This window comes from Apis mellifera, linkage group LG5 (assembly GCF_003254395.2).
Source record: "Apis mellifera strain DH4 linkage group LG5, Amel_HAv3.1, whole genome shotgun sequence".
NCBI classification, from domain to species: Eukaryota; Metazoa; Arthropoda; class Insecta; order Hymenoptera; family Apidae; genus Apis; species Apis mellifera.
In genome coordinates this window covers 13,235,657-13,379,835 of record NC_037642.1, presented here as the reverse complement: position 1 = coordinate 13,379,835, position 144,179 = coordinate 13,235,657, and the positions used below count along the sequence as shown (strand labels likewise).

The 144,179-nt window shown below is 27.2% G+C and overlaps 14 protein-coding genes and 2 long non-coding RNA genes across 41 annotated transcripts in view; 7 read left to right on the top strand and 9 right to left on the bottom strand.

The window, feature by feature from the left end:
* The window catches only part of LOC552782 (dentin sialophosphoprotein), a 24,204-nt gene extending 1,168 nt beyond the window's left edge, over positions 1–23,036 (bottom strand). Inside the window, exons 1-9 of one of the 5 annotated variants that reach the window (XM_625157.5) lie at positions 22,624–23,036; positions 6,236–6,452; positions 4,966–5,069; positions 4,361–4,552; positions 3,670–3,809; positions 3,341–3,467; positions 2,513–2,685; positions 2,239–2,434; positions 1–1,974 (exon numbers count right to left, since the gene is read on the bottom strand). The exon at positions 1–1,974 is cut by the window's left edge and continues 1,168 nt beyond it. In XM_625157.5, the coding sequence (XP_625160.3) occupies positions 1–1,974; positions 2,239–2,434; positions 2,513–2,685; positions 3,341–3,467; positions 3,670–3,809; positions 4,361–4,552; positions 4,966–5,069; positions 6,236–6,404 (3,075 nt within the window). In that variant the 5' untranslated portion in view covers positions 6,405–6,452; positions 22,624–23,036. Of the gene's footprint in view, positions 1,975–2,238; positions 2,686–3,340; positions 3,468–3,669; positions 3,810–3,996; positions 4,216–4,360; positions 4,553–4,965; positions 5,070–6,235; positions 6,453–6,525; positions 6,670–7,870; positions 8,104–22,623 lie in introns of those variants that run through there. The other 4 variants (XM_006570192.3, XM_016912291.2, XM_016912292.2 and 1 more) reach the window with 4 other exon arrangements.
* Positions 23,037–23,652: 616 nt separating this feature from the next.
* LOC725899 (alpha-N-acetylgalactosaminidase) lies at positions 23,653–28,797 on the top strand. Of its 2 annotated transcripts, none has more exons than XM_026440704.1 (8): positions 23,653–23,739; positions 25,567–25,728; positions 27,028–27,202; positions 27,299–27,473; positions 27,547–27,641; positions 27,711–28,070; positions 28,138–28,302; positions 28,382–28,797. In XM_026440704.1, exons 2-8 carry the CDS (start codon positions 25,568–25,570, stop codon positions 28,568–28,570), a joined length of 1,320 nt encoding a protein of 439 aa, XP_026296489.1. In that variant the 5' UTR covers positions 23,653–23,739; position 25,567; the 3' UTR covers positions 28,571–28,797. The 2 variants fall into 2 exon arrangements, with proteins under 2 accessions (XP_026296489.1, XP_006570321.2); XM_006570258.2 differs by lacking the exon at positions 23,653–23,739 and adding an exon at positions 25,275–25,432.
* Positions 28,705–35,364, bottom strand: LOC552657 (phosphoribosylformylglycinamidine synthase). Its single transcript, XM_026440703.1, has 20 exons — positions 35,273–35,364; positions 34,276–34,576; positions 34,067–34,208; positions 33,835–33,985; positions 33,357–33,747; positions 33,183–33,295; positions 32,819–33,079; positions 32,673–32,746; positions 32,444–32,600; positions 32,019–32,365; positions 31,676–31,912; positions 31,475–31,600; positions 31,117–31,344; positions 30,816–31,014; positions 30,461–30,726; positions 30,188–30,404; positions 29,934–30,113; positions 29,699–29,860; positions 29,340–29,621; positions 28,705–28,978 (listed from the first exon to the last, which is right to left on the bottom strand). Exons 2-20 carry the CDS (start codon positions 34,542–34,544, stop codon positions 28,803–28,805), a joined length of 3,978 nt encoding a protein of 1,325 aa, XP_026296488.1. The 5' UTR covers positions 34,545–34,576; positions 35,273–35,364; the 3' UTR covers positions 28,705–28,802.
* Positions 35,365–35,458: 94 nt separating this feature from the next.
* LOC411545 (mediator of RNA polymerase II transcription subunit 25) lies at positions 35,459–43,763 on the bottom strand. 3 transcript variants are annotated; one of them, XM_006570190.3, is made up of 16 exons: positions 42,644–43,763; positions 42,455–42,560; positions 39,458–39,591; positions 39,326–39,371; positions 39,070–39,197; positions 38,774–38,993; positions 38,112–38,709; positions 37,672–38,021; positions 37,367–37,545; positions 37,139–37,301; positions 36,865–37,056; positions 36,573–36,767; positions 36,217–36,402; positions 36,061–36,120; positions 35,858–35,971; positions 35,625–35,768 (listed from the first exon to the last, which is right to left on the bottom strand). In XM_006570190.3, exons 3-16 carry the CDS (start codon positions 39,577–39,579, stop codon positions 35,625–35,627), a joined length of 2,697 nt encoding a protein of 898 aa, XP_006570253.1. In that variant the 5' UTR covers positions 39,580–39,591; positions 42,455–42,560; positions 42,644–43,763. The 3 variants fall into 3 exon arrangements, with proteins under 3 accessions (XP_395016.2, XP_006570254.1, XP_006570253.1); XM_395016.7 differs by lacking the exons at positions 42,455–42,560; positions 42,644–43,763 and adding an exon at positions 40,428–40,532 and having other exon boundaries at positions 35,459–35,768; XM_006570191.3 differs by lacking the exons at positions 36,061–36,120; positions 42,455–42,560; positions 42,644–43,763 and adding an exon at positions 40,428–40,532 and having other exon boundaries at positions 35,546–35,768.
* Positions 43,764–45,406: 1,643 nt separating this feature from the next.
* LOC725798 (protein aurora borealis) lies at positions 45,407–47,526 on the top strand. The gene is made up of 6 exons (XM_006570188.3): positions 45,407–45,682; positions 45,833–46,127; positions 46,198–46,283; positions 46,364–46,558; positions 46,661–46,868; positions 46,953–47,526. Exons 1-6 carry the CDS (start codon positions 45,407–45,409, stop codon positions 47,456–47,458), a joined length of 1,566 nt encoding a protein of 521 aa, XP_006570251.1. The 3' UTR covers positions 47,459–47,526.
* A 7,099-nt stretch (positions 47,527–54,625) lies between these two features.
* Positions 54,626–76,827, bottom strand: LOC409207 (synaptic vesicle membrane protein VAT-1 homolog-like). 2 transcript variants are annotated; one of them, XM_006570187.2, is made up of 7 exons: positions 76,205–76,827; positions 61,112–61,241; positions 59,733–59,948; positions 57,222–57,370; positions 56,821–56,980; positions 56,055–56,487; positions 54,626–55,908 (listed from the first exon to the last, which is right to left on the bottom strand). In XM_006570187.2, the coding sequence occupies exons 1-7, from the start codon at positions 76,504–76,506 to the stop codon at positions 55,883–55,885; spliced, it is 1,416 nt and encodes a 471-aa protein (XP_006570250.1). In that variant the 5' UTR covers positions 76,507–76,827; the 3' UTR covers positions 54,626–55,882. The 2 variants fall into 2 exon arrangements, with proteins under 2 accessions (XP_006570250.1, XP_026296784.1); XM_026440999.1 differs by lacking the exon at positions 76,205–76,827 and adding an exon at positions 61,939–62,066.
* Positions 62,076–63,477, top strand: LOC102653584. The gene is made up of 2 exons (XR_003304742.1): positions 62,076–62,838; positions 63,144–63,477. It is a non-coding gene; the product is annotated as an uncharacterized LOC102653584 (long non-coding RNA).
* A 2,958-nt stretch (positions 76,828–79,785) lies between the features above and the next one.
* Positions 79,786–82,894, top strand: LOC552611 (protein ABHD4). Of its 4 annotated transcripts, none has more exons than XM_026441000.1 (8): positions 79,786–79,972; positions 80,224–80,417; positions 80,817–80,893; positions 81,077–81,283; positions 81,651–81,974; positions 82,093–82,210; positions 82,340–82,526; positions 82,656–82,894. In XM_026441000.1, exons 3-8 carry the CDS (start codon positions 80,860–80,862, stop codon positions 82,875–82,877), a joined length of 1,092 nt encoding a protein of 363 aa, XP_026296785.1. In that variant the 5' UTR covers positions 79,786–79,972; positions 80,224–80,417; positions 80,817–80,859; the 3' UTR covers positions 82,878–82,894. The 4 variants fall into 4 exon arrangements, with proteins under 4 accessions (XP_026296785.1, XP_016767815.1, XP_006570249.1 ...); XM_016912326.2 differs by having other exon boundaries at positions 79,787–79,972; positions 80,329–80,421; XM_006570186.3 differs by having other exon boundaries at positions 79,787–79,972; positions 80,224–80,421.
* On the bottom strand, positions 81,836–84,984 carry LOC113218803. The gene is made up of 4 exons (XM_026441001.1): positions 84,796–84,984; positions 84,149–84,695; positions 83,643–83,970; positions 81,836–82,005 (listed from the first exon to the last, which is right to left on the bottom strand). Exons 1-4 carry the CDS (start codon positions 84,936–84,938, stop codon positions 81,983–81,985), a joined length of 1,041 nt encoding a protein of 346 aa, XP_026296786.1. The 5' UTR covers positions 84,939–84,984; the 3' UTR covers positions 81,836–81,982.
* A 473-nt stretch (positions 84,985–85,457) lies between these two features.
* Positions 85,458–92,483, bottom strand: LOC411627 (retinoblastoma-like protein 1). 4 transcript variants are annotated; one of them, XM_395096.7, is made up of 8 exons: positions 92,214–92,483; positions 91,181–91,712; positions 90,814–91,110; positions 89,713–89,814; positions 89,199–89,296; positions 88,725–89,108; positions 87,265–88,650; positions 85,458–87,176 (listed from the first exon to the last, which is right to left on the bottom strand). In XM_395096.7, exons 1-8 carry the CDS (start codon positions 92,349–92,351, stop codon positions 86,991–86,993), a joined length of 3,123 nt encoding a protein of 1,040 aa, XP_395096.4. In that variant the 5' UTR covers positions 92,352–92,483; the 3' UTR covers positions 85,458–86,990. The 4 variants fall into 4 exon arrangements, with proteins under 4 accessions (XP_395096.4, XP_006570247.1, XP_006570248.1 ...); XM_006570184.3 differs by having other exon boundaries at positions 88,725–89,105; XM_006570185.3 differs by lacking the exon at positions 89,713–89,814 and having other exon boundaries at positions 92,214–92,482.
* Positions 92,484–93,292: 809 nt separating this feature from the next.
* On the top strand, positions 93,293–99,204 carry LOC100576908 (polycomb protein Asx). 2 transcript variants are annotated; one of them, XM_006570183.3, is made up of 8 exons: positions 93,293–93,918; positions 94,128–94,387; positions 94,506–95,618; positions 95,697–95,978; positions 96,103–96,927; positions 97,020–97,256; positions 98,340–98,383; positions 98,672–98,775. In XM_006570183.3, exons 1-7 carry the CDS (start codon positions 93,663–93,665, stop codon positions 98,343–98,345), a joined length of 2,979 nt encoding a protein of 992 aa, XP_006570246.1. In that variant the 5' UTR covers positions 93,293–93,662; the 3' UTR covers positions 98,346–98,383; positions 98,672–98,775. The 2 variants fall into 2 exon arrangements, with proteins under 2 accessions (XP_006570246.1, XP_003251511.1); XM_003251463.4 differs by lacking the exon at positions 98,340–98,383 and having other exon boundaries at positions 93,294–93,918; positions 98,672–99,204.
* Positions 99,205–102,067: 2,863 nt separating this feature from the next.
* On the bottom strand, positions 102,068–115,332 carry LOC727246 (protein spire). Of its 5 annotated transcripts, none has more exons than XM_016912330.2 (15): positions 115,011–115,332; positions 112,530–112,834; positions 111,385–111,416; positions 111,182–111,305; positions 110,953–111,107; positions 110,327–110,548; positions 109,927–109,956; positions 109,232–109,495; positions 108,971–109,112; positions 105,981–106,114; positions 105,621–105,876; positions 105,247–105,557; positions 104,901–105,149; positions 104,532–104,818; positions 102,068–104,435 (listed from the first exon to the last, which is right to left on the bottom strand). In XM_016912330.2, exons 2-15 carry the CDS (start codon positions 112,828–112,830, stop codon positions 104,210–104,212), a joined length of 2,733 nt encoding a protein of 910 aa, XP_016767819.1. In that variant the 5' UTR covers positions 112,831–112,834; positions 115,011–115,332; the 3' UTR covers positions 102,068–104,209. The 5 variants fall into 5 exon arrangements, with proteins under 5 accessions (XP_016767819.1, XP_006570241.1, XP_006570243.1 ...); XM_006570178.3 differs by lacking the exon at positions 115,011–115,332 and adding an exon at positions 113,395–113,500; XM_006570180.3 differs by lacking the exons at positions 109,927–109,956; positions 115,011–115,332 and adding an exon at positions 113,395–113,500.
* Positions 115,333–116,163: 831 nt separating this feature from the next.
* On the top strand, positions 116,164–118,663 carry LOC552420 (KICSTOR complex protein C12orf66 homolog). Of its 3 annotated transcripts, XM_006570173.3 has the most exons (10): positions 116,164–116,271; positions 116,391–116,478; positions 116,761–116,907; positions 117,029–117,180; positions 117,250–117,390; positions 117,487–117,625; positions 117,703–117,896; positions 117,969–118,119; positions 118,260–118,370; positions 118,434–118,604. In XM_006570173.3, exons 2-10 carry the CDS (start codon positions 116,398–116,400, stop codon positions 118,602–118,604), a joined length of 1,287 nt encoding a protein of 428 aa, XP_006570236.1. In that variant the 5' UTR covers positions 116,164–116,271; positions 116,391–116,397. The 3 variants fall into 3 exon arrangements, with proteins under 3 accessions (XP_006570236.1, XP_006570237.1, XP_026296869.1); XM_006570174.3 differs by lacking the exon at positions 116,164–116,271 and having other exon boundaries at positions 116,308–116,478; positions 118,260–118,364; positions 118,434–118,663; XM_026441084.1 differs by lacking the exon at positions 116,164–116,271 and having other exon boundaries at positions 116,308–116,478; positions 118,434–118,663.
* A 189-nt stretch (positions 118,664–118,852) lies between these two features.
* LOC552439 (WD repeat-containing protein 3) lies at positions 118,853–123,025 on the bottom strand. Its single transcript, XM_624812.5, has 14 exons — positions 122,608–123,025; positions 122,334–122,543; positions 122,072–122,269; positions 121,831–121,995; positions 121,501–121,706; positions 121,237–121,372; positions 120,966–121,153; positions 120,702–120,897; positions 120,382–120,609; positions 120,024–120,293; positions 119,711–119,953; positions 119,458–119,621; positions 119,163–119,385; positions 118,853–119,084 (listed from the first exon to the last, which is right to left on the bottom strand). The coding sequence occupies exons 1-14, from the start codon at positions 122,776–122,778 to the stop codon at positions 118,920–118,922; spliced, it is 2,763 nt and encodes a 920-aa protein (XP_624815.2). The 5' UTR covers positions 122,779–123,025; the 3' UTR covers positions 118,853–118,919.
* A 1,682-nt stretch (positions 123,026–124,707) lies between these two features.
* Positions 124,708–126,883, bottom strand: LOC100576966 (trichohyalin). 3 transcript variants are annotated; one of them, XM_026440830.1, is made up of 3 exons: positions 126,617–126,882; positions 125,889–126,295; positions 124,708–125,804 (listed from the first exon to the last, which is right to left on the bottom strand). In XM_026440830.1, the coding sequence occupies exons 2-3, from the start codon at positions 126,262–126,264 to the stop codon at positions 124,789–124,791; spliced, it is 1,392 nt and encodes a 463-aa protein (XP_026296615.1). In that variant the 5' UTR covers positions 126,265–126,295; positions 126,617–126,882; the 3' UTR covers positions 124,708–124,788. The 3 variants fall into 3 exon arrangements, with proteins under 3 accessions (XP_026296615.1, XP_003251531.2, XP_006570235.2); XM_006570172.3 differs by having other exon boundaries at positions 124,785–124,923; positions 125,042–126,295; XM_003251483.3 differs by having other exon boundaries at positions 124,708–126,295; positions 126,617–126,883.
* Positions 126,884–133,115: 6,232 nt separating this feature from the next.
* Positions 133,116–137,412, top strand: LOC100577257. 3 transcript variants are annotated; one of them, XR_003304696.1, is made up of 4 exons: positions 133,116–133,711; positions 136,433–136,720; positions 136,801–136,918; positions 136,982–137,412. It is a non-coding gene; the product is annotated as an uncharacterized LOC100577257 (long non-coding RNA). The 3 variants fall into 3 exon arrangements; XR_001703177.2 differs by having other exon boundaries at positions 133,116–135,839; XR_003304695.1 differs by lacking the exon at positions 133,116–133,711 and having other exon boundaries at positions 136,222–136,720.
* The last annotated feature ends 6,767 nt before the right edge of the window (positions 137,413–144,179 follow it).

The window sequence follows — 144,179 nt, the reverse complement described above, 5'->3', positions numbered from 1 at the left end:
TTTGTTAGATAGCGACGAAGAAATGTCATAAGAAGTTGAAGATTCAAGATTCCGCTTATCCAAATCTTTTCTAAGAGGGAGTGCTTCGTTCAAGATCTGCTGATTGTTTTTATTTTCATCTCGCTCATGCAACAAGTTTTTTTCGCTAAGTTTTTCGGTAAAGTCTATCAAATGTTTACGGCATTCTTCGTTCCAAGTATCTTCTACTTCTGGTAACTGAATATTCGATTTTCTGATCTTATTTTCGTCGGAAATTGAATTTTCGAGATCGCTCTGTTGTGCTGTTTGCGTTGAAAATGGTTTACTGTGCGTTTTTGTAATGGCCGTCTCTACAGCATCTTCCAGAGAACTAGCAACATTAGCTGCAGCTTCTAGAAGTCTAGAAGATTGAGATAAACTATTGTCTCCTATTGTCTTTGTTTCATCTTCTTTGAAATCGGCTACATATCCTGACGAATCAACTGTTACATCACTGGGTTCAGACATATTTTCAGCTGAACTATCTAATACTTCAGATTCCGTACACTCTGATTTATTATTATTATCCTTCTTAGCCATATACCTTTCATCAGAGATCACGCTGATCACAGAACCTACTGAATCCGGTGAAGAAACTCCGCTGGAATCACTGTCCAAGTCATCAGTCTCAGGATTAAAGAGTTCCAATGAAAGCAACCGTGGCAAGACTTTAGTAACGGCTTCTAAACGACCACTGGCCGTCGTCGAAGCTCTTCTGACTAAAGGAAATGACGGTTTGGTTCTAGTTGCAAAACCAGGTTTCTGTTTTAGTAATTCTTTGATTTGATTCAATCTAGCTTTACGGTTCTCTTCTTCTTTATTGATTTCAAAATTATTCTTCTCCTGCAATGACGTATCAGGACTATCATCTACATTCCGTAAAAGTGGAGTTGTATCTTTCACAGTTTTCGTTTCCTCAACTTCAACATTCTCTGTCAAAGATTTATAAGCACGTATAGCTTGCAAGCTAGGTTTTTTGTCTTCGAAGAAACTATTTCTTCTGCAAACTTCACTTTCAATATTTTTTTTATTACTCTGCAAATCTCCATTAGTTGGTTGATGGTAATCATTGTTCGAAATCTCTGTCTTCTTTGCATTAATGGAATTATCTCCACTTGATACTTGTTGCTGATTGGAAATAGTTGGTGAATTAAAAAATGATCTGGTCAATGCAGAATTTAAAGTACAAGGAGACAGACCGGGTGGACTAGACGAAGGTAAGGATTTACTGGTAGCTGGGAATTGTTTGAGCAATGGGGATATAGAAATGACTTTTAATCTTGAATTAGGTGTATCAGGAGGTTGTTTGACGCGTGGTGAGGGGGGAGCAGAGATGCTTCCCAATTGATGACCATTGGAGGCTGGAATAATAACCTCCGTTGCTGGCTGTGCGTCCTGCTTTGGCACAAAAATCACGGACGCGAAACTGTCCTCAGAATCGACGCTTGTATCACTTTGTAAACTACTGTCTTTCGATGAATCTGAACCATCCTCGCGGGATAAACGCCTCTCGATACCCTCTGTCTCCTTCTTTGGCACGGAGACAGGTTGAACCTTCGAATCGTTGTTTTTCGCCTTAGACGCTTCGTCGTTTAATACGTTTGACGTCGTGGTTGCCTCATTTTCACTAGATTTCCAACCTTGTAAAATTTTTACAAATCCATTCTTGATCGATATACCAGATACCTCGATATTAGTCGTGGATTGTTTGATCTTATTCGTAAGGCCACTTTTCAATAGTTGAAATCTCTTTGTCGCGTTCACGGAATAAAGGGAGTCTTTGAGGGATTCGAAAGTTTTCCCTTTGCAAATGATGTCCTCGTTTAAAGATGCCTGTTTCATAATGTTTCTTCTTACTCTTTCCTTTTCTGCTAATCTATCAGTAGACATTAGTTCCTCGTTCATCGAACTTTGTTTCAAGATACTTCCCCGTTTCGAATAATAATTGGATGTTATCTGTCATGTCAAATACATATATAGAAAATATTAATATTTAACAAATATCAACGACTTATATAAAAACTACAATTTCTATTTTGAAAGAATCAAGAAGCTTCCTTTTTGTTTAAATTTTATTAAGATTGAAATGTTAAAGATGTATAAAGTAATAGAAAATATCAATAACTTACTTATATAAAAACTACAATTTCTATTTTGAAAGAATCAAGAAGCTTCCTTTGTTTAAATTATTAAGATTGAATTGTATAAAGTAATAGAAACCTGGAAGTCTGGAATGTCCTTAGATAGTTGATGAATGGCAGTGTTATCAGGATGTTCCAAACCAATGTCATCTACGAAATGAGACTTCTGTTTAACCAACCGTGGCTTCGAACCACTCATCGAAGATGATGTCCTTGATTCTCCATCCAGATTCAATTCGGATGTCAACATGGAGCAGAGACCAGGGATGCTGGATCTAGATCGTACAAGATCCAGTCGTTGAATCTCTAAAATATCACCTAAACTCTTCGATTTGATACTCAGAGAGTCTGACTGCTTGTTTAACGTCATGTTAACATCCTCTACGCGACGCAACTCGATGGGCAACTCGTCCACGTCCGGTGGTTCCTCTTGCTCGTAGTCCTTTTGATTCTTTCCACTGCCGCTCTGCCAACTGTCAAGAAACCAAGGCCGACTTCCAGATCCGCGTCTACCTCCTGCTAATTTCTAAACAACAAAATTTACATTCATTTTTTTTTCCAATAATTCCATAAAATATAATGGAATACAATAAATTATATACACACAACTATATTTGTACAAAGACTTTCAATCTTTAAACTGCTGTACAGTTTTCTTCGAATTAATTATCCTTAAAAATCACTCAAGTATGACTAATCTGAATTAAAAAAGAATTTCTAAAAACTTTCTTAATTCGATTGTCATTCATTTAAAAAAAAAACGAAATTTTAAAAATTCGAAGAAAACAAATTACCTTAAAGATTCTCCTCAAACTAATTTTATCGATTATTAAGTGAACAAAGAAGAGGGGAAATTCATCATATTTTCCGCATTTTATCCGTTCCAATTGCATCCGAAGCTTATTCCGCAAGCAGTTAGCCTACTTTTTCGTATGGAATATCATTACGGTTGCGCACGAAATCGATAAGACTTGCCAACAATTTAACTACTTATTATTAAAAAATTATCGTGTTATCGTGTTACAATAATATACTTAACTTGTAAAAACTTTAAAGAGAAAAAGCAATTTTAGTTAATATTGGCACGCAATTATATAACATATACAATAATAGATTAAATATTCAAGGAAAAATAAAAATGTGTTGTACAAGTATACTTGTTATTAGTTGGATTGTGTTACCTGCAAAGCACGGCGGAAAAAGCTGTAGCACGTCTCATTTGGACTGGATAAACTACTGGTTGATGGCGATGGACTGAATATCGGGTCGATCCAATAGCTCTTGCTTTTACATTTTCGTTGGCTATTCCTGAAGCAAGAATCCCATTAGCACCAATTATCGATGTCGATGGCTTAATGGTTTAAACGTTTTAAGAGGGAGAAGGAAAGATATACGATTTTAAGAGAAAGAAAGATAATAATATAGGATAGAAGAAATATAATATTCTTTTGTTAATTCTTTCCTTTTTTTATATTAAATTTATTTTGAATTATTTAGATAATTTAGATACCTTTTGGAAGATGATAAGAATTTTTGAGCATTTTGATTGGAATGCAAGTTACTGGCATACGGTGCACTTGAACGTTTCGACCTATTTGAGTTCATGCAGTACGCTTTGGGCCATGGTATTAAGACATCTTGGGACTCGAACTGAAAATAAAAAAGAAAAAATAATAAAATTTGCATGTTTGTACCAATAAGAATTTTTCTGGAAAATAGTTAAAAATTGTAAATTTGTGTTTGAAAAATTTCCCAGTATGACCAAAATAAATATATGGACAAAATTAGCCCGAGCTAAAAAAATAATATTATCTGCAATAGAAATTCAAAGGTTTACCTTGACTACTACGTGCATTGGAATAATCATATCGATTGACCGTCATGCTTGCGTGGGTGTATTTCAAGGCATGTTTGAATACCATTTTCAATTCAATGGTATCGGATGACGACATTTTTAAGCTCAATCGAATAACCTATAACTGTACATCTATCAAATCCTTGTAATCTAAACGCTTCTTAAACCCTTCGCGTGCAACGTAGTTTTTGGAAAATTCTTCGCTACGATTTAAATATGTATGTTTCTCGCTTAAAAAAAAGAAATTAAACAAATAAAAATAAAAATATGAAATATGCGGTAAAAATAAAAATAATATAAGATAAAAAATGATTTAAAGTGTTCGAATCATTCTAATTTTCTTTACCTTCCTGTGTTTCTGTTCCATAGCCCATACTGATATAACCAATCGACCACCGATCCGCAACACCCGCGCGAGCTCTTTCAGCGCGTGAACCCGCCTCTCTATTGTGGCGAAATGGTGCACCACCGCGATCGAGAGGACCGCATCGAAACTCTCATCTCGAAACGGGAGGGCTAAATTGTCGCAAATCAGTACCTGAAACAATCAATTTTAACAAAATTAAAATTTTTTGAATTATGAAATTAAAAAAATAAAAATACTCGTTTTTGGATATTTATATTCATATAATTATAATTAAATTACTTTTTAATATAATGAAAATATTTTAATTCAGAAAATTACATAAATCACTTCTTATCCTTCTGTATATCCAATAAGGATATTATTAGTCATTTCTTAGCTCCAGTATAATTACAAGTGGCGAGAAAAATTATTTTCCGGATATAATTATTGACGCCACTTATGATTATTACTACTTATGGCAAACACAGGAAATAGACGTAAGAATCTGTTTCCGATATCAGATTTACCGTTTAATTTGTACACATATGTGTGTATTTTCTTGATAATTATTTATATTGTATAAAAAAATATATACGTGTGTTTACCTCATTTTCTTTTTCACGCGCGATATCCGTAAAACGTTTGCATCGGTCCACTCCTACCTTGAAGATGCTGTGATTAACGCTCAAGTACTTCCCGTTGCCACAACCTGTAGATAAAAATAGGTATTGGTCAATAATTTCGGAAAAATTTTAAGAAATAATTATAATTGGATTCGTTTAACATTTTAAAATTATTGTAAAAAAAAAAAATAAGCTTGCACTATTTGTAATAAATAATTAACGAATAAAAATTAAAAATATAATGTACTTAAAATTTTATAAATATTTGAACGATGCTTTGATCGTTATCTTGCATAACTTTTAAACCGTATTTAGAAAGATTTAATCACGAATTTCGAATCTAATTGGGAATCGTTAGCTGATCGTTATATAAAAAAATGAGGGAGAAAAAATTATATAAAAAATGATCAACGACTGAAATTAGTAACATATCTGTTAGAACAATGTATGAAAAGTGGATCAAATGCTAAGTGTGGAACATGAAACGACATTAAAGTTCGATGAGTTTGTGTAATATAAAGAGAATCGGATCCCACGGTATTTCAGAGATGGTTACATATATGATGTGGGATCAGCCGTGCGCACCTAACCTATACACATGTAACGCGTGGTATACGTGTACAATCTGCACGGATTTACGTTGATAAATCTATTTCGGAGGTCAATTGATCATGTGAAAGCATGAGTAACCAGAGTTTTGAGCGGGAAAGAAAAACTAGGTAAAAGAATAGGATAATAAGATATCGATAAATATCCAGGTAAAAATTATACGAATATGCGTTTTACGTGTACGATTAAAATATTGGTAAATTGTCTTGGAATCATCAACTGTTGTTAATTTGAATTTCTAAATAATCAATGGAAAATCACACGAGTTATTATGATATAACTCATTGAATACGATTCTTTGAATATTCAATTGTTTTTGAAAGTTGTTATTAATTGAAGATAATGAATATGATTCAAATGACACGAAAAGGAAATAGAAATGGTGATCGAATAAATTCTACATACGAATAATTTGTCTTAAAAATATAATCATATTGATTTGATTGATCAATTTAATATTTTACGTATAGAAAATAATCACACAACAATGTATTATATTTCGCACTATACCTTGTTTCAAATTATAGGTTAGACAAAATTAATTAGATGAGAAAAATGTAAGAATATAACAAGCTTGATTTCAAATATAGAGAAAATGCATATTCAGATGATTGCACGATGGATATTTCGCAAGTAAAGTTACCAATGTCGCAGACAAGGGCTCCTGGTTCCAATTCTTCAAGAAATTGATAGATTCGTGGCCAATGTCTACTCTGAACTGTCTTTTCGGCGCATTGCTCATAAACTTCATGGACATAGGCTTGCTCCAAGGCCACCGACCGTGCTACTTGCTCTCCGTCGCTTTCAGACATCCCTCTCGCTAAGATGGTTTACCCTCATCCACACGCGTGTCCGCGATACTGCAAGAAAAATCACAATTCCTGTTATTCGATTATATAAAACGACATAACCTTAAAAGTCAAATACATTTACCTGAATCATGGTTGGGTATTAATAACTCGTCGAGAGAGTAATTGATAAAAAATTTCGAATAAAGTTACTTTAAGCAATTAATTAAGTAATTATTTATCAAAATATTTGAATATTCATAATTCGTAATTCTTATTGTTGATTCGTTCTTCGATATAACCTCGATTGTTTAGCATTACAATTATTTGCGGTTATTTCGATACTTTTTAATAAATTATTGAAATAAATTTATTTTTAATTTCAATTATTAAATTTTTCTCATTTACAATATGAATAAATATTTTAGAATCGGAGATACAGTATGGAAAAAAATAACTATACTTATATATATCAAAATAATAAAATTGTTATTTCTATTCAGAATACATTCATGTGTTTATGATGAAATAACTTCTGTATAATAATGCATGAAATATTTTTACGATTATAACCTGTTGAAAATTATTTATTATTAAATCATGTATCAAAATAAATCTTTTTAATCTTCATTTATTATTCTTAATCCTCATTTTGAAATAATTTCTACAATCAGTCAGAAAATTTAATAATCATCAATAAGAGAAATCGAATTTAACTCTTAATTAAAGAGAATTGAATTGCATAATCCGCGATCAACAGGGATATATTGATGTACAACTTTTTATGTATTTTTTATTTATTATTTTTTTTTAAATTGACAAAATTATGTATAAAGTTGTAAAAATTCGAGTTTATTCTATTGATCCTTTTAATATGTTATTTATTATATTTATCTCTATTCTATTAATCCTTCTTAATGGTTATGTATATCGAGCCACGTGCGTAATTTCATACCACACTAGAGATATCAAAAACTTTTCATAGCAAGCTTTTCAATTTATATCCCGATGCATTTCCATTTGCTCTGTTATATTGAACAATCTGTTATATCCCATTGTTTTCCATTTATCACCCATGATGCATAGGAATAAAATGTTCACTTTTAAATTACTCTCGTGAAGAAAAAAGAAGAGATACGTCTAAATGCTTACAAGATTCTCTAAATATTTTATTTCATTTAAATTAAATTTTTATATTATAGAATAAATAACTTTTCGATCAAACGTATGAGGTTAAGTTTATTTGGCAATTCATCGATTGATATTCTTCCTTAATCGGTGATCAACAAGGGATTCCGGTTTCAAAGATACCGGTTCATACTTTCTCGTCACTTTCATTTGCCAAACACTCTTTACACATATTCTGCTTGTATAGGGATCGTGAATTTAACATGTTTCAAAAACTCGATTACAAATAGATCTTTATACATTATCAAAGTTTACATCTCTTTTAAATAACACGAGGTTATATAAAATGAAGTTATAAATACCTGTCTGGAAAATACTTCCATCGATACCAAAATAACAATCCCAAACACATTCTACGTTCCACGTCGGTAAGTGTGTACCGTCTATCCTTAAGGGAACCTAACCTATTTTTAAATATTGGTCCAAACTTTTTCATCAAGTTTAAGCAAAATCATCCGTGAAAAATTCCGTCCTTGACTTTCGTTTTCATCAGTCAAAAGACCGGAAATGCTCAAAATAATTGCTTTCCTACTTGAAATAATTAATATTTTTTATAATGAATTATGATCATAAAAAATTTAGATTTATTAATTTTTTATTCCATTTTAGCAAATTCCAGTTAAGGGAAAATCTAATTGGAAGATTAATTAATAATAAAAAAGATACCAAAAGAGACCAAATGATTATTCACTTGATTTTTATGTTAAAAATTTTTCATTTAAAAATGTTTCATTTTACGGCAAAAAAAATTAAATTATGAAATTTCGTATCAGCAATTTTGCAAAATGTACGAACCAGAATCCACAGGTAGCTTATTTGACCTAATTAATCGTCCCTGGTTTGGCCTACATTCTAATGAATCGTGTATTGACTAGAACGGCACTGCTTTACGTACGAGATAATCGGTGGACAGCTGTCACTTGAGACCAGTTTCGAACACTGGCTTTCAATGTTGAAAAAAAAAGTAGAGCTGTTATACACAGGCTAAACGTTTCAAGGCAATGTATTTAAAATAATTACTTTATCGATATTATAATTCTAAGAAGATTTTTAAAAAAAGTTTTCAAAGTTTCGAGTGTTTTAACCTCACTTTTTTAATCTTTCATCTTAATCATTTTTCGTCGAACGGGCAAAAGCTTGTCATCATCATTATCGATCATAGAACGATAACTTGCTCTTTCTCGAACAAATGTTTCCGAAGTTTTATAAGCACCTCGTAGAGGACCCTCGTTACAACGGTTGTCGTCGACGTCGTCGACGTAAACAGGTCGAGTGGTCTTTTCGTTAACGAAAAAGAAACTCTGCAAGAACGTCCACTCGTGTTTTCGTCACGAGAAAAACGGTGAGAAAGAAAAGAACACACTGTTCAGAAGGAGAAACAAATTGAAAATGGAAAACCACATAACGATTCCGTGGAAAAAAATTGAACTAACGCTTTTCACACGTCGAAAACAATGACTACATCTTATACACCACTTGTTGGCAAATAACAGTTTTTTTTTTTTTTTTGTAAAGCTAGTTCTTAAATATTTATCAAGCATATAATCTTAATCTTTTTTCTAAACACACATATTTTATTCTTACTCAAACACTACAGAACATCTCTACATTCAGAATGTAATGCACTTACATTCCCAAGAGCAGACCGAGTGCAGAAGAATCTCCACAGAACATAATCTGTTATTTGTGACAACAGGTGCATTTTCAAAAACTTGTCACAGTTTTCCGTTAACAAGATCGGATGGCGGTGAACATCCGCAATAGAACAACTCTTGGAGGGCTTTCAGGATCAATTTATCGACTCTTTGTTTCTCTTTGTTCCCTGAACTGGCATTCCTGTAACGTAGATAGGGAATCGTGTAGGCACGACACCAACGAAGGAATTCACCGGTGTCCTCTGTGCGAATGAACGTCACGATGGCCCAAAGCGTGCACAAGTTCCGCGACTTTCGTCTGGTTTGGAGATAAAGCTGGCAGACGTCCAGGAACGTCATCAGATCGACGACGCCCCTCCCCATCGATGATGCGAATAGTTGTTTTCGACTTTTCTTCTAATTATATATTTCTTCTAAATAATATCAATTTTTAACGTTTTTAACGTTAATTTTTAATTTTTTTTTTTTATAGATTTAAAATAAAGGATAATGCTGATTGCTCGAAAATAATAAACTTTTTGATACTTTAGACTGTTCCTGAAAAGTTTTGATTTGTTATAAATTTTGTTTAATAATTTAACTGAGATAGATTGGTTGGTTAAGGATATTTTTAATAATTTAACAGAATAATTTGTTAAAAATTAATGATTTTTTTTTTTAGAAAATTCATCATAATTACATCATTTTAATGTCGAATAAATTTAGTAAAAGTTTTGCATTTCATTTCATTTAGCAAAATCTTCGACGGAGATATTGATACACGAGTTCTTTCTTTATCAAAGATTTACACACCATAATAAGATTAAAACCGTAAAAATTTCTTTGTTTGCAAAAATTCGAAAGAGCTTGATATTTAGTTAAGCACAAGATTTCTCATTTTTTTTTTTATCATATGCTGATAATCGTATTTTATAATTATTATTTTTATTGTTGATACAATGAAGTTTATCAAGAAACCAAACAAATATCAATCAATTCGATCAACAATTTAATTAAAAGATAGTATCGAATATCAAGTTCTTCGTTATTAAAAAAAAATCCCAAATGATGATAATTATTCACAAATTATAATTTTATTAAGAGAGAAAAATATATATCAACGCACACATATAGAAGACCGATCTAATCTTTTTCCAACTCTATGGTATCTTCGTCATGAAACACGTGTGTATACCACGGAGTCAGAATAAAAAAAAACGAACCAATTCTTTCAATTTAAACAGTAATTTTTTTTTAAGAAATCGGGCGTTCTCTCAAATATTTAAAAAAATAATTGAAAAAAATAATGATGGAAAATTGAATTATTAAATTTCTCTCACAAACATTGCAAAATCGCCAATGCACTATCGTTAATGCAAAGTTAAATAAAAAAAGATGGTCGAATGGCGCACCACGTTTAAATGCACGGATCGCGGAAATCCGTGGTGAAAGATACTAGGCCTATCGAAAAAGTAATTCGTGTGCTCTTCGACGTCGTTTTCAGAGAACGATGGGATCAATCCGTGGGACCGTGGACAACATCACTGCTCTCCATTCGCCATGACGCTACACCGCCGCCCCCGCGCATTCTGTGTACAGACAGCCACCGATAGAGGCGACGGTGGTAGCAGGTGGTAGTAGCCAGTGACTTCAAAGGTAATGTAGAAGTCTTGTTTCTCTCTTCTATCGTCATCTCCCTTCAACTGGGATGGTCTTCCCTTTCTCTCTTGCTGCCTTCTCTACCCTGCATCCAACGCCAACGCTCTCTGATTGTGCGTCTCTGTCGCTCTTCGTCAAGACTACCGTGCTTTTCCATTTTTCATCGTGATTTTTTGTTACGTATATGTAACATACAGACGAAAAAAGAATCAAATAATTCTCTAGGTTATATAGTGACAATGAATCTTTAGAGATCCATTCGAGTTGAATATAATATTGAAATTAAAGTTGAATTCTTTTTTTACTCTCGCTGACTCTCTATTATTCTCTCTATTACCTTCCTCGTTCTCGCTTTGAAACAGACGATTATTCATTACTCTTTCTATTCTTTATACATTTTTTTTTCCCCACTCTGATATATTGAACTAAAAGAATTATTTTCAATCTTTAAAGTTATATTTTTTTTTTTGTTTCATTATTTATAGGTTGATAATCTTATATTAGTCATTGTCCTTCTATTCTAATTCACCTTATTCTATTCCTTTTTCTTTCTTTTTGATTGTATTTATCTTACAAATGATCGATTAAACTTTAATGTTTACGTTTATTTCTCTATCGCATATTACGATTTTTTTATTTTGGTTCATGATTTTTTCTAATATTCTATTAAATAGCAGCTTTAGAAAATTATAATTTGTTTTCATTCTAAAATTTCTTTTTCCTTTCTTCATTTTGTTTAGTTTTGTTTAGTTTTTATGAATATATATATATCCTTGAATTTTTGTTCCTCTTCTATAATTTCATCTTCTCTTCCTGTTCATCCCTTTTTACTGTCCATGAACAACACACGCACACTACCACACGACTAGACAATTCACGTATATACGCGTGCTGACGCGGCTGCGCGTTGAATTTATTCGATATCCTCTTTCGCATAACTGGGTTAATTTTGGTGCGCTAGTTTAATTAATTTAAGGACGCACGCTGGACCAACGTCAATGTTATTCCAACCATCTTAACTTAGAATTGCGCGCGCAATTTAAACGTACGATTCTTTCTAACTTTATAACAGTCTATAATACTTTTGTCTAATCATCTCAATTAACCGTTATTTTGCTTCTACGCTATTATATCGCTCATTAATTTATGAACTTGATACTTCAAAGACAGAATTAAAAATTTATAAAGAAATTTATAAGGAAAATATACGATGTTAAAAATAGACATAAATCTTGACTTCTGTAATTGTAACGTAATTGTTCAAATTATCAAAAGATTATCGACAAATTTATTCGTAAAAATCTAACATTGTTGATTAGATGAAAAATTACAAATTTTCTCAGGAGAAAAGTATTATTATTACTAGAGACGGTAAGCAGCAATATCTGAGCAGAATTCACAGCTGTTCGAAGTGATAGTGAAAGTGTTGAAGAGAAAGGAGAAGATAGTATCAGGATAGCGCGTAAACATTTGAAGCATGCGTTTAAACGCAATTTAAAGACAGGCGAGAAAAAAAATGATTGTAAATCTGTCTTTTACTTAATTTCTTTAAAAATCAATACAATATTTTTCTCGATATTTTTCTTTGCTTCTCGCGCACATCTTTTCATTATTAAATGATTATTTGAATTTGAATCTCAATATCTTCGCTCGTATAATTTATTCAGTTATCTCTCAACATTTTAATGTATCGTTATATTTATAAATTCGGAATATATTAGGACACATTTACATTTTTATTAATAAAAACCGGTCTAACTAGAATTGATTACAATCTATGGTTGAAAACTGATTCTCTGCCTAAGGAATTCATTATTATTATAAAATTAGTTTTTACGGCACGATCATATTATCTTTCCTTGTTTTTTCCAATTGAAAACACCGAACAGAGATGTACAGTCGTGCGGCAAAATGTATGCAAAGGGCTTTGATTCACATGGTTTAGCAATTAAAGCTAATAATTTGTTTTTACGAACATATATACATATATATATATATATTTTTTTTTTAAATTATACAAGAAATTTTTTACGATTCGTTAATTCAACAGACGATACATCGAAGATGATTAAATAGTCTGACGCAAACGAAAGATATTTTTTTTAATTGCATAAAATATTTCAAAAAAATAAAAGATTAAAGATTTGAGATTAAAAAAAAAATTTTCTAATCGCAATAAATAAATTAAATGTAATTTTTATTTAAACGGAAAAAGAAGAATAATTATAAGAAAATTTACAAAGCAATATATTTTTTTTTTTCCTTTTTAGCTGTACATCCAAGATTTAAACAATAATTAATACTATGCGATTTGTTTGTCGAGTAAAAAAGCAATAATTTCAATAGATGATAAATCACGAAACACTGAATGTAATTAAACGATAGTAAAATACGTACATAATATTTCCATAAAACGTGAATTATGTACGTGAATCGCATAATAAGGTGTGCTAAAGCACCGTTAAGAATCGTTAAGTTTATTTTATTGACATCGTTACAATAGCGTAATATCATCACTTTAAAAATAGTATTATTTTTTGCGCGGAAACAACATAATATTTTATAATATTCGAATGATTCTCTCCACCCCTCGTATGAAATAAGAAAAATATTAAAAACATAATGTCATTGTCATTTCTTTGAAGGTCGTATATCTCTCGGAAGAATTGAAGAATCGCTTATCTTATAAAACGAAATTAAATTTTTGCATTTACATCTCATGACAATTTAGTAACAATCTTAAAAACGGAAAGAGAGAAAAAAACTAGATGGAAAGAAAATTTCCTATTACATATATAATATAGGAAAACGCGAAAATAAATTGTAACGAAAAATGGAATCACGACGACGGTGAATCGAAGTATAGAGCGCTGATCGTTATGAAGTTATGCAACAAAGGAACCTTTGAGAGTAGACCTGTCCTCACCGATCGAGCTGTGTTCACGCAATAACTTGCAAGAATCAGCGCAGCTTTCACCTACGATCTTACGATTTCTTTCGGAGATTCATGAAACGTAGCACTTTGGGCGGAATCTGTTCTTTTTTTTTTTTTACTTCTGTCGAAAAATTTATCAAAAAATTATCCAATATTAAATTGAAAATCATATAGTTAAATTCGTAAAAAGATAAATCTTTCGAGCGTATTATCGAAATATTAATTCAGAGATCACACGATTCCTTCGTTCGCAACGTTTTAAGTTTTATTTTATATGAAAATGAAAAGAACGATACAAATTTCCAAACAAATTCTTTATTTTTTTTTTATATTTGAAATGTCAGGGTTGAAATAACGTACATTTTTCTTCCTTCCAAAAAAAGGAAAAAAATTTGTAAAGATCACCGATGACCTCGAAAGATATCCTTGACATACTACCAATCTGTTCTTTTTCTCATAAAATCTCAATTACTAAAAAAATTCTAATCTCCCTCGAGCTGATTTTTCATCCTCTTCGATATATATTTCTTATAATATATACATATATCTATTAACCAAGTCATTTGGTATATGAATAGCAAGTTTGCATTATCAAAGAAATCAAAGAATTTTTGTCATATTTATTTTAATTATCGTGTTAATTAAATATCTTTTACTTTTTTTAGCGAATACTTCAAAATCCCTAGAATCTAGGGTAAAACTATTGGCGCAGGATTGTTGTTATTACGATGTAGTGTGGTGATCGATATAACAGTGTTTTTCTTAATTTTCTTAATAAAAGTATAAGATTTGGTGTATAAAGACTGGAATGATCAAAAAAATAACTTTTTAATAACTCACGAGTATTATACTATTCGTCGGTGAAAACACATCGCACAAGAACACGAATTTTTACTTTTCGTTAAATTTAACTTGTATAGTTTTTTAGGTTAGATTTCAATCAAGATACTTTACTTTGCACGAGGGATACGAATTTGTATTTTTCATTGAATTAAATTTAAAACGTAAATTTAGATTGTAGTACAATTTGTTAGGTTAGGTTCGACTTATTCGAGTGAAATTTAAAATAAGTTTTACGTTCCAATTCGGTATCAATTTTAGAGAAATGATAGGAATAGTGTTGTTGGTGACAATTTGCAAAGCTGATACTGATATGTAGAACACAGAGAAAGAAAACAAATAAGCGGAAAGGAAGGAATGAAAACGAGAAGACTAGTCAAGAATGGACTTTCGCTCGTAATCACGGTCACCGAGTATGTAGACGGATGAAATAACTGTGCACAACGAAAGAATTTCAATCGAATTTGCCTGTGTTTCAAGAAACCTCGATAAAAACTGAATACTTTTTTCCCTTTTTCGTTTCGTTTTCCCGATTTCGGTTTTATTGGTTAGGGACGACGACATTACAAAAGATTATCGTGTAATCTTGGGAGAAAATTATTATCTAAGAAATTATTACGAACGACGATCCTTTTCAGATTCAGACACAATGCTCGATTCGACCCACATTCCATCCAAGGTGTAAGGACGTGACCAACTGGGTCACGAAAAAACCGATGTTGATATTTTCAAGTTTTCTTCGTTAGATTCTTAATAATTGGTTAATGATCAAAAATGTTATAATCAGGTTGTGTAATTTTTTAAGAATTATTTCCCAAGGATGATTTTTTTTTTATTTTTATTTCAGAATGGAAAGATCGCAAATTTTAACATTATTATTATATAAAATATTTTTCTTCTAATTGGTTCTTCCAAATAGTCATTTCGTTTCTTCTATCCGGTTTTTTTAGCTCATTTGTATTCAAAACAGATTTCTAAAATCTATGCGAAGCCATTATTGTTTGATATTTAATTTCTTCGAAATTCGATAGACAAGATAAAATCTTCTCTTATATAATTTTATGAAAAGAAACATAAAGGAGTGAAATATTTATAAATATTTATACAAAAATTGGTAAAATATTACGAGTATTGGCAAACAGTTGAAAGAAAGTTTTTTATTTTCTTCGATAAATCAATCATTGTTATTATAAAATTTCGATACATTAATTACCTACTAGTGTACCTGTCTGTCGTAAAATAACAAAATTTCATTCTCTCTATTTTAAACGGTGAAAAGTTTAGTTTATTGAAATTTTTAAAATTTCCTTATTACAAATTCACGAGATACAAAATATCGCAAGAAATCCTTTTTAAAATTCGATCGAACTCTTGCCATCCAAACATCTTCTTTTTTACGCCGTCTACGCGAATTAAAGTTACAAAACAAACGTGGTAAAAAATTCAGTTTGGCCGTCACAACCGGCTATGATGGATACGCAACGAAAAATACGAAGGAGAGGATTCAGCGGACAAAAGATGCTTGAATGCCAGAAATGAATCGCGTATAACCAAGAAAAAATGATTGTTTGACCGATCGTGAGAATAAAAAAAAAAAAAAAAAAAAAATAACGGTAGACATTTTGATCTTGACATTTCCCACGTGTGACAACTCGTTTTAAAAAGAGGGGAAAAAAATAAAAAACCGCGTAGGATGCGTTACATGCATAAATTTAATTAATAACGAAGCGATGAATAACATATTTAAACCTTGAACAATGTCTGTTGGCATTTGTAAGGTTGAAACAAAGCTGGCCGACGGATGCTCGATTGACACGGGAATATTCTTTTGTTTTGCAGTCGATATATACTCGCCTGATTATTACAATTTCTCTGTGAGCGAATTCTCGGCTCACGCGCGAGAATAGATCGCTCTCTCTAAAAAAACTGTTTTCATTCTCGAGAAAGGACGTCCTCGGCCTATATAGCGTTCGAGCATCGATGTTTCGGGAACGAATGTTTCGTACGAATGTCGAACGCTTTTCTTCCTTCGTTGTTATTTTTCTTTTCTTCTTTTTTTAAGCAAGAAAAAATTTTTAAAACGTTCAAAAGATATCGCAATTATCGTTGGCCATTTGATTTTTCATAACAATTCGAATATCTTTTTTATCTACCGAGATTGTTTCACTGATATAAATCGAAACGAAGTTGAGTAGAATTCCATTTAATTTAATTGGCATGAGAAACTTTTGATCGTATCTCGTTCTTCGTATCTTTCCTGCCGTTGCACAAAAAAAAAAAAAAAAAAATCACGCGATTCTTACATCAAAAAAAAAAAAGACCGAGCGTAAAGATGACCTTCGAATGTTTCAAAACTTCTTCAATTATGAAATATAAACTATCGTTCGTAATAAATAATGCAACGCGTGTTCGATCCGAAACGCTGTAATAATAATTCTAAAAATATTTGCTTTAGAATATACACATATATTCTAAAAACGTTTGAATCTTATTTCATTTTGCAATATTAATCTATCTCGTCTCGTTCGACACATCACACGTAGAAATCTGAAAGTAAATTGTCACCATATTTCCATGTAAATTAGAATGCCATTAATTAAACGTTCTTACTCGTCATTTCTTAATTTGCGTTAACCGATGAACGATTATAGCGAATCCAATACCATTACCAGTTTCGCAGAGGAATAATCGCTCGTAACCTAAACGCTTTCTCTGTCGGTAAATGAGCGATGAAATTGCGATTTTAGATCCTATCTAAACCCTCTACACGTTCGAGCGTCCGAATTAAAATATCGCGTAATATTTTATCGACTCGTTATTAAAATCAAATCAAGATTTGTATTATTGTATATTTAATTGTATATTTAAACCTTTAGACTTCTCTTAGAGTGTTTTTATCGTTATTTTTCTACATATCGATATATGTAAATCGATATCGAGTCGCGAGATTTTCGTCTTGATACGCATTTTTAAATTTTCTTTATGAATTCATAAATCGATTTGAATAGAAAAAAAAAAAAAAATTGTTTCGGATCTAAGAGCTTTGTTTCTTTGTCAGAAAGACTAATTTTAGACCAAGAGGATTGACCTTTATGGGCGAGGCACTTTCAACGTTGTTGATCATGAACGATCGTATTCTACTGTTCCGCACTTTCAAACCGCAGTCACACTACAGTCTAATAGAGGAGAATAGAGAAGTTATCTACTGATCCTAGAATTTTTTGCATAGAAATGAATTTTGAAACTCGTTTCCCACGATTTCTGATTAAATTTTATTAAACTTAGAGATACATTATGTGCTTGACGAATCAAACGAGGATTGTAAAAAATTGTCAAAACTTTTCGCAAAAATAATTTACGAAATATTTTTATTTGTTGATTTATTCGAAAATCGAATTCATTCAATATTTGCGAGTTATTAATATATTCGATTAATATTATAGTTATTAATATTCGATTTAAATCGGATCGAGGAATAAAAATAAAATTAGAATCGAAGTAAAATATGCAAAGTACAGGGGACATGGAGTCCGATGTCTAGGTCAAAATTGACGTAGTTCGGGTTCTATATCTAATCTCTTTCACCAAGCAAGTGTCATTAAATACCGATATCTTACTTCCGATCATTAAATTGGACCGAGATAAACAATCTAATTTATTCCTCTTGTTCGTCCCTAATTTTCCACTCTTTTTTTTCCAAATCCAAATTTTGCAAAATAACATCGTGTGAAATACGATAATTTCCTTTTCCCGTGAAAATTTAATTAATTTTAAGCCGGTACGGTACATTTTACAATTTTACAATTTGACCGAAATTATAGCGTCTCTCAAATGGACAAAATAATAAGATAGAAAGTATCGAAAGACGGAAGACAATGACACCAGTAAGTAAGTAACGGTATATATGGTAAACCTTGCTTCAATCAGGTTTTTATCGCGGCTTCGAGCATAAGAGAATTAATGGAAAAATTCTCATATCCTTTCTAATCAAACCAGACACAATAGTCGAGTGTTTCAACTCGAGATTAAAGTTTTCAACAATGTTGTTTAAAATGTACACGATTAATTCGAGTCGTGTATGTATAACGTATACATACGTATGATCAGAATTTAGAACAATAATAATTTGATAAAAATAATTTGATAAGATCAAGAGGATATAAGTAAGGATTAATAATCGTATTAATAAATTTCCCAGAGTTATATTACGATGATATGGATTCATTTTTATTAATTATTTGAAAAAAAGAAAAAAAAATGAAGGAAATCAATCGAGGGATTATTCGAGAAATCTTCGAGAAATATGTGGAAAATTTATATTATAACTTTATATTATATCTAACTGTAAGCGCGCATGGAATAAAATCGATTTGGAATTCGTACGATTCGTTGATCTGGCTCGGTCACTGCAGCACTAAACGCGATGTATGTAAACAAATACTTACGCAGAGGACAATGAAATGTTCGGCATGTTTCACGAGATGTCCACGAGAAAGGAACTGTGTTGAAACACACCTAAATGATAATTTCAAAAAAATTATGTTTAATGAAAAATATGTATATTTCTTTATTATTAAAAAAATTTTTATCAGATATAACGAAATGGATGCAAAAATATTCGATGACTAAAATTCGATTTTTCAAAGTATCTAACCTCAAATTTCATTCGAGTGCAAATATACTTATTCACACGTTATTATTTATTGTCCTGATTCTTAACCTAGAAGTTTGAAACTGATCGACTTTAACACTTTTTCGATTCGTTTCTAATTCGATAAATATGTGAATTCTAAATTTATCTCCAATGTCAATAACGATTACAACGTTTCTCTTTAACCAATCTATCCTTGTAACTCAATCATTTTTAAACTCTTTTTTAAAATTTTAAAATCAAAATTCCAATAGGTTTTTTTATGATTGAGAGAAAATTTAAGCTCCTACGTAACAAGAAAATTGGTTACGAGACCAATTATTCCGTATAATCGATTTTAAAAATAAATGGGCAGAAAGAGTTGATGAATCGTATGCGCAAAAAAGAAAATCAGGGGAAAAAAGGAAGGAATAGCGAAACAGAGAACGAGAGGAGGGAGGGGAATGAAGGATGGTAATCTGATGACGAGGAAACGAGGAGATGAAGAAGGGTCAGGACAAGGGCGAACGAAAGGTGGAGGATGAGAAGACCGTGGTAGCTACGAACGTTACAGCAGACGAAATTATACTCGGCAGCAGAGATGGGCGTCAGCAATGACGTGGTATGGAAAGAGTGGGGATAGCGCGATATAGTAGATACATAATGGAAGCAATAGCTAGCGATGGCTTCGATCCAACTTCCCGGTAACTTTTTCTCACCTTTAGCATAAAGTTCTAGTCGATAATATGACATACGAAGAATATATTTTGGAATATTTGAAAATGAATGAATTTTATACTTTGAAATCGTAAAGTAAATAAAAATTATGTATAAGTTTGACATACCTATATATATATGTATCATTTTTATGATGAAAAATAATTGGAGATGATCTAAAATTGCGTGTAAAAGAATGAAAGGTCAAGATTGTGAAAAAAAAGGTATCATCCCCCATCGCTATGAGCAGCGTGGTTGGTAGCAGAGGGAATGATAGCGGAGGTGGTGCTGGTGACTCTCGCAACTCGTGCGCCAATAAGGATGAATCCGAAGATGGTGAATGTGGTAGTAACACCAATGCGCTAGCAAAACATTGATTCTCAACTTGCTTTTTTATTTCTTTAAAGATTAAACATATTGTTTTCTTATTTTTATCATTATTACAATAAGTACAATAAGTATAATTTATCATTGTTACGTACAAACATAAAAATATCTCCAATGATGCAATAATAAAAATTTATCATACATTCTACTAATTATAATATAATATCTAACATCGTATTTATAAATTTTAATTATAATTTTAATTTTAATTATAATTATAATTAAATTACACACATATTTTATATTTTATATGTTTTTATTATTAAATGTAAAAATGTCTATTCATAAGTGTGTTATGTATCTTTTATGCTATGTTTCAATTGAAAGCCATTTGAGCCAGATATATTAAGTTATCTTCTGTATGTGTGTACATCGTATATTGATATTATTGTTTAAATAATACACGATAGATGGAAGAGAAAAATAAATATAAAAAGAAGAAAAGAATCTCATATCAAAAGATATTTCTTTTTATTTTAGTGATACAATATTGAACACAAAGAGGGGAGAAGAAAGGAACAGAAATCCATCTTAACCTAATATGCAAATAGAATCTGTTAATTTAATCTATAATTTCAGTCTCTTTATTCATCCCTTTAATTCCATTTTCTCTTTGGATAAAAGAATATGAATAATTTAAATTGATGAAGAAATATTTCTTACAAAAAAAAAAAATAGTTTAAAGAATATAAAATTGCTTGATCTTCTATATATTTTTTATTCCCTGGATTTTTAAACACTTAATCTTAAAATATATCATAAAAATTAATTTTAAAAAAGCAGCATATTACATTGAATAATTTTTTATTAGTAATGATCATGTTAATTATCATCTATGTAACATTATATAGATGATATAAGATGAAAAAAGAAGAGATTTGAGAATCACTGCAACAGAGATAACCATGCTACTAATGGACGAAATAGTAGTAGTGTCGGTAATGGTGGGGATAAGGGGTTGTGGTGGTTGGTTGTCAGTGGTGGTACATAGAGGCAACGTGCTAGCCGTGTGAGGGGAAGCAGCCATGAATGAAAGTAGCGCGTATCGATTTACCCGTGCCGCCCTAGATAAAATATGGTAAATAGTGAGCCAAAATGGGCTACGAATGAAAAATGTCATCGCACATAATGCCATTTTTTTGGCCGTTTACCAGCCAGAATTTCCTCCATATCCTGGATCGCTTATATACAAATTTTTAGTTAAAATTTCATAAATACGATCATCTGAAGAAAATGCATAATTGAATAATAATGAAAAAAATTAATTGTAAATTATATCGCAAGAATTTTTACAATGAATTTAATATCAAAAAAAATTTTCTTTCATAAGTATTAAAAGAAATTTTAAATTAAATTATTTTTTCGGACGAATATTCTTATTTTTAAAATAAATCTTTAAATTTATTTTATAATTAATTAATAAATCTTTATTAATGATATCAATAACTATATTAAATCAGTTTTTTGCATTTGACAGATTGATAAAGAACAGATAGTAATCATTAATTGTATTATTTCATTATCATATCAATATAGTAAGTAACTTAAACTTATAAAACATATTTATTATTTAAATTAAATATAATCAAACTTCGGATATATAGATACATTATAAAATACAATTTTTAAAAAGTTTACTAAATTTAAATCAGAAAATGTATTCGATGTAACACAGATCAATGGAACGATTGCAGCGCTATATGTATATCACTATCTAAAATTATTGTCTCTGGATGCCGCCATTACCCATTCATATGATTTGTCCGAGTCCCTTGCGCATCAATGGCATCAAAATATATCATTCAAAAGGACACTAAATTTTATCCGCAATAGGACACAATCTCAAAATTTTAATTATTATCCAAATCCAACAAAAAAGAAATGCATCATTCCGAATCACTGATTCTGAGAAAAATTTTGAGATTTCTTGATGCACCAACAGATTGCAGATACACTCTATAACAATTTACCTAATAATCATCGAATCTTTTCTTAAATCAAAAAACAATCAATTTAAAGATTGTTTTAAAATTTCTTTTAAAATATTCTCTTTTTAAACTTGTCAATATGATATTTGTCAATTAATATATCTATTAGTTTTCCTATTATGAAGATATATCAAAATAAATAGAATCGTATTATGAAAATATATCGAAATGAAAAGAAAACGTGCTTACGAAACACAATATCCATTATAAAATTTGACAGATAATAATACAGAATGAAAATTGAAAAATCAAGATATTCGCTTACCTTGGTCATGACAGGGGTGGGATCTTCATGCTTTCACGAAAACTTTACACAATTAGTCGTCAATTCAACAATATATCCCGGTGTCGTCGAACGAGAGCGATGTCACTGAAACGGTTGACCACCATTTCCACGCCATAACACGTCAAGAACGCACGATGAACGTTACTCACATGACATATCGCACGACAAGATTAATCGAAGAATCATTGATGAATAGTAAATCAACATTCGTTACGCGGTATAAAGAAAATTTGCGCGACCAAGTGGTAAACACGTTTACTTTTGCACGGTAAAAGCAACTATCCCTCCAGCAGCCCCGCGTTAAACGGTGGCTGCGGGATTGTTGAGGGTTTAGAACGACCGAACGAGAACGAAGAAGAGGTTAAACGAAGAGAGGTACATCGCTGGCAAAACGAAGACAGAAAACAAATGATTTGATAGTGTGACGCATTGTGGCGCCACCCTCGATTCACCCTCACGCAATCGAATAATTTGAAAAATATATATATAGCTGTAAAAAAATAAAATTTATTTTATCGTAATTTATATCTTTTGATAATTTCTTATATTAATAACAAAGAAAAATTATTATATTATTATATTACTGTATTATAATATCTGATTAAAAAGTATTAAATATATTATGTATCAAATATAAAGAAAAATTATACAATTTATAAATTGCTATTAAAATTACATTAAATAATATTCATTTAATCTTATTAATTAATATTTTATCAACAATATAGATCTATTATAATAAAAAATAAAAACAATCAAAATATTTAAAATATTCTTCTTAGAAAATCTCTATTTGAAATTTATTAGAATATATTTAATTTATATTTATAGAAAAATAATTTATAAAATTAATTAAAATTATTTTCACTTAATCATATAATCTTATATTTACAATATGAATGAAATAAAAAATTTTAATAGTATTTCCATTATTCTTATCACAAACAATTGAATAGGAAAAAATTTGTTATCTATTGCGCGATATTGAAACAACTATCATTCATTTGTCTTGTGTATACAAATTTCTCAGTATATAAACGATACACGACGTATTGAAACATGTTTTGTGTCAGAAATATAAATTTGCTAAAAAAGGTAAGTATTCATTAAAAAATGTTAAAATCAATATTAAACTTTTTATTAAATTAAATTTAATAATATCATTTATTATTCACGCTATAATTATTTATTATAAATTTTAAAATAATAAAAAAAAAATATAAAAAATTTTATTATTTTATTGAATCAAATACAGTGAAATAAATATTATAATTTTGTATAATAAAATATCACTTACTTAATAACATTTATATATATATATAAAATATTAAAACTGTTACATCTTACACTATTTATCAAATGAAAAATTGAAAATTTCGAAAATATCTATATATATAAATATAATTGATAATTATTATTATCTTTCGAAATATTTTTTAATTTATTTACAAAATTAATTATTTAAAAAGGGTTTGAATTATTTATATTTGAGTAATATTATTTATTTAATTTTTGTTGTTGTTGAATTATTATGAGTATAAAAATTTTTTAAAACTATGATCTTATTTTAGGCATATATATAATAACAGAATTTTATTAAAAATCTATTCTTAGACTAATATTAATATCATATCGTCAGTCGATAAAGAAATATTAGAATTCATTTTCAATTTTGATTTTCAATTAGTAATCAAAATGCTTTGTTTATATTAATGTAAAATTAATTATTTATTCACTTAATTTTTCTGACATATTGATGAAAGAATCAAATTAAATCAACATTTTAAATATTTTTTTTTACATTTCAGAAAAAAAAAGTTAAAAATAATAGAATTTTTAATAGAACAATAATTCAAAAAATAAATAATAAGTCAAAAATTATTCAACCTATCATTTTTTAACAAATTAAAAAGTTTTTTATATATTTTTTTACTGTATTTTTTATAATTTTTTTTAAACTTAAATCATTTTTTTTTTATTAACAATCTTCAAATCTGTATAATGCACATTCCATTTGTTCATCTTGTATTTGATACAACAAATTTTTCGTTATTTATCTTAAATAATTGAAATTTCAGATTATTGAAATATTAAATTATTGTCTTAAAATCATATAACAAATATTTCTATTCTTGAAAAGTTTAAAATTAACCTCATTCATCATCAATCATTCATTTATTTAATCACTAATTTATTATAGAACAACTGTTTTTTTTTTCTTGCTAAAACTTTTTCAAATTTTTTCAGTTAAAATAAAATAGATCATTGAGATGCAATATAACAATAATTTAAAAAATTAAACATAAGTAAAAAATATTTTTAAATTGAAGAAAATTTATAGATTACGTTTTATATTTATTTATGTTATTAATATTTATATTATTTATTATATTTATTATTTATATTATATTATGTTTAAATTATTATTTATATTATATTATGCCACAAAAAACATTTAATAATCATTGTTCAAAATAATCAAAGACAAAGCAGATTCATATGATAAAATAAATACTTTAGATGTAATAATTGTATTATAATAGTCACAATACCAATCTATACGTTAGTGTGTGAAGTTACTCGCTGTGTATACGAAAGGAAATCAATGTGTTCACACTATTAAACGACAGTGATTGGTGTGTAAAAATGAAATGGGGCATTGGGTGAAAGTACTCTTCGGTTGGAGGTCTTATATCAGATCAGTCACAGTCTGCCAACAGCCGTGCAGGATGTGGATAGAAGTTCTGCGTTGCTCCTAATGACCAGATTTCTTATTAACTCTGACGGAGTTTGTTTTTTTTTTTATTAATTTATTCAGATTTTCATAAATTATGCTATTAAAATCATAAAATTAAAAATAATTAATGTTTGGTTAAAATTTGGTGAAAAGTTTCATAGTTAGAAAGAAACGTGTTTTTGCAGAATGTTGCAGATAATATGGATATGGTGTTTAATTGTGTCAGTGGCTGATTTGACATTGGCCCTTGAAAATGGTCTCGTGAAAACACCACCGATGGGCTGGCTTGCCTGGGAACGATTCAGGTGTAATACAGACTGCAAAAATGATCCTGAAAATTGTATCAGGTAAATGACTATTCTTTGAACTCTTTTTATGCATTTTGATATTAAGTTTAGTTATATTTTATCTAGAAGAATTAAAATAATAGAATTTGTATTCAAGATTAGAACATTATTTGTTTTTTATTTGAAATTATTTATATATAATATTTAATACTATATTATAATTTTTAATAATATATAAAATAAAATTTTATTAGTATTTCTGTTAATTATTTATATATTTTTTAATAAATATTAAAAATTTTAATTTTTAATGATAATAGAATAAAAATATATAATATTTTCATATAAAAATGTTTTAAAAAATTTTATTAAACTATAAATATAAAAATTTAAAGAATTTTTTCATTTTTTTAAGAAAATAAGAAATTAAAAATAAGTGAAATATATGATTTATTGATATATTCATTTTCATATTATTTAATATATGTTTTTAAAATATATTAAAAATTTTGTAAATAAAAAATATTATTTATTATTTATATAAATATAATAAATACTTTCATACTTGAAATACCATAGAATTTTAAATTAATGATTATATTTAAAATTATTAATTGTATTTATTTTAATATTATTATAAATTATTATATAAATATTTATTTAATAATAATAATTAATAATTAATTCTTAATTTAATTTTAATTTTCATTTTTAACTTACTTATTCAAAATGATTATATATATATTAAAAATTGTTTTCTTAAATCTGTATAAATTTTTTTTATTACTATTTATTATTATCACTTATATTTTTATTCATTATTACAATAATTATTAAATTTAATCGTTTATAATCATTCATTGTAATAAAATATTTAGAAAAAAAAATATTAAAATAAAAATAAATATTAAAATAAATATTAGAATAAAAATAATAAAAAATAAATAAATTTTATGATAATTTTAATAGTATTAATATATAAATATTAAAATTAAAATATATTGTCACTATCCATAATTATGAAATTAAAAATAAATAGCAATTTTTTCATAAAATATCAATTAGAAATTTTTATGATAAAAAGAATTTTTTATGATCATTTTTACATTAAATATTAAATCATCAATATAATTAACAATATAATTATTAAATCATTAATATAAATATTAAATCATCAAAAAGCATAAGATTTTTAATAAATTTACTGAGAATTGTGTCATAATTATGTAAATCCATTTTCTGGTCCAAGATTTCAAGTAACATATAATATATGTTTTAGAAGATGAATAATTTCAATAGATCATAATCTAAGAAGAAAAGATGTTAAAATTATAATTAATATATCTTCATATTTTATAGTGATCGACTCTTTCGTACAATGGCAGATATTGTTGTAGCAGAAGGCTATGCTGCAGTTGGATATGAATATATCAATATTGATGATTGTTGGCTGGAAAAAGATAGAAGTGTTAATGGTCAATTAGTGCCAGATAGACAAAGATTCCCATATGGCATGAAAAATCTTGCTAATTATGTGAGTTTTGATATATCATTCAATTTATCATAGAAATTATAAATTTATTTTTACATATAATTAATAATTATAATTATTAATATTTCCACTATATAGATTCATTCAAAAGGTCTTAAATTTGGAATTTATGAAGATTTTGGTAACTATACATGTGCTGGTTATCCTGGAATATTAGGATATTTAGAAACTGATGCACATACATTTGCATCATGGGATGTTGATTATGTAAAATTAGATGGATGTTATTCCCATCCTTCAGAGATGGATAGAGGTATAATTAAAACAATTTGATTAATAATTACATGCTTCAATGTGCTTTATATTAACAGTTTAACAAATTATAGGATATCCTGAATTTGGATTCTACTTAAATCAAACTGGTCGAGCAATGGTATATTCTTGTAGTTGGCCAGTTTATCAAATTTATGCTGGCATGCAGGTTGGTATTGATATAACATCATCATATATTATCATACATTGTGTCATTCTAAATTTTATAAAATTTTAGCCAAATTATACTGCTATAACAGAACATTGTAATTTGTGGAGAAATTTTGATGATATACAAGATTCGTGGAATAGTTTAGAAACCATTATTGATTATTATGGAAATAATCAAGATGTGATTGTACCAAATGCTGGTCCCGGCCATTGGAATGATCCTGATATGTTGATTATTGGAAATTTCGGATTAAGCTATGAACAAAGCAAAACACAAATGGCATTATGGGCAATTTTAGCTGCACCATTATTAATGTCTGTTGATCTACGAACAATCAGACCTGAATACAAAGCTATTTTACAAAATAGAAAAATTATTGCTGTAGATCAAGATCCATTAGGTATACAGGGTCGACGAATTTATAAAGTTAGTAAATTCATTTTTTTTAATACAAGACACTATCAAATATATTTAAATCTAGTCATAATTTCAGCACAAAGGTATTGAAATTTGGGCGAGACCAATTACTCCTGTTTATCAGAATTATTTTTCTTATGCTGTAGCGTTTATGAACAGAAGAACAGATGGTACGCCTTCTGATGTATCTGTTACGTTAAAAGAACTTGGATTACAGTATCCTGGAGGATATAATGTCGAGGTAATTACATATTTAATATATTTTTTTTAATACATATTTTTTTTAATACATTATTTTCAACAAATAATTATATTTTTAGGATCTATATGAAGATGTAAATTACGGTGTTTTAACACCACAAACGAAAATAAAAGTTAAAGTTAATCCTTCCGGAGTTGTAATATTACGCTGCGATTTACATTTAGAGGATATTTTTAATACGAATGAATTTTCGCAATATACACCGTCGAATCAACTATTTAAAGTGAGACAGAACTCATTTAAGTAATACAAATTAATTTTTATTAACCAATTTTAACTGTAATTTAACTTCTTTTTTTGTAATATTTGACAAAAAAAATGTTACCATACTTTATTAAGAGAATAGGAAATAAAGAATTTTATAATCTGTAAACGTTAAGATTTGTTAAATAATGTTATATAGTTTATTTAAAAAATATATGATTGTATTTACATTTACATATCAATTGCAATAATGAAAAGTATAAAAAATCATAGAATTAGTTTTTTGTCATACACCATGCATAAGCATTATCAAAAATACGCTGCCATGGCGAAATACTATATTTCCAATCATAAGGTTTCCAAGGCCATTGCCACATTTGTGAACACCGTTCAGGATGTGGCATCAATGCCAAATGTCTTCCATCCATTGAGCAAATACCAGCAATACCTTCTATAATGAATCATAAAATTGCATATTTTACAATATGAATTATATGATATGATCATCTATTGGTCATATCATTATTTTATTATTTATATTATTTAAATAATATGTCTACAATTAAAATTTTTTTAATTTTAATTTGTCACAATTTTAAATAAAAAATAGGAAAAATCCAATTGTGTATAAAAAAAATTATAAGATATTTTTAATAATTTGTGATCAATATAAATTTATAAAAAATATAGTTTTTTTGAAAAAAGAATTCTTTTTAAATCTACAATTATAATTAATTGATACACAATAAGATATAATAGAAATAATCGTGTAGATTATTTATTTTTGTATATTAGTTCATAAGAAATATTACCTATACTTCCATTAGGATTAAATGGATATTTTTCAGTTGGATTACCAAAATCATCAGTATACTTAATGGCCAAGCAATGATTTTTCTTTAGTTTTTGTAAAATTTCATCATTCCTGAATGTAAATCTTCCTTCACCATGAGCAACCCATATACCTAAGATACTATTTTCCATTCCACTTAACATGATTGAAGGTGATTTATCAATTTTGATAGTACTCCATCGACATTCGAATCTTTCTGATATATTATGATTTAGAAAAATATCTAATTCTTTAGTATTGTCTGAAATACAAAAAATAATTGAAAATATTAATTATAATAATTTATAAACATTCTTTTTTTCTATAATTAAACAGTACTGTTTTCGTTTCCTATCCATCCTAATAAAGACATTAATTGACATCCATTGCAAACTCCTAAGCTGAATACATCTTTTCGAGAAATAAATACTTTTAATTGTTTTTGAAGAGATGGATTAAATAAAAGACTGGCAGCCCATCCTTTAGCAGAACCCAGAACATCTGAAATTATTTTATTTAATTTTTAATTTTTTTGTATTTTGTAAAATAATAATTTATCTATTTATTAATTTACCTGCATAGCTAAAACCACCAGGGAATATAATACCTCTAAATCTATCAAATGTAATTTTATTTTGTAAGAAGTCTTGCATTGTTACATCCCAGACTTCAAAACCAGCTTCCATCAAAGATGCTGCCATTTCTCTATCACCATTTATACCTTCTTCTCTTAACACAACAACTGCAATTTTTGCTGCAAAAATGATAAAACATGTACATGCAATTAAATTAGATATTTTTAGGTTTCATTATTAAATTTTTACTAACAAGATAAATTTTTATGAATTGTAATAGGTCTAATATCAGGATTAAATGTTAATTTATAAGCTGGTGCAGTTCTATCTTTTATTCCATTGTATTCTTCAAATGCACATTCAATATTAGTTTGTCGACATTCTAACTGATAACTAGTTTCTTCCCATAAAGTCATCAATGATAACACTGTTGAATCCACAACAAGTTTTTCTTGTACTTGAACTTTTATCTAAGAATAAAATATAATAAAATTTGATATAAATAATTTATATATGTAATACATACTTTTGATGATAATCCAAATCCTTCTGATTGTCCAATTAGATATACAGGAACATTGAACTGTTTGAACACATTCAAAATATAATTGTGATTTATTTGATCAATTTCTAATATCCATCCTATTTCTTCAGTAAATAAAATTTCAATGGGAGATCCTGTTTTGTGTAAAATATTCACATTTATTCCAGATATACCAGCAAAACACATTTCAAGAAGACAAGTAATAAGTCCACCATCGCTAATGTCATGTCCTGCCAATATTTTTTCCTCTAATATAACAAAAAGAATTTCATTATTAATTTTATTAAAACATTCACATTATTAATTTTCTTTAAATTATACTTTGATTACTAATTACCTGCAATTAAAAGTTGAATAGCTTTAAAAGCATTTTTTAATATATCAATTTGTTGTACATCAGGAACTTCATTTCCAAGAGATTTATAAACTTGAGCTAAAGCGGTACCACCAATTCGATTTTTTCCATTTGATAAATCTATAAATAATATGTAACCATTTTTACCAATTGCAGGTGCTTTTAAATCAGGCGTTACTACCTATAATAAATAAATATAATAGAAAATAATATATTATATCAATAATTGAATATAAAAATAAATTTTCAAACTAAAAATGCTTCAAAAATATTTTTATCTCACTTGTTGAATATTAGGGCAAGGAGCATAACAAGAAACTACAAGTGTGCCCGGTGCTTTAACGATATCTTTTCCAATTCGAGCAGCCATGCTAAGAGAATCTTTTCCTCCATCAACTGCTATTCCTAAGTCATTCATAATTGAACACATAGCAGAACATGCATCATACAAAGCAGCACCTTCTCCTGGCAATTTTGCAGCCCACATCCAATTTCCACTACATTTAATATCCTAAATATATAAAATATAAATTTATTAATAATTAATTTAATATTTTATAATTTATTATTAATAAATATAAATTAATATATTTATATATTTAAAATATATACAAAAATTAAATTATATAATAAATTAATACCTGTATATTTGAAATACGTGCAAAAACTAAATTGGTCAATGCTTCTGCCACAGTCATGCGAGCTCCAGCAGCTGAATTTATGAGACCTTTTATTGGTTGTTCTCCAATAGAAGTTGCTATACCAACCTATAATATTTTATTTATTTTATTTCTTTACTTTAATTAATTCTATTTTCTTTTATTTATTTATTTTTTATTTACAGTAGAGAAATGAGAAATTGCTGTTACAGCAACATTAGCAAGAGGAGTATGTAGAGGACCAACACACTGTTGTTGTGCAATTAATCCAGTAACAGAACGATCGACTTTATTAGTTAAATATCGTTTACTTCCTACCGAAGGCAATCGTAAAACTCTTTCTAAAGCAGCTTGTACAGTTAAATTTTTTGGTATTTTAATAGTAGGTAATTGCGTTATTTGTCTCAGAAGATTAAAAGTCTATAAAAATATTAATAAATTATTATTATTATAAATTATTAATTATTTATTAATGTAATTATTAATCTTATTAAACTTAATTTGTTTTATTAAATTTTTTGTTTACCTTTTGCGGCATTTTTCCTAGTACTAATTCTAAATCTAAATCAACTGGATGTCTTATTTTGTATTCATAATTTTCATTTAAATATTTTGAAGAATCACAATCATTTTCTTCTGAAAGAATAATTTTACCATTTCCTGTAACAATGCCTACAAAATTAATAGGACATTTTTCTCGTATTGCTATTTCTTTAAGTAAGTTAGTATTTTCTGATTTACAAAGTATAGCATCATTTTCTTGATATTCAGCGCCCCATAATTCTAAAATACTGATGCTTGGATCACCTAATTCAAATTTCTTCGCAAAGATCACTGCACCCTCAGGTTCTACTAATTCTTTTAAAACATTGCCTGTTATTTTTAAATAACAATTAATGATATAATACTATTATATATAATTGTAATATAACTTTTTAAAAATTTCTATACCATTGCCTCCAGCACCTTGGTCATGTATACTAAGTATTGGATTCTTTTCTCCCATTTCAATGCAAGCACGAACAACTCTATTCAATTTTTGTTCCATTTCAGGATCACCTCTTTGTACGGCTCCGAAATCTAATTCCATTTTATTATCACCTTGTACCTAATAATTCTTAATTTTTAATCTTTAATTACTAACAAGACATATTAACTATTCTTTGAAATATAAATTTACCTCAATTGAACTAGCTGAACCACCTCCCACACCAATTCTATAAACAGGACCACCAATTTTAATGACTTCCATACCTGATATACAATAAATTTCAATATTTTATATTAACGTTTATAAAAATCATTTAAATAGTAATTTTTACTTACCTTTTTGTGGTAAAACTTTTTGAGACATATTTGCATCCATTGTACCTAATCCTCCGCTAAACATTATAGGTTTAATCCATTCGCGTCGTACACCAACTTCATCTGTCATACCAAATGAACGAGTAAAGCCACATATGATAGGTTCTCCAAATTTATTGCCATAATCAGATGCTCCATTGCTAGCTTGAATTAGAATTTCCAATGGAGAAGCCATATTATTGGGATATGGTATGTTTTCTTCTTCCCATGGTAAATTGTATTCTTAAAAAAAAATTAATAATTAAATATAATGATTATTTTATTCAAAAACATATCATCACTTTTGTATTTTTGTAGTTTGAATGAACTATACAAAAATACAAACCTGGAATGTGCAAATTACCAATAGAATAACCAACTGTTCCTGCAATATAATATCCTCCTCTACCAATTCCTTGAATATCTCTCAATCTTCCTCCAGTTCCAGTTGCAGCCCCACTATAATTGTAATATTTATAAGTATATTAAAATAGTTTCTAAGAAATTTTTAAATTTTTACCTAAATGGAGCAACTCCTGTTGGAAAATTGTGAGTCTCTGCTGTGAATATCAAATCCTGATCTACATTTTCTAAGTGAAAAGGACTACATGTGTAAGTCTTATTTGGTCGTAGAACTTTTATTTGATATCCCTTAATTGCACTACTATTATCACTAAATTTAATTGTATTATTTGTATTGGAATATTTTTGTGTTCTTATGATCATATCGATTAAAGATTCTTTCATTTCTTCACCATCAATAATTATTTTACCTTTAAAGAACCAATGTCTACTATGTTCACTATTTGATTGTGCTAAATCAAAGCATTCAACACTAGTTGGATTGCGCTTTAATTTATTAAGAAATAAATCTGTGTAAAAATCTAAATCCCAATTATCAAATGCTAAACCTAAAGAAAATGTTTAAAAAATAATATAAAAATAATATTAATATGGATACTAACAATTTTGCATTATATTTTATTCTGAATATGTACCTAATTTTGAATTTACTTTTTCTAATGCTATTCTTCCTTCTTTTAAAACATCAACTTCAAACCAGTTTTCTGGTCGAAATCCATGATCAAATGTTTTTATTGGTTTCATATATTTATATTCAGTCATTTTATCATGCAATACATCTGTTATCTAAAAAAATAAATATAAAAAATATTCATTATTTACATTAAATAATGCAAAATTAATGCAAAATTATGATTATTTACATACAGAATCTTCAATTTTTTTATCAATCATTCCATTATGTTTAATATAATATCTAGTTGTTACTTCAATTCTTGTTATTTTGTTTAAATTTACAGATCTACAAATTGATACAGCATTGCTAGAGAATGCTGTAGAAAAATTTAATCTGTAATAATATAATAATTTTTATTTTAAATAATATAATTAAACTATTACTAATCAATTTAACTTACCTTGGACCAATTTCAATAATAAGACAATTGTTTAATTTTTCATTAAATGTACTGGAACTCTTTAAATTATGTGATTCTAAAGGAGAACTTAAAATCCATTTTAATATTTTTAGTTCTTCTTCAGTTAAATGTTCCTTAATTTCAACATAGTAACAAAATTCAGTTTCTACACTATTAATTTGATTTGTTATTTGAATAATATCATTGAATTTGCTTTTAAGTTGTCCTGATTTAAGACCAGGTATTTTGTAAAATCTTATAATATCCATAATTTAAAAATTAAATATCACAGGATAATAAACTACACAAAAGAGATAAAAAATACAATGCAAAATCAAATAATTAAACAATAAATAATATAATAATAGATTGAAATGATTTAAATTGATAATTATATTTATTAAGGTTTCCCAGTGAAACTAATAAGTAAAACATTGAGTTATCTTAATTTATCAATATAGTAATTGCAAAATAAAATGTTTGTATCATGATAACAATTAGAAAATATGAGTTGAGGTCAAAAAGACATCTTACTCAATAGTATGTGTTCTGTGTTTATTGAAATTAGATATTTAATTATATTTTCAAATTATTTTAATATTTACTACAAAATTGCAACAAATTATTTATTTATTTAATTGTTTTAAATTTTATATTTTTAAAATTAAATAAGAAAAAAATAAAAATAAATATTTATAATTATCAATATGTTTTATGTCATAATTTATTATTTATTATTATTATTATTTATTATTATTATTGTTGTTACTAAACAAAAATAAAATATTTTTGAAAAAAAAAAGCTTCACTTAAAAAAACAAAAACATAATTTGAACACAATTTGATTATAGAATTTTAATACTTTAAAATATCAATATAAAATTAAATTTTATATAATTAAAAATTGTATTGTTAAAATATAATTGAAAATAAAATTTATTATTAATATATTATATTTATTAAATTTATTATTAATATATTATATATTTCTACGTACAATGTATCTTTATTATGTTTTTATATTTCTTCATGCAAATTTTTTTCACTTGTATGATGTATTGATGAATGATGCATAACCTCGCCTTTCTCCACGTGTTTTTTTAATCTGTTAATAATTTTTTACGAAAATTCTTATAACAAATTTTTATAGAGCAAATTTAGAAATGATAAACAATTTAATATATTTTATTTATTCTAATTTATTTGATAACATTTTTTTTTATAAAAATGAATATACTTGTTTTAAGTTTTTAATTTAAATATACATAAATATTGTAAAATTTTTTTATATTTAAAAAATCATTTTAATATAATATTTACAATATAACATTTAAAATAATTTAAATTATTTATCCAAAGACGTCATAATTAGGAACATCCTCAAATTGTTGATTTTGTGGATTACCAGGAGCCATAGGTCTTGTTGTCATCTGACCTCTAGGACCAACCATTTGTTGCTGTAATCCAATTACTTGTCTATACGGTGGTTGTGGCTATAAAATTAAAACATTTTTCATTTAAGATATAATTCAATCCTAATATAATTATTATATAATTTAAATATTTATATAATAATTCATACTTGTTGTAATAAATGTCTAAGACCAATATTCGAAACAGGCCTCATCAATCTTGGAGCATTTGCTTGTTGATTCGTCATACCAGCAGGATTTAATGCTCTTTGGGCTTGCTGAGCCTGTAACAAATTTTTTTTATTTGTTTCGTTTCTTCTTCTGCACGAAGTTATACAACAGAATTTATGATAACTTCTAAAAAACAGTTCACCTCCAACTGTTGTTTATATTGCATTTCCTGTTGCTGTGCTACTTCTAGATTCTGTTGAATCTATAAAGTTAATTATATTATATGAATTCTGTGAAATTTATTTTAGTATGTGTTTTCTTTTTCTTCCGTATTTTGGTGTTATATTTATTGGCTTACATTTATTTCCAGTTGTGATTTATATTGCGCCTCCTGTTGCTGCGCAGCTTCTAACGTTTGCCGTAGTTGTTGAATTTTTAATAAATTTTGATGCCTAGCTAGTTCTATGTCATCAAATGGTGGTCTTTGTTGTCCTATCATCGTACCAGAGGCTGGAGCCACTTGAGGACCAGTAATACCACCACTCTATCATCACATCAATAAAACGAATTCTTTATTTTCATAATTTATATCTATGTATATTTTATAGATAATATTTTTAATTGTTAAATATTTCTTTGACATTTAACATGTCATTGATATAAAAGTATTTTAAATTAATTTTATTTCATCATATAATTGAAATAAGTTTTTACCTGCATATTTAATTGATTTTGAGGACCAGCAGATGAACTTAACGTTTGCTGTGGAGCATTTGTAGAGACTACATTCTGAGTTATTTGTCCTCCTCCCATAGCCATAGTATTTGTTTGAGACATAAGAATACCTCCTTGTGATGTACCTGTAGAAGGCATTGGACCAGCTATTGCATTTCCTTGAGCAGCTCCAGCCTATTAAATATAGATATTAATTAAATATATTTGAGAATATATTTAAAAATATTTAATATAATATAATAATTATGTTAAAATATAAATTTTTATTTACTTGTCCTTGTCTCATAGAAGCGTGCGACGTTTTTTGTTGTTGAATTACTTTACGAAGGCGATCTACAAAACCTGTTTGATCATTTGGAATGAATCCTAGATATGTTCTTCTTTCTGCTGTATAAAGAAGGATAAGTATTTTTATGTCGCAAGCTGTTGTTGCTTGCAAAAAAGTAAAATGGACACAACCCGCCTAAAATATTTTATTTTATAAATAAATATAAAAAAAAGAAGTCCATTTTATTATATTATTATATATAATGCAATATACTAACAAATCCAGAATTCATGACTTTTGTCAAGGATTCCAATGCTTCACAAGGTGTTGGATGAAATAGAACGGATTTAGAGTTTTTTAAATAAGATCCACCAATATTTCCTATCAATTGTTTAGGCATTAACTGCATAATTAATTTTTGTGGCCATGTATCAGCTTTCCTATAATATAAATTTAATTTAAATTTATAATAATTCACGATTACATAACATTCATGAAAACTTACAATTCTGGATCTCCGTCCTTGGAATTCGCGGAAACTTGACATGGAAGATGTCTAGTTTGTTTTTGTGCATCTGCAGTTGTTTTAGCTTTTTCAACCCATTCAATAATACCTTGCCATATAGTATGTCTTTCACGTGGTGTGCTAATTTGTGGCCCTGGTCCTACTGTGCCAGCAGTACCCTTCAAAAATTATATTAATATGATCAATATATAATGAATATTATGATTTATATTTCTTTATTGTAAACTCAATATAATATATTTTAGATTTCTTATTTTAGATAACAACATAAATTTGAGGATTACTTGGGTTTGAGGATGAGTTACTTGCTGCTGTTGAGTTACCGAAGATACAGATGCCTGAGTTTGAGAAGCAGTAACTGTTTGTGGCACTTGAGTGGGCACTGATTGACTTACACAGGATACCGTCAACTGTCCAGCTTGTCCATGGGTTTGTTGAGCTGTTATTGACATTGAAGCTTGTTGTTGGACATTTTGTTGTTGTTGCTGTTGCTGTTGCTGCTGTTGTTGTTGCTGCTGCAATTGTTGTAGTTGAGTTAATCTTAATTGTTGTTGTTGAGTTAATTGTTGTTGCTGTTGCTGCTGCTGCTGTTGTTGTTGTTGTGCATTAGCAGCCATGACATTGATATTAGTCACTGAAAATGTAAAATATATATAAATATATAACATTAATTTTTTTATTAAAAATAATTACTATTAATATTATAAAATATTGTTAATCTTACCATCCATTCTTCCAAAAGGAGTTACATTAAGTCCGATTGAAGGTGGAGGTTGATTCAATTGTGCTATTAAAGCACTACTTTGTGTATTTGTTGGACCTGTAGTACCAGGTGGTACAAAGTGCTGTCTCCATCTAGGATGACTTGTCCTTGCTGTTACATTTGTAGGATGATAAGTCGGTGGAGCAGATATTTGAGGATTATAAGGAGGCCGTCCAGCATTCATTGCAGTTGCCATTGGTACTACTGTTTGATGAACTGAACTAATATTTTGAGGAGTTGGATTTCTAAATGGAGGACCTTGAGATTGAGTTGGTTGTGCAATACTCTGTTGAACTTGATTTGTATTCGGACTATCGTTGCTTTGTAACGGACTTAATGGAATTTGTGCAGCAGTGCCTGATGTATTATGAACAGCCCCACCAATTGTAGGACTGACAGGTCTTTCTTTTAAATTATAATTGCGTAATAAAACCAAATGTCGCGGATCTTTAGCATAATTTTTAGTTTGAGATGATTGTAAATCTCCTCCAGCTTTTTCAAATAATTTAAATAATGCAGGTATTTTTCGTGGCGATAATATTGAAAGATTAATGTTTCTCTGAAAAAAAAAAAAAAGATTTTTATTTATATTTAATTTATAATTATTATTAATTACAGTATACCTCTTGATAAAGTGTGGCCAATTGCTCTATAGTATGCCCAGCAAATTTATATGATTCTTGTATAACCGTTTGATATGGAGGAGAATTGCAAATCAAAATACAATGTTTTTGTGGTGCTGTATTTGGTTCACGTCGTAATTGTAAGTCTTCAAAACATTGTAACCCAGTTGCAAGACCTTCTCCAATATTTGCAAAACATTCACCTTTTCCTCCAACCATTCTATTTAAATAAAAATATTACTAATTTTTATCAAAAAGATTAAAAAAAAATCTGTTTCCTAAAAAATTTTACTTACTCTAATTTTTCTAAAACAAGTAATAGTTTATGAGGATTTGCATATGGTCCAAAAGTTTCTGTACATGGTGCTGGTAAACAATCAGCAGCATGATATACTACTATTCCATATAATGTTGTACTATTTTGCTAAAAAATGTTTTATTATTAGATAAAGAATATGAAAAAAATATATTATAAAAATATTAAAATATTAAAATAAAAAATAGTCTAAAATAGTAAAATAGATTAAAAAATAAAAAATAATATTATTTTACCTCAGAAACATATTCTCTATCTTCAATACCACCTTGACTAAAATACCTATACGATATAATATTTTAAATTAATAAACATTTAAGAAAAACAAAAAATATTTAATACAATTTAATATAAAAATAGAAACTTACTCAAGTGTGGGAGTAAGATAATTTGTTTTTAAATCATTGAGATATGCTCCATTAACAGCTGTTCCTTCAATTACAAATATTACATCAGCTTGAATACCATGTTCTGTAGGACCAGCTACCATTTTTACTCCGTTCTTTAAAATAATAAAATAAAAAAATATATATAAAATATATATAAAATGATATAATATATATAATATATATAAAATGAATATAACAAATAATATGAGATTTTTATTATAATAAAAATGCATATTATAAATAACTTTTCAAAACATTATTTTATTAAAAAATTAATAAATAAGAAATAATATTTTTAATATAAATTTTTTCATTCTTAAATGTTTCAAATGATAATATTATAATAATAAATATTAAATTTTTATATTTAAAATAAATTAATAGTTATTTTCTATTAATTTTAAATTATGTTTATAGCACAGTAATATGATTTATAGTACTTATAAAGAGTTTAGTTAAGTTAAATATTAATAATGATTAAATTAAATATTAATAATCATTTATATATATTACTAATATTAAAATTGAAATTATTTAAATATTATAACTAATTAATTTTTAATTATTGACGTCATTATGTATAATTTATATATAATTATAAATCATATATAATTTATAGTTCAATGTGTAATTTTCCAAGAATTAACTAATTATATCATATCTAATTATATCATAATTATATTTCATTATATCATACCTCAAATCATTCAATATAAAAGAAAACATTAATATTTTATTATGAAAATAAAATTATTATATTAAAATGTTTAATTATAAAATAAGACAAACATTTCAATTTCTATAAGAAAATGATTCTTGCATTCATTTAATTAATTTAATAACAAAAAATGTAAGACAAATAAAATACAAATTATATTATCTCTACTGCTTTATTTAAAATAATTCATTAAGTATATCGTACTTCCTTTTAAATATAAGAACTACTTACCTTAGACACGCGAATTGTAGTAAAACTAACATGCGACATGCGATAATGATACAACGCTGAACGAAGTGAAACAATAGCCAAAAGATTCTCAAATCAGCGCCATCTGGCATTTGAATATTCAAAGCTTTGACTTGTTATTAGTCATAGTAAAATATGCAAGGAAGAACAAAAAAAGTAATAATAATAAAAAGTAATAATAATAAAAGTTCTTTTTGCCAAAAAAAGAATAGTAAATAGTTTTTCGTCAATTTTGAGGATATCATATAAAAAATTCATTAATTATTTTTTTCTTATTCAAAACTTTTTTATTTTGTAAATAGAACTTTAAACGAGTTTCTTGTATTTTTAATGTAAAATTGTTTCTAATTAATTATTTATTATTATTTATTATTATTGATTAATTATTGATAATTATTATAATAATTTCTAATATATAATTATTATATAATTTCAAATATTATATAAAAAATTAATTAATTATTCACTTTCTAATTAAAATTTCTAATTTCTATTTTTAAGCTTGCATTTTGAAGCAAAGTTACATCTTCAAACAAATTTCTCTTACATCTTCAATCAAATATTTAAAATGAAACTTTTTCATTAATTATTTACTAATAATTATTATAGAATGTATCTTAATCGTCAATCTTTAATTCAATAATAATTCAAAAATCAATTTATTCATTTAAATCATAACAAAATTATAAATAAAAGAAAAGAATTAACATTTCAAATGTACATAATCATTCAAATATATTTAGAAATAAATTTTATAATAATGAAAAATTTATTGCATATTGACATGAAGAATTAATCGAAAATAAAATAAATAAATAAAATTTCACATTAAAATTGATATGAGAAACTTGTCTAAAGATCTCTTCAAGATGCAAGCAAAAATTTTAATTAGAAAATTTTGAGTAATTGATTAATTTTTGAGCTATTTCAATGTATATTTTTTTCAATTTTATAATAAATGATTAATGGAAAAGAATTTCATTAAAATTGAAATAAAAGATTTATATGAAATTTTCTATCTATAAAATATAAGTTTAAAGATGTAGAAAAAAACAGAAAACAAATAATTAATTTTCTATAAAATGACTTCAATGTATTATAAATTATAGTTTATTGTTAAACATATAATAAAAATAATAAAAAAGAATTGATACGAGAAATGTTTCTAAAATTCTGTAACTGTAAAATGCAATTTTAAAAGTACACAAACTTTGAGTAGAAAATTAATAATTAAATGAATTATCCAAATAATATTTTCAAAGTAGCAGAAAATGTTCTTTATTTTTCTCATATAGTTGTTTTTTCATATTGTTTTTTTTATCTGTAACTTCAAATATGTCATATATTCTATTATATTAATAACAAATCAGAATTACGGATATCCAAATGTAAGATGGCATTGATGTTTTAGCTATTTCATTTGCAAAAATTATATTTCTAAAAACATTCAAACATTTCTAGGACTGATAATCAATTTTATTCTACCTTTTTCTTATTTTGTTTTATTTTTTATAGGAATATACTAATATTTAATGTATACATGAATTAAAAAACCTTTACATACTATTTAAGTATTGTATCAAAATATATTTCTTTTTATACTGATAAAGTATGAATTTTAATATTTTTATATTCTTTAATATAATTTTAAATCTTTCATAAAAATTTAAAACAATTTAAAAAGCATATGAGCAATAATTTGAAATTTTTCAATTATCATTTATAATATTAAAATTTACATTGATATTTTATTAGAAAAAAAAATGCTACTTTTTCTAACATATTATATACATTATGCATTTTCTTGCATATGTGCATATATATATATATATATATATATACACATATAAAACAGATATACATATACATACATTATCATAAAAAGATAATTTGAAAATAAAAATACACAAAATATATTTATATTAAAAAGTTTTATTCTTAATATTATTATTTTATTTATATAAAATTTTAATCGTAATTGCAGCCATTAGCAAATTTGTTTTACTTACATATATTAGTAATACAAATTACCCAAGTCACACCGCGAGGAGGTTGCTGCAAATAGTGACTCGCCCTAACTCCACCCAGGGCCCATCCACCCTTCCTTTGGAAACTCTAAATTGCGATATCATCGCAGTATATTAACCGTTTATTCCAATTAGAATAGACGGTATATATATAAAAAAAAATAGACCTACCCGAAAAAGAGGTAGACGTGCTAATCATCGCCTATCCTCTTTTTAATCTAAAATTACCTAGCTAAACTTATAACTAAGCTAAGCCCTCGCTAAAGAAAAATAAAGATTTTTGATAGATAGATTTTTAAACTGTGCAATTGTTTAATTTATATATTATTTAATGGCGTACTCCTTAATAAAAGAAGAGCCTACGAATGACGAAACGATATTATTTAAATTACATTAGAAATTACGCTGATTTGATTACATTGCTCGTCTCGTCCGATATGTCGTCACGAGGATAGTTGAAATTCCTCTACTCCCGTCGTCACGATTATAGAGGAAGGTAAAACAAAATAGAATATAAACATTAAATGCGTTACTATTCCATTTATACATTGCGAATACTGTGGACAAAACAAAGCTAGGAAACTGCGTTTCTTTGCGATGCAAAAAAATCTATGTTTCTTTTGCTTCCGTTCACATCAACAATCGCAAAAGAACCCTAATGGATTACCAATTTTACACGTGTGATCTCCTTTAATTAGAAAAAGTACCTAAGGAATGACAGAATATAAACCCATCAAATCACCGTATAAAACGGGTCTTATAATAGAGGTGCACAATATGGATATATTTCAATCCAAAAAGATCAAATTATTCCCGAACGTAGCACAAATTATATTTTCTTGATTGTAAAATTTCAGAAAAAGATGTAAAAATCTTGTTCGAATTGATTATGTCAAAAGAACAAGAAAATGGCAACTATTTCCATTTAATCTTACTTTCATGAAATATATAATTCTCACCTTACAGACATACAGATAGAAGGAAAGAAAATAAGGAAAAGGGGACTTACGATCGTTCGGGATTACAATGAAATCAATCTGCAACAAGAAACGAAATATACCGAAGACGCGGAAGACACGGAAGACGCGGAAGACCTGAAAAATATTAATATATGAAACGAAACAATTACACAATAGTCTAGCTTGAACATAATATTACGAATTAAAATAAAATTAAAAAGAAGAAGAATTAGAATTAAAAGTGTTAAGAGTAACATCAAAATTTTCAAAAAAATTAAGAATTATTAAAAAGAAGAAAATGAAAACATCAACTACACGCGACTGTTCAAGCTAAACTGGAATGAAGTAGCCAAACGGTCAATTATGTGCATCGATTGTGCTGCCACCGGAAATTGATATTTCTACCGGTTATAACAATTTATCTTTAATAATTATTTTAATAATTATTAAATTAAAACAAATTTATAAAAATAAAATATTAAAAGATATTTTTATTTTATTAATCATACAAATATGTTTATAATCTTATTGAATTAAAAAAACAAAAGAATAATTTTTACGGCAAAAAATTTTTTTTTCACTTCTTGACAAAAGCGATATCTATAAATATTACATTGTAAATATCGATATTCTCGTTGTTTCTTCGAAATATCTTTATAGATATCTTTATAGAATTTGAAATGCTATACTTTTATTTACATAAACATGATATATTATAAACAGGTTTAATGTTTTGTTTACTGTTAAATTAACTGTTCTCTATTTTTTTTTAACTATATTTTTCTAATTATTTCATGTTGAGACAAAATTCTTGGTATAAACTGTTCCTTACAAGCTTGATCAAATTATCTTTTATTTATTTATTTATTGATAGTAATAACTATTACTTTTTTCGTATTTATTAATTTTTTAAAATGTAAAAGTAAAAACAATTATTTAATTGTAATGATATCATCAAATAATTTTGTAATGGGATTCAGTAATATTATGACATCATTAATTATTTATAATATTTTAATTTAAAAAATGAAGATTATATGCATGCAATATAATAGTAGATGAATATCAATATTATTATTACTAAATGTATTATATATTATTGTTATTATTTAATAAATTTATATAAAAAAATAAGAATTTGAAATTTTTGCCTTCGATTTATTTACTCTGTTTTTTATCTTATATATAAAGAAAAGATAAAACTTAAATAATACATATTTCATAATTACATATTTTATAATTTACATTTATAATTAAAAATATTATAAGTAAGTAAATTATAAGTAATTATAAGTAAATAAATATTTTATTTAAAATCATAGAAATGTTGGGCATTTAAGGGCAAAACTAATAATTTCTAGAAACTAGTAATTTTTAATAACTAGATTGAAATAAAGTACTAATACCGAATTTACAACTCTCACCATTATTTATATATTTATAATATTTTTTAATTTTTATATATTTAAAAATAAAATATAATAATTCAATATATATAAAATGTTATAAAAATATCTAACTTAATTTATATGGAACATTTATTTGAAAATTAATACTTAATATTTATAAATATTTCGATCATCTAGTTGATATACATTGTTTATGACTGTATCACGTGATTATGTTCGTTGTTTCAAAAATATTTCAATTTGTAAACAAGTTTACAAATTATATTAATATAATTATTGTAATATAAATTTATAATATATAAAATAAATTTTATGATTCGATAAAAAAATTCCGTAAAATATTTCTACCGTTTTTATATTTTTATAGTTATAAATTAAAAAAACAAATTTGAAGAAAACGTTAAAGGATCAATAATAATAAAAATAATAAAAGTAAGTTTATTAAACTATTTAAATGTATTTTGAATGAAAAATGTTATTTGTGTATTATAAAATTAATATATATGGATAATTATAAAAAAATAAAATTTAAATGGCATATTATGGATCATTTTAGATATATTATAATGGAAAAATTAAAGTGGACAACACCAATTAAAAATGAAAATGAACGCGAAAATTTAACAATTAAAAGCCCTGTTATATATAAAACTCCTGTAAAACAATGTGAAACAAATTCGAAGCGTACAACATATCAAAGTAATATTAGTTCCTTTAGTGTTCTTCCAAATCATATTACACCTCCTTCAGGTTTAACAAAGTTTATGGCAAGAAATCCATTTGAGACTGATTTAACTAATAGATTACATTTATCTGTGATTAGTCCAACTGTATTTAGTAAGGTAATTTTTTTTAAATATTTATTAAAACTAAAAATTTTATAATAACTATATTTAAAAATAATTTCATTATTTTTAAATATCATTTAAAAATATTTCATTATCATTTTTTAATTGTTATAATTGTGTGTGTAATTGTTATAATATTTCTAGGTTTCAAGTCCATCTCAACAATCTACAAACTTCGAATGGAGTGTAGATGAGCTAGCTTTAATACAACCAGCAAAAATAGAAGAGTTTCCCATACAACAGATACATTGTATCGACACAGAGACTGAAATAAAAGCTCAAGCAGCTATTGATCAATTTTTTAATGAAAATGAAATAATTCCAAGTCCATGGGAAACAAAGAGAAAAGAAGTTAGGACAAAAATTGAAGTGAATACTCCTGTAAGGTCTTCCACTGATTTGAATTTGAATTTGGACTCTTCTAACTCAAAAAAAGATGGTATTTATGTTAAATAATTAAGAAATATATTTTCTATGTTTTAATTTTTTTATTTTAATTTTTATCATAGGTTGGAGTCAAACAATGTTAACATTTGCACCTGAATTGCCATCTCATGTCATGGAAATTTTAAAACCTTATTTTACATTCGTTCAAGTAAATAAAACTGATACTATTATTCAAGTTATTAGATATTACTGCTTTGATTTTAAATTACTTTTTTTTTTTGTTTTTAGAACCAAAACATTGAAAGTGATGATGCAAATTCAAGTAATAATTCTTTAAGACGAAAGTTGTTCTTCAATCATGAAGATTGTGTAGATAATGATGAATCTTCTATCTGTGTATCACCAGTAAAAATGAATGGATCTTTAGTATTATCTTCCAGTCCTCCACAAAGTGGAATGTTAATTCATGGTGCTCCTTTGAAAGTAAATATAAATGTATTTTAATTAATTTTTATTAATCTATTTTATTATTCAATATATAAATATTGAAATACAAAGAGCACTTAAATTTTTTTTTTTTTTCAGTATTTATCAAACGAAGATTGTCATTATGATACATCACAAATTAATACAGAAAATTTATCTCCTCCTAACGTATCTCCTATACACAACGCGATCCACATGTCATGCGAAAGTGTAAAATCTCATTCAACTACTCAATTAAACTTTACTATGAATATGAGCATAGATCAATCTAATAATCAACATAAAGAATTCTTAGATCATTCTTTAGGTAATTATTCCATATTATTAATATATATTCATTAAAAAAATAATCTGCAATATTATTTTTTTAAAATGTTTATCTATTTTTTAGATAAGTCCAATAATAAGAAAAATGTAGAAAGAAAAGTCGAGTTTTTAAATGTACATAATAATTCCATATGTGATACTCGCATAGAAAAAAAAGTCCTAGAAAAAAATTCAATCTATGTTGAGCACAATTGCGATAATAAAACTTCAGAATTCAATTTTAAATATCAAAATACTGATAATACGCTTAAATACGTGACTGATTCGTGCAAAATGAATACGAATGACAGTATTTTTCAACAAACAAATGCGATGTTAGCTACTTCTAATCAGCAAAGTGTTTCAAACTCTGCACAAGACACAGGTTATCAAACTTATAGTATGAATAATACAACGAATGTTACTGATAGTTATAATATTACTCCAGTTAAGCAAAAGCTTTATTGGGGTGATCAAATTTTAATAACTGATGATGAATTTGCCCTATCTGATTGGAAAGAGAATATGAAAAATATCTTTAGTTCTACTCCGTCACGAACGAATAGGGAAAAGGATAATCATGTATTTTAGATAATTTTTTTTAGAAATGATATATAATCTATTTAATTTTGAACATAAAATTATAATAAATGATTGCTTGAAAGCTTAGAAATAATTTAAATATATATTATTAGAGATATATATATATATTATATAATTAAAAATATTATTTGTATTTTTTTTATATTTATGTTTCTTATTTTATCATGATGTTTTGTTTCTTAGTTAAATTTATAACATATAGATTTTAATATATAATGAATAATATAATTTTCAGTTTTTCACTGTTTTATATAATCTAAAATAGATTTTTTTTATAATATTGGATATAAATATTATAAATATATAAATACATTTGTCTATAATATTGAATAAAATTATAATAATAGATTTATATTAGATTTTAATTCAAATTAAATACATAAAAATTTAAAATATATCTTTTAAAAATATTTTTGAAATATGAATACCTATATATAATGTATCTCATATTATTCATATATTTCTCATATATTAAATTACGAATTAATTTTCGTATTAAAATGTATAACGATTGATTAAAATCAAGGAATATAACTGAAAAGTATATATATCTTATAAAAAATATCAATCTGATTTAAAATATTTATTAATTATTAATTATTGATTATAATATTTCTAATGATCGTACAATCATGATTATCATAAAAACTAAATACACGTATATAAAAAATATATAGAAAGTTATGGAAAATTAGAAATTTTTCAATTCAATTGTTTTTGCAATTTTTTAATTGAAATTATATGTAATTATTTAGGTTAATTTTGTCAACTATATTTTAAGTGAATTTAAATTATATTTAATTAATTTTTGATTCTATCTTTATTTATAAAAAATATCAAGAACAATTTTTTGTCAAGATGAATGCAAATCTCCAAGCTTGTGAGTCCGATAAAGATGAAAAATTATATATTCTAGAAATTTTTATTGACTCGGTTACTATTTATGCCGAAAAATTGCAAAAAATTCTCCCCAACGAATTAGGTGTTGATTTACAATTTATCGATATGCCATTGTTTCGAATTTTTCAAAGTTATTTTTTATTAACCAAGCCAGACAGATCAAAAGAGATAACTCGCGGACCAGGAACTTTTACTATAAATTTTAATGCTGGTAAAGCATATCTATTCACTAAAAACCCCGGCGAACTTGTAACACAAATGCGATCTAAACCCATATTATTAGACGTGTATAAAATCAAAGAAGTCGTTATTTGTCCCGAGGAAGTAAAAAAGTATTCATTAGGACATTCAGTGATTCCGATACCAGGTTGCTTATGCGATCACACAATAATGGCAAGCAATGATATGTATCATTTACCAAAATCATTCGAAATAAAAAATATTTTTGTTCTTATGGACGAGGAATATAAGCCATCTGGTTATGTAAATATTTTCTTGAGATTGACTTGTTTTGGAACATATACAATCAATCCCTTCGTAATCGTAGGAAAAAGATTATTATATAGAAATATTGGTTCATTTAATGAATATTTGTGCACTAAAGTAATGTATCCAGATGAGGAAGAAAGAAGAGCAGCAGAAGCCGGTGCAAAATTCTGCATGCCTGAAAAATTATTTGAAGAGAGTGAACTAGATACTCCTCCAAGAGCAATAAACATAGCTAGTTTGATATTAGTTTCTAAAGAATTATCCCAAAGAGACGGATATCCCCCAAATGTAATTTCTCCAAATTATCCGCCGAAAATTCCAGAAATAAATGTCGAAGAGATTAAATTTGATATTAATAGAACACGACGAAAAGGATTTGAAATGATAGTTCAAGAAGAAATTAATGTTATTACTCCAAAATATAAAACGTGTATCAATATTGGATGCCCTGGTAACATTTGTGCGGGAAAATAGCAATGAAATTAATATTAAATAAAGATAAAAGACGAACACCGAATTAAATTAAAGAAGAATTAAAAATTATTTTCATAAATAAAAATGCTAAAAAGGAAATAAATATTGTAAAAGGATAAATTCAAAAATATAAAAAAATAAACGATTAATTATTCCTTAAGAATCTTTGTAACGTTTATATACTTAACAAGTTTTTAAGAAAATAAAATAAAACGTGTAAAAGTAAATTGTGATATATAAATCATTGTACAAAATTTATAACGTCGCACGTCTAATAAATCGTAGAGGGCGTAACAAGCATTATGACTTCTTTTGAGATCGGTATTTCAGAGCACGTGATGTTTGACGAAACGTCATATATCCGATTTATAAATCTGATCTCAAAAATATCGCAAAAAAAATATCTATACATTGTTCATAATTCAGATTTATTCAAAATCTGAATTGATTTATCGAATGTTTAATAATTAAAAAGGATTTTAAACGTAAAGGACGATACATTGATTAGTTGATATAACTGCTGATTATTTTCGAAGCAATCTTTAATATAGCAACATAGTCAGTCTTACAGTAATAAGCCAAAAATACAATCTATATATCGAGCTTTCGGAGTATGGGCGAAAATGATTTATGTTTTCCTTCATAACTAAATCGTAGGACCAAAAAAGAAAAAAAGATTGAAGATGATCGCATTTCGTGGAAGAGAAGGAAAACGTACGCTCCTTTCGCCCAAACTCCTGAGACGAATTTTACAATTTTACACATAATTATATTGTGTATCACGCTGCAAAACTGTAGGTCCTCCTGTTCTTCCACGATCTAAAAATCTCGTTTTGAACGAAAAAAATTTCATGAATGTATACGCGTAAATTGCATTTTCTTCATCACGGCAACGGAATGATATTTTATGGTCCTATTTCCAGTGAATCTTTCGACGAATCGTAATTGAAAAATTGTAAACTAACAACGAGCGCAGAAATGTGTCATATATCAACAACTGTAATATTTATAATAGTGCTTATGCTAGAAAATGCAACTCAAAATATTTTTAAAAAATACAATTTTTAAAATATCTCAATTTTCAAAGTCAATTCAAGTTCTTAAAATATGCGACAGACTGAAGTAAGAATTGTTTAATCTAAATTTTTATCTGTTAATTTAAAATTTTACTTTTTACTCTTATCACAATATTAAATTATAATTGAATTTGCGAAATCATTTTAATTAAAATTAATTTAAATATAATATAAATTATTATTTCTAGTACGGTTAATAAATATAACTTGGAAAACGTAATTATATATTAGTCTCTTTCGATGTATAAATTTTAACAGAATTCGAATGATAGAAAAAAAAAAACGCGTCTTGATTCTCTTCGAGTTGCGTTTTCCAGACATTATTGTATAAATTAGAAGTGAAAAAAAAAAATTTGTATATACGTTATTATTAAGCCAATAATAATGTTATATAAAAAAGAAAATATTTCAAATTTAATGTTTAACAAAACTTATCATTATAAGACGAGGGTTTGCTTTGAGGGTTTGCACACATTTCTGAGCTAAATATGTTACAAGTCTTATCACAAGTGAATCGATTGATCTCTGTGATTCGACTCAATCTATTAGTTTCAAAAGCGACATCTTAATTAAATAAGCATTGAAAATACTGTCATAACGAGTTTCAATCTTTTAAAGTTTTCAGTGTACAAGAATGAATCGTAAATTACAGTGAGTTTAGAATATATCAAACAGTGCAAAATAACGTTGGCTTTAAATAAGATTAAAAAGCATAGATCCGAAGAAAAGTTTGTAATTAAGGCCCGACTTTTAATGTCATTTTGTCGAATCAATTTATCGAATTATTTTGATTATATACTACTATATCAATAATATAATTTGATCTACTACCGATCAAATGATATTTTTTTTCGCCAATTATATTTTTATTTCATTCATAAATATGATTGGTTTAGAACAATTTGTTAAAATTCTGATTATAGTTTATTTTCTAAGAAAACAAAATAATTTCTCTTGATTTTAATAATATAATAATGAGAGAACATGCATTTTGTTTATTCATTGTTTATATCAATTGTTATATTAATTGATATATTATTTATAATAAAAAAAAAAACTTCAAATTTGAATAAAATAATATTTTTTTCGAAATTTTTTTCCAAGTCTATCGGACATTAATTACAAATTATTTTAGGACACTGATACAATTTCGGACCTAAATTATTACCAGGATAGGGAAAACGATAGATACAAATATATAGATATATTATAATAGTTATTTGAAGAAACATTTAAAGCCTTACATAAAATATACAGTATGATGTGTATCGGCACGTATGTATGATAAAATTATGTGATATCTATGTGTGTGTGTATGTGATTGTATACCTTTCATTTCTCTCGTACAGATAATAATCGTGTCACACGTTGAACTTAACCAGCATGTCTATATATATATATATATTTATAATTATTATACGTGTTCAAAAGATGTTTCAAAATATGCAATCATATTCTTTAACGATCTTTTTTCTTCTTTTTCTTTCTCCTTTTTTATTTCTTTTTTCATTTTTTAGTCCTCGTTAATACAAAGAGAATAATAATACATATTCTCAAGATTGAAATACATTATTCGGTGTACTCTTGGACTGAGACTTGATACGGCAGTAGTAATAGTAATAGTAGTAATAGTAGGAGGAGGAATAATAGCAGTAATAGTACCAGTAGCAGTAATAGTAATAGTAGTAGTAATAGTAATAATAATTTTGATAAGAACCAGAATAAGTGTAAGTGTAAGAATAAAAATAATAATAAGAGTACAAGTGAGAGTAAATATGAGAATAAGAGTGAGAATAAGAGTGACAGTAAAACTGATAGCGAGAGTGAGAATGAAAGTAAGAATAAGAAAAAAATAAAAATAAGAATAGAAATAGGAATAGAAGAGAGTAAGAGTAAGAGTAAGAGTAAGAGCAAGAATAAAAGTAAAAGTAAGAAAAAGTAAAAGTAAGAGTAAGAGTAAGAGTAAGAGTAAGAGTAAGAGTAAGAGTAAGAATAAAAGTAAAAGTAAGAAAAAGTAAGAGTAAGAGTAAGAGTAAGAGTAAGAGTAAGAGTAAGAGTAAGAGTAAGAGTAAGAGTAAGAGTAAGAGTAAGAGTAAGAGTAAGAGTAAGAGTAAGAGTAAGAGTAAGAGTAAGAGTAAGAGTAAGAGTAAGAGCAAGAATAAAAGTAAAAGTAAGAAAAAGTAAGAGTAAGAGTAAGAGTAAGAGTAAGAGTAAGAGTAAGAGTGAGAGTGAGAATGAAAGAGTAAGAGTGAGAGTAAGAGTAAGAGTGAGAGTAAGAGTAAGAGTAAGAGTAAGAGTAAGAGTAAGAGTAAGAGTAAGAGTAAGAGTAAGAGTAAGAGTAAGAGTAAGAGTAAGAATAAGAGTAAGAATAAGAGTAAGAGTAAGAGTAAGAGTAAGAGTAAGAGTAAGAGTAAGAGTAAGAGTAAGAGTAAGAGTAAGAGTAAGAATAAGAGCAAGAATAAAAGTAAAAGTAAGAAAAAGTAAGAGTAAGAGTAAGAGTAAGAGTAAGAGTAAGAGCAAGAGCAAGAACAAGAGTAAGAATAAGAGCAAGAGCAAAAGCAAGAGCAAAAGCAAGAGCAAGAGCAAGAGCAAGAGCAAGAGCAAGAGTAAGGAGTAAGAGCAAGAGGAAGAGTAAAAGCAAGAGTAAGAGTAAGAATAGAAATAAAAGTAAGAAAGAGTAAGAATGAGAGCAAGAGCAAGAGCAAGAGCAAGAACAAGAGTAAGAATAAGAGTAAGAGGAAAAGGAAGAGAAAGAGCAAGAGTAAGAGTAAAAACAAGAACAAGAATAAAAGCAAGAGTAAGACCAAGAGCAAACGTAAACGCAAAAGCAAAAATAAGAATAAGAGTAAGAAGAGGAGTAAGAGCAAGAATAAAAGTAAAAGTAAAAAAGAGTAAGAATAGAGTAAAGAAATATAAAAAGTAAAGAGTAAAGAGTAAAGAATAAGAATAAGATTAAAACTAAAGTAAGAGTATGAGTAAGAATAAGAGCAAATGTAAGGAAAAGAAAAATAATAGGAATAATAATAAAAAAAAAAATAAGAATTAAAATAAAAATAATATTAAAAAATTAATAATAATAATAATAATAGTAATAGTAATAATAATAATAAAAATAATAGTAATAATAATAATAAAAATAATAATAAAAATCAAAATAATATAATATAATAATAATATAATAATATAATAATAATATAATATTATAATAATAATAATAATAATAGTAATAATAATAATAATAATAATAATATAATTATAATTGTTATAAATTCTTACACTTCTTCGTGCCGATATAACGACTTGAAGAATGAATCGACTTATTTTATCTACTTAATCATTTATTCATTTATTTATATTTATATATATAATATATATAGCTCTCCCTCGTCTGTAATTTTTTTCGTTAATAGTGATCTTTTTTTATCGAATATAGATATATTGATATACAGAGCTAGTATCAAATTCTAACAGAATCGAACTACGTAAAAATTGTTCCAACTGTTTTGGAGAGATATGCATTTCATTCTGCACCTTGCTTTCTTTCAAGCCTTTCTTTTGTAATTTCATTTTTTTTTTCATTTGTTTTTTTCATATCTTTTCTTCCTTCTAAATAAAATATCAAACATTATCTTAAGACATTACTAAAAAAATTTTCTTACTCAAATCACGATCATTATCTATTCAAAAATTCATTTCTCTTTAATTTAACAGATAACTCTAGTGTATATCTCTTACATTAAATTATAAATATTGAGAGAAATTCGATTCATTACAAATTCTGTTATTTAAAATATACTGATGCTTTATTTTTTTTTTTTTTTTTTGAAATTCACGCAATGGAAAAAATCAAATATTTTTGCACCATCTATTTCGCTAATCACAATTAAAAAGATAGTCATTAAAAAATAAAAGAGATCGTTGATTTAATAAGACAAAATTAAAAATTTTTTTTTAAATATCATTTTATATAAATAGATATAGTTAAAACAAAAAATTTCAATATTTGAAAAGTCAATTGATATATCATCTTTTTTTTTTTTTTTTTAAATAACTCCAACATTTCAGATCATTTAAAAATTCAAATAAAACTATTATAAAAAATAGTACATCGTTGGTGAATCGTTGCAAAAGTTATTAATCTTTTTATCTTCATAAACTGTTCACCAATAATCATGATCAGCGTTATTTTTTTCTTTTTCCATTTTTCATATTTTTCTTTTTTTTTTTTTTTTTTTGTTTGGGCAGTTAGGTGATTCAGTACTTTCTGTTGTATTAAAAAAAAAATTATCATTTAAAATAATACAGCGAATCCTGATACATAGAATGTATAGGCTTATTTTTTGACTGTGTTGTTTGGATTATTGTTAAAAATATTTAAGCTAAATATATAATCATCAATAATGAAAAAAATATTTTTGATAAGAAAAAGTCATACATAAAAAAATAACACAGTCATTTGTTTTTTTTTCCCAGCCTTTTGAGATACAGGATTCTATCTAATGTAATTTTTTCTTTCCTTCTCTGTAAAGCTGATGAGATTATCGCTGCCATCGTATTCTATTAAATTACAGTAAATGGTACTATTATATCGTGTAAAATGTCATTGCATATACATATGTGTATATATATACACTTATCTATATACTTATCGCAGCAGTAATAGTACTCGATGCAAATAGATAAAAGTAGCAATCTGTTGGCCAGTATAGAATCATTGGACAATCTTTATCTATTTATTTTCACTTTTATCGTTTTTCTTGATACTTTTTATAAGTACGAAATATAATATAAAAAAAGAAATCAAAAATCTACTCAAAGATCGTCCAAAGAATCTTTGCCATTTACTCTATCATATATGAAAATGAATCGTATGTTTGGTCAGTGTGAAAAAATAAAAATAATAATTTTTATATTCTGCAAACTACTGTGGACCACGTCAAGATATTGTTTTTTTATATTTGGTTGTTGTTGTTTTTTTTTTCTTTTTTTTTTTTTTCTTTATCTTTTATACTTCCTTCTGGTTCGCACACGAACATCTTCACACATGAATCTTTACGTATATTTCTCGCATCCACCCTTTCACTCGTGAATTCCATCAAAGAATTCTTTCAGCGCAAACAGACGGAAGGAGAGAGGCATGCAAATGAATTTTAGAAAAATGAGTCTTTTTCTTCTCTTTTTGGTCAAATTGAGCTAAATATTTTGAAATTCTTAACTTTTGTTCATGTCTTGCTGTTTCATGTAATTTTTTTGTTTTCCTTTTCCAAATTAATTCGTTATCTACACGATAATTTGCGGACATTAGTACATAATAATCAAGTGTTGTGTAGCGCAATAAATGTAGATCTCTGTATAATGAGAAATAATAGAGTTACTTATCTGCAAAATTCTTGATCTTCACGGTTTTACATTCTTTTTAATATATATGTATTTTTATTATATACGTATATTAGAATTAATTAGCGCCGTTAATTCAACTCGATTCTTTTTCTTTTGAATCTAAAAGCAAAAAAAGAGATTCGGTCAATTAGGAGGATATACATGAAATATTTTATATAATAGATAATTGAAATATTCAATCAAGTAATAACAAAGCACGTAACGGAAACAATGTAAGCTGTAAAGAATTTTCTATTTTTATTTACCGCTATCGGATTTGTCTTCGGAAGTTCCATTTGTCAATTCTGGTTCTTTCTTCTTCTCTCCTTCCTCAGATTCGACGCTCGAAGCTTTTTTCTCTTGACTTTCTTGGCTAGCTGCCTTCTTGTCCTTCGTCTTTCCTTTAGCAGGAGTTGCTGGCTTCGGTTTTGGCTCAAGACTCGGATCCAATACAATTTTACCGATGTTTTTACGGTCGTGCATCTTCTGCATAGCCTCCGGGACGTCTTCCAAAGCCCATGTCGAGTCCACCACAGGCTTTATTTTACCCTCGTTCCATAAAGCGAATACCCGTTCCACTGCTCGTCTCACAAATGCATGACTTCCATGCTGATACATCAAATGACGCAAATTCAACCCAGACAAGGTTTTATTCTCGTCGAACAGTTTAATGGGAGATACTTTGTCCACTTGCCACCACTATAATACAATAAATATATCAATATTTATTATACATGTATACAAATGCTTTATATGAAATATATTTTGAAAATGACATGACGATGATGAATTAAGTATATTAACAATAAACTTTTACATTCAAAAAAAAATGTTATTAATTAATTTCTTTAATTTGTATTTTCCATGTTAAGTTTAATTAAATCAACAATTTTTAAAATAATATAAAATCTATCTTATTACAGCTTATTATAAGAAAACATTATTTCTTGTATACAAAAATGAAAAAAGATATATAATCATTTGAAGAGGAAAAGTTAAATTAAAGAATGTTAGATTATTTTGCTGACGTACTGATCGTGCTGCTGAGAAGAAGCTCTTAGTTTCGCCAGTGACAACATTACTAGATCCATAAAGAATATATTTTCCCATAGGTTTTAGCAAAGCATATCCTTTGTTGCATTCTTCACCACAAAGGCAATCCAAGACGATATCCACACCTTCTGGTGAGATCCTGTGGAAAAAAAGAGAAATGAGATATATGAATTTTATATTATTGTTTCAATATCAATGTATACATAGAAAAACTGCATTTGTGTGAATTAATGAAATAAGATGAAGAATGGAATAAATATTAGCGACATGTTATATAGCCCAATATAATTTTAGAGAATGCATACGAATTCTTGTGGAGATTTGGCAACAATATGAATTACATAAAAATATATAATTCGTGAAATTCACAAATTACACACTTTCTGACTTCGTTGCTATAGTCCGCGCCTCGTTCCAAGATGTGATCAATGGTGCCAGTTGCTTTCAATGCTTCGTGCTTCGATTTGCTGCACACTCCAAAAATGGTTACATCCTTCACAGTTTTGGCCAATTGGACGACTGCCTGACCCTAAAAAAAAAATTAATTGATTAGATGTACGTTAATAAATAGAATATATTAAAAATAAATACGTAGAAACTAGATGATAAGATACTTTCGAACATACTTTCGAATACCTTATTTAATTCAAACAGAATGTTGATCAAAATCTTTTGTACGAATCAATCTGTTAAAAAGTTTTAATAAGACGCTTTCCACCTTCTAATAACACCTTCAAATGAATTTTATTTTATAGAAGAATATCTTTGCATAAAGTATACAACAATTTCTATCTTTCAAATTGTAGAAACCGCCAAGAATCATGGTTAGATTATTTTTAGTTACTCGCCTGTCCGTATCACGTTCACCAAACCTTCGTAATCCTATTATGCAGGCTAAAGACGGAAAAAGCATGGTCTGAAGTCTTTTCATCGCACGATCGCGAAAAAACAGCCCAGAACAGGACACAAGATGGGAAAAGAAAAAAATTGAAGCGGAGATCTTGGAGATTTTTCTCAACAGAAGCAGCATTCATTATTTCCGAGAATCGAGAGAGCTCTCTCTTTTCTTTTCTCTCTGGCTCGCCACTCTGTCCGTTGTCGAGAATTCGATACCCAATAACGTTGACCAATCCCTGAGCCTTGAGTAACTAAGAAGAGGGATAAAGACAGAGCGACAAGCTTGAAGGGAAGAGTAACAAGAATTTAAGAAAACGAAAAAAGATCGAAGTGAAAAAAGTAGTAAAAAAAAAAAAAGGAAGAGCGTGGACGAGGGCTAGAATGTTAAAAAGCCGCTCTAAATTGTACGTCATAACACATTGCTAATCGATTGAAAACGATTCTTATTTTTCATTATATTTCATTATTAATAATTTATAATAACATATTTCATTTATTTATTTTGTTCTCAATATTTTTAAATACGTATGATAACTTCCGTTTAAATTTTAATAACTTAAATTTTATTTCATGAATTTGGCTAATTAAAAAATGTCTTAATATTTTCTTTTTTTTTTTTTGAAACTATAACTAGATTAATTTAATTGAATAGAAAATTTATAATTCTTTTCTTATTGAACAGGAAAAATTGAAAGTGATCAACGTGATCAAGAAACGAAATTTTTTCAAATCAAGTATTCATTTCAATTTTCTACAAGATTTCTATTATCTAGATCCTTTTTCAATTCATAATATGCTTAGATAAATTACTAAGCGTATAAGTTTAAATTTTAATAATAATTTCATTTTTTTTTTTCATTGTAATTAACTTTATACTTCGAGAAAAATTCCCAATATCCAATCCGAACAAATTGTACAACTACCAACCGAAAATCGAACTCGCTACACTATTGGTTAATGCGAACGGGGCTTAAGAGCAATGTACAACACGTGCTAACGCGATACTATAGTGGTAGTGGAAAATAGTGGTGATGGTGGTGGTAGCGATGATGGTGGTGGTGGTATGGTCTCAGACGGGCGCGGCCCGTCACGGTGGTCGATGAGAGAACGAAGGGTTGCCAAGCAACCCTCATACCCCCGTCGTTTCGTGCACCAGCGGCGGTAGCAGCATCCCCCGTAGATTTCGTCGTCTCAACTTCCAACGATGCTACGCGACGTGTACAAACCAGCGGCTGAGTGGGATGGAGGTGCGGGAGTGGGGACGGGTAGAGGGAGTGGGGGGAGGGTGAGGCTCGGAGAAGTGGGGGAGAGTCGCGAGGCGATGTAGTTAGCTTCGAGTGTAACCTGTTGAGCCGTATTGATCCCGACGTAGTCGACTGGCTCCCGCCTTCTCCTTCGACGACATTGAGAGAGAAAGCGTTGTGATGTGACTCGAGCCGACTTCGCAAAAGGGGCAGTAACCTTGCACCACGTTCTCGCGATCTCTTTCTCTCCTCTTTTGTCCCTTTTCTTGAATTATTGTTGCCGATGCGATTTTTTCTTTCGAAAAATAATGATGGCCGATGAATTTTTGGAATTTTTACTTTAAGGAAAGGAATGGTATTTTATAAGATTTTATATTCACGTCCCAATAAAAGTAATATCGGAAAAAGATGTCTCGTTAACATTGACAGCAACTTATAATAAAAAAGTTGCATAAAACACATATCTTTGTGTCTTTTTCCTTTAATCGATAAATTTTATTTTCCACCGGAGAGAATCCTATCCTTGTACTCGATTAAAGTTTTATTTTTTTCTCGTATTTAAATTACCAAATAAACGATGCAGAAATAAAAATTGACCGTGCTAATTAACAAACAATATCTCATCGTTTTTTATCACCTTCCTTTACTTGCTTCCTTCACGGTGGAAAGCGTACCGACGGCGAAATAATATTTTTCACTTTGAATAATTTATGACCTCTTTTTTTATCGCAACATCGGAAGAATACTTACCACACCCCCGCCGGCGCTGTGGAGTAACAGATTCTTTCCGGGCGTTAAATTAGCCAGTTCGAACAACAGAATGTAAGCAACAGTATAGTTCATCGTGATCGCCGCTGCATCGAGGTAGCTCATTCCGGCTGGTAGCGCGAAAACGGACGTGGCTGGTACAGCGACAAGCTCTGCCCACGCCTTGTGATCAGGAAGCGCGACCACTCGATCGCCCACCTGAAAATAAGTAACCAAAAATGTTAAATGTTTACTATGCATCAACTCTATTACTTTTCATTTACTTCTTTCGTATATATATATATATATATATATACATATATATATTTTTTTCGACTTTAAAAGGTTCTATAAATCGACCACCTCTTACGAATAACTCGATCGATAACCATTAGATGAGAACCACTGACCGACGAAGCAGATTATCCTATAAAGGAGTAAGTAAATGAATGAGCGAGCGAGCGAGCGAGCGAGCGAGCATGCGCGCGAGAGAAAGAGAGAGAGAGAGAGATATCTCCGCATATAAATGCAACAATGCCAAGAACTCGAGGAAGCAAGTCGGAGGGGAAGGAAAGGTCTGGGTTAGGAGAGACGCTCAAATATTCCATCTCGAAAAGTTTCTCATTTCCACGCATAACGCTCTCCATATGCACACGCTATATACACGCCATGTAGTATACTGGCGTCGGTCATTTACACGTGCATTTGAAACACCACCCTAAAGTCTTGAACATGGTATTCCCCCTCGCATGACCTCGAGGAGTTGTGCCAGTCCTAAAAATAGATCACCCCAAGATATGAGAAACGGAGAAAAGAGAAGAGAGGAGGGAAGGAAGGAGGGAAAAAAAAAAAGAAGCTGTTTCCCTGTGATGTATACCGATTCACGAGAAAGTATCGTGGAACTCCACCCTTACGGAAGAATTAATGGGTGAAAAATTCAAGGACGACGGGTTGAACGCGGAAAGAGTGTATACACTATTTCGAGAACGAATCTTCCTTTGGAAGATGCTGTTACGCCGCAGGATATTTTCTGTCTCTAAGAGTAGAACAATCGTTTCTTTTTTTTTCTTCTTCTTCTTTTTTGCTCGATGATGAGAGAGAGAGACGGCCGGTTTAGAGATCTTTTCCTTTGATGGTTTTTTCTTGTACCTTATGATGACTTGAAAGGGGGAAAAAATGAGAGAAGGAAAGGAAAAAAAGTGTGAGAGAGAGAGAGAGAGAGAAATTATTAATACATCAACGTTTAATAACGTTGTAAAAAGTATAATTATAAAAAGAATTTAATAGGAAACAGATGGAAACGTTTTTAAAAATTATCTCAGAAAATATTGAGCTATTATTGTTAGAAAAACTTTTGGAAGGAGTTCACTTGGTTCACTTACTTTAAAGTTCTCCACGCCCTCGCCGACTTGCTCGATATCACCTGCGCACTCGGATCCCATAATGAAAGGAGTTTTTGGTGGGGAATCAATAGCACCCTGCCTCGCCATCAAATCTTGGAAATTTAGTCCACTGCAAAAATGTGAAAATTATTATTGAAAAAAAAGGAGACACGTACGAAATAAAAAAATTAATCAAAAAGTTAATCAAATTTGACAATTATGTGATAAAAATATTCCATTGCTTTATTTATAAAATGAAATTTTGTCGGAGAAATAAATCATCGCAATTAAAACCAATCTGTACGTGCACGAACCGTGAATACAATCGATAATAGATTGGCTACGTGTGTTATTATTTTTTAATACTATGCAACATACTATTGTTATAACAAATGTGATGTAGTGGGAGAAAAAAAACAGATTAAATTTATAAAATCTATTTTTAATACAATTTTTTTATCTTGACGATTTTGGAAGAAACCTAACCTAATCTTATCATTATATTACAATCTTATGTTTCGTATGTTTTATAAAATTGCAAACAATTATAATGCAACAGTTAATTTTTGCGGTTTGATAACTGGTATTATTTTTAACTCGGTTAATTTAGTAGTGATAACGCTAATTACGAACGAAAGTTATCTGATATACATGACTTCTAATGCAATTTACGAGGTTTAAAAATGTTAAATTCAAAATGATTATATTATTGAAAAATACTGTATTTTATAAATTTAATAATTTAAAATTATATATAATATCAAATTCGAATTCGCGTTCATTATATTTATTATATACGTAGTAAGTATATACGCGCAAGTACGTACATATATAACACGTACGCCTGTTCATTTCTCACGTAATAGCAGTGGAAAAATGGTAAATCGATGTAGATAAAATATTCGTGGGTAGTATTCGCGCCGTTTTTCCAGGAAGCCATATGAACGAAGGCAGTGTCGATGCCGTAGAAGATTCTGATAAAGCGTGTACCGACGTTGTTTCACGGTTCCCGACGTGTTTGTCGCGAGAGAGAGACCACCAGTCGTGCGTTGCGTGCGACGCCAGGCGTCGTCGGTCTAGGCGTTGTGGCGCCTCGATCTACCCTTTTGCTTGTCGCCCGTATAGCGCATAGGGTTGGCAGAAACCTCGATCTAACTGCACACGTGTATTTGCACAAGGCGAAACGCACGCACAACGGTTGCATCAAAACTACACACACATTCGAAATATTCTATTTCAGCCCTTTCTAAATTCACCAACCAAAGCTGCGTTAATAACATTAAAAGCCAAACAGGCTTTAACTTTAAGAAGCTTGAATTCGTGTAACGTGAAACTGATCTAAATCTATTTATTTATTTGATCTTTACGAAAGTACGCTTTCTAAAGGAAATAATCAGTCTTTTAAGTTAATTTTCTTCGAAATAGAAGTCGAGTGCAAATTCAAACTTCGATCAAGTGTTTGAAAAATTGCGTTGTTTATTTAAACTGAAATTGTAGACAAAACAATTTAGTTAGTTTTGTAAATTTATCAAAAAACATTAGAACAAAGAAAGAAAGGAGAAAACGTTAGAGATATATTTACTTCGCACGAGCAAGCGTAAATTTTTCACAGCCTCAACTTTATCTATCTCATAATAACAAAAATAACGTTCGCCGTATCGTTTGTGGCTTCAATACCCATGTAGCCGGGACCTAATGATGTGCACATATACGGAACGTTCCATCTCGTACGTATGTATTCGCGCGCACATTTATCTCGGGACGCTAATATTTGTTGGAACTCGGGAATTGGAAAAAACTGATCCCTTAAAACTTTTGTTTATTTATTTATTTATTTTTACAAGTATATGCTCCACTTTAATATTAATCTTTCTTTCGAAATATATATTTTAATACGGGAAAAAAATTCTTTTATAATTTATTTTTTAAACGATACGATTATCGAAATTATAATTCAACTAGAAAATTCGATTATGAAGAAAGTTTTTTTTTCTTTATTTAGATTAATATTCTTTGCGGTTACTACTTTCAGGTAGACTGACCTGACAAACGCAGCTGTCCTTGGCCTCGCAAAAAGCCAAAATTAGAAATGGCACTTAGTAACTCGGAGAAAGAGATTGGAGGAGGCATATAGAAGAAAGAAAGAGATGAGAAGTGGCTGGAAGTCTGCTGTACAGTTGTCTCGAACGGAAATGGGATAATGTAATTGTCTCTCCTATCAGTAGGGGATTACTCAGTTCTCTACAAATACAAATACACGTAGAGGATAGAGAAGGATAGAGAAGTATGCGAACTAGTGCATTTGGTTCCTTTCATCTCTTGCTTTTATTTTATAATTAATATCACAATAAATATATATCAAACGATATAATTTTCGTTTATTTATTAATATTATTATTATAATTAATATAAATTTTTATTTTTACGAGTAAAATAAGATCGTAGAATTTTTTATATTTCTTTGCACGAAATATGAAACGTTTGTAAAATTATTTCAGAGACGTGGTTAACATTTTCTCAGATGTATCATAAAACTTTATCGATAATTCGTATGTGTCACATAATTTTCTGGGAATAACCAGTACAATGAATCATTACACTTAAATCGAGAAATGTCACGCAAGGTCGATAACAAATTGTCGAGAAATCGTTACGTTGCTTTTAAAATAAAATATATTATAGAGAAAAAATTATGAAGTTTTAATTATTGAATAATTATTATTTAATATGTAATATGTTAGCAAAAGAGAAGAGATAATGATATATAAAAAAAAAAAAACTAAATAAATACTCATTTATTTTAAAATAACCGCGAACTAGAAAGTTACACTCGTGAAACAATTTTGTGAGAGTCGTAACATTTTGAAATATGATTTCTTCTCTGGATTTCGTAATTAGGATTAGTTATTCTTCTTTCGTTTTATAATGGCACGGAATTTTTGGGGCATAACGTAACATAAAATGCATACCGGAATTGAAACGAAGCGCTAAAATCAAATGGGAACATTAAACTAGCAAAAATTCGAAATCTAGTTTCTGGATAATAAAAAAAAAAGAAAAAATACATTTATATACATTTTTTAATTGAAGATACTCGTGTTCGTTGAACTTTTATTTTTATAATTAATAAAATACACCTCACCATAACCTCAAAAATAATAAATTAAATTTTAAAAAAAATCGGTTTTTTTAATTCCTCCTGTTAATTTCTCACACGTTACGAAATATTATTGCTGACCACGAAGAACTGTTGAATAGAATTTATTTCGAATATGTTAGAATAAAGCAAATTCCCAGCAAAGGATAAAGGGAAAAGGTTGTACGAGTTATGGGGCTACGTGGGGCACGGTTCGCGATCGCTTAATTCCTTTAAATTACATGGAATTGGAGGGAATAATTTTCTCCATTCTTGGGGCACCGACCAATTGTACGGGAGGAGAAACGGCGACCATCGTGGATGGCGACATGCAACAACGCACCCCAGGGTCACGCACACCATGTGCACGAATGAAAGAAGACAGCTAGCAAATAGGGAGAGAGATAGACCTTGGGTCTTTTTAGTGATCAAAAAAGCGAAAAGAATCGAAGAGAATGCTGAAGGAAAAAGAAAGAAAGAAATAAAAACGAAATTAAAAGAACAAAAAAAGAATGTTGCTTTTATAATTTAAATATGTCAAAAATTTAGTATTATATAAGAATATCAACAGCATAAATATTTATAATTATTAAGTAACTTAATTAAATAATTCTGAATAATATTAAAAATTCTCTTTTAATTGTGTAAACTCTTTAAAAACGAGCGACAACCTAGCGCGATTAATTTGAACGATATTATCTTTCTGCAAAACTTTACAGTAGAGAGCGCGCTGATCGAAAGGAAGGAAGTATGTATACTGTGAAGAATCGAACACGAAAAAAGAGAATACGCGAGTACAACGAAGAGAATAAAAGAATTAATATGTGGTGACGAGGCTCTCATACATTAACATGAGCCGCGTGACATTGACGATCGTGTGTACAAGAACACAAAAGAAAAACTTGATAGAGTATCGTTAGGAAGAACAGTGTTGCTCCGTTACATCCTTCAATTGCTATTACGTGTTGTTACGTGATAGATGGCAGTCGGATAGGTACCTGCGAACGTTCGATCGATTGACAGAGAAGACATCGAGGCGCCTGCGAAATTATACCTCCAAGTGAAATTGCACGCACAAACTTATATGACTCGACGTACATATATATATATATATATATATATATATATATATATATATATATATATATATATATATATGTATAATACAATATATATCACTCAACCTGTGATCAAAGTGCAGCTCAATCGTAACGTTTGCCGATTCTTAATCTAACAGTTTAAATTAAGTAGATATCGCATGTCAATTTTCATCGTGACTAATAAAAACATCGTACTTGAATCGATTTTATACATTTTCTCCTTTGTTTAATTTTCTTCCCAATGATTATCATTTATCTTCAGGAGAGAAAAAGATGTTATCATTGTCGCAATAATTTTTATGTGGAAATTTATCGTTTTCGATTAAAAAAAAGGAGAAAAAAAATTCATAGAATTAAATTTAACGTTTTAACCGCAGAATGAAATTTTAACTTGGTAAATTTCCAATAACATGCTATTTGATCTGGAATAAGATATTACTAGTCGCGTGGCGTGCGACAGACTTAATGGGATTTGCACGGCATCGCATAAGTAGTACAATTGTTAGTACAAAGGATCGTATTTCAAGAGTGAAGCGTATAAGTAGTTGGAAAACTGGCTGTGGCAAGCTTCAACCAAGTAAAACGTTATATCAAACGTCTTTATGACGTAGGGAACGTTTAACAATTTGTTTACGAGTCGCTTTACAATTGTGACTCTTGTTTTCGTGTTGCATTGAACACAAATCAAGATACTATTCTTAACAAACGTATTGATTGATTAAATTGCTACAAAATGATGATCGTATATACTAGACTAGTACGTATCTGTACAGTATAGTATAATACATATGGTATATATCTATTCTCTTAGTATATGTATATCTAGAAAGAAATATTGCAGAATTATCAATCCTTGAAAATTCTTCTATATTATTTTTAATATAAAATATATACAATAACAATATGAATATACAATTTATATATTTTCTATTTATAAGTCACATTTAATTATATAGCTTCAAGAGTTTTATCACAAATGTAATGAAAAAGAGATTGATAACAAATATTGCAGAATTATCCTAGAAAATTCTTCTATATTATTTTTAATATGAAATATATACAATAACAATATGAATATACAATTTATGTATATTCTATTTATAAATCATATTTAATTATATAGTTTCAAGAGTTTTATCACAAATGTAATGAAAAAGAGATTGATAACAAATATTGCAGAATTATCAATCCTAGAAAATTCTTCTATATTATTTTTAATATGAAATATATACAATAACAATATGAATATACAATTTATATATTTTCTATTTATAAGTCACGTTTAATTATATAGTTTCAAGAGTTTTATCACAAATGAAAATGAAAAAAAAGAAAATTTTTTATAAACTCAATTAGCTAAGAGATATTACAATTTCTCAAAGGTCATCATATTGGAAAAAAATGGAAAAATACGAGGCAGAGAAAACAACGTAGAAAAAAATATATAAACAAGTAATATATAAAATTATTATATTTTATATGACAGATGACCTCGCCATTATCAATTGTTTTCAAACGAGAGTGCTGATATAAAAACTCTTTGTTACTTTTTATCGACTTTGTTACACATATATATATGTATTTACACACATATATGAGTCACGATTGAACCAAATGCATACAATGGGTGGTTTCCCTACCTTTTTCTATGAGTCAGGCATTGACCTCTACGAATGCTAAAACTCGAGATAACTTGTACCACATTTCTGAGGGAAATTTATTATTGAAACCTTGATAAAAATAAATGACAAATTGATCCATATGAGAATAGTGAAGATATGTATATATATTATACATGTATATTCCATATATCAATGATTTATAAGTCACTTTGATTATTACATATACTACAAATATTCAAAGAAACAAATATTGAAAATGTTTGTTATAAAATTTTCCCAAAATCACTTTGTAACATTCTTAGAATTTGTTGGAAAGAGAAATTTTCTCATTTTCACAATACTTCCTATGTTATCAATTTCTTCAAATAGATTAGTTCTATTTACAATTAAAATGTTCACGTATGATTATTTTATTTCTTTGCACGCCTTACTAGCATTTACATTAAACTTCACAACATGGTGTCACTGCTGGCATACATAATGCGCCAGACCAGAGGAGGGGAAAAAGTTAATTTTCTTCCAGACACACTTTGGATACTAAAAATAGATCTTTCAAACTAACGCCAAATGTGTTTCCACTTTTAAAGGACACACAGGAAACGAAAATTTTATTCCCCTCTGTTTCCTTCTCCATTATTTATAAAAGCAACTGTCAAGTACTTGTATACTATTTATCATGCATTGCACAGATCACTTCTGGAAAAGAAATTTAGATACGTTATTTTTACTATATAGCATAACTGAGGATGAAATAGAATGTACATATTTATATATACTTTTTTGTTCTTTTTGTCTTGAATTTGTCTTTTTAGCAAGTATTTATATACTTTATATATATTCAATTTCATTACTTTCAATCTTTATTATCTCTTATTATATGAAGCAACAATATCATCATCAGATTATATCAATTTCATTAACCCATAAGTAATAATTATCTTTTTGAGAATGAAATCTAAGTAGTCCAACTGCTTAGAGTGGTTGATTGACAAACAAACGTGAATTCCAATACAGTAAATCGATAAGTTACTTCCGTTTCTCGATATAGCTTTCAAATATAATATTTAGCTTTCGAATACCAATATTTATCTTTCAAGATTACTTTGAATTTCCGGTTTCCATATCGTTCCAAGATTAATTAGACCTGTTGTAAATGACAGTCATTTTCAAATATTAGAGTGGAAGGAAAAAAAATTTGAATAGACCAATTGATCAGAATCGATGTGGAATGATGAAATGAAAAATAATTTAATTCCATTAATTCGCTATAGCACGTTAATAATTCAATACTTTATTTCAATAATTTAATTACAAAGAGATTTGTATTGCTAATACGATAACACATGTTAATAAGTATTTATTAAGAAATATCTATTCAATGTGGAAATATACGCGGTGACGTCTAATAAGATAGCATAAATATAATAAATTACATTGAAATGATATGCGTTCGGCTTAAACAACAAACGAGTCCATCAGGCAATGGAAGATTACGGGCGAGAAGAGAAGTGAAAGCGAAAATCCGAGATCATATACCATCGCCGTAAATCATCCACGACCATGCTACATTGCATCTAATTACACGGGACAGTTACTTTTCTACGATCATGAACGTGGAAAATATTCGAGTCAATGCGATCTAAAATTAACGAAATTATTAAAAATTATTCCGTCTAAAATATCTGAATTATATTATCGAATAATTTTTATACAGAAAACGGTTCGTAAGTTTGTTGTGAAACCTGATACTTTTCGAGCGATTATGAAATATTTACGAACATTTTCACGAACACACGAACACATTTCTCGATAAGTACGCACCTCAAGAACAGCTGCGGGTCAAAATGCGAGCTGTTATTGTTTTTTATGAGTCACGAGTGGCAATATTTGTATATGTATGTATATGTGTAGCGGAATGTCAACAGAAGGTCATTTCTCGTTCAATCGCAAACAATTTTATTAGTCGCATTTCCATCGTGTTCCTTAACCTCCAAGAAGCTCGAATATTATTCAACTATTTTATCAATCGTACATCACCACTATCGTATCAAAAAGAAAAACTATAATTTTTAGAAATTAATAAAATTATTTTTGGATTAATTTTAATATAAGGAGTAAAAAAAATTATACAAATATTTCGCAACGATAAAAATCAAAGCAACTAAATATTTTTATTTATTCGTAATTTTTCTTCAATAACAATGTTCAACTCACGGAAGGATTTTCAAAGCTCGATTTTTATCATAAGAGGAGGATATATTCATAGTGTTCCACGAATTTTGTGCGCATGCATGCTATGTGTGAATGCGCGCGCGCGCGCGCGCGTATTGTATATGGGAAGAGGTGTAGAAAATACGGGTGTGGTTCGATCAATACGAACATCCCATGGATCCATCGGTGCGTGCACCACACGTGCACGATATACGCTTGTTTGAGGTGATTCACCTCAAATTGTCATTATATTAACAGTAATGTATTTACACGATACAGTTGAATTTAACTTTTAAAATGTAACAAACGAAAGAAATTAAGTGGAAAGAAAAATTTTAAAATTTTTATACTTTATATAATATAATACCACGTCCTTAATGTTATCGATCGAGTTTACCGCAAAGGAAGAAATAAGTAACGAACAGATGTTGGAACGGAGTTATTTTTGCATCAAATCTATAGGATACGCCTGTGTTCCACGGAGGAGAAAAATCGTCGGTAAAATCTGTTGGAAATGAGGCTTGCACAAAGAAGAGATTACGGTATATCGAATGTTGAATGGTATCCGTTCAGTTTCCCATAGCTCCGATATTAAGACCTCGTTAATTTGATGAACTCGGCTAGTCAGATATAATGGCGCCTTTCATTAACCACATTGAAAGGTTGCTTGATAAACTTGGTGCACAAATATATCGGATGGATCATTGCACGAATGTTGTACGGTCCAAAATAGATTTCATAAATTTAATGAAGTTATATGTACTAATTTCATAAAAAAAAAAAAAAAATGGATATTTGATAATATTGTAATCCAATGTGAATTTTACTTTAAACAAAATTGAATTCTTAAGTAGGTAAATGTATTAACAAGATAAATATATTGTTGTAACTTTTTAGCATTGTTTTATCATAAATGAATATATAATCTAAATGAATTATATTTTCTGTTGTATTAATTTTTGAGAATTTAAGCTTCTTTCATTATTTTATAAAAGAATTTTATAGAGAGAGCTTAATTTTTGTTAAAATGCTTCAGTAAACCATTACTGAATTTTGTTATCAAACATTGATATTTACATGTACAAATATTATTTCAAATTTTATATTTTAATCGTTTGTTTCTTCTTTCATAATATTTATAAATTTGATAATGAAAAATAATTACAAGTTCAAAAAGAATGATAATTTTAATTTTCAAGTATTTAAACATTTGTAAATCAAGATTTTTCCAGACAGTTCGACTTTTTATCATTTTATATAATATAAACTTCACATATTGTATTTTTACCATTGGACGTGTATTTCTAGTTCCTCTTTTTCTTCTATTATACTTAATTTATAACATTACGTAAGTACGGTGAAAGGAGAAATTGTTTTTCCAATTAACAATGTTTCTTACATATTTTTTATGCAAATTATAAAATAAATAACAGGAAAAAATTTTATCATGGAGATATACGTCCCGAAAACCCGGAATTGGGAAGGTCGAGTAGTGTGTTTACTCAACCGGTATTCAAATATTAGATCGACAAATATTTAATGCCATTTATTCGCACAAAAAGTGTATTCTGACGTATAATTTCGTATCATTATAATTAATCGTACACATACGATAATCCGTGAAAATTCTTTATAAATATATCTTCTAATTTATTTTAATAATCCCGATCGTATAATGAAAAAAAAAAAAATTTCTAAAAATTTCTTAAGAAAAAGCCCAAGATAGTCTCTATCTCGCTACATATTTTCACGCTTACCGTATATCGATAAATTTATATTCAGAATCTTTCTTTCTCTTATATAACTATATAAATAAAAAATGATAGAAAAAAAAATCATCATTCATCAATCAAAACGATTAAATCGTTAGAATAATGATCATAATGAATTTAACGTATAATCAAAACTCATACTGAACACCGATTCCGATAAACTGCGAAAGAAATCAATTTCTAACCTATGCGTCCAGTAAATCAGTTTAAAATCGCGCTTGCCCGCTCTCACGAATGGATTACAATAAGCGGATTAAAGCGTGTAGTTTCCCAGTATATAAATCTATTGTTTAAAGTTCGTCGCGAAAGAGCTTTGTGAATCGCTATTGGATTCGTTCCATAGGGATAATAGATTCTCGAAATCACTTTTTCTTTTGGAGAGAGAGAGAGAGAGAGAGAGAGAGAGAGAGAGAGAGAGAGAGAGAGAGAGAGAGAGAGAGAGAGAGAGAGAGAGAGAGAGAGAGAGAGAGAGAGAGAGAGAGAGAGAGAGAGAGAGAGAGAGAGAGAGAGATTTGCATCAAATTCGATCCCACAATTACAAACCTCCATAAGAAAGATCGTCGTTTCAATTGGTAAAGCTTAACCTAACCTCTTTTTTCGAATACTTTCACTTGTATGAGAATCTCTTTAAAAGAAAAAAAAATATAAGAAACGATATTAATATCGACAAAAAGGTATCACTGTCTATTATATTTATTATGATTGGTACAAACGATTGGTTTCCATAAGTACACGCGTAACATGATCGAGAATCACAGAGATCACGTTGTCTGAATCATACGCTTCACTTGTGACACAGCCTGGTTGAAGCACGGTATGCGCACGCACGGTCACACCGTGGAAAATTGCATCTTAGAGAAGCAAGCGGATGAATTATCGCGTTATACTAATTCACTGCCCGACAATGTTTCACACTTGCACACCTTGTGAAACGTAGAACCTCCTCTTCATGTTAAAGGTTTTCAACCGGAAAATAACATGGATGAAAGCGAGAAAAAGTTTTATACGATGCGATACGATACGATACGAGTTTGTTCTCCTCGCTTTAATTTATTATTTATAGTTTTGCGCACAATGCACAGATATTTTGAGATACTTTTTGTATATACACATATACATATATGATTTATTGTTTCTTTCATTTTCTTTTCTTTCTCTTATTGTGTGAACATGCTTGAGAGAAAAAATAAGAATATTATAAGTATATTATATTATAAGTAATATTAAAAATGGTCTTTGCTTATATATACAAATAAAATTAATTCTTATTATCTAATTATTATTTAGTATAATTTTTAAATTGATGAAAGATATTAAATATCATCAAAGAATATTAAAAAAAATAATAAATTGATAGCAAAAATATAAAAATAAAAATGTTAAAAATCTATATAGTTTAAAAAATTAATATTATCGATATTTCAATTTAATTTACAAAAGTGTTTTTCGTTAGCATAATAAAGTGAATGCGATATGTTCGATTGATATACAATCCATTTTTTAATGAAATAGAGAGAAACTTGGAGAAATTAAAAAAAGTGTAATAGAAAAAAAATTGAAGTAGTAATCAAGAAGACGATCGATCAAAGTTTCTTTTATTATTTTATCGATTTCTGAAAATTCAAATCTTAGAAATTCTTATAATTTATTAAGGAAGAATTTATTAAAATTGATAAAAAGAAACAAAAAGAGGAATTAGAGAAAAATAAACCAAAAAAATTCGAGAAGGGTACCCTTGTCTAGTTTTTACTCTTCCCGTATCTCATAAACCACTTATGAATCAGATTTATTACAAAAAATAATCTTTAAGAATAAAATAAAATAAAATAAAATAAAATGAGAAATCGGAGAATTAATTTACTTTCAAATTTACTTCTTTTTTTATTTCTTGTATTCCATTCATAATCAATTAATTATATACTTGATATTCAGAGTAAATATACGTATCAGTAAATTTATAATCTTTTGCGTAATATATATTTTCAGAATTTTGTTTTTAAAAATTAAAAAAAAATATGCATATATAAATATATATTTTGTAATATTATAAAACAAATTTTACATATAAATATCTTTCAAGTAATCAATCTAGAGTAATTAGTAATTTTTTAATGATCTATATATATACATAGATAAATTGAAGAGTATAATTTTTAAAATTATATAAAATACAGATATCAATATTTTTTAAACGATTAACAAAGACTAATAATTTGAATCAATTTTTGAGAGAATATGTTATGATATACTTAAAAAATTTTTTCTCTTTTTTTTAAATAGAACATCATATTAATTCTTTATTATTTTAATTAGAAACTTAAATTAATACTAAAAAGAAAATTTTCTTAATATTGCAAAATCTTCATATTATATGCGCGCGCACACACAAAATATTCCTAGATAGACAAAACGATGACTTTTTCTAGATTATATTTCATTCTTACTGCTCTAATATTATTAGAAAATACAAAAAAAAAAGGAGAAGATTTTTTAAGAAAAAAATATCCCAAAACAAAGTTCTATTCTATTATCTTAATCGAATAATCAAAGATTCTTTCGATCATATTTATCGTCAATCGTTTTCTAAAAGCAATCGAATTATCTAGAAAGAGAGTACCCCGGATCTTTCTCCCAACGATTTCAAACGAAACCACTCTTCTCGAAGCGCGTCGCGCATACATACAGGGGTGCCAGCAGCAGCGTGTAACGAACGTCTATAGTCGTGCAGACAAATTCATTCGACCCAGCATTGGCAGCGTGATATCTTTCTATGGGGGCTATTTTCTCATCAATCCCAATCGCTTTTATGAAACGTGACTCACGCGTGAAAAGGTCCGCACGCCTTTAGCGAATCCGATTCTCCCCTTATGTTCTCTATCTCTTTTTAACTCACCATCTTTTTCCCTATTATATTATGTGTTATGGTCATTTCGAAAAGAGACAAAAAAACACTCATTGGGCTAGACCTGTCGAGATATATATATATATATATATATATATAGAAACTTAACCTTTTCGATTTAAAATATTTAGTAATTTTTTACGTAACAAAATCCCTGATATCAAAATACAGAAATTTTATAATATTTTTATTAATAATACACTTATTATTTATGTCGAGAAAAATTCCAAGTATCTAATAAAATCGAATAGTTTTAAATATAATAAAATAGTTTCAGCAAATTTCTTTCAAATAAAAAAATATTGAATTACAAATTGTTCTGTAGAAACTAATTTTAACGATGAGGATAATACTCTTATATAAGAATAATGATATTGATATTAAATAAAAGGTTTGAAGAAATTGCTATCTTTAAGTAGAGATTCATGAAACGCATGCTTTTTTTTGCATCTCAATATCTTTCAACGCCACTATCACATTCTTTAAAAAAAAGTGATTAAAAGTATTTCACGAATTTTCTAAAAATGTTTTCCGCACACAAAATCAATATTTCATATAATTAAAAAGAAAAAGAGAAATAGGAAATTTTATAAAAATACGAAGAAATTTTTTATATGAATTAATAAGACATTTAGATTGATTTATATTGGTTTGTGAATTAAGCATGTATAGTTCCTATATAAATGTAATATAGTTCCAAACAAGTAGTTAAAAAAAAAAAAACATTAAAAAATATAAAAGAAAAAACAAAAGTGAAATTTGATAGAAAAAGTCATTTGATATTACAGCAACTCAAAATTCTAAATTTTTAATTTAGAATTATGAATAATATATGTTATACATATAATACATGAAATAAAGCATTCTCTAATATGCATTGCATTAAATGTATATACTTTGCCATCTAATAATCTTTTTTTCATGTAAATTAATGTTCAACAACTTCCAATATACTAATATATATGATTTATATATATCATAATAATGTTAAGTTAATTTTCATACATATAATATAAAAATATTTAATATAACAACATCATGAATAAATTTTGCCGAAACAAAATTATATACTCAACAAAGTTGAATACAATTAAATGGCTTATCAAACTTCGTTTTGCGTATCTGCAAAAGTATAATACTAATATTAAATACATAGGTATGTATTCTATAAATGTATCTAGCTATTTAATGTACAGACTGCATAACATTCTGAGAAATGCTGAGAAAAGCTTTTTTGTTAGTATGGCAAATTAATTTTTCATATATGCAATCCTATAAAAATATTGAAATATTCAATTAAAGTAATAATATTCTTATAAAAATTAATAATAATTTTCTTTAAATTCTATTGCATCTTTGAAAAGAATTTGTAAAAGATGAATTTTTAAAAAATTAATTTTATATAAAAAAAATTGAAAAAAGAAAAAACTTTATCATAAATTATATTTTTAAACAATGATTTTTTTTTATATTACTCTATTTTTTTTTTTAAATTGATCAGAAACTTATTATTATTTATTTACAGAAATAATAATATAAAAATTTATTAGTCAAATAAAGTATAAATTTTACCAAAAATTATTAGTATTCTATATATATAATTAATCTTATATAAAAGAATATGTAAAATAAATAAAATTTTAATTTAAACAAATATTTTGATGTACATATACCAAAACTATTAAATGTTTTTATTAAAATTCTTTTACATCTATAAAAATTACTCATGCTCTATATCGTAATAATAAAATTTTAATTATCAACGTCTCAGAGATACCACGCCTTAATTTCAAAGATGCAGTGGTATTGTAACGGTCTCTTCGCTTGGATCGGAATCTGGACACCATATTTTCTATTTTGTTTTCTTCTCAGTGATTCACCTTCATTCCAATAACGAACTATCGAAACATCGTTTCGAATAGAATTCAAAACTATTCGAAGTGATCAATCATTGATATAAAATCGAAATTTATACATGTTTAAGAAACATACTTTATTTTGTTTTACCCATACTTTAACGTTAGTGACATTTAACTGCTTTATATTCAAACAGAATAAGAGACGCTATCAAAATGTCGCTTGATTTCGCTAACGTCACATCAATCTTAATTAACTTCTACCTTTCATCTGATCCGTTCAAATTTTAATAGAATTTAATGTATAAGTTTAATAGCATTCATAAAATAATATTTATAATATTCATTCATATTGTTTAATCGAATTCTTTATATTTAATTTATATTTATTTTCTACTTTCTCCTATATCCAGGTCGAATTATTAAAGTATTCGAATTGTAAGTAAATGTATAGATATTATACGAAAATATATATAAATTGCAAAGTTACTTACCATGCTTTGACTCGGATAAGAACTTCTCCTTCGGAGAGGGTGGGCTCAGGCTTCCTCAAAGCCTTGACACTTTTCAGTCCGCCGAAACCGTTCAGTACTATAGCCCGCATATCCTTTGGTTCTGGCGTGGGTTTCTCTTCGCCATTCTCCTTGGGTTTATCACCGTCGCCATTCTCTTCGACTTTCTTTTCTTCTTCTTTATTTTCTTTTGGCTCTTCTTTTTCTTGCTTCGACGGCGCCGCTTCCTGTGGTGGCTTTTCACCCTCGGCACTTGGGCTGGTTTCATTTTTGTCTTCTGCCATTTTTCTTTTTTATTTCCTTTACTTTAATAAAAATGTAACTCTATTGCTCCAATAAAATATTCGTTCGTTTTTTGTAGGAAGCGCGCAATTTTTAAATAGAATACCACAAAGGATTCTCTCGATTTTATATTCGGCAATGAAAAAGGAGACAAGAGTAAAAAAAGAAATAAAGCTTCGGTGAATTTATATCGCGTATTTAAAGACCGCAGCACGTTTACACCCGATGAGAGTCGACGTTGTTCTGCGCAATTTTCCGCCACAGTGGCAGGAACGTTTGGTGCCGGCTACGCCGGCCGGTGACGCGCGCGGTGTTGCCGTTGCTTAGCAACCGCGCGCCCCTTTTGACTGACCAATTGGAATACTGCTCGGCATCCCATCGTCCGCTACTAGGTACGTTAAACTACATTGCGTATAGTACGACAGGTGCCGTGAGTTGTGGAATATTGGTGTTCGCGATTAAAAAGTAGTTCCCCTCTCTGACAAATTTGCATTAACCCACGCATCTTCGACTACGATTTTCGTCGATCGATTCCATTTAATGTTCATCATGCATTCTTTTAATACACTTTGTAAAGTGAATATGGCATTCTTTAGAAAATAATTTTTGGATGATAGTAAATCATCATATTAAATAAATAAATTTCATCTTATCTTATACGTGAATTTTTTCTATATATTATATTTAAATTAAATATTGTTCAATAGAATAATTTGATATAATTATATTGACAATCAATTGCACGTCATCAATTATATATTATCAAAAATATTGAAATCATAGATTATCATAATATGGCATTACGTAAAAGCAGAAAATCAAATTTATTTTTTCTCATTAATTATAATATTGAAAGCATTAGCAAATGTTATATATTATGTTTGATTATTCGATTAATAGCGATTATTTATATGATATCATTTTCAATAATATTCATAGTAAAATTATGCATTTTTTGCATGTAATATTAATATTTCATATTAATATATACATACATATAAAATATATATGTATATATTACATATAAAATAAAGATAACTAAAATTAATAAAATTGAATATATAATTCATTTCAATTATGGTGATTAATATTTATTATTAAAAATAGAATTATGTAAATTAATTATTCTAACATAATAATAGTTTAAATGAATATTTCTCATAAGAATTGAGATATCAAAAAGAATTGATATAAATTATATATTATTTCATGACAAAAAAAATATAAAATTTATAAGATATGTTTATGCATTAACATGAATTCATAAAAAAAATGTTTTTGTTTCGATAATTAATTATATCGTTAAAAAAGAATGAAATGAAAAATGAATATATATATATATATATATTTATTTATTTATTTATTCATGAAACAAATTTTGTATTTCTGAATTATCGATTAAACGGAAATACATTTCACTATTACATAAAAGTTACAAAAAAAAAATATTAATTTACTTTATAAATATAAATGAATTATTAATAATATTATCAAAATTAATATTAAAAGTTCAAAAATTAAAAATTGTTATAAAATTATTTTAAAAATTTATATTCAGTAAATATAGAAGAAAATATTAACAAGTATAAAGTTGTATTTCTTATGAAATAATTTGTTCGGCATTAAAAAATTCAATGCAGAATACAATTTTATATGAAATCCTGTTCCTTGACTGGCAAATAGAAAAGTAGTGCCAGCAGACGACGCCCGAATTATCTTGTATTCTTGCGCCACGCATGCTATGCATTACATTGAATATACATAAATATAGGCATACTTCTTACCTTACATCTTACCTTTGAATATGCCATTTGAAATATGAATATATGTTATTTTTTTTATATCTTCTTTGACAGATTTTTTATTTTTGACAAAATAAAAAGAAATATTATTTTTATTAAGAAATTAAAGAAAAATTTTAATAACCAAATTTTTTCAAATATTTTCACGTAAATAAAGAATTTTAGTGTTTCTTTAAATAATTATATTTCATATACTTGATCGCTAATATAAAAAAAATAAATTGAAAAAAATATTTATAATAGCGAAATTAAAATTGCAGAATTTTTCTCATATTCTATTATTTGTTTTTCTCATTATATAATATTCTCAATAAAATATTATTGTTTTTATTATTTATTATTATTATTTTGGTAAACTTTTTTTATTACATTTTAATAAATATATATAGTGATATAAATATATATATAATGCAAGTATAAAACTGTAAGGACAATTCATCAACTATCGTACAACTTTAAATTCCCGAAACAATTGGACCAAATAATGAGAATCATGCACGAGTGCAATGAGGATGTGCTGATTGGGATGAATAGCTCATATTGTCGGGAGAGCCAAAAGCACCCAGAGCTTGTGTATAGAGTCTCTGATCATTATAAAATGTCTTCTTCATTGTATTATACTTATACTTTGTTGCATGTTACAAAGATAGAGATTCATTTATTTCATTATATTATAAATACATTAATCATAAGAATAATTTGCTTACTTAAAAGTTCAAAATATTTTCAACTATTAATTAAAAACAAAAACAAAAAATAAAATTCTAATTCTAAAATTAGTTAATTTTACAATTATTTTTAATCGTATAATCGATGTGCTCTTATAACTATACAAAAATCTCTAATTTAATATCTTGATCGATAACTATACGCGACAGATTCTTTTTTATCTTTATTGTTTTTCACATAACATCGATATCTCGGATATATATATATATATATATATATATATATATATATATGTATATTATAAAAAACTTTATTCTTTATAAATTTCAAATTAATTCATGCATCAGAATAAAAATATAATATATTATATTATTTAATAATATATTATTTATTTATTATTATATTATTTAAATATATTATATTAGATTTTTTAAAAATATAATATTGGTCATTATATTATCATGAATTTTATTAATTTATAAGATTTACAAGTTAATAATTTCAATTATATTAAAAAATACGAAGTTAGTTAAAACAGAAACAGTTACTGCACTTTTTTAAAAAAATTTACAATATATATATACCTATACTTTATGAATATTGGTTATCACGATGATTTTAGGTTATGTTACTTTCATTAGATATAATACTTTGTTATCATAATAATCTTATTTCAAAAAAATAATATGTTAATACATTGCAATCAATATGTATTTAAAAAAAAAAATACATATAACAGTAAACAATGAAGTATGTATTTTGTATTTCACAAAAGAAAAACTCCACAAATCTTCCAAAACATATGTACATCAGCTGATTCTCCCACTCTTCCATTTTTCAACAGACAGTGTATACTGGAATTCTCACCGACTAGATAATAGAATTGGTTACGTCGTCGTACTCATTTTCCATATTGTCAACAAAGAAATCGTCGTATACGAACAACTACAGCATCGTAAAAGCTAATGGCAGATTATGAAATTGTCAAATCGAAAAGGTATGTATTAAAGAATTTTAAATATAATTTTTTTGTAACTGTCATTCGTAATTTTTTTTTTTTAATTTATGGCTTTCATTTTTCGGCGATTTTATAGTTTATCATAATTTTCTATACATCAATTTTCTATAAATACATCATTTTAATTGTATCAATTTTCGCATTCGAAATTTAAATTAAAAACTTTTAATTTACAACGTTCTTATATTGCCACAGAAATTGTCATTATAATTAATAGATTTATATTATAGATACCATACATGTAGAAGTATTTTGAAACGCTACATATATATATAAAAGAAAAATGATTATGGAAGTCAAAGAGTTAACTATGTCATGTTGGATTGCTTTTCAAGGTCACGTGCCAAACATTTTTAGCACGAAGAATCATAACCAAAGAAATATGTATAGTTAATTCCATTTCGAGTTTATTTTACACAAATACGTAGGTAATTTCTTTTTTAATCTACGCATTAAAGTCTTCAAAATTGATTTTACATATGTATATATTATGTTTATCATGCTTATCACTTGTCAGATTATTATATGTATAATGTTTAATAATTTTTCAAGTTCAGTATTTTAAATCATAACATGACATTTGTAAAACTACATTATAACAGTATCGAAAAATATAATAATATAGATAATCAATGATCTACAACACAAATTTATTAAAAAATTATTATTACACATATCATTAGTTTTTATTAATCCTAATTATTAATTATGTAAAAATACTGTTACATAAATGTGATTTTATAAATATTTGTAAATATACAATTTATGAAAAATTGAATATATTTCGTTTATTTATACAATTTTGAATTTTTTTATTTGTTAGCTGGTTTTGGGAATGGTTTAGCTGGTCTGGCTCATCTTCAACTATGTTACGTGCTGCGGAGAAAAAAATTCTTTCTTGTAAGTTTTTTTGTTAAATAAATTTTTTGAATAAATTAAGAATAAATTAGAGATATTTGGAAACATATTTAAAGACATTTGAAATAAAATAATCTTTTGTAGTAAATTATAATTTTAATGATATTTTATTTGATTTGCAAAATTATTAATTATATGATTTAAGCATTATTGTATTTGATATAGGTTTGAGAACAGCATATAGAGGATGGTATGTGGATATAGGACCAGTTGTAGGAACATCAGATAAGATATGGACCATTTCTTTGAATGAAGAATCAACAAAAACACCAATTGTCTTATTACATGGTTTAGGTGCAGGTGTGGCATTGTGGTGTTTAAATCTTGATGCATTGGCTTCTCAAAGGCCAGTATATGCTATTGATATATTAGGTAAAAATAAAATAATTATAATTTCATTTATAATTTTATAATACATAAAATATAAATTTATTCAATAATATTTAAAATAAAAAGCCATATATACTAAAAATATATTTTGTTTTTAAATATAGTTATTATATATGATTCATGAATGATTCATAGATAAAATTGAATTTTGGAATTACATATAATTTATGAAATACAGTACAAAGTAATTTTTTCATATTTTTCAAATATTTCTTATTATTAATTGTTATTATTATTTGTTTTATGATATTTTTATATTATTTTTTAAACAATAATATATTTTGATTATCATTATACTTATTTGTTGTTTATTTTGCTTCTCTGAAATATATATTAATTTTTTATTCAGGTTTCGGTAGAAGTAGTCGTCCTGTTTTTAGTAACGAAGCTCAAGAAGCTGAGAGTCAATTAGTTCGCTCTATTGAGGAATGGAGAAGAGAAATGCAGTTAGAAAAATTTGTACTGTTAGGTCATTCAATGGGTGGTTTTCTTGCAGCATCATATAGCATGCAATATCCCGAAAGAATTAAACACCTGATTCTTGCCGATCCATGGGGTTTTCCGGAAAGACCTGTAGATCGAATTTCCAGAGTTCCTATGTGGGTAAAAGTTATAGCATATGTAATCGAACCATTAAACCCACTTTGGCCAGTCAGAGTAGCTGGTCCATTTGGTTAGTTCCTATTTTAGCATATTTTCATGTGCTAAAAATAAAAGTCTTATATACCATTAATTTGTAAAATATATAAAAAATTTAAATACTGTTTTATAACATAATATTATTTTTTTAGGACAGTGGTTAATTGAAAAAACAAGACCAGATATAGTAAAAAAATTTGCACCTATATTAAAAGATGATACTGCTGTGATTTCACAATATTTACATCAATGTAATGCTCAAACACCATCGTAAGTTTTTAAAATTTTTAAACATAAAAATTGTTGAATTTTAAAATTTTAAATTCAATTAAAAAATATTTCATTTGAATTTCTAAATATAAAAGGCAAAAATTAATTTTTTATATATTTAATAAAAAGTGGTGAGAGTGCATTTCATGCAATGATGCAACATTTTGGCTGGGCCAAAAATCCTATTGTTAAAAGAATGGATAAATTAAATCCAGAAATTCCAATAACTTTATTATATGGTAGTCGATCTTGGGTTGATAATTCATCTTGGGAAACACTTAAGCAAGCTAGAGCATCATCTTATATTAATGTTCAGGTAAACATAAAATATAAAAATAAAAAAAAAATAAAAATAAAGAAATCGTATAATCGTATAAAATTATGAATTTCTTCTTAAAATAATTTTAATAATTATGTATTATATATTTTTAAATTTTAATTATAGGCTATAACAGGCGCAGGGCATCATGTTTATGCTGATAAAAGTGAAATTTTCAATAAATATGTATTAGAAGCATGTAATCTAAGTGATTCCATATCCCATTTAACAGCATCAGATATTCGATCAAACTCTAAGTCTATAAATGAACAACAAATTTCATTAATTTTAACAAACGAGGAAGTTGATTCTAAAACCGCGAAAGGACAGGAATTGAACACGCCATAAGCACGATCTAGTTAAAATTTATTTAAAATTTAAAAAATATAAAATTTGATGATCGTACTGTTTTGACTTTAATTGCAGTCAAATGATTGCATGAATTGTGTGATTTAGATTAGATATATGTATTGCAACGTACCAAACAATAATTACATGTTGATTAATGTTATTTAATTATTTTCTAATTTATGTTACACTTTATGTTAATGCTGTAATTTATAATTTCTTGAATTGTTTCAAGAATAATGGAGCTCAATTCTTAGTTTAAGCTCATTGATTTATCATTTATATTTCTAAACAGTAGTTGAATATTAAAATATCTAACTTTTTTTATAAATTTTAATTTCTTCGTAAGATTGTATATTTTAATAAAATATAAATATATTTTAATAAAAATTCAAAAGAGTAATAGTACTAATTATAGAAATATTTAAATATTTGTGCTTGATTAAAAGCATAATGTGTAATATTAAAATCAAATTCAATCAATGGGATCAATAATTTTCACGAATATTCACATATGTATATACATATATATATATACATATATATATATATATATATATATATATATATATATATAAAAATCATATTATAAATTTAATACAAAAGATCAAACTGTATATTATGTACAAATATATATATGACTAAATTAAATGTAAGATATAATAACAAATGAAGAAATAAATATTGTTGATATTAATTTTTTGTTTTTATGTTAAAAAATTTATTCTATCCTAAATGTTTTGAATATTATTATTTATTTATTACCGTTTTTTTTAAATTCATCATAAATAGAATCATTTTCATCAAAATCATAATCATTTTCAGCAAAATCATCATAATTATCTTCAATGTTATTATTAACATCTTGTTCTTCAAAATTGTAAATAAAATCATTTAATTTACAATATTTTCTCTTATTTTTTTTTCTTTGCTCTTTTCGTCTTTCATTTAAAAATTTATCAAATTCTTTTCGATGATCATTATCAATTAAAAAATTCGAACTATTTTTTACATCAGACTGAGAAAGTGGATTTGAATGTGAATTTATATTTATTGTTTGTTTTTTTAATGATTTATTTAATGAATTTTTAATCTAGAAAAAAAATATTTTTAAATATATTATTATTTTTATTTCACTATTTTCAACTATTTCATATATTTTTTTTTTACATATATATATTTCTTTGCTTCCATATATATATATATATATAATATATATATGAAATAATTGAAAATAGTGAAACAAAATATATATATATTTTATATTATACCTTTGACATGATTCGAAAGTGATCTAATCCAAATACATCATGTTTCATTATAGGTATAATTATACTGAATTTGTCTTCTTCATTATTATGTACATCGTCAGAAGCAGTAATAGTATGATGTATAGCATCTGGATATGGACTTTGTATATAATTTTCCTCAAGCTGTATGATTTTCAATTTTTCTTCTATTTTTTTTACAATATTTTTACATTTAACAAATTGAATAGGAGGTACAATGCCCACTACACGAAGTTGAGATAATTTATGTCTTAATTGAAAAGCACATTTTTGTAATAGTTCTTCAGTGTCCAATTTTTCATTATTGTCTATCCAATAAACATTAATAAGTTTAAAGTTTGGAGTTATTTTTACATGTGAAATTTCTATATTTCTATTTAAAATTTCAGGTTCCACTTCTCCAGTTGATATCATATCTGTAATATGTTCCATAAAAACTTTATTCAGAACATTCATTCTTCGTTGTGTATGCACAGAAATTTTATTTTCTGCTACATAAGTAGTAGGATTTATATTTTCTATTGAATACCTATTTAATTAAAGAAATATTATTTAATTAAAAAATTATATTTAAAATTCTAAAACATGAAAAAGTAATATATAAAATTTATGAAATTTAAAATGTATACCTTTTTAATTTATTTTTTAAAAATTTGTTTATAAACTTGCTTTGCTTCCATGTATTATATTTTATGGAATCATTGAAAATATATCTAAATATTTGTTTTACACCAAATATTTGTGTATTTTGTATTTTAATAAAAAAATACATATTTTTACTTATTTCTTTTAATATAATATTTTATTAAAAAGGTTTATTATTACTAGTATATTATTTAAATATTACAAGAAATCTTTATAATGATCATTCATGTAAATTATTTTAGGTTATATTTACTTCATTAGTATATTTAAAAACTATAATTTTAACTTAATATTTAGATATAAATAAATTGGTACTTTTATTGTTTAAACATAATTTAAATTTATAAATAAAAAAATTTTATAAATTAAAACTTAAATTTAAATTTGTTTAAACTGAAATATATAACTCATTCAAGTTTTATTTAGTATAAACGTCCTAAAATTTCTAACCTATTAATTTTTGATATTAATATAAAATTTTATATTTTAGATTATTTTCAAAGTTTTTATTTTAAAAAATTTAAAATAAAACTTTTTTATGTCATTAATTTATAAAAAATTAAAAATTTATAAACGAAAAGCATAAATTCAATATATTTTTTAAAATATTTAGTGTTTGTTATTTTTAATAACAATAGAACTAGTATAACATATAAAATTTCCGATTTTTATTTTTCTAATTTACTTTCGAATTACAATACTATGTACACATAAACTATTTAATAATTATTATATACCAATAAAACTCTTTACATTTTTATGTTATCTAAAAGAAATCGTTAGAGGAACTGCCATAAGTCCGTAACGAGAAACGAAATTCTTTCCTCATCGAACTATATTTTTTTAGCTCGAAAACTAGCAAATACATCATTTATGTTATAATTATCATGTGTAACATCAAATTGAAAAATTGTTAACACAATCATATTACGAATTTCATTCGTAAGAATTAATTATTTTTTCATTTACAAATTTCGTTACAAAATTATTTTGCATTTATGAAAAATTTTTTGAAAATACGAAAGCGTTTTTCAATCCTAAAAAGTCATTTTTATCTTAATAATAATTACTTGTAATTAAATGTATCGTTTGGTAATAATAATAATAATAATAATAATAAAAAAAAAAGTTTAATGAGATCAAATGTCAAATTTGAAAGAAAAACTTACAACTAATAACATATCGTTGGATTTGATCGAAAATCGAGGATTTCAACTCGTAAAACGAATGAAATCACGAAAAACGCGCGAATAAGTTATTATACTTGAAAAATCAAATAATATAATATATCATACGATTACCGCGAGCATTGAAAATTTTTGTTTAAATTCAAACTTATACGCCTAAATTTAATTAAATATCACCCAAATCGTATTTGCATACTTCGAGCATTCAACTGCTTTTACAGCATGCTTAAAACTAGTAGTAAAATAACATCTCTTTTACCGTCTATGGCCGTAACTCTTACAAATTCATCATACATTATATATAAGTTACATGTATAATTTCAGAGACAATACATAGCTCCATCAAAATACCACTGATCAGTGATATTAATAAAAGTCAGAATAATTTCCAGTGAAAATGAAATACGATAATATATTCATAATAATTAATTGATAAATATGATATATTTTTCTTTTAAAAATTTAAAATAATTTTTAAATTATTTATATTTTCTGTTAACTCTTGTAATATTGTAATAATGAAATGCTTAATTAAAAAATATTATAATACATAAAATTATCAATAAAACTATATCTATGAATGAAGTATGGAAAAAATGCCTAAATTTTATATGTTTTGAAAATATTTCCTCAAAATAATGCTTAAAATATCTTTGTTTTAATTAAATTCATTGAAATAATTTAAAAAAACACTGGAAATAAAACTCTGGCTTTATTCAATATAACAATATCGTATCCTTACATACGATCAGGTATTATACGGGCCTTTTTCTCTGTTTCTAACATGATCATACCTGAGATGCGAACATTAATTTATTTTAAGCCACACAGCCAAGAAACAAAAATTCGACTTCAAAATGGTTGTTCCCTACTTTTTGATTTAAAAAAAAATTTTTTATTCAATGAAAACGAAGATATACCTCGAAAATAATATTTTTCTTTTGTTACCTATATTTTCAATAACTTATTTCAATATTCAACTGAATTTTTTCTTATTGATTTTGCGTACGTCGTTCACCAATTATATTTTCTAATTTACGTGCAACGAATGCAGTTGTCTTTTTGATCGGGGATGTTCCTTCTGACATCTCCACGTCCGTATCATCCGATAAAAGTCGCTTGCCAACGGATCTTTTTGGATCGACGGAAATCATCATTTTATTAATAGCCTCCAAATCCTAAAAAAATAAATAAAATAAAAATAATATATATATAATGTATATATATGTAATTTTTCTATCATATAAGATAAAATTATTTCTTTACCTTTGCAGGGCTACGACTAAAGCAATAACTAAGTTGTGGTGCTGGAGAAGCTGAAATAGCTTTCGGATCTAATGTACGCGTCATAATACTACTAGTAACACGTCTCACTGGTGAATTTGCAGGAGGTTTTCCTTTTGGAAGTGGACTCAATGACAGATTCATTACACTACCGCGTACTAATCCAAATTTATTTGCCATTTCTTTTACTTGTGGTACATATACTGTATTATAAAATTTTATTAAATCACCACGTGTTTCTTCACCGAAATTCTGCGAAGTACCAGCCATATTCGTAGGTGTAGGAGGTGCTACATTAGTTTCTTTGTCCGATACATCTTTTTGTTTAATTTCTTCGTTGTTCTTTTGTGACTCACCGGATGGTGTTTTGGCTATAAGTACTGATCTATATATATGAGATTCTGCTTGTGGTTGTAATCGGTAACATCGCATGATTTCAGTAAACGAATTCTTTTCCATTTTTACCAACTTGCATATTACATAAATTGCACACATTAAAATTTGATCTAGATGACGATCTTTCATTAATTCTGTTCGTTCTTTAATGGAATATTCAAAAATTGTCCATATCTTTTTTTTTAAATCAATATCCATTATTTCTAACGATCCACATAAGTCTAGCATACGTACGCTAGCTAGATTATAAAATTTTCTGAAAAATAATGCAACAGAACCGGTTCGTTTTGGTTTTGCTGATTCTCTATTAATTGTTACAGTTTGTATTGGTGCAGCCGTCGTTTGTACACTAGACGATCTTGGAACTGTAATTTGTTCTGGTAAAAAAAGTATTCTCGAATTGCTATCGATAGTTAGAACTTTTGATGGTAAGACACTTTGACCTGTTCCTCGCAAAACACTTTGCCCACCAATTCTGGTATCTGAAAATAGTCGTTTTTTAGCTACACCAGATGCTGCGACAGGAGATTGAAATCTTTCAGAGGCTGAGGAAATAGGACTTTGTTGTACATCATGATGAGTGCCACGATCTAAAGCAATTCTTCTTAATACAGGTTGTCCTGGAATATTTGGATCAACAGTTTCTAACATGCCAGGCAAGGAAACTTCTTCACAGCTTGGAACACCTTCTGGTGTAGATTGTATAGCATTCCATAAAGGACTGTCACTTTGCCATGCAAGTGATTCTAAAATCTTTTCCTCTATTTGGTTTAAATGCTTTACAACATCACGGGATAATTGATCTTCTGCTCTAACTATAATTTCTATTACTTTATAGAAATAATACGCATCTAAATTCAGAGCATTTAGAATCCAAGGAAAAATTTTGTCATTACTTTTGTATGAATAAATGACTATTTCTAGACAACAGGCAAATAAGCACTGAATAAAAATTTCTTTTGTAAGAAGATTCTATAACAATCAAAATAAGTATTATTCAATTGATTTTTTTATTTAATTTTTAAATAATTAATTATCAAACTTACCGTTACATCGTAATTTGGTTTCTTGCGTTTTTCATCATTTAAAATCATTTCTAAAAGTCGATAAAAAAGAGTTTGACCTAAATAAAGTCTTTTTCTTCCAAAATCTGAAGTAGTCTCATTTGCATTTGTACTTCTGTTGTAATTAGCACAAAATTGTTCGCCAAGTTCTTTAACTTTTGTTTCAACAAGAGTTTTTACATCTTGAGAACAATTATTTAAAATTTGTAACAAATTTTCACTTGGTGAAGTTTGACCTGCCAACATAGCTTGGAGTCTAATTACACTTTGTGTTGCCGTGGATACTGGTGTCACATTAGTAATATCTTTTTGTCTAAGATAACTACGTCCAGTTAATGGAGTAGTTGGAGCTAAATGTTGTATCTGCTGTAAACATTATACATTTTTTTTAATATAAATATTTTTAAAATTATTTTTAGAAATTACATATATATGTATTATTATTTTAATACTCACTCCACTATTTTGTTCTTTTTTCATTTGAAATTGTTCATGAAGATCACCAACATTCATCATCTGTGTAGGAGATCCAATATTATTACTAGCATCATGGCCTGTAAAAAAAAAAAAAAATTTAGATAATATTTATAAAAATTTATTGTATTCTATTTTTCAAATATTTTTGAAAGAGATTACAAATATGATTACATATGTATAATACAGATTTAAGAAATGCATCAATTATTCTGAAGATAGATACTTTAGGATAAAATGACAAACATTAAGGAATGAAATAAGAAAAAATGTTAACATAAATGCTTGATTATAATTTGAGCTTAAAAATAACTTCAAAAATTAATCACTTCATATCAATTAAATATGCATTATTATATAGAATTATATGAAACTATCATAAAAAAAGTAACAAATTTTAAATATAAATATTATTCATGCTAAAACATAATGCTATTAACCATTAACCTTATTATTATTTTTTTTTATAGCAGCTTTCTACATATTATAAACCTACCTCTTATAAAAATATGTTTAGATAATCTAGCATGACAAGCTAGATCTCCTCCAACTATTTCCAAACTTGATATTCCATTTAATCTCACTCTCCTCCAATCAGCTATACCACAATTAAGACAAAGCAGACACAAATAGTTAACAGCAAGAAATGAAAATTATTTAAAAAGACAAAATAAAGATTACCAGATATTTTGTCCTTTATTAAAAAATGCAAATCAAAAAAACATAAGCAAATCTACTGGGTGTCCTGTAACTGATGGTACAATTGAATAGAAGTGAAATTAGCTATTTCCCGATTAAATGCGATTGAATTATCGATAGAAGATAATTTGATATATAAAGATAAGAAAAAAATACAAAATAAATTTTTTCATTTAAAAATTAGTTAAGAAAATTTGAAAATTCCTAATTAATATCAATTCCATGATTCTCGATTACGATTATATCGATTTGGCTGTACATATTCAATCCCGATTTTGTCAAAATTTTGTGTAATAAAATTTTATTTTACATTTTTTATTTATTTTCACATATAAAGGAACCATCTATTAATAATTCATATCCCATCAGGAGTTAGCTAATTTCATTTTGTATTTGAAAAATTTTTAAACTTGATTTACTTGAATGAAGCCTCAAATGAAAAAATTTATTCTGCATTTTCAATTTATTTTTTTGTGTATAATCACTCTCTGTCTGATTATACTATCAATTATGGAACACTCTGTATAAAATAACCTTGAAAATTTTATTATTTTTAATTAATTATATACAAACATAAAAATTTACTATCTTCTTTTAAACAGCAATATTTTCTAATTATTTATTTAAATATAATAAGATTTCATTTTAATTTAATATATACATTACAAATGTAAAGTTTTTTAATATACATTAAAAGAAAAAATTTAAATTCTATAAAGTTATACTCTCAAATTTGATTTACAAGCAACTTTGATTTATTAAAGCAAAAATAGATAAAAATAAGCATACAGGCATACAGCATTATTTCATTTTATGTACAAGCTTTTTTGTATTAAGCAAGTTTGAAAGCTAGTTTTATAAAAATATACGAATAAAGAAAGAAAAAAAAAACAATTACCTAAGAAAATCCTTTCATCAAAGTCTCCAACACTTAATACATGTTGTTCATAAACTCTATTGATAGCTTTGCTATTGCCATCAAAATTGAGAGCTTCTAAAATACCAGAAAAGTTTGACTGATCACCCCGTAAAACTCTTTCATTGAACAATTTATTAATATGATTCTTCAAATAATATTCCTTAATTACTTTAGCTTCAACTGCAATAGCCTCATGACGTTCACATAATAAGCTAACTATACAATTTGCTGTCTGTGGTGGAGTGTAATTCTCATCATTGAAATTTGATGGTAAACCTGTCAAGAAGTATATAAATGAAAATAATTTCTTTTTTATTTGATATTATGTATGTTACCATATATTTACCAGGAAAATTAGGATTTAAAAGATCCTTTCTATTAGCCAATAAAGCATTGCTATATATAAGATCACAACATACTAAAAGAAGATGATACGAATTAACCAAATCATCAGAAATATCTGGAAATGCTCCTTTTATACAAATAAATAAAGTCCAACAAAATTCAAATACTCTTGCAGGTGTGCAAGGCATTGCTTTGTGTCTTCTAGATCTTGGTGGTCTTGAAATATCGTCTACAGGATCTTTAAATATATCAGTGAAAATTGGCTGATACTTTTTGAATATAACCATAGAAACAGCAAAATTCCCTTCTAATTTTTCAATCTTTGAACGAAAATCTTGTGGCATATTAGCCATATCAGCCCAAGATTTACTTTTTGTAAAAAATTGTATTAAAGGAAGATTACACAATTGTAATAAACGTGTCAATGAAACACAATTGCCTTCCACATTAGTACCAGTTTTTCCAACAGTAGGTATAGAAGACTTACGACAAGCTACATATAATGCACACCCTATCCAATGTAATTGATCACCCTAAAAAAACAAATAATCTTTATATATATATAATTATATATAGAAAAAAATGTACATAAATCTTATATTTTTATGAATAACATTAAACAAATAAGTTATAAAAAAATATAGATAAAAGAAATATATAAAATTTATATATCATTTAATTTATAAATCATTAATCAATTTATAAATAATAGAAGATTAAATCGTGATAGTTATAGATTTAATTTTTTTATAACTTAATCATTGTTTAGATAAAAATATTTCTTAAATTCTTAAATCAATACACTTAATTAAAATTTTATCTTATTGTTTTAAATTGGTGCGCTTTAATCATTTGAGTAAAACAAAGTGCGAATTTAGCAATATTAATTATTAAACAATTTGTATATCATAAATAAATTGCAAAAGCAATATATATATGATTCATGAATAAAAGATAGAGAAATTAAAATGCTTAAACTTAAACAATTAATACGACATGAAATAATTCTCAATAATAAGTAATTCAAAAAATACCTCAAGAGTATAATTTTGTCGAATAGTCTCATAAGATTTCCAAGCTTCAGATGCAGCAGTTGCATCCATATTTAATTTCTGACACAAATCTTGATGTCTACTATAAGTAGAATCTTCTACATCATCTGACTGTCCCATTTTTATCGAAAAACTCCAGAAAAACCACAAAAAAACACGATTAATTTATACTCCTACACAACCAAGTTGCGCCATACGAGAGCTCCGTGAGGGCTTGGCGGGAAACGATACGAGCTCCGCCATGTTTGCCATGTTGGCGGGAAATGTAGAATGGCCATTATAAGAAAAAAATCCTTAGGTTGATTTTGCACAAAAATTTCATATATTTTCTAACTAATTTATTTTTTAAATAATGTGTAATATATCTTAGATTATAAAAAGAATGAAACATTTTTGTTGAAAATTTTTTTAGATGTTAAATATTCATTGTTAGTTTTTATAATTTTTAAAACAGTGAAATCAAAATGGGCGGCAAAATTTTCATAAAACATTTTCATAATTTTAAAGAAGTATAGCATGTGATTTATTATTTATAAAATGCATATATAATACTTTTTACATATAAATAATAAAATGAAACAAAGATTATTTTATAAAATAACTATTTGTTAACAGAATCTATGAAATTTTTAATAAGATAATTCAATTAAAAATACAAATCTTTTTCATTATGATTAAAAATATTTTCTTACTGTTCTTATACTGCAAAATACATATTTTTTTCTATTTATTTTATTCGTAATTATTATTTAGGAATTTATATTTCTAATATATTAATATCTTTATTGTTTTTATCTTTATACATCTATTTTAATCTTTATTATAATTAATAATATTATATTTTTATTTATTACTTGAATTAAATATAAATTATACAATAATTTCGAATTTTTAATTTTGATTTTGTTATTTTGAATTAACTTATATTTTTAAAATTTAAAAATTTATAATTTTAAATTCCATAATAAAAACCATAGCGTCGAATTTAATATAGATAATATATAATATCTATGAAACCAAAAAGCACTCTATATCTTGATGGCGCTTTTCTGGTATAAATATGTAAATACAATATGGCCGATAGAAGCGGAACTTTGCGAGTTTTTCCGAATGGCATTTTGCCAATGGATTAAAAAATAGTGAAATTCGTAAATTCGTTCAAATTTTGTGCATGTACAATCTTTTAAACGAAATGGATTAGAAAATATTATGTAAATTATCGAAGTTTCTTTGATTGTATTAAAATGTCAGGAAAGTGCTGTTACTAAAGAATGTTTATTTCTCAAATTAGGGTTATCGTTTTTTGAATTTTTTACTGCAATATGAAATAAAACTTAAAAAATTTGCATTTAATTGAATATAGTGCTATTGTGGATTTATGTTCGATTAGTCGGCATTTCGATCAATGATGTTCGCAATATAGGTATTGTCATGGACACAGATGTAGAACTTGCCAAAGGTGAAGGGTGTGAAACTAGTCCAGGTTGCTCTGGCTATTCTAGTATGGTGCACAGCAAAAAAGTTATTAAACATGCATTACGACAGCAGGCCAAAAGACGTAGAAAAAATACAACGATTGCAGCTGGAAATTCTCGTACCCTTCCAAGGATTGTCGTTAAACCACTACCTCCACCTCCACCGAATAATCCACCTTCTCCAGTTAATAATGTACAACATATTAACACTAGTAAGTGAAATATAAATTAAATTTAATGATTACATAAATGTAAATATAACTGAATAATATGATAAAATTATATTGATATAAAATTTTAATATATATATTTTTTTATTATTATATATTAATATAATATATGTATATTAACTCAATAATTTATTATTATATAATTATTATATTATTGTTATAAATTTTAATATAATATTATTTAAATATAGCAACTGAAGAACCTGCTGCCACAATGAGGGAAGTCCTGGCAAGTTTGCCAGGATTTAGCTTAAAATCTGGACGTAGACGATCAACAAAACGATTATCAGCAACTGCACAATTGGAGGCTGGTCTTGTAGATCTTGAATCTCCAGCAAGTATTTTAGCAAGCACAAGTTTACGTGCTCTTTTAAATAGGCATACCTTTCAAGGTTTACCACCTTTGTATCAAAGGAAACTTGCACAACTTTTACCTGCTGTAGATAGACAGGTAATTTTAAAAATATATATATTTATTAATAATACATTGATAGTAAATTATTCTATCTTATTTTTTTTTATTTTTATTAAAATAATATTTTTTTATAAAAATATATTTTTTCTGTTAGGATGCTGCTACATCTGGATTAAACAATGAATTCTTTGCACGAGCATGCCTAGAATGGCGTAAACGTTTGGCAGAAGGAGAGTTTACTCCAGAAAATCAACAAAGATTGAAAATGGAGGCAGAAAGAGATAAAAATAAATTAGATCCATGGAAAGTAAAACATTTCGAACCTATATGGGGTGAGAAACGTGAACCTAAAATTAGATCAGGTCTTCATTGTATTGCGGAATCGAGATCTGGAGGAGCTGTAACACGTTCGAGTTTAAGACTTCGCTTAGAATCTAATGTAGATACGCCTATATCAGATACTCCCTGTCCTATTATGTCCGAAGATAAGATAGTTGTTGAAGAAGATAATTGTAAAGTTGAAACTAGTATAAATAATTCAGAAGAATTAAACGAAACAACAGAAATACAAGAATTATTACCAACGGAATATAATGAAACAACGCATACGTTAATTGATGAAAAACATATAGATTCCATAAACATAAATTCTGTAGAAACAATAACTGATACTGAAATGCATCAGGACAAACTAGAAGAAGATGATAAAGATCTCTCAGAAAAACAACATATGCTTGAAGAAAGTGAAGTAGTAGCACAAGTTTGTCAAGAAAATATTTCAAATACATTTGATGAAGAAATTCACTTATCTCAAGATGAAAAAAATCTTCAGTCAATAGAGAATCACATCCTTGAAGTATCTGAAGAAGATACAATACTTTTACCTGAAGAAAATTCACCAAGATCTAGTGAACAAACAGAACAAATGTCTCAAACATCTAGAGAAACATCATCTCAATTATCAACAGAATGTACATCTCAAACTTCCGTAGATCAAGTATCTCAAATTTCGAAAGAACAAATATCCCAAATATCAGAAGAACAAATTTATCCGATATCCGATTGCGAAGCTACAACTATACTCGAAACTTCATCGTCACATGAACGAGTTAGACCAACCGAAATCGTTATGAATGATTCAACATTAATCAATAATCAAACTGAAGTAACACAGGTTTCTCACGAGAATCCAACGGATGGTGAATCGCAAATTCCTGAAGGAATGGAGATCGATAGTGAAACATTACAACGTATTCATGAATTGGAGGTGATAATTTTTATTGTTTATAAAGATATATTAAAATTATCAAGTTCTATTAAAAACACATAATATATCTCTTTTTAGGTAAGGGGAGAAATGCGTGAAGCTTACGAAGAAATTTCGGGATGTCCCGAAGAAATAATGTATCCTATTCTCGATGGAATGGAAATGGGATCGAATAATACTGAAGAAACTGAAACACAGGTTGTCTCAGGACAACCAGAAACTAGCAGAGATCAACAAGATGTAAATAGTGGAAATGAAGACGAAGCTCTTCGAGAAGCAAATAATTATGTGTGTTCTGAGATGTTAGAATGTAGTTGGTCGGTAGATCCCACAGTTAGTAATATTAACAATAATAATAGGGTAAGTATACTGATAAAAAATTTTAATATCCTTGTATTTTTGGTATTAATTTCTTTTAAAATATATCATAATTGATTATTTATCTTATTTTTGATTTAAAAAAAATTAATTTTATTTCATAAAGCCTCAAGAAGAACTTCAAGTTCCATGGCCATTAGTAGCTGCAGCTCTTGATGGATCTGTTGCTGCTAATATTACAGTGACTACTCAGGATGAATGCAACGAGACACCTACTTCAACAGATTCAACTAATCCACCTCAACAATTTATCAATCCAGACTCTAATGTAGAATCAGTTAACTGTATCCAATTACCAGTTGTTCAAGGAACTCCGTTTCAATCGGAAGGTCTCGCAATTGGTACACCAGGAACAAGTTGTATAATGAAAAATTTTCAATCTCAAAGTTCACCTATTATTGCATTTCCACAATTACAATCTATTAGATTTGTGCAAACCAATTTTCATTCTGATCAAAACACTGCATCATCTTTAAATAGTACGTCCCCAATTAATGCTCAAATTCAGAATCAACAGAATACAACTTCACAAGTGAATATAATGAGAACGCAAGAAGAAGTCGTTCAACTAAATACTCAAAATAATAATACACGAAATATTAGAAATAATGTGATTCAAAATCAAGTTCCGAATACTGTGACGGCAGCAATTAGCGTACAACCACAAAATCGTGCACAAAATACCATTGTAATTCAACACCAAGCATCGGCTCCTACGCAACCACGGCAAGTCGTAGCGACTATACAACAACAACAATATCCTGGAGGAACAGTTGCTGTATCTTCAAGATCTTCACGTTCTAATAATCAAGGTAATCAAAGAGGTTCCAGAAATAACAATAAAGAACAAGGAGGAGGTCGTTCTCGTAGTACTACAAAAGAACCACCTGGTGCTGTTAATTTGGAACGTAGTTACCAAATATGTCAAGCGGTAATTTAACACAAATTAAATTTTTAAAAAAGTTTTAAAAATTCGAAATTTAATTTTTTTTTTTCTTTAAAAAAATATGTTTATTATTATAGGTTATACAAAGTTCACCAAATAGAGATCAACTAAAAGCTCATTTGAAACCTCCGCCTAGCTTACTTGCTAGAGGCGATGGTGCATTTACAACGAATAAATCTGGTGGCCGTACAATTACAACAGTCAAAACTCAGAAACCATCACAAACAATACAAAATAAACAAACTCAAAATAAAACACAAGCAGTTATGTTAAGACATGTATTTGCAACAGCACGTCAAGCGACTTCTACAGAGGTATGAGATATTTCTTCTAAAAATTATATATAGTAACTTGTACTTTATTGTAAAAATGAGAATATATTATTTATTTAATTCAGTTTTGTATATTGAATAGTATGTTAATAGAGAATATTAAATTTTATTAAATATAAATAAAATATAATATTAAAATTCATATTTGTTTTATTGATTTTTATGTTGCATATTTGTAACATAAAAATGATTAAGATATATATAATAATTGAGAAATATAAATGCTTATTTTAAATTTTCAATCAATAGAGCAGAAATCGTATAATTAAAAAAAATATGATTTTTTATAAAAAAATAATTTTTTTCGTCAATGTTTCGTTTTTGAAAAAATCGATTTGAAAATTAATTAGATATAATTAAATAGGATTTAATTATCATGATTCAATCCAATGATTTCTGTTCATGTTTATAAACATATTTATTAAACCATAACTCAAATGATATAACAAGTTTTTGCAGATTGTTATGTGTTTTTAATACATTACAAATATTATTAGGAAGGTCGTTCTTGTTGTCTCAATATTCTATAAATTAAAGAGGAATTAACAGTTTTCAATATGTTTTTATTTTTTGATTTTTAAATTTTTATAAAATTTCTTTCAGTTGTAGTATTCTTTTTATTAATAAGTGAAAATTAAGATATAATATCTACTGATCTTAATGAGTGAGGAGGTATTATACAATAATAATCGATTCAATACGAATTTTATACATAGATAGAAAAAAATATACAATTATAATAGAAAAAATATATAATTGGTTTATCAAAATGTGATAGTGCTTTTTAATAAATGAAAAAACTGAATAACTTTCATTAAATAGAGATATTTATTTTTATAAAAAAAATAAATTTGAAATATATAAATTATATATGTATCTTAATGTTTAAAATTGGTTTTCTCGGAAACGAAACTTTAAAAAATTTTGTACGGAATTTATTTTTTTTTTACATAGAATCAATCTTTTTTATCAATTATATTACAACTTTCATTATTTTTGAAACATACATAAAATAGAAACTCAAGCTTGCATCATATATTATTTGATATTTTTCTGTGTGTACAGTGCTAATCTTGCGGGTGGCTTGTGATGATCACTGTATCATACAGGTACCTAAATAAATAAATCTACTTTCTAGTTTTGAGTTTCTAAAAATAGTAGAAACAATATAATGATTTTTATAAAGTAAAAAAATCAAGAAAAATATATCTTAATAACTTATTTCACAGAGAAATTTTTCTTTAAAAACAGAAAGAATAAGGAAAAAGATATTAATAAAATTTTAGATGTCATATTTTATTTTTTTTAATTATTACATTATTTTAATTAATTATTACATTATTCTTAAAATAAAATTTAAAATCAAAAAAATTGTTTCATTTAAATATTCCTTTTAGATTCCAGAAAGCAATAACATAGCACAATTAGGATCCACAACAACAGGCGGATTAGGTCAATATATATTGGTACAGAGAACAGGAGTTGGAGATAGTGCACCTAGAGCATCTTCTGCACCACCTCTACCTCCTCAAATTGCTGGAATGGGTGTCGGAGTGCATTTAGTACGTGGTAGACCTGCTAGTGCAGGAGAGGGTTCACATCAGGCAGTAACGTTAAAAGCAAGAGGTTCTGATGGTAGAGGAGGAGGTGGCGCCGAACCTGGAGCACCTGGAATGATTATGGGTGGAGATCCACCACCTCCATGTGAATGTAATATGCGTGGTGCTATGGTAATATGCCGACAATGTGGCGCGTTTTGTCACGATGATTGTATCGGGCCTCAACGTATTTGTGCTACCTGTCTGATACGTTAATCATTGTTTAAATAATGTTTCTGTGTAAATTAAAAAAAAAAAAAAACTGCACTACTGGAGTGCTGAGTATCAAATTGAGAACAAACGTTATTTTGAATGGAGTCTTTGTCAGAAATCATTTATTACATGAATTTGAAAAAAACTGGAAGACTTCATATAGGCAACTAAATTTGTTGTTCAGCACTTTATTGTAAGTTGTGGTTCATGTAGAAAAGAGAATTAATGGATACAGTTGGAAATATTTTTAGAGTTTTCTGTTTTGACTCTTTTGAAATTATATTTTTAATATTAATTTATGGTTTGAATGGTTTGAACACAAAATTTTTTTTTTTTCTTATTTTTATTTTATTTATTTCAATAGGCAATTTTTACAAAATTTTAATAAATAATTTTTTATGAATAATTTTTTAACTAATATTTATAATGAATTTTATTAAAATTACAACTGTATTCTTGTAATTCTTTAAAAGCAAAAAATATTACAGTCAAACTCTAATACCGTCTTCCAGTAAGCATCACATTCTTCAACATACATCTGTACTATTTATTTATTTACAAAAATTTAAGTTTATTCTTATTATGTAGATATTCCTGTACATGCTGATCTCAAGTTTAGTTGATTTAAAAAAAAATCAAAAACTTATTCTTATATGCTCTCTCGTAATTATTTCTTTTGTAGCTTTTTAAATTCTCTTTTATAGCAAAAAAATTCTCATTCATCATAAATTTATTACTATAATAGAGCATCTTGTACAGGAATCTTGTTATTTAAGGACGATTATTGGTGATCAATATTATTAATCTATTGCAATGATGAAATCTAATTAGATGAATGTAGAATATATATATTTTAGCTTCATCTTTTTGTTGAAAACAATTTTTTAAGATATATATCGGTTATGTTATTTGCTTCATATTAACATGAAATTAAATATCATAAAACGGAATATAAAAAAAACATATAAAAATCATAGATCCGCAGTTTTACATTATGTACATAATTCGCATTCTGAGATTTCAAGTTTTTATATGTTTTTGAATCTTTATAAGAAAGATAATTATTTTACACAAAATAGATGTTTGAAAAATTGAAAGCCATTGTATTATTTTCTTATGTAATTGCAATCGATTACAATTACAAGCATTGCGTCTTTGCATAAATATGATAATATGATTCATATAAATGATATCGATAATTTTCAAATTGCGTTTACTACATACCGATAAATTTTTTGTCGATATATTTCTTTGAAATCATTGATAAGGCTATGTAGTATTATTGCGATTCGATAGAACAACCATTGTGTATTTGTCGCTCAAATGTAAATAAAATCATATTCGTTTAACGTGTAAAATTCGTTTAATATGCGCAATGTACGTAATGATTAAAGTACGGATTTGGCGATCGTGAATGTTGTGGGAATACAATATTTGAATAGTTTGAAATAATTTTAGCTTCTGATGTAGTTGCGACTATTAGAATTATCTCTAAGTATTTGCGAAGCATATTTCATCACAATGCAATATAAGCTAAATTCGTACTTTATACGATAACGCATTACCTGTTGGAAACAGCAATAGCTACTTAACATATATATGTACAAAGGTATTCTATATTTAAGAATGCTGAAATTAAAAAAGTAGTATTAAGTCAGACAAGAGTATTTCTTTTAAACCATGAGATTATTTTTTTTTTTTTACGTCCATTACGCGAAGGTTATAAATAATTATATATTATATACATATACATATTATATGTATATATATATATATATATATATATATATATATATATATATATATATATATATATACATATATACACATATTATGTAATATTAAATAAATTTGTGGTATTATATAATACTACAAATAGAAAGGTTTGCTATTTCTCTATAAACTTTGACTTCAAAATTTGTATTCTTTTATATTATTGTCATGCATACAATATTTTGTTCATATATTTGCATAATTTCGTCTTTTAAACAAATGTTTTAATTTTATGATTGCATGATTATATATTTTTAGCAACTACTAGACTCAATGGCTGTGATGTTTCTTTCTGGAATTTTAGCCATATGGTATTGTATTTCATTTTTAAAAAAGTATCATTTTTTAAAATAAATTCATTTTAAACTTTGTAATCGATCAATATTACTTATAAATAGTACCTACCTTATGTATTTTATGTACGAGTTTTAATATATTGCAGTAATCAAATTGTAATTAGATATTTTATATAAGAGGACATATTAAAAAATTTAGTAAATTTTATCATAAAAATAGAATAAATCTTAATATAATATCAGATAATTGTTTTAGAAAATATTTTTTTTTTATTTTTTATTTATCTAATTTTTCATATTTTATTTATTTATATTTTAGTTTGAACATTTTAAATATTCTGGTTTATTCATTTACATTATTACATCATTTTTAAACACTTTAGTTATATTTTCAATTTATTTATTTACATTTTAAATTTTATGAAATGAAAATTTCTAATGTAGAATATAGAATGTATATTATTTTATATTCTACATATAGAATATAAATTATTTTGCATGCTATATCAATAGTGTAAAATATATAAAGAAAAATGTAAAGAATTTTAAATAATGATGTTTAAATATTCAAAAATCATTTCGGAAGTTAATACAAAATAGTTTTTATTTATTTTATAATTATAAAATCTTCATTTATAATGATTTAAAAATATTTGAATTTAATTACAGATTTTAATTTATATTTGTTTTTGTTTATATAAAAATAAAATTTAATGATAAATTTGAAAATTTATAATTATATATTTTAATAATAATTAATATATCTATTATATAAATAAAAAAAATCATGTATTTTTTAAACGTATACATGTAAAAAAATATTCGAGTAAAATGTAATTTATTTAAATAAAATCTAGCTTATTATAATAATAAATTAGAGAATAAGAAAGATTTTGTTTAAAAAGACATTATATTTAATGAATTAGAATAGAATGTATTTTGGTCATTTTCATCATAAAAACAAGACTTCTATTTATGGGTATATATATATATATATATATATATATATATATGTAGTACATCGTACATAAAAATAATAAATTAACATAATAAATTATTTTTTTTTCAATTACCATCACATAATCTTCTTACATACATCTTATAATCGTGCCATTGTGACTCTTAATATTTTTTTAGTTTCGATTTATTATAATAACTTTCTACAAATAGAATTTCATGTTTTGTATTTTTTATAAGGTATCATTGCATGCTTTTTTTACATAGTATTTTCATTACATTATCCGACAAAATCTATTTTTTATTTTATTTCAGAAATATTATACGAAATATTTTCATTTTGATTTTTACTTGAAAATTATTTAGAAATCTACTTATACGACTAAAAAAATAAATAAACTTCTTTCTTAACCAAACCGATGTACTCTTTTATAAAGATTACCAATTTTTTTTACATATATTAATAAATTTATAACGCTGTTTATGTATACACTTCGATGCCAGACTTACAATCAGCATATTAATCATAGTGCAATTCGCATTTTTTGTTTGTACTCTGAACATCATCAGTTTATTTTTGTACATTTTTTCGTTAATAGCACATTTTTAAACTGTGCGAGTGAACAGCCACTTCATTGTACTAATTTCCTATAAACATGACCGTCACAAGAGCCACTATTCTTTTTTTTTTTTTTTTTTTAAGTTCATTTTCTTCTCCGCTTAGTTTATTTCATAATAATTAATTTATATATAATTAAAAATGCAAACAAAAACAAAAATAATTTCATTTAGTATTAACAATAATATAAATAAAAAATATTTCAACAAATAATAACATAGAACAAAATATGAAAATTGTACTACATGTTCATATAAATTCCATAACAATATATGTATAATTATATGTACAATTACAAAGAAACACATCTATAAGTTAATTCGCAGAATTAAATAAATATAATAAATAGTACACATAAAAAATAATAAATTAATATCACAAACATTATACAAAAAAATTTAAATGAATTAATTCTATTAAAACTTGTACTTATAGTACAATTGTGCATCCGACTTCAATTCGCTCTAAATTAAATATATTCTCTTAAAATAAAATGTCATCGCAGACGCAAAAAAATAATATTCTTTTCATTTGGGGTTGTCAGAGTATTTGATTCTCTCGCTAATTTATAATTCGTATGATTTTATAATATGCGTGTGCTTATGTATGCGTACCTCTCATATTAATTAAATTATTAACAAAAGTTACAAACAAAAGTATTAAGAATTTCGAACACAATCATTATTAATATATGTATAAAATATGAAAATCTAAAATTATGCGCAAAAATTATGTTACATAAATATATTAACAAATTAAGGAAAATATAATTTTTAATATAATTCGAATTAATGATCATATAATTTTAAACTATCGTATAGTTTGATAGATAAGAATTGATCATAATTCGATCGCTATTGCGCGGAACGATATTATGGCACATATATGTAGATTATATCTAAAGTTTCAACATTTTCATTGTTTCTTTGTTAATTTTTGCTTATGATAATTATTTTCTTTCAACTAAATTTTACAATAAATGCGATATTATTTTTAGATTTAATGTTCACAACAATATGGGAGCAAAAGGAACATATATGTACACATTTTTAAAATCCCGAGATAATTGATCGGGGTTAAATATGAATTCCCAGTTTTTATGAACTGAGAACACACGCGCATATGACAATGCAATCGCATGATTGCATAATAATTTTTATTGATAGAAGTTTATTATTAATAGTAATTATTGAAATGGGAAGCGAAAAATAGTTAATTGTCGTTAAGAACTAAACAGAATCTTAACTTTCATAATTAAATACTTGATTCTAATCATTTTCAAATTTGCATGCATTAATGATCTACTTAGATGTAAGCCTGAATGTTGGTACGTAGAATACATTAAATGTCACTGTGTGCCGATTTCATATAGATTTTTTTTGAAATTCCAGCTACGTTAAAATTATATATTTTACATTTAATTAATTTCTTTGCATATTTTATTCCTTTTTAACCGGAACTTTTTTTTTCAGAGAGAATTCAAACATAGGCTGGAGATAAGTTTAAAGTGAGTCGTGAAATAACATTGTTACGTATCGTAGCTCGTGTTGTTCTAGAACTTTTAATTATTTGTATCACCATAATACGGCAATCATGACAAACAACCATAGAAACACCTCGCAATCTCTCTGCGGCCAATCGTTGTTCCGAGTTTTGACTTGTGAAACTGGAGAATGCCTTCGGTGATGGTACATTGGCTGGCAATCTTTAATTTATTATTTTTTTTTTTATTTATTATATAAATAATGTTTTTGAAGAATAATAATAATCAAAAATTGTAATATAATTAAATAAAGTGAACCTTTTATCTTGAATCTCTGTTTCACGACGAGCATGAGAAGGCGGTGTAGAAGTTGGTGTAAGTATCAAAACTGGTGTCGTAGTAGGCGTGGATGAAGGTGTTACACTTTTTAACGATGAATCCTTGCGTCTAGAGGCTGGTGATGCCGGTGCAGATCCAGCTGCTCCGTTGCTTCTAAGCCAAGAACTCTTGCTAGTATCTGGTTCTGAAGATGATGGAGAAAGAAGAAGACCGGGAGATAGTAATACTACCGGGACATGGGCGAAGTGTTCTGTTGGAATTCGCATCTATAATACAGATAATATCTAAATGAAATCTAATATCTAAATATTATATGAAATTATATTAATAAAAATCTTGAAAATTTACTTTGGAATAACATTTCACACATACAGTCCTTTCACACAAACGACAACGTTGTCCCCAAGGTCCTAACAATCCGAATCTAGTTTTTAAACAAAGAAAACAAACGCGTCTCTTCTCTACATCTTCTTTTACACGCCCTTCTACAGGCAGAGATTCCAATTCTGCTTTAGTTAATACACTCCGTATATGTACAATTTCTTCTAGAGTCAGAGAAAGTCTTTCATCTAAGAACATGTCACCTAATGTAGGTTTCTGTAGAAAAAGAATTTTTTGTTATTAGACAATTTATTTTTAATAATTTATATAAATATTAGTTTTTTTTTAAATTTCGGTAATTGTAATGTAATACCTGTCTTTTATCATCTTGACAATCTTCGTTTTGATCTTCGCTATCTTTTGTATCTTCAGCAATAGTTTGTGATCGTCGCGGTTGTCTTGTTCTTGGCTGAGGACTTACACTTGGACTAGGATTCACACTAATATTAGGACTCGGACTTTGATTTAATAACAATTCTGTTGGACCTGTGTACTGACGACTTTGTGGTCTCGAATGAGGAAGAGAAGTAGTACCAGTTAATGCTGTAAGTGCTATAGTACGTTTAGCTGCGTGTTTTCGAGCCGATGCTCTTCTAGATGGACACTGCGTTGCAAGATCATAAGCTAAAAATAATAAATTTAAAAATAAATTTCCTTTTTCATTCATTATAATAATCTAATAATTACATTCAAGTTGTGTATCACAAAATCGATGATATTCGTTCCTCGTCAAGCGTAATCCACCAGTTCTTCGCCAAGGATTCGCAGAGTCTGCTTCGTCATCAAATCTGTGATCTTTATATCTACTACGTATATTAGTTCTATCTGCAAATGTATAATCTTCTTTTAATTGCCAATAATTTGATCCTTCATCTTCTTCTTCGAATCTTGTCACCGTGAATTCATCATTGTAATCTTCATCGTCATCTTCCTCAGCGTCGAGCTTTTTATTAAAATTTATATTTCATATATTTTTATTAAAATATGTATCAAATTAGATAAAAAGAATTAAAAATAGAGATGCATAAATTAACAATCATAATTTACCTTTAAATCAAAATCTACAGGAATTACTTTTCTTCTACTTGTTGTAGAATTGGAACTATCCAATTCCCTTCGTGGAGGTTTTGGTATAGTAGGTGATCCATTATCCTTAATATCAGCAGCATTTTGGATATAATCTAAAAAATTGTTTTTATTCATAGAAATTGACTCAAAATATATATTTATCATTATTCGAAAACATAGGAATATATATGTTGATGATCAATGAACATGACATATGAATGTGAGATTTTACAAAAAGAAAGAGGATCAAATATTTATAGAATTGTGGTACCTCAGTAAATCCTAAATACATACATAAGTGCTTCCTGTGCGGATGCATAAGATTATCATTATAATTATTATAAATATAATCATTAAAATTATATAAAATTAATATAAAAAAATTGATAAAAAAACCTCATAAATAATAATTTCATAATTCAATAAAAATAAGATTAACATTTATTATAAAGTTTGATTACTATATTTCAAATATATAATATATAATATAAATACATCTTATTATATAAAATTAGGATATCAATTAGGATTTAGAAAACAGTTTTTATCAAATGTTGCATTAATTATATTAATATAATAATATAATAATTAATTAATATTAATTAATTAATTATATAATCAAAAGGAATTCATTATCTGTAGTTTAAAATATATTTTTAAATATGCTATCTAAAAGAATTATGTTGATCAAAAGAAAGATGAATGATATGATTACCTGCGACCGTAATGCGCCTTCTACGCGACTTACGATTCCTGTTTCCCGGTACCCTAATATCTGGTTTGCCGATTCTCTGCCTCGGTTGCGGAACCGGTGGTACATTTGTTCTGTTTCGACTCGCGATAGTCGGTATGTTGGTAATAGTGCCGACAGTGGTAGTGACTGTAGTATTGGTTTGATTTTCTGTCTGCAACCATTGTGCCGCCACATCCTGCGCGGGTTCTTGTTCCTGCTCTGGTTGTGACGGTGGAACTTCACCCAGGACTATCATGCGGGACTCACCGCCTACGATCGGTAACATTATTCCTCTTTTCAACATTTATCTTCTTTTCTCCTGCTAATATATACAATATGTTCGGTTTAACTTTTGTTATTTTAACACAATTGATAAAAAGTATATAAAAATAATCGTAAAACCGTTATTTCAACATAAACATTGATTCTTCAATGATGTTCATATAATATTGTTATACTGTATATTTTTTATATCACTTAAAAAAAATTTTATAATTAAATATTTTAAATGTTACAATTAATAAATAAACGATTTGTATAATAAATAATTGAATAATCAAATGCTTATGTATACTTAAACCGAACATACAGAATGTCAACATAGTTCTTTACAGTGGTTCTACTTGCGACAACCACGATGTATAACCAGAAGTCACTAGTGTTGAATCTTCTACAATTTTTCGGCTTGGCTTGAGAATCTCACACTCTGTGAATCAAGACGTTTATCAAATTTACACGTTCCATCTAAGGTGATTAATCCATTGTTTCTCTTCTCATAGAAAAACAATAAACATTTCCGATTACCAGCATCCAAGCTTTTCTCCACGCTCATCTGTTCGTTTTTTCCATCCTGTCGAATCCTCGATCCACCGTGATGTTTGCAGATCCACTGGTAAGGACTGTACATCAAGCACACGTGCTCGTTAATGTGCTTATTCTTCTTTTGGTACACTTGACTTACTCGTACACATTTAGACGCAACCCATCGAATTTCACGCTCGAACTGCAGCTTCCCCCCGGGATGCACGCGAGAGAGAAAAGAAAATAAAGAAATATGGATAAACGAGAAACCGACGAGAATGTGACTAATGAAAAAAAAGAAAGACACGCGAGAAATTAAGTAAAAATTTAGATAGACACAATGACGTTTCGGGCGACGTCACTCTCGCCCTTTGCGCGCTTTCGGTTATTGATCGCGAACCGTCTGGGGGCTTACAATGGTTTAAGCCGGCCTACCATCGCAAATCATGATTCATATGGATCGACCCTCTTTTATCGCGATGAAAAAATTAGTCGTGATGTGTACCCTGACATATAATGATGTAATAATAATAATTTTTTTTTTTAATAATTTTTTAATATGAACAATGCACTGAAAAGAGGAATCATAAAATATTATAGATTATACGTTATTACAGAGTAGCTAATAATTAATTTTAATAACTTATAACAGAAAGGTTGAGATACGAGCATCAAATGATTATCATTATTATTGATAATATAATTATTTTGGTTATTATTGTTATTATGGTTAGTATTATTATTGAAAAAAATTAAGACACAAATACCACTATTCTGGCTGCACTGCGTTGCAATTGTCAAGTTCTACTGGTCTCAAGAGTACATCAAGAGTGAAAGATATACCTATTGCGCTCGCGTGCACTCATTGCGCATGTGTACTCTTAGTTAAATATATTTTTGTAAGAGTCACTGCACATCACGTAATTTTATATCATGTATATTGTTGGTTCTTAATGCAACCATATTGTTGTAATTCAGTTAAAATGTTTATTATAATTAATATAAAAACAGTTGTTTTTTTGCAGTTTAGTTCTATTTTCACTTATTTTGAAAACTATTTCTAAGTCTAAAATCTATTCTTGATATAAGAATTAAAAATTTTATTTAGAAATTGAAAAGTAAAGAGAATAAGAATAAGATAAGAAAAGAATAAAATAAATAGATAGTTAATATAATATTAAGTTTTACTTTAAAATTTTAGTTGATTTATTTTGTACATTTTGCAAAGAAAGATTTATTGAGGTACCACATAAATCAATTAGTAAAATTGATACGTATGGAATGTCGCGATTATTGATGTATAAAATATGAATTGAATGCATTGGTTTTCATGAATTTATTAAATAATTGTATTCAAACAAAGATGTATTTCATAAAGCATTATAACATGCAAAAAAAATTATTGCTATACATATAAATATAAAATGAAACTTACCATTTTGAGGAGATGTTCTTTCAATCTTAGGAATGTATCTATTGCGTGAAGACCTTAAATTTGGTGGTTTCTTTATACTTTCCATAAGTAATTCTCGAAGAGTCCATTCCTTTTGAAGGGGTGGAAGCTGTCTTTCTGATGCCTGTATAAAATTATATCTCTAAAATGTACTGAAATTTGTAAAAACTAATTTTTACAATCCTTTAATTAAAGTTCCATTAATTGAATCTAAATAAAGCATTACTTTTAATAGAATGTTACCTTCTTTAAAGGTGGTCTACTCCGAATAAATTCAAGAATAACAGCATGAGCATCTTTCTTCAAATTCGGAGTTGGTGATGGAGTCTTCCTCAGATGATATCTTCTTTTCCGAATATCATCCATCAAAATTTCATAAGGTGTTAATTCAAATTCTGCTCCCTTTCCACGCCCACGGGTTGTGCTTTTTGAACCCAAATTGGCTTCTACCTTTTTTAGCTTCACACCTTTTCTTAATTCTTGTATAACTTGTACCCAAAATCTTGCCTATTAAAATAATTATTTTAATTGATTCTTATTAAATATAATTAAAATTACAAAAAACATACATTTAAAAAATGATTTTTATAAATTTTACATTTTTTGTTTTTATATTTAAATATATTAAATACTATCAATATTATTTATATAATATAGAGAGGATTGAAAAAAATAAATTCCTAAAAAAAAACCTAATATTTTTATAAAATAAATTATAAAGATTAAAATCTAAATTTTTTAAATATTCTGCATAAATTTAAAATAAAATCATGCATTTATAATTTTATAATTTTATGAAAATTAATGTTTTGAAGCAGCTAACAATTGATAATAATTGTATATTGAGACTAATCATATTATATATATAATTATAATTATATTCTAAGTTCTAACACATCATTCTAACACATGCGCAAACATTATTAGTAATGACATACTTGTATAGCCCTCCAAATCCTAATGTCAGTCTATAATGGTAGAGAGTCAAGTCAATAAATCTCAAATATCTTATCTCTGCAAAATGATAAATGACTTTACACGATATAGTAATATCAGTTGTTTCATTTTACATAATTTGTAATATATACTCGTTCACAATTTTTCGAAATAATAATTTGAATGCATTTAGTTGAATTTTATTACTTTTGTTTTAAATTTATTTACTCCTATGCGACTTATTGATGATTATTTATAAAAATTACTTTTTAATTACAATAAAAAAATATTTAATAAATGAAATTCGTATCGAAAAATAGTGTTGTCTTATTTGTATATTAATAATCTATTATTTATATATAATTTAAATCATTTGATATATTTTCTATATGAAAATCTTACCCAATCAATAAAATCTAATGTATCAAGATTCTGAACAGACATGGAGATTTGCTTATTATTATCACTGTTGACAACTTCCTTCTGACTAGCTTGTAGTTTATCAGCTTCTATTGTATCCAAAAATTGTGATAATTCCAGAGCTTCTGCTACAAATGCTCGTATTACAGCTTTATAATGAACTTCAGCAGATTCAATAGAAGTTTGCATATGCCTGGTACATAACTATGTATAAAAATTAATATATATTATTATGAATAAAAAATAATAAAAAAAAATCAATATAAAAAAAATTATCAGAAATAATATATACATATATAGATTAGTAAAAATTCTTATAAAAATGTGATTTATTTATTTATATTCATATTATTTCTTCTAAATTAAAATAAATAAAGGAAAAAGATAAATATAACATACAAAGTACATTCAACAAAGAATAAGATATATATTTTTTACAAATGAATTACAAAAAAATTTGCATATGTATTCAACAATTATATTATTATTTAATGATTTAACTTTTTAAATTTAAAATTATTATATAAAGTTTTTTATATAAGTTTTAAATTTTTCTTTTTACTATTTTTATATATAATAAAAAATAAAGATTTGCTTATTGTACTTACTTGCATTACATTTTTCAAGGAATATATTGATTTTTCTTTATAGATATCATTACTCTTTTGTGATAAAAATTCATCTATGTCAGCAATACTTGAATCTCTCTCTATGCCTTCATCATCCGTTTCCTGTGGCCGTTCTTCCATTTCTTCTTCAATTTCTGTATAGCAGAAAAAATTAGTCTTTATATGACTTTAATTTTTATTAATCATATTTTTTAGAAAATAATTGTACCTTGATCTGCACTTGTCATTAATGTTATAAGAGCTTCCAAATCTGGTGATAAAGGCCTTTCTTCTTGTTCATCTAGGCCGAAATCAAGTGCTTTGAATATCATCATACCTAATGAAAACATAGCCTGCACAAATAATATGTTTTTTTTTTTATGAAATAACATAACATTTTTTTTTTTATGTAACTTTAAATAAAATACTCACCTTTTTTTCAGATACATGGGGTTTTTCTAATTCTGTAATAAAAATATTAAAATATAAAAAATAAATTTTAAAGTTATCAAAATTTGTATAGAAATTATTAATATTATATTGATATATTATATTAATATAAATTAGAAATATGATCAATTAATATGCAAAATTCAATAACTTTCGGTAATTTTTTTTTATATTTTTTTATCTTAAATTATTTACAAATTACACATAATTATGATTTATAAATTTAAAAAAATATTTACAAATTTTTATAAAATAATTACAAATATAAATTTCAGAATAGATGAATCTTTCATGTAAAATTATCAATTCTTCTTATATATTTTTTTTGCTTATTATTTATTGCAATGATTTTCAATCTTTTTTTAATCTCACGGCATAAACTATTCAGGAGGTTATAGAACATGGTTATTTTTGATATACATTCAGAATAGAAAATAATATAAACAAAGATAATGAAATAAAATTAAATACATAATAATTTTTTGATATAAATAATAATAATTGAATTTAAAAATTTGAACAATAAAAAAAAAACTTATAAATCCATTTAATAAAAAATATATTTCTGGATTTTTGTTTTATAACAAAAAATTAATATTTTTTTTCTGTGAATATTTTGCGGCGCATTGATTGAAAAATCTATAGTAAAGCAGTATACTATGACATATTAAGTTAAAACATAATACATATGCATCTTATATAAACACAAATAAATCTGTACAAATAATTACATATTATTTTTGAATATATAAGGTATAGGTAAAAAAAATTATATAATCAAAAATAATATATTATAAATCAAATAATATATAATCACATTATATTAACTAAATACTACATTATTTTATAATTATAATATCTTATAATAACTATGTAACAATTATATACATATATACATGTATATAATGAAATAACTATATTATAATTATATTTGAAAAAATAATTTAAAAATAGTTTTACAGTTATTGTGCTTAAAAATATATTATCTAGGAACTATTATATACATACAATCTATTTTTTAATGATTATCTATCTTATTGATTATGGGACAATCAATATATTGATAAGATTTCACGATAGAAGAATAAAAGAATAAATTTTCTTTAGAAAAGATTAAATCAACTTACCGATTAGATCGCCAAGCCAAACATCACCATCCTTGTGAAGGACGATCTGCGATAACTCCGAGAGTTCATAAAAATTGTTTCCCGGTAAACATGACAAACTCTTAGCCGTTTGATAGCATAATGCCCAAGCTTGTTCTTGGCTGACCGGTCCATTGAAAGACAATAGAATATCTTTAAGATTTAATCGGCCGTTTGCATCAAGTTTACATTTCGATCTTTTCATTTGTTTAACTTTTTTTTCGTTATTGGAGACATCGAGACTATCCTCACAGGATGTTGAGATCTTTTTGTGCGTAGTCATTTTTCTGTAATTTCATTGACGAATCGCTCGAATATATTTATATAATATAATAATTACAAATAATTTAAAAAATGATTCATTTATGTGATCAAAGTTCATACATAAGTTCACAATTTAAATTTAGATTTATTGTATGAATAGATAATTATTTTATTTAATTTATCAAATAAATTAACTCGAATTAACAATGTATCTTATTTTTTTTTATAAAATTAATAAAAAATAAGAATACTTCACAAAATATAATAATCAATATAATAACATACTTATTGTGCATCGAAAATATTATATATAAATAAAGTTGAACAAATATAATTTAATTCGATATATATTATTGGATACATATCTATTCAAATATTATCCAAATTTTTGTTTTATAATAACGCTGATGTCTTTATTAAAAATGATATAAAACAATAACAAAAATAATAAACTTTTATATAAAAATATATAACTCAAAGATAAAATCATCACTAAAATAAAATGAATATGTATACATGTGTATATGTATGTGTATGATTAACATTAATAAATTTAACAATTTTTAAATAAAACTGCACTAACATCATATAGAAGTAGAAAAGAATTACTCATTAATTCGTTATTCTATCTTCAAAAAATATAAATTTAAAATTTTTTTTATTAAAAATTATATTTTTTTGTAGCTATTTTATTTAATTAATTGATTCTAACTTTTTATTTATACACTATTTCACGATTTTTATAATAATTAAGAATTATTTATATATTATAAATTATAGATTCGAAGCGAATAGATATTTTAAATTACACAAGAACAAGAAGACTAAATATCTTTTATAATTCTCTACGTTCTTAAGAGATATATGAAAGCAAAGATAAACATTTATTACCATTCGTCATCATGTGCGCACACAGATATTAAATAGCGAGGTCACAAAATTAATCTAATGAAAAAGTGAAAATGTTCTGATTGAATAGTATACATAAAAAAATGTCATCGCAATATTAATGATAGTGTTTATGCTATATAATTATGCTATATCTTTCTGAAATTACACGCCCCTTTTACTGATCAAAATATTTATTAGAAAATATTTAAAAAAAAAAATTCATTCTCAACAAAATAAATTAAAATTAAAAAAAATAAGGATATGTATAATTTTCGATAAGTTTTGTATCTAATCTTTATTATTTCTTATTTTATTTTTTAGTATGATAAATTAATTTTAAGTTTTTAATATTATTTCTAAAAATAATTAAATATTATTTTGTTCGAATATATTTAATTCGAAAAAATTTGCTAATTAAATTGTCCTGTAATAGTTTTCTTTTAATTTTCTTTTAAATCATGTTAAAATATTATTATAGAATATAATTAATTTTCATATATATATATATATATATATATATATATATATATATATATGAAATATTATATAAATATTTTATATTTTATACATATATATAAAATATATATATTTCAAATTATTAGTAATATGAAAATTATCGATCATACACATGTATGTATATATGTACAAAATTATAATCAAGTGCATGAATAAATTACTTTATATTTTTTCTAAATTTGCATAATATTAATTTTTATTAACTTTCTCAAATATTTAATTTTTATATCAAATTGTGTTCTTTATCATTTTTGGAATTTTAATACATATTCTACATATATATTCTACAGTAAATAAATAAAACTTAACAATAAAACTTCAGTGAATAATTCAAGGTTAACTATTTATGTTTATTCTATATAATTTTATGGACAAATATAGGAAAATATATTTATGAAATGTCATGAATTGTATTTGCACACATGATGAAAATAATTTACATGGCTTTTATTAGCGAAAAATATTAATTTAATTCATTAATTAAACTATTAATAATTTAAAATAAAAAATCACAATAAAATAAATAATCAAGATTGAATATCTATTTTTTTTTTAAATTTTCTAAGATTTTTTATGACTGATTTTATTTTTAATAATTCGCATTACTATACATATTATTGCAATACATTTATAAACTACCAAAATTATTTATTAACATACTTTGAAATATATTTTAAAATATATAATTAATAAAAATATTTAAAAATTTATGATTCAAAAACAGATATTATAAAAAATTAAGTAAAGAAACAATCATTAAATTAAAATGGCAAAATGCAATTTCATACGTACTTTTTGTTATATGGGCGATATATGTAAATTATGGCACAAAACACATCATAAGATTTTTTCTACATTACATTATTTTGTTCAATACTTATACGAAGCTTTCCGCATCACTTTTTCGTTTAAGTGAAAAATTGTTTTAAGCTCGAACAATTTTTCACATTGAACTTTTCTCTTGTGACTTTTAACATTGATCATATTAATTTTTCTTGATTACATTGACAATCGAGATACAATGTGATATTTTGTTTATCGCCAATTTATAGTTGCAACGATTTATTGAATATTATAAAATTAAATGAAATATTCAATATATATATGTGTATTCTCAATTCTATATAAAATACTACATAAGAATACCGGTAGTAGTTTTAATATGTTACAATATTTTTAACTTATCAAAATTGTAAAATATACTTAAAGTGAATTTAATTTAAAAAAGGAAATTGACTTCAAATTCATTACAATATTTAAACTAACGAAAACGGGTGGTTAGGAACAAATTATGATACAGACTGAAACTACTGATCGCTACCATCCGATCCATAACCTGTACTCTTGTTATATATATATATATATATATGTATATATATATATGCATGAATTACCAAATGCATGTTATAAAATATAAGGATAGAATGAATTTTAAAATAAATACATACACGTAAAATGGTATTATTTTTATTGATAGAAACTTTAACATTTTGTTTGTCTATTAATTCATTTTTTATAAAAATATATTATATTAAAATTTATAAAAATATTATACGAACTGAAAATAAAAAATATAAAAATCACTTCTTTTATTTCTGAAAATAAAAGTAATGTAAAAGTTATTTAAACATACTTAATTGTACTACACAAGATTGAATACTGTATATAAAATTGTAGATAGTTTTTTTATTGGTCAATTCAGTGTTACAAAATTGACCAATAAAAAAATTTGTCAAAGCGTATATTATAGTATTTTTAATGAGTTGAATTGCAAAATCATGTGATCAAGATTTAGAAAATTTAGAAAAAATAATTTAATTTCATAAATTAATAAATAATAATAAAATTTTAAGATATATATTATGTAACTAATTTTAAATTTGATATTTTATTAAAAAAAATTTCAATTTTTTTCCTTAAGATTATTTAAATTTTTTATATAAATGTGAGTATTTATAAATTATTTATAACTTTTTTGAAAGCTTATTTTTTAAGCCATATAATGTCAAGTTTGCAATACACAAAAGAAAGAAGTGGATATCCACCTTTAAAGGTATGATCATCAATATTAATAATTACAATTTAGTATATACATTAAGATTTTATAACCTTTAAAAATATGAGTAATGAAAATAAATATAAGCAATTTTGTTGTGATTATAATAAATATAGATAAAAAATGGATCATGAAGAAGAATTTCTTAATACTTTCTTCGCTCAAGTTGCTCAATTGTGTACTGATAAAGCTAAAGAATTAGTTGTAAGTTGTATATATATATATATTATATTTATTATATATTATATATTTTTATTTTTTAATTTTAAAAAAATCTTTAACAATTAATTAAAAATAAACATTTAATAAAATTATTAATAAGTTTTATAATTTTGATTTTCTTAGAATCTTTGAAAAAGCTTAAAATATTGAAAAAATTTTAAATGGATAAAATGGATTTAATATTATAATAACAAATAAAGTGATAGTAAATTTTACAAGTTAATAGTAAATTTAATTAATGTGTTTTTAATTATTAATATTTAGGAAAAAGAACGTGGATTATGTCGTCAAACACAAATGGGTCCATGGGGAATGTTACTTATGCATTTACCACAAATAGCAGTAGCAGAACATTCATATGCAGATTTAGGTTTCCTTCATACCAAAAATAAAGGATTTTTAAGGAAAGATGTAAGAAATATTAATATTTTGTATAAAATATAATAAATAAAAAATAAAATTAATATAATGAATCAATAAATAAAATTCATAAATATTTAATATTTATAATTATTTTCTCCCCTTTTTTTAGAATTCATTAAAAACGGTATATGAATCTTTAAAATCTGATCTAAAAAGAGTAGAGGAAATGACTAGAGGAACCAATTCAATTGGTGCAACAGTTGCTGAGGTTTCTAATCAATTATGTCAATATATTACTGCAAAAATACAACTGATAGATTTGTTAGTATATTGTTGATTGATTAGTGTTGAATTTATTATTAAATATCTCATAATATTATTATATTACAGTTATGAAAAAATGTACAATATGAGTATCAATAGTAAAAGTATGAAATATCAAGAATTATTACAATGTATAGAAGGAATAGTAGAAATTCATTCTTTATCTTGCTCACATTTAGCATTAACTGCTATTAAAACAAGCTTAACGTAAGTACAAATGAAAATGAAATATTAAAAATTAATAACTAAGAACTATAATTATAATTTATTTTTTCTAAAATTAAAAATTAATCTTTTGATTAGTTTAGAATGTGAAATATTAGTACAATTGACAAAAACACAAGTTGAACTTCAACATTGGAGATTTTTATCAACATTAATGGCTCTTTATGGTGCACAGACACGAATGTCAGCTTGGGAAAGAACTTTACAAAGTAAAGAGGTCAATATATTGAATAAAAAAGATATACATATAAAAAAAAATAAATATGTTTAAATAATAAGTATTATATTTTTTAGTCATGGAAATTAGGTTTCAGTGCTTCATTTTTGAAAGCAAATCAACAACCAGCATTATATCAATGGTTAGTGAAACTACGTAGTAGCATATTAGCTAAATACTCTTTATATTTTCATACTACTTTAAGTCAGCAGGCTAGTCCAGGAGAAATGAGAAGTATTATGAGCAAGCAAAATGTGGATTATTATCATAAGTAAAATATTTTTAATTATTTTAATTAATAAATCATATATTTTGAATGAATATTAATAAACATTTTTATTAGAATACAAAGTTTCCAACGTAAACATGATGTCTTAGCAGTATTAATAATATTTGACTCCAGAGGAGTAGAAGATGCAGGTCCAGGTTATAGACATCCTTGTAGAGAACCAAACACATCTGAACAATTTCCTGTTATTCTTAGTTATCCCAGTGTAAATATTTATATGAATATAATTAATTATGTAATATGTTAATATGTAATACATATATAATATATTTAAATTATATATAAATTAAATTATATTATCTATAAATTATATTATATTATCTAAAAAACTGTATTATATTTTAGGTATTTATACAAAAGCCATCAATTCATTTAGATAATATACAAAAACGAATTAAAGAACGACATACAGAACTTCTTGCCATGGATAAAATTATATATTGTAAAAATGTAAAAGTATGTTAATAGATATTTCTTGGTATAAATTTTGTATTTTAATATATATTATTCTTTTTTTAGGATATGTGTATATATGCTATGTATAATACTGATCCTAAAATGACTTTGGTTACTGTATTTGAAAGTGGTAAACAAAAAGATAAAGAAGCTCATATAGCATCATTTATGACAGATTTATGTGTACACATTAGATGCAATAAAATATATGAATCGTTGAAATTATCAAAATAAGAAATTAAATAAATATATGTAAAAATGTTAAAATATTGCCAAAGATTATAGTGAAAAAGAAATATCAAAAGTTATTTAAATAACATATATATGTTATATATTAAAATTTTTATGATTTGATTATCTATTATACTATATTTTTTTTAAAATAAAATGTTTTTTATTCTATATTTATTTAAGAATTGTTTTTTTAGATAATATTTGATAGATAAGGACAATAGAGTTTAATATAATTACTTAATATAATATTTTTATTAATAATATTTATTAAATATAAATATATACAAATTTTTTATTGTTATAAGATAACAAATTTTATAAAGTCATAATTGCTCTTTTTAATGCCTTTTCTTTATTTTTCTTGATTTTATTTTTATGTTTATTACTTTGAGTTGCATCTCTGAAAAGTTGTATTCCTTCTTTCTCTTCTATAATTCGTTGTATATGCATCATTCCATGTAAATTAAATCCAATTATATCCTATAAGTATTAATTTTTAATTAACAGTGTTTATAAAATTATTTGTGAATAATTTATAAAATATAAATGTTTTTTTACCCTTAGATCAGAAACTTTTTTAATAGTAAGTGTTTTCACAATTTCTAAAATAGGTAAAAGTTCTTGAGTAGCTATAATTGGGCCATGATGAGCTTGTATTAAACATAATGCTAGTTTTGCAATTAATTCCGTATGATAATTTGATTCTAATAATTTAGGGAGCATTTTAAGAATTTCACAAGCAGCCGAGTAAGGTAATAATAGTAATGATTCTTCTAAATCGCTAAAATTAATTTATTAATAAGTTTATATTTATATTATATTTATACTAAAAACATATATATATATATTTTACCTTGCTCTAATTTGTTTCACTATTTCTAATAAATAATCTTCTGTATTTGTACAATTATAAGCTTGCATTTGTAAAGGAATAACAGGTGCTTTATCAGTTGTAGTTTTTGATAATTGTTCATTATATTCTTTAGATATATCAAGACATTCTAGTATCAATTCAGCCTAAATATTAAATAAAATTTTATGATTTAAACAATAAATTAAGCAATTTTTATATAATTTATTAATTAATTTATTTTTATATTAATTACCCCTTTTTCGCTAGATACAGTTTTTCTGGATGGTAAAGATTGTTGTTTTTGCCCCGGAACAACTGTACTTTCTCCAGTAGCTAATTCATTTTCTTGATGTTCTCTTTCTTCTTCTTCTTCATCCTGAAGAATTAAAGGTTCTAATGTTCGTTCATAAAGTCTAACAACTTTATCAGATCCACAAGAAACAACATATATTCCATTTGGTGAAATAGCACAATTCCATGCTTTACCTGCATGTCCCTAGATAGAAAAATTTTATTTATTATTATTACAATTATTGTTATCTGTACGATTAAAAATAATTTATTACTTGTAATGTCACAATTTTTTGAAAGATATCGGTATCCCATTGTTTTATTTTGCCATCTTTTCCACAAGTAAAAATATAATGTGTACCAGGTACAAATGAAAGTCCGGTTATGGAGTCATCATGAGCAAAAATTGATTTATGACAATCTCCAAAATCTAAACCCCAAATTTTTATATTTCGATCTGCAGAACCAGTAGCAATAAGTGTTGAATCACTCGATATATCCATACATAAAACTGGTAATTTATGTCCATAAAGAGAAATAAAAAACTAAAATGACATTTTAAACATTTTTAAACATTATGCATTATGATTGTGAATGTGAAAAATATATGCAAATATATTTTCACATAATTACCTTAAATGTATCAAGAAAAAAAATTTTTACAGTAGAGTCAAGTAATGCAACTGCAACAAATCTATTATTAGGACTTATTCTTACACATAATACAGTATCTTCTAATTTTAAAGTTCTTAAATGCAAAACAGATAAAATTTTTGCTTTTATTTCTCTATCAGGATCTTGAATAAGTTCGAAATTCCAAAATTTTACTGTTTGATCTCCACCACCACTAACCACTCCTTTCTATAAAAATATATAAAATAATCATATATGAGAATGAAATTTATATTTTATATTATAGATAGTAAAAAATATTTATATTAAATATATATTACTTTATCAGGTAATAATGTAACACTCCAAAGTTCTCTAGAATGTGCAGATATTTCCTCTAAAATATCACCTGATGCGATATCAATAATTAACATTTTACCATCTTTTAAACCAACAATTAAATGTCTATCCCCGGGAACAAATATTGCTGTTAAAGCATAATTACATTCTACAGTACGTAAACAGGCTAAAGTTGGTCTAAAATTATAAAAGAAATTAATATGAAAGTGTTTTTTTTATAAATTTATTGATTTTATCTATAATACCTATTCCATAATTTCACAGAATCAGCACTAGCTGTAGCAAAAGCTAAATTATCAGAACTAAAACAAATGGCACGGATTTCTGAGCGGTGACCATGATTTGTTATTGATCTTAAATGTTTTATTTCATCTTTCTCTTTTATGAATAACGAATATAAATCAATGGAGTTATTATTCAATCCTATGGATATCTAAAATAATAACAAATAAAAATTAAATAAATATCAATTTCAATTCTTTAAAAGAAAAAATAAAAATTTTTATTATAACATACTCTAAGTTCACCATTTCTACCCATTATTATAGATAATCCTTTAATTTTGGAAGATACTTTGATAGGATGTAAACGAATGATTTCATCTTTTATAGTTGATGCTCCTGAGAAATTTGCTTCTATATCTTTTCCATTTCTATTTAATAGAAATATATACATTATGCATAATAAAGAAATATTTAAAATTTAAAAAAATTTTTAACAATAATTTTTAATTATAATTAAAATTTTTATAAATATATTAAAAAAAATATCTTTACATACTTTTCAGCTTTTTTTCTTTCTTTACGTAATCGTTTAAGAACATTGTCTTTTATTTTAGAATCAGGTAACAATTGAAATAATTCTACAGTATTGTCTAAACCATAACATCCAATAATAGTATAAGTATTATCAACTTCAAGAGACACAACTCTTCCATGTCCACTTCTTAATATACTTCCTACTTTTTCACATCTTAAAGGATGTTTCTATTAATATATAAAATTTTTATTAAATATTAATATAATATTTATATTATAAATATTATATAATATTAATATTAAATATTAAAATATATTTCAGATATAAATATAAATTAATTAAACATTTTACCACATCGCTAACTTCAGTATCATCAGTGAGAGTTAAATTATGTAAATTAACATCAAACTCTGTATTATCATTCTCAATAAAAGATATTTTCCATATACGTAATTCATTATCATTACAACCAGTTATTAAATATTGATCATTTTTAACTAATACTAAACTCCAAACCTTAAAAAAATAAAATAATGTTATTATTATTGTTTATTATTAATTATATACTAATCATATAATTATATTTATTTACCTCTGTTCTATGTCCAACAAGAGTTCTAAAATTATGTTCTGTGTCTAAATCCCAAAATTTTACAAATGTATCTTTACTACAACTAATAATTACATTATGATCTTTCATAAATGCTAAATTAGTTATTACACCTTTATGTCCAGTTAATCGACATATTCCAATTTCAGCTACAACATCCCAAAGAATAATATCTGTATCCTAAAAAGAAGTAATTAAAAAATAACATTTTATATAATTTATTTTTTCTATTAAATTCCTTTACCTTTGAACCTGAAGCTAGTCTATGTCCTTCTCTATCGTATCTCAATATTGTAATTTCAGATTTATGGCCTACAAATATGCTTACATTTTCACCTACTTTCAAATCAAATGTTTTTATAGTACCATCTGCATAACCAACTGCTATATGTTGTTTATTAGGAGATGCAGCTAAATATGTTACATTTACTTTATCACCTGATAATACTCGAACCTAAAAAATTAAAATAATTATAACCTATTATGACAAAATTGATAAACTATTTTTGATATTTTACCTTTTCTCCTAAACGTAAATCCCATATATAAACATGTTCACATGCTCCAACTGCTACAAATCTACCTTCATGATCTTCTAATTTTACAAAAACAATATTACAATTAGGACTAACAATTATATTTAAATTTCCAGCTGGTACATATCTTAAATATTGTTTTGTTACACCCATTTTTCTTTATTAATTATATTAAATAATAAACATAAATTTTATTTATAAAACTATAATGAAATTGTAAAAAAAACATTTATTTATTCTTATTTATTCTATGATGTATATATCATAATTTTTATATATAACAAGAATTTGTTTAAAATAATTATTTAATTTTTTAAAATTATAGTTAGTACAGTTTACGTATAGTTTTAAATTAATACATTTTATAATAGAAGTTATGAATTCACGTGGTCAATGTTTATTACTAGAAATGGGATAAAAAGAAGAATTAGCGCTATCTGTTGAATGCTTCTAGAACGATTTTTTGAAATATTAAGTTTGACATTTCGATAGCAATGAAAAATCAACGCCATCTCGCGTTTAAATATGGATTCTAACTTATTATTAGTATAGGAGAATATGCAAAAAAATATTCGAAATTACAAATGATAAAACATCATGCGAAAAGAATAGAAAGGATATTTTTCATCATTTTAAAAATTCCACTTGCCGTTTGGAAAATTAATTAATTTTATTTGTTTTCTAATCAAAATTTCGATATTTTTAAGCTTGTATCTTGTAGCTAGAGTTTCAGGCAAGTTTTTCATATAAATTTGAAATTCTTTTCTGTTAATTATTTATTAATAATTAATGCATCTTATTATCACTTAACTTTAATTTGGTCGAAATATCAAAAACATTACTTCAAAAAATCATACTTTTAAAATTACTGGAGATATTGCTAATTATTTTATTCTAATTTATTCTATCTCTAATTTATTCTATCTTTAAGAAAAATTTTCTTAATATTTGAGAAATGGTACTAAAGATTAATTTTTATCTTATCTCTATTATTTTCTGTCTTTTTTTTATCTGTTTCATTTACAATACTCATTATTTATTTATCTTATCTAATTATCTAATTTATCTCTGTTTTTCTACTATTTTTTTTTCTTGTTTAATATTTGATCTTGACGTGTGATTATATATGAGATATGAATGTCAATAAAATTTTTTGTATATTTCTTATGTTGAAATCATGTTTTAGAATTTATATCAATATATAGATTTAATAATTAATAGATACTATTATTATTATTTTATATGTAAAAAATAAATTAATTATTCTTTTTTTTTTTATCATTATTAATTTTATTAGACATGTATAAAAATGAAGAAAATTTAAGAAAACTATTAATTCAAATAAATAAAATAAACAAAATTATATGATAACATATTATTTATTTTATTCCATATAAAGGAACTGTAAGAAAAATGATATGGCAATATACATTATTACATATATACATACATTATTACATACATTGATACATTTTAAGAAATGTATCATTCATTCATATAAATGATTCATTTAAATGATATATATACATGTGTATAAATTGTTTAAATCACATTAGAAATTGCTTTTGTAGAACAGTGAACAAAAAGGCACTGTTAAGATGTACAAGATGATTCCATAAATGTACAATTCTAATTTTTTACAATCTTAATGCCTTCTTTTTTTCTTATTTATATCAAATAATATTAGTAACATTATAATAATTTTATTATATTTTGTACATTTTTCAAAGTAGCAAAAACTTTTAAATACTTTTTAATTATTATAATACAAAATTTAATAATATTAAATATTTCAAATATTTATATTATACATTATTCATTAAATTTTCCTTTATACTAATAAATATATTAAATAACAAATTTTTTTACATGGCAATTTTTAACAATATATATAATAAAATAATCATATTTAATTGTAAAATACATAAATATGAATACATAAATTGCACAGTGTAGAAAAATTATTATTCAATATGTGATACATGACAAACATTATGTTAATACAATGATTATAAAATATTTTGCTATTACAATTCAAGCATAAATATTGTATAAATAATATGTACAAATTATTATACACGATTGAAATAGCAAGTGTTTTGTTTTATGTATTCTCATGATGAAATGATATATACAATATTAAAAATTTATCATAGAAATTTTTTATCCATTATTTTCTGATTGAGATTTGATGATTTGTTCTCCAATATGAACAGGTTGGACTAATGAATTTTGGAACCACATCATCCAGTTACTCAAGTAATGACCTCCCAATTGATTATCAGGATTCTCCTTTATCTGAACATTGTTTAATTCTTCAAAATTTCGAACAGTTTGGAGTTCAGTGAAATTATTATTCACTGAATGACGTCCATGCATTCTTACCTCCCTTTTTCGAAGAGCATCTTTTACTAACCTTTGTTTACGCTCCTCTTCTGTTTCAATAGCAGATCTAGTAAATCTCATTTCTCTAACTCTTAAAGCATCCCTCTTTAATCTTTCTTTTCTTTCTTCTTGCGTTTCTTTAGCATATTGATTAAGTCTAGCTTCTCTTCTTTTTGCTGATTCTCTATTTAATCTCTCTCTTCTTTGTTCAGGAGTTTCACTAGCATATAATGAAAGTCTTTTCATTCTTCTTCTTTCTGCTTCACGATCTAATCTTTTCCTTCTGTCTTCAGGTGTTTCATTATACATTCTGTACTCTCTTTTTCTTGCAGCTTCTGCATCTAATCTTTTTCTTCTTTGTTCGGGTGTTTCATAATACATTCTCATTTCTCTTCTTTTTGCTGCTTCCTTTGCTAATCTTTGTTGACGTTGTTCTTCAGTTTCTTGCTCATACAATTTTTTTCTTTTTTCTCTCATGCACTCTGCTTTTCTTCTCAACTTTTCTTTATAATCTTGTAAGGAATTTGATCTTATTTTTAATTGTTTTTTAGATTTCTCAGATTTAGTTTCCTTAATTTTCAAATTATTATCACTTTCTGATGATTGATCCTTGTGTTTTGTCAATAACGTTATCGTATCATTGATATTAGTAGGAACCTCTTGAATTTTGTCTTTGATATTTTTTGAAACTTTCAATCGAATATCAGTTTCATTATTCACATTACATAACCATTCTGTATTATAAACTGTGTCCTGATCTAGTTCATTTTCCTTTTTTATATTAAGATTTAGTCCTAAAAGATCACTTGATATAGTAACTGTTGAAATATTATAATTGCTTGTTTGTATTTGCTCATTTTGATCAATAAAAATATCACCTATTTGATTTGTTGGTTTTTGTATTTCTATATTTATATTTTCATAATCTAAATTTTGCAAGTATACTGAACTATTTAAAATACCATTTATATTACAACTTTCATTTTGTCGTATAATATTTGATGATGAATTTGAATTGTTTAAATTATTTGTATTCTGTGTACAGTTTTCACTATTTACAATTGATTCTTCATTATTATTAATTGTATATCCTTTGCTTTCTTTAATTTCAATAGCACAGAAATTTTGAGCTGCATTGATTATTTCAATATCATTGAAATCTGTTTCATGTTCATCATTCTCTTGTTTAATGTAAACAGGAATAAAATCTATAGAACAATCTCTTATTTGTACACTAGTTTCAATTAATTCCATGACCTTATAGTCAAACAAATAGCATTAGATACTGAAATATTAAAAAATAAAACATATAATAATAATATTTGAAATTATATATATATATATATATATATATACACACATACATACATATATATATGTATATATATTAATGATATTTGAAATTAAATCTTTATCAAATAAAAAATAATATATAAATTTTATGACATTAATGTTTCAAACAATTATTTAATGATAATTAAAGATAAGATAAAAAAATAAAAAAATTAGAATGAAAATATATAATATATGATTTTTATAAAAATAATTAAAAATTATATTTTTATTGAAGAAAATTAAAATTAATAAACGAAAGAATGAGTTTTACCTATGTATCGTCTGCTTATGACAGCTGATTCAAAAAGGATACTACAAGTGTTTATAATATGTTCATTTTTGCTGCAAATTGCAGATCTTCAACCGTTATCATTTTTTTGTGTGTCACATATTAATATAATATAGTTAATGGAATAAATAAATAGCCATAAATTTGAATCTTTAACTTTCCGCAATATTAATTTGCACGTCGTGCTACTCGCTGTTCGTCTATCCACGTCGGTCGACATTAGGTTTATTCGCATTGACTACGCACGCAGCACCTGCGCAAAAAGTAGAAACAATCATTGGTTAATTCTTGTCGTTCCAAAAAAATAGTTGATGTTTTTTGTACAGATAATAAAATATATTCATACGAATATAATCATTGGAACAAATTAACCAATCGCTAGAAATAATTCAAAAAAAGTTATTTTTATATTTGAGCACGTTTGATTGAAAATATAACGATGCGGAATTTTATATTATAATAAATATTATTAATATTTTTTTTCGAAAATATTAATGAATTTAAATGAAGTTCTCGAATTAAAATTTGTTTAAAATGATATTTTTGATAAAATCAATAATATGATATATTATGTAAATGAAACTGTAGCTATTATCTTGATATTTATAATTTCAATATTTAATTAAATATTTTTTATTACCTATTCATTTCATGTATTACGAATATAACAAAGTTAATTTTAGAAAAAATATAAAATACAAATATAAATTAATATTATATAAATTTAAATACATTTTGCATTTTTATATTATGTATAAATATGATATGTAAATAAATTAAAATTGAAATTATCTTAATAAATTTTATGCAAGAAAATAATCAAGAATTATAATCAAGATTAGTGAAATTGAAAAGATTATCTTACATTAGACAATTAATTGAATATATTGAAAATATGTAATGTGTATCTTAATGGTGGTAACACTGAACTAGATGTGGATTTTTTTTTTGATGTGTATGTATGTATGACATACTTTGTGCATATGAGAAACAGTAAGTTTATATGAAAACTAATAAATATTTACAATATATGTGTATTGTATAAATGTGAACTAATATGTTTAAATATAAGATTTATAATAAAATTGAATTATTTATATATATATTATTTATTTTTCGAATATAAATATTTATGTATAATCTATCAAACTACGCTTATTAATTTTTTAAAAATTTATATATATATATGTATGTATGTATGTATAATATATTGATATATGTATGTATATGTAAGGGATACACATATACAATGGAAATAGTATATTTACATTCAATCAAATAATGATTTAAATTACGAAAAAAGGAAAACAATATTATTTTTAATGAAAAAAATTTATTTTTTTTTTTTTATTGTTTCTCATTAATTTTTTTTTTTTTTACATTTAAGAGTAAAATTTGTAATCCATTAAAATTTATCCTTTTCTCTTATACATTTTATCTCTAATTTTTTTATATTCATTATTATTTATTTTATATCATATACGATATAATGAGCAATTATCGGATTTTCCAATTTTTTTTTTTTTAAAAATAGGATGTATCGCAAAATTGGATTCGACTTTTCAATACGAGTAATTTTACACATCTATGTATTTACTTAGGTACGTACATATATCTCGAAGAATCGTTTGTTTACTTATCTAAATATCACCATTTCGTCCTGCCTTCTTCATATGAAAATATTTCATCGTGAACACATAGCGTCGCTATGGAACGATTCAGCAGTGGATAATGTTTTTTGTTGGCCGCTACGTGCTCTGATAATTAAGACATTTCCATTTAAAGTTGACATCCTGTGACGTGAGGAGATGCATCAGGCGCTCGTACGTTTTTGGCAGTCCATGCTTCAGAAAAACCTAATCCTCATGCATTATGTTGATAATTAATGGTGTATGATCGAGGGTTCCATTCTTGGAACGATGAAAGATCATTGTACAAGAAAGGAACGATACGTATGTATCTATCGCGTGAAAGATTTATTAGTTTCGCGTAATAGCGAGAGAACCAATATTCTTTTCATGTATTACTCGAAGAAATAATTGGGCATTTGTATTTTGATACGTTTTTCTTATTAACAATAAAAATTGCGCTTTTCTTATTTTTTGAAATAAATAATTAATCGAATGTAATAAATAAATAATTAATTTAATTTAAATATAAAAAAAATTATTTTAATATCAAAATACTATAATAAAAAATGAAGTCACACAATAATCATAAAAATTACTTTAGTATCAAAATACTTAATACTAAAAATAAACTTTAGTATTAAAGTATAAAAAAATTACATTTTGTAAGCAAAAACATTTGTTCTCAACAAATTAATTTGGAAATGTATGGAATATTTTCCTATGGTTTTTTTTTTAAGCGAAAAAAAAAAAAGAAGAAAAAATCAATATTTTTTTTTTAAAATGTTAAGGTCATGTTTAACAATAAGTAATTCATAAGAAGAATGGTGGATAAGAAAATCGTAATTCAATAGTAAATTAAACGACGTTAAAGAAATTATTTCCCTGTAGGCTATTTCTCGCGGATAATTGCGTTAGATTGTGCGTTACAATCCGCGAACCATAATTTACGAGGGGATCCCCGTCGGTTAACCGAAGCGTGGTTACAGCGCCAAATTCGAATGCAGAACGAGTCACGACGGAATGTTAGCAGGTTCTTTTCATCTCGGATTGACAAAATCATTAGGGGACTAAATCCAATAAAGGGACTTGGTCTCCTGCTTGTTCAGGGATCCTCACGTAAGAAAACATTCTCGGTGAAGTGATCGGTTGCATCGTAATCGGTATCAATGATATATATATATATATATATATATAGAAGACAATATATCAGAATTTTTAACACACGTATAATAATATTGTATTTTACAAAAAGTGTGTATTATTAATATGAACGTTTCTCCTTTTCTTTTTAAAAATCGAAAAAAATAAAATTTAGATTCCTGTTCTAATTAAAATAATAAGAGAAGAGAAGATACAAGAGAATAATAATAAAAATATAAAGAAAAAAAATTTTTCTCGTTAATACGTTTTTTAATTAATTATATTTTTAAGCACGATATTTACACGATAAATTTGTTCCTTCAAAAATTAGATTTTTCAAATTAAATAAAAAAAAAAAAAATGAAATATTGAAATATTAAAATATGGAGATTCGAATCGTTTCTGCACGATTATCAGTCGTGATGATACGAAACTGATACATCATCGCTGCGCGTAAATCAAATTTAACGCATGTAGTGGTCGATTTTGCTCGCACCGTCCTTCCTCTCTAAATATTCTTTTTGTGATACGCCTTGCTATTAAATTAGCGAGATACTGAAGTCTTAAATAATTTCTTGGCGAGTTTCGTTCGACGCCACGTGTTCGAGGGAACCGGTTCTAATGATACTTATAAAACATGCTCGCAAGTGAAATAAAAGAAACACTTCTCTAAACGCAATCGACAACTTATTTTCGTTTATCATTTCCTTTAATAATTTTGGTCGTCGATTTAATCGAATATATATTTTTTTTTAATCATCGAATTTCATCGCGTATATGAATTTGTTCTTTATTATCTTACTTTACTATTCTTACTTTTCATTCGTACGATGGAAAGGAAAAGCAAAGAGTGGAAGCGAGAAGCGATAAAGAAAGAGAGAAAAGGAAGGTTAGAGCGGTGAGAGAGAGAGAGAGAGAGAGAGAGAGAGAGAGAGAGAGAGAAGAGGAGGATCGAGTCTGGTCTTGAAAAGAAAAATCTGGGTGGAACAACACTCTCTTAACGAATATCGAATCGATCTAGAAACAGGAATCTCACGAGCATTGGCTCTCCTGGCCTGGAGGAATTGGCCTGGAGGCTCTGCTTGATGTATGATCGGCGCAGAAATGGCTGTCGTCGCGAGGCCGCGTCCCAATAAATCTCTTTGCTTTTTCTCCGCGGACGGACTTGTCGTTCGTGTATAAATGTATCGTTTTCATCAATATTTATTATGGGGAGAGAGGGTAGACCAATTGAAGCGAAGTTCTGGTATAGCGGAACGTCGTCGTTGGGACGTTACTACGACCACCTTTGGTCTGTCTCCCATCGGCTTTACCTCTCCCTCCGATAATAAAGATATCCATTATACCGACTTCTTCTTCCTCGGCCAAACATTTCGTTTTGTCGGCCTCCATGCGTCGTCTCTCCTCCCCTCTTCTGTCCTCCTTGCGGATTCTACGCACCCTTTCAGCGCATCCACTCCTATGATGAATATATGTATCGTGCAACCTAACCTAACTTGCGCGTACATTGTTAATTGCATGCCTTTACCGTTTCCAATATCATTTGCGTTTTTCTGCATTTTTTATCTTTTTTGCGATACTTCGTCTCTGAGTATTTTGTAAATATTTGTTTCATTAATTTTTTTAAAAAATTTATCGTGTGTGTTTAATTGTGCGTTTACGTCGCGAATAATATATATATACCTTTGTATAATTTGTAATATTTCGTTCAAATACGTGGACTTTTTTCGTAAATTATACCGATTTGTATATCTAATTCGCCTTTCAACGAGCGAATCATTTTGTTATCGATCATTTCTTTACAATACAAATTCTAGCATTAATTTTTAATTCATCGTGTTTCATAAATTGAATTTTCGAACAAAGGGGGAAGAAAGTATTGAAAAGGGTGGCGAGAGATCATCCAGTGCGCGTTTCTATTTTTTTTTTTCTTTTTTTTTTTTACGGCAGACAATTCTCCCCTTTCATCCTCTTTCACCACTGACATAATGCCGCTGGCATTAGAAGCGGCATAATAACACACGGCGTTTGTTTGACGCCGAGAAAGGTGATTGCACACGATTTAAGAAGAAGGGGCGAGGTGCACATCTCTTGGTCTCCGTGCTTCTCGGGGTCGGTCGCTAAGTCTTCTTCGTCTCGCTTCGTCGTTTCTTTCTTTCTCTCTTTTTTTCTTTTTTTTCTCCTTTCTTTTTACCTACCTCTATCCTCTTCTTCCACAACAGTTTTCTCACCTCGTCACGCGCCTTTGATGCGGTTTCGTGCCTCGCGTATGTATATGTGTGTGTGTGTGTATGCTTGTGTGTGGAAGGCCATCGTCACGCTGGTTTTTCAAACACAGTGATATCAGGGTCAACTTCATTCGCGTTTTATTCGATGGTTCGTCATCATAGAAATCACGGTGTCACGTATTCGATATTCTTGATATATATATATATATATATATGCATATTTCGACGATAGATTAATTTTTAATTTAAACTTTGAGGATCATAGATGGGTAAAATTTATAAAATATGCAAAAAAAAAATTGATACTTTATGATTAAAAATATTTATAATTGTATCTTGAGAAGATTATTTTATCGTGAAAGTCTCTTTATTCTTGAAAGGAAAAAAAAAAAAAGTTTTGCAAAAAGATGAAGAAAATTATTAAATTATACAGTGTGAAACGACAATAATGTGTTCAATATTGTGTGTGGTCCGAAGATGTTTATTTATTTATTTTTTTATAATAACATTTGGTATTACGGTAAAGCAATTGTAGCGATGATGAAGATTTGTTCAACGATTCTGCTGATTCACCGAGGAAAATGTATAAAAAGGGTTGTTGATGTCATTTAGATCGGTGGAAATTTGCAAAACTCGCGTAATTTTAAATCGCTGCTTTCCAATCATTAATTTTTTACACATGTACAATTTATAATTTTATTAAATTGAAAATACAAGAGACACGTGTAATCTTTCTCAAAGATTATCAAACTTATGAATTTTTCTTCATTTTTATAATTTTTTTAAATTAATAATAATTTGTTTATTAAATTAAATGAGGAGAAAAAAGAGAATTCGTGTTTACTTTTAACAACTATCAAAAATATTTTCAAATTACTTTTATATTATCGAATACTATTAAACACGTACCATGTATTGATACAAATGCAATTAATGTATCACGGAATGAATAGACTGTTATTGATATATATGTACAATTATATCCCATATGCAACAGCAGTATGAGAAAATTATAGGAAGAAGTTTTCTAAGAAATAACTGTACATAAGCGGTGTCTCCTCCATGGGTAATGCCGTCAACTCGTGTTGTTAAAAGCTGTTGCAAGGATCATCGTTTCGATCTCTTCGAACGAAACGATACGTATATTCTGTAATAAATTATATCTCTGCGCCAATGGTATAGAAGAATACCGTTCCTTTTTCGACGAGAGAAGATTTGTTATTGGAAGAAACGCATGCGACTTTATTGTTAAAGAAACGGCGAAAAAGTCGTTATTTTTTTAAAATATAATTTTTACGTTGTTCTCTAAGAATCCTCATCTCGCTCGAGTATTCAAATTTTTTCATATTTTTTCAAGGCGTTTAGCTACAGTTATTCTTTGAATCAGATTAAAAAACGAATAAGAAACGATTTCAATTTCATCGAAAATATTCGTTTATATTTGAGATTGATCAGTCAATAAATCTTGGATAAGATTAAGAAAGATGCGGAAAGGCTAAAAAATTGGTAAAAATTGCACAATTCCTGTGCCATTAATGTTGCTTATATTTCACGCGACCCGTGTAAGCGTATATTATCGCGAGGTTTCTCGATGTGTAGCTGCCTACCATAAGTCATCGGAACAATGCACGAGCACATAGGTATTATTTACTCCACCTTCGTTCTCGAGCTATGATCTATACTCTATGCCAGAGTAGTCTGCCATCTATACTTACTTCCACGTACTTGTTTCTCGACTAATGTCTCCCGATTATTAAAAATTAACACGTCGAATCGTTTGTAAATGTATACCAATTACTCGTGTGCAATAGGTACATACGCGATGTAACGATAAAGTATTATATCCTTTTTCATTCCTCAAACGGTTCAAAGTGTAGTTTGGAATGTTACGAGGCGGAATTGGCGCTTGTAAAAGTTAACAGGAAACATGTCCGGGTTCAAGCAGCCATATTTCACGAGTCGAAGTCTCATAAGAGGAGAAACACGTAAAGATAGGTAAACGTAGCCCTTTACAAGGTTAGGTTAGGTATTTTCTTCTGAGTGTTCAAAAAGGATTCCACCAACAATGTACAAAGTACGTAAGTACTTGTTAGTACGTATTGTAGTAAGTATTGTAGTTAACAAAGAAACGAATGTTCGCTATATGAATAAATACGATACGTATGGTATTTAAAGGAATTCGAGAATTTGTTAAGTTTTTATCGATTTGATCAATTTACACGATACGAAGTGGGACGAAAAACATTTTTTTATGATTCTCGAATCGATTTTTATATTTTATCTCCGATTTTGTTCTTTTGTTGAAAATCTTTAAAACTAATTTACGAAATGTGGCTAAAGAGAGCGCGAAAGATATTATAGTTAGAGGGTGCGTTTTCGTAGTAAGTTGCAGTGTGTAGAGGCAGACGAATTTCGGTGAGCTCGACGAGTTCGAGGAACACATGTGCCGTGTGGTAATGATCATTACCGTGTAATGATCGGACCAATCGATTGGCTTCGATCGGTCCTGCATGTTAGTGGTTCCCAACTTTGTTGCTGCGTTATTCGATACTTAGATTGGCTTAGATTAAATTAGACAATTTTTAAACCAATATTTCGAAAAAAGGAGATAATTGATAAGGAAAATTGATAAGGAAAATAATTGGTATCCCGAAACTGCTCTATTTTACTCAGACTTTTTCCCTAATTTCAATTTATTGTAATTGTATGTAATTAACACATTCGAGATGGCATCGAAAAGTATTTCTTCGATATAAGATTTTTTTTCGATAAATATGAAAAATCGAATATTTAAAAATCTCTATAGGAAATTCCCATAAACGCACACATAAACGCTTCTCGAATTAATTAATTAGTTGATTCAATGTTTTAATCAGAGGTAGTGTTTTATCATGCACGTTTGTTTGTCATCATTTAACCGAAGAATATGGAAAGGATATAGGAAAATTGAACGCGTCAGGTTGAAAAACACTGGCTAAGAGGGTACTGTACGTAACCGGTAACGCGGCAAGTTCGCACCTCCGCAAAGAGGGTCCATCTCGCGCTCGCCCTACCGCGCAACACCGCTCGTTAAACGAATTAAGTAGTTACGGTTTGTTTAATCGGGGCCACGGAGGCCTGAATTAAGTTGTTATCGCGAATTAGCTGATTATACCGAGGCGGCGCGAGGTGTCGAGTTGATTTGTTGTTGCGAAATATGGCATGAGGTTTGTTTATGCTCGCCACGCCCCACACCCCCTCGCCGACCTTTCAGCTCGTTTACGGCTGACCTTAAATAAGGTGCATAGACCGTTCCATCCATCCATCCACGCTACTCTCTCTTTACTCTCTTTCCGTCCATGATCCCACCCCTTTCACTCGCGCCACGGAAACCAGGGGATGGATAATCATTCTCTATAATGCTATGATAACACTTCACAAGTGCATGATATATCGCTAATGGCAGGAGACTCGTAATCTGCCTTTTTTCGAGAAACACGATACATTTTTTCACCGGACTAAAACTAATATTGACTGTAACAACGTGTTTTTTTTTCTCCCCCCCCCCCCTTTCATTTAATTATGGTATCGCGTTTCCCCTATAAGAAATTTAAGTATCCGATAGATCCGGTCAGTTTTTTTGGATTTCTTAAATTTCTTAGATTACATTCGATTAGATAGAAAGAAAAATGATGGAATAATTATCGGAATAAATTTTATCTTGTTAGCGGAACGGTAAGGAATTGGTAATGGAACATCGCGTGGTCGAGGAAACCGCCAAGGAGGGAAGGGGTAAAGGGAAGGTCATAGACGTGTCGCGTTGAAGAGCGGTAAAAGGATCGTTGGTCATTTTCCACGAAAATTATAGCCATCTATGCGCGTAATCCCCTTTATGGCCGCGTTGCATCAAATTATAACTGGCAATGGCGCTGCCATCGTCTTTCCTCCTCCTCGCCTTCGCCTCTTCCTCTCCTCTCGGACCCGTGCGCTTCCTTCGTTTCCCGTTTTTTTTTTTTTTTCGTTCGTCTTCTCGTAGGTACGCGTCCTCGAAGCCTCGTAAAACGGCACATTCCGCCAATCATCGCGGCACATCGGCCAGATACGTAACCCTTCGACCCGCCGAGCGACCTAACCTCTAATTTCGCCGCTCGATCCACGTGGACACGACGATAAATCGATAAATCATCGCTACGATCTCCCTACGTGAACGTGTAACAACATGAACGTGTAAGTTGGCCAATCGTTATCCGAGATTAAATTTTCATTGCGATTGCGGAAAAACTGTACCGTAATAGAAATGCAAATAGAGATTAATTTTAATATCTCCGACATCGGTCGTTTTCTCGACTTGAAATCGACACAGGTAATTTCTAAATTCCTATTAATTTATCCGATTTAACATTTTCTACAATTTCAATTAAAAATTTTATTGTATAATATACGCTTGACTTTAACAAGAATGTTTTTAATATTTTTTTCGCGATTTTCATTTAAATTTTTAACGTGGATTTTATTGAAAAATTTATACATCTATGTAATTTCAGAAAAGTTTAATAAAACATCCTTAAGTGTTATCTGTTTTCTAATTTCAACTTTCATCCAAGTTTTCTAACTTTTTATTACTTCGAGAACAATTTTAACGATATTCTATGAATTTTGCGTATGAAAAAAAAAAAAAAATCATTCAGGATGGAACGGTTTATCGGCTTACTTAAATCCGAGATTTCGATTCGACGACGTAAAATTCATTTTAAGACCCACTCGTGGCCGAGCGATTGAATGTTTAAAGCAGTTCTAAAACAGATGCTTGTGTTTTATAGTTGCATAAAGGCACGTAGTTAAATTGCGGCCATTATCGCGGAGATCAAATGATGAATGCCGATTCGAGAAATATGAGGTTCACGCGAACACCTCAACCAGTGTGCAACCACGTATCGATATTCACGTTTGATCGATCCATCGTAGTTAACGACCATAGATGGACAAGAATTGCGAAAAGTAATTAAACCCGATTGGTTACGAATTATAATCATGCTTGTAAATTAATTTTCGATATACTACCGAGATATCGTCTCAGATATTGGCCAACGATCAATGAAAAATTAAAGGTACGTATATTTTGATAATTGCATTTAGGTTAAGTTACGATGTAAAAGAAATAATAATCTTACGAACGTTCCACTTCTAGATATGGCTTCTCTTGGTCGGATCACGAATTATAATCATCCTTGTAAATTAATTTTCGATACACAACACCGAGATATCGTCTCAGATATAAGCGAATGATCGATGAAAAATTAAGAAAGGTACGTATACTTCGATAATTCTATTCAGATTAGGTTAAGGTAGATAATAATTTTATGATTCAGTTTCAGATATAAGCTTCTTTTTTTGCTACCATAAATTATAATCAAGCTTATAAATTAATTCTCGATATAATATCGTCTCGGATATGGGCGAACGATCAATGAAAAATCAAGAGAGGTTATGTATATTTTGATTGCGTTTAAGTAATACGTTTATGATTTAATTCCAGATATGGCCTCTCTTTTAATACCATGAATTATAATCAAACTCTAACAAATTAATTTTCGAATTTATATTATCGTCTTGGATATGAGAGAACGATCAATCAAAAATTAAGAAAGATACGTATATTTCGATAGTTTCTTTTAGGTTAGGTTAGGTTAAATGATAAACTATGATATTTCAATAGACGCATAGGATATTTATATAAATTTTTCTACCATGTTTGTTACGAGCTGAAATGTTGAACAGTAATAAAAATATCTTTGACCCACCTCTTTCGCATCTCTCTCGAAAACGTTCCTGGACGTTTCTCAACTCGGAATCCCGGGGATAGAAAAAGCCGCGATGGCACCAGAGGAGGACGTGCCAACCTGTAATTGTTCTCCGATGTAATTGCCCCCTTGGCTTCTCCCATTCGTGCTCGAGGACCTGGTGGACCCCCTTTCCCTCCCTCTGGCAGAATTCTCAGCAGCCGATTTCGAAAAGCAAGGACGTTTATTGCGAGCTATCTCGCCGTTCTCTCGAGGTATCGTTGTTCGACGTCCATTATTCTCTTCACCCGCGGTTAACATCCAGATTCTTTCTTCATCTCTTTAATGAGATCGTTTTCTCGCTGTTTCGCTACTTTGTGCTGTTTACTCGGCAGAAAGTATGCGCTACGAATTCACCTTTACGGAAGTAGAATCCTTTCTTTTTGTGCAGACGCGGTAAACGGTAAGTGCAAGGTAAAATTGGAACAATTCTATTTTTTTTTTTTCACTAAATGGATTTCTGGTTACGCGAGTTACGTCGTTTAATTTTCAAGTTACTCGGAGCAGAAAATTTTTTGTATATATTCGTCGAATTTATCGTAGATTGCTTTCTTAACGTAAAACGATTAGTTCGATTTTCTACCGAAACGATTGGTATAAATTATAAACTACGAAACGTATAGAAAAGCAACGACGAGGAATAACATGGCCCATTCGGGTAAACTTGGTAAGAAAAAAAAGCAATGGGATGGTGGGTCAGTCTCGTGGATCCGGAATCGAATGGAAAGCAAAGTGTCACGTCCACGGATGAGCGACAACGATGCGCACTGGCTTGCGAAAACGACGAAATCGAGCAAAACGGAGAAGAAAGGTGGGGAGGAGGCGTTAGAGAACGAGAGAGAGAGAGAGAGAATATCTTGCGTTAGTCGAAGGAAGAAATCGAGATCGAGAAAAGAAAAGAAAGAGAAAGAGAGAGCAAAGAGAAGGATCGAATTAAGAAGAAAAAAGAAAGAAGGTAAGGAGAAAGAGAGATGGGTGAAGATCTCGAAGAGCTGAATCGAGAGAACGGTTCGATACGTTTATGGAGAGGTTCGAAGTCGTGGAATAAGGGCCGGGAACATAATTATCCGCCAAGTCAAGGAACCCAAAGAGCCGGAGAGACGCGAGGATAAAGGGGAGGGGGATACCGCGCGACAGAGACAGCAGAGGGAGGAGAAAGAAAGAGGATGAGAGAATCGCAAAGAGAATCTTATTCTTCGGTGCGGTTGGAATTTGAAATGTTCAGAGGGCGCATTATCTTCTTGCCACCGCCACTCAGCGCCACTCATGGATTCCGTGATGGTGCGTACACCTTATTTCGATACGCGAGTGTGTACACGTTCCATGCCGTTACAAGTGTGTTACGTTCGAGGAATTAAATTGGATTAGCGTACTTACACGGTGTATTCGTAAGATACATGAACGTTACTCGGAGTGGCGGTCGATACGCGCGTTTTCTTATACGCGATCTTGTCTGATCTTTTGCCGTGATCGATACTTGTTGTTACGAGGATAAATGAATATGAATACGCGACATCGATCAAATTTATCCCTCAAATGGATATACGTCAGCTTTTTTTTTTTTATGGAGACAGGATTTTTGAAAAGCAGCCACGAAAGATTATGTATTAGAATGTTTTATAAAGAATATAGTGACTAGAGATAGTGTTTGATCACGGGATAACTGAATATATTATACAGACATTGTATCAAATTTATTTTTTTTTTATTTTTAAATTTTGAAAACCGTTTGTACGAAAGATTGCGTATTAGAACGTTTTATAAAGATAGAGGACACGATTAGAGAAAGGGAAGGACGGAAAATAGCGTTCGAGAGAAAAGAAACATGGGTTATAAACCGTGGTCAGGTTGGCATCGCGCCATATTCCAAGGTACGTAGCCACTGACTTTTTGCCGTCCCTCACAAGCCAAGGTGAGAAATTGAAAAGTGGCTGTCCGCTGGATAATTAAGATTTCGGCTCTTTGTACCGTACGAAGATCTTGCTCCCCGTCGATTTCGCGCCATCTTTTGGCAAAGTTCCCAATCTCGAAGATCGCCTCGTCGTACAACAACGCGTTGTTATTGCTACTTATTTAACCTGTAAATCATTCGTGTTTTCATCTCATAGATTACATCTTTATCTTTTTTTTGTCAAATTGTATCAATAATTCTTCTTTTCATGGAAGAATAATAAAAAAATCGTACTATAACAATTGTTTAGAGAAAAAAAAAATTCCAATTTTTTTTTTTTGCGAAATTAGACGATCTAAAAGATAACGTGGAAAAGTGGAAAAAATTCCGAGATAATGTGTTAATTCGAATGGAAAGAGGTTGGATAGAGTGACCGGTTGACCCGGTGAACGAATCCGAAGAGAAGATATCGCGGAAAGAGTGGTGATTCCGTAGTGGTAACGAGTCGAGATGGCCGAGAACATCGGCGGTGCCACTTCAAAGCGGGAATCCCGCGCAATCAGATTCTCTTGCCCTCCCTGCTCGCTTGAAAAACCGAGCGAGGGGCTACCAGATCTCTTCGTCTCTTCCTTCTTCTGTCCTCTCTTTAGGCTGGACGTTCGCCAGGATATATCCAGTCGCATCGAGTAACGATCATCTTTCCAATGATTCTCCGTTAACACCATCGTTTTTATCGATTTTTAAAATCAAAATCGAAAGACGAATTGAGCTCGATATGTGTTGTAATAGGAATTTAAAAAAGTTGCGGAAAATTCGAGAAAAAAATTTATCATGTACTCTTTTGAACTTATTATTAATTAATTATTATTAAAATTAAAATTGAGATGCAACAAGAAAAATCTAATTTTTTCCCCTTTCTTTAAAAACAAATTCTTTAAAAATATATTTGATCTTTTAATAATATGCGAGCAAGAAATTTGAATTCGAATCGTACATGTTGCAAAAGGGTATCGTAAATTAATGAAAATTCAATTAGCGTGTAGATAAAAATTTATCATCGTGATTTCACAGGTTTCGTAGCGCACGCAAGTGTCGCTTCTTTTTCGTTTTTATCATCGACTCGTATAACTGTAAGCACGAAACAACATCGTTAATGATGTTATCACGACGCGATTCCCGCGCTTTTTTTTTCGATTACTCTCCTCGGCTACGCGTCCAAGAAAATATCGTCGAAGACAGTTACGAGTAATTACAACCTTGTAAAATATTGCACCTATATTAATGCGTGGTGAACGAATACTTTCGTACAATTCGAAACATTTGCATGTCGACGTCATAAATTCGTAAATCCTAACCTCATCGCCTTTCGTTGTCTCACGAATCTAATAATTTGAGGTATTTTTAATATTCATTAGATGAATATCGCCATTTATCGTAATTTTGTTTTCTCCATTAATTTCAATTCGGTCGGAATGATATAAACGATTTTACCAGTTTTAAAAGAGCGTATACTAATGAAACGCTTTTATAGAAACGAAATGGTAAATTTTATCAATTAAATTTGATCCACAAGAATCAAAAGCTGTGAAGAATTTTCAAGCAACATCCACAAGTAATTTTAAAACTTGAAACAAATTTTCCGGCGATTTTAAATAAGTTATTTCATAAAGAGAAAGATCTGTATTTTTATTATGCAAGATGTCACTTTTTACACAACCTAACCTTACCGCGTTGTTCCGTTAGAACGAGTCTATTTGTTCGTGATTGTTCTAACCTCAAATTGGCGTCAAGTTCGAGCCAAATGATGAAAAGTTGTGGTAAATCTAATACAGCTAGAAAGCAATGATACCAGAGATATACGCGCGAAAATGAATGTCGAGTGTACGTTTGTTATGCCTATCTATAAATTCGTTTTAAATCATCGGATTTATGCGCCTTGTACTTGTCCGAGGGCACGCTTGTACCCGTGAAAAATTTCGGCCGTTTCAGACGACAGCGTGGATTAATCGCGTGATTAAAGAAGAAATTCGTGCTTACCGATTGAGAAGTTCCGTTTTCATCCCACGATCGTGATTCGTTTTATTTATTTACTTTTTTTTTTTTTTTTACAAATCTGCATGGAGAATTTTCATCCTTAATTGTCATCACATGGGATATAAATAGAATAAGAAAAAAAAATATTATGAACGGTTTATAATTTTGCTGTGAATCAACATATGGCTTGAATGAATTCTTGGATTTCTTTTAACTCGAGAGATTTAATTTTCTTCTCTCCGTTATTTTAATGTAAATTACCGTGATGATTTGCAGAAAAAGAACGCGCCTCGAATTAAAAATACTTTTAACATCTTAATTTTCTCGAGATGCAAAAAAATTACTCGAAACGTTTTCAGAAGGAAAATCTGTTCTCTCATAATCAAAGTACAAAGTCCATTCCTAGATGGCTCTTAGAGTTTTTTTTATTCTTTTAACTTCTTGTCGGTAAAAAAGTATTATATTGGGCATGCGCTTTCTCTAAAAATAGATCGTTTTTAAACAACATGTCATGAAAATTGTTTTTGCATTAAATAAAAAGATATGAATTATAGATACGAAGAATTGATTTAAAATTTTTAAGCACGTTAAATATTTATAGTTACATGACAAAACCTGATGCATCACTTTTCCAATAAAAATTTGAATTTTTTTTTTCCGATCAATTTTGAAAATTTTGTGATCGTGAAAATATAAATTTTATATAACTTGAAACTCGAGATAAGATAATCGCAAACGATTGGTTCGCGCGAAACAATCCCGCATTGGTTAAACCCAAAACGGTTAAAGATGCTATCTAATCGTAGATATTGGTATATCCACACGTCATAACGTATACGGGATCGAAAGATATCCTCAGTTATCTCGTTGTTGGCTAGAAGATCGCTTCCACCGATATCATAGTTGCTTGCCGTAATTGGTCTCGAGGTCTTGTTTCTCCAGGATTCTCACCAATCTTTCTCCTCAGAGCGGCGATGTGGCGGATTGCATAGCTCGTTCATGCACCATGGTTTAACCTTAAACACCAACGTGCAACGCGCAACTTTGATAGAAATTCGCATTAGTATGCTCGATGCTCCGTCACGTCCCGCGATACAACCTTTCTGATTGCGACGTTTTTCGCGTTTAACGGTTTTCTACCTGTCGTCGATGTCATTTTCGTCGTGAAAACCTGTTGCACATTCGAGTCGATTTTTTCGCAGTTGGTCAGGGATACATGTATAGGAAGTTACGTAAAAAAAAGGGACGCGAGTGATTTTTTGTGGAAAAAGTAAGAAAATTTTATCGTTCAAGATCTTGTTTTTGAAAAAATCGTATATTGGTTGGAAAATTAAAAATTTTTAAATGTAATCTATTTTCACATGTAGAATAACCTTTTTCTTATAATTCGTTCGTTATTCAATTCGAAAAAAATTTTATTTTTTCATAAGCAATATTTTATTTTATAACAAATAAAAATGTATAAAATATTATTTCTATTTTCTTCTCCATTTTAAAAATTTCAGTTTGCCTTTTGACGAAATTTTATTTACAATAAAAATTTTTATCGTAAACAAGTTACAACGTATATGTATCCATGAAACATGCGTTTGGAACAAGATAGAAACTAGCCACTTTTATATCATTGATTCAATTATTCTCTAACACGATTGATTCATTCGCCGAAGAGGATTTATTCTTTCGAGCGATCCTTATACACGTAGTATCACGATAATATTTACACGCATCGGATGCAAAATTTACTTTACACGTATGATCGATAGACTAGGCGCCGAGTTTTAACTGTGAGCTGTCACGTTGTTATCTCCGGATTGTTAATTGTCCGTCAGTGATTACGTGTTTCGCAATTTAGACGATTATCGAGAGAAGATGCTTTGTGCGTCAGGCATAAATTATCTTTGAGAAGTTGCCTGAAATCGACTGCGGTCGAACAGTCGGTAGCGTATTTTGACGTTTAACGGTGCTTCTCCACGCTAAAATGATCCTCTCCTACAAATTCTAAATATCCAAGTTTTTATATCTGTGACGAGTATACATTAGCTTGAATCATCGATTCTCATTGGAAATAAATAGTATATCGGAATATAGCGTGGATATTTGAGTGATTCTTATTTATTTAAAATTCGACATAGGTTAGGTTAGAAATCACTTTTGGCACGAGTTGAAAAATTACAATTATAAAATTACAATTATAAATTTTGTTAATAATAAAAGAATGAATCGTAATATCTTTATGAAACATCGATTCTTCGAATATATCGTCGAGAAAGAAAGTTAACCTCATCGACGCGCTCATTATTTTTGATGATTGGTATTTGTGCTGATTTCTATGTGAAAAAAATTCATTGGATCCGTAATTATGGGATTACCTAGGCATCTTTGTCCATAGAAAAATAGTGGAACGTTGCTTTTGAGTAAAAGTAGAGATGTAAAATTATGAAACGAACGATTCTAAATTAACGATAAACGCGGTAGCAAAAAAATTATCCTCCATTTATTGCAACGTGTATCTACCGTATTTATTTCTCGGTGTGAACAGACAGAAATCTCGCATAAATTGCGTAATATCACTCCAATCCAGCGTCTCGAAAGCATAAATAAAATTACGCCTTCTGAATAAAATAAAAATCGTAAAGTGCGCTACTCGAGAAACGTGAAATACTGCTAATTTAATAATCTTTCTATCATCGCCTACTTGTAATGTCTATCATTAAAATCATGTAACAGGTCCGCTTTTTACCGTTATTGCGTAGGATAAAAGAATCGTTGGAGTCAAATCATGATATTACAACTTTTCGCGAT

What these genes read in the sequence shown, in the direction of transcription:
- LOC100576966 (XM_003251483.3), bottom strand. Translation starts at nt 126,264, where the DNA reads ATGGAATTAATTGAAACTAGTGTACAAATAAGAGATTGTTCTATAGAT.
- LOC409207 (XM_006570187.2), bottom strand. Translation starts at nt 76,506, where the DNA reads ATGGCAGAAGACAAAAATGAAACCAGCCCAAGTGCCGAGGGTGAAAAG. An exon ending in TATAGCAACGAAGTCAGAAA is followed by an intron (nt 56,981 to 57,221) that starts GTGTGTAATTTG and finishes TTTTTTCCACAG; the next exon opens with GATCTCACCAGAAGGTGTGG. An exon ending in CGAAGACAAATCCGATAGCG is followed by an intron (nt 55,909 to 56,054) that starts GTAAATAAAAAT and finishes TTTTGCTTTTAG; the next exon opens with ATTCAAAAGAAAAAGAATCG.
- LOC552611 (XM_624985.6), top strand. Translation starts at nt 79,941, where the DNA reads ATGGCAGATTATGAAATTGTCAAATCGAAAAG. An exon ending in ATATGCTATTGATATATTAG is followed by an intron (nt 81,284 to 81,650) that starts GTAAAAATAAAA and finishes TTTTTTATTCAG; the next exon opens with GTTTCGGTAGAAGTAGTCGT. An exon ending in CAGAGTAGCTGGTCCATTTG is followed by an intron (nt 81,975 to 82,092) that starts GTTAGTTCCTAT and finishes TTATTTTTTTAG; the next exon opens with GACAGTGGTTAATTGAAAAA.
- LOC552657 (XM_026440703.1), bottom strand. Translation starts at nt 34,544, where the DNA reads ATGGATATTATAAGATTTTACAAAATACCTGGTCTTAAATCAGGACAA. An exon ending in AAAAGTTTTACCACAAAAAG is followed by an intron (nt 32,747 to 32,818) that starts GTAAGTAAAAAT and finishes ATTGTATATCAG; the next exon opens with GTATGGAAGTCATTAAAATT. An exon ending in CACGTATTTCAAATATACAG is followed by an intron (nt 31,345 to 31,474) that starts GTATTAATTTAT and finishes TTATATATTTAG; the next exon opens with GATATTAAATGTAGTGGAAA.
- LOC100576908 (XM_003251463.4), top strand. Translation starts at nt 93,663, where the DNA reads ATGGACACAGATGTAGAACTTGCCAAAGGTGAAGGGTGTGAAACTAGT. An exon ending in TACCTGCTGTAGATAGACAG is followed by an intron (nt 94,388 to 94,505) that starts GTAATTTTAAAA and finishes TTTTTCTGTTAG; the next exon opens with GATGCTGCTACATCTGGATT. An exon ending in ATATTAACAATAATAATAGG is followed by an intron (nt 95,979 to 96,102) that starts GTAAGTATACTG and finishes TATTTCATAAAG; the next exon opens with CCTCAAGAAGAACTTCAAGT.
- LOC725899 (XM_026440704.1), top strand. Translation starts at nt 25,568, where the DNA reads ATGTTGCAGATAATATGGATATGGTGTTTAATTGTGTCAGTGGCTGAT. An exon ending in TGAAAAATCTTGCTAATTAT is followed by an intron (nt 27,203 to 27,298) that starts GTGAGTTTTGAT and finishes TCCACTATATAG; the next exon opens with ATTCATTCAAAAGGTCTTAA. An exon ending in CTGGAGGATATAATGTCGAG is followed by an intron (nt 28,303 to 28,381) that starts GTAATTACATAT and finishes TTATATTTTTAG; the next exon opens with GATCTATATGAAGATGTAAA.
- LOC411627 (XM_395096.7), bottom strand. Translation starts at nt 92,351, where the DNA reads ATGGGACAGTCAGATGATGTAGAAGATTCTACTTATAGTAGACATCAA. An exon ending in GACAAAATTATACTCTTGAG is followed by an intron (nt 91,713 to 92,213) that starts GTATTTTTTGAA and finishes TTGTTTTTTTAG; the next exon opens with GGTGATCAATTACATTGGAT. An exon ending in TAAACATATTTTTATAAGAG is followed by an intron (nt 89,297 to 89,712) that starts GTAGGTTTATAA and finishes TTTTTTTTACAG; the next exon opens with GCCATGATGCTAGTAATAAT.
- LOC727246 (XM_006570178.3), bottom strand. An exon ending in AAGAACATCTCCTCAAAATG is followed by an intron (nt 106,115 to 108,970) that starts GTAAGTTTCATT and finishes ACAATTTTTTAG; the next exon opens with ATTATATCCAAAATGCTGCT. An exon ending in GTCAAGATGATAAAAGACAG is followed by an intron (nt 105,150 to 105,246) that starts GTATTACATTAC and finishes CTTTTTCTACAG; the next exon opens with AAACCTACATTAGGTGACAT.
- LOC113218803 (XM_026441001.1), bottom strand. Translation starts at nt 84,938, where the DNA reads ATGTATTTTTTTATTAAAATACAAAATACACAAATATTTGGTGTAAAA. An exon ending in ACTTTCGAATCATGTCAAAG is followed by an intron (nt 83,971 to 84,148) that starts GTATAATATAAA and finishes TTTTTTTTCTAG; the next exon opens with ATTAAAAATTCATTAAATAA. An exon ending in TGATGAATTTAAAAAAAACG is followed by an intron (nt 82,006 to 83,642) that starts GTAATAAATAAA and finishes TTTTATTTTTAG; the next exon opens with CACATGAAAATATGCTAAAA.
- LOC411545 (XM_395016.7), bottom strand. Translation starts at nt 40,466, where the DNA reads ATGTCGCATGTTAGTTTTACTACAATTCGCGTGTCTAAG. An exon ending in ATAGAGAATATGTTTCTGAG is followed by an intron (nt 39,198 to 39,325) that starts GTAAAATAATAT and finishes AACATTTTTTAG; the next exon opens with CAAAATAGTACAACATTATA. An exon ending in AATCACAACTGGAAATAAAT is followed by an intron (nt 36,121 to 36,216) that starts GTAAGCCAATAA and finishes TTAACTTTATAG; the next exon opens with ATTCAACAGAATCTAGAAGT.
- LOC552420 (XM_026441084.1), top strand. Translation starts at nt 116,398, where the DNA reads ATGGATCATGAAGAAGAATTTCTTAATACTTTCTTCGCTCAAGTTGCT. An exon ending in AAAATACAACTGATAGATTT is followed by an intron (nt 117,181 to 117,249) that starts GTTAGTATATTG and finishes ATTATATTACAG; the next exon opens with TTATGAAAAAATGTACAATA. An exon ending in TTATTCTTAGTTATCCCAGT is followed by an intron (nt 118,120 to 118,259) that starts GTAAATATTTAT and finishes ATTATATTTTAG; the next exon opens with GTATTTATACAAAAGCCATC.
- LOC725798 (XM_006570188.3), top strand. Translation starts at nt 45,407, where the DNA reads ATGGAAAAATTAAAGTGGACAACACCAATTAAAAATGAAAATGAACGC. An exon ending in CTTATTTTACATTCGTTCAA is followed by an intron (nt 46,284 to 46,363) that starts GTAAATAAAACT and finishes TTTTGTTTTTAG; the next exon opens with AACCAAAACATTGAAAGTGA. An exon ending in ATTCTTAGATCATTCTTTAG is followed by an intron (nt 46,869 to 46,952) that starts GTAATTATTCCA and finishes TCTATTTTTTAG; the next exon opens with ATAAGTCCAATAATAAGAAA.
- LOC552439 (XM_624812.5), bottom strand. Translation starts at nt 122,778, where the DNA reads ATGGGTGTAACAAAACAATATTTAAGATATGTACCAGCTGGAAATTTA. An exon ending in GACTAGCTTCAGGTTCAAAG is followed by an intron (nt 122,270 to 122,333) that starts GTAAAGGAATTT and finishes ACTTCTTTTTAG; the next exon opens with GATACAGATATTATTCTTTG. An exon ending in GTAGAAATGGTGAACTTAGA is followed by an intron (nt 121,154 to 121,236) that starts GTATGTTATAAT and finishes TTATTATTTTAG; the next exon opens with ATATCCATAGGATTGAATAA.